The sequence below is a fragment of the Gallinula chloropus genome (assembly GCF_964237585.1).
Source record: "Gallinula chloropus genome assembly, chromosome: 11".
Taxonomy (NCBI): domain Eukaryota; kingdom Metazoa; phylum Chordata; class Aves; order Gruiformes; family Rallidae; genus Gallinula; species Gallinula chloropus.
This window is the reverse complement of record NC_140096.1, coordinates 1,307,266-1,446,142: the sequence shown is the minus strand read 5'-3', so window position 1 is coordinate 1,446,142 and position 138,877 is coordinate 1,307,266. Positions and strand designations below refer to the sequence as shown.

Genomic DNA, 138,877 nt, shown 5'->3' with positions numbered 1-138,877 from the left:
ATATTGTACTGTTATTACTCTAGCATTAGGGTTTGCATATTCCCTGGGAAATGTTTGTTAATATTTTTCAAAATATTCTAAAAAGGAAATAAAATTACAACCTGGAAGAGTTTTCTCAAGTGCAGAATATACTAATTTAACACAAGACTCTACAGTATAGCTTAATGGCAGATAAAACATCTCAGAATACAGGGAGTTTTTGCTGAAAAAGCCATAGGGACAGCCTGTGCTTGTCTATGCTGTGATTAGTCTTTCTATCCCAGAAATGCAGTGAGATTCCAAAAAAGCAATATAAGATGGAAATTTATGGCCATAATCCTGCTAACACTTACAGTAAAGCTGAGGTTTGTCCCTTGAACCAGTCCCATCGCTATCAAAACTGGAACTTGCACTGCAGTTTGAACACATTTGTGTGTAGTTGCTGTGTGGAAGCCTGTTACCTTGCAATAATCCACATGTTTATTTGCTTCAGATGGTACCACTGATGATTCAGATCTTCTGGGAGAAAAACAACTTTTCATGATGCTACCACAGTTGGACATGTTAGTGCTGTGGGGCTTCTTACCCTTAGGTTAGTCAGCAGTCACATCTCACACTGCTCTGTGAGGAACTCCTGATTAACTTTAATGCTACAAGGACCGTGGCCTATTGAGTTGAATCTCGTGAAACGAAGAAAGCCAAGAGCTAATTCCTAAAGAGTGGAAGTGGAAAAGATGTCAACTGAGTGAGCTTTATGCCTTGAAAATGAAGACCAGTAGCTGGAGTAGTTTTACCTCCAAATTGTTCTTCACGTTTGAGTGGGGAAGTCACCTTGCTCAAATCACAACACCCATCTTATAGCCAAGTCCCTTCATCTTTAGCTGCACACACACACACACAGACACACGAAATCAAGTTTGTTTCAACCCCCCCCTCTAAATACTATGCATGAAAAATCTAATTCTCCTTTTCCCACTCCAAATCCTTGCAAACACAACTGTGCCTGAGGTATCAGATGGTGATAGACCAGATGGTAGATCAGGTGGAAGATCAACGCTGTGGCCAGTGGAGGAAGGAGTCACCGGTACAAAACGCATCCATGGGTTAAAAACTCCAGTTACATTTTTTTAAGGTGCTTTTAGAGGAGAAGTTCTAGTCACGATCATCCATAATACATCCTTTTATGCAGGCGCAGTATGTAGGTTGCTCACAGATTTAGGTGCCTTTGAGGATGCCGGATTATGTTGTCCACCCACACTGGCGTAGTCCTGTGCATTATATTTAATATAGACTTCAGCAACTGAAGCAGATTGTGACAGCGTTACATAAAATGTTTAGATTTCCTGTATGGGAGAAGCAGAATATCACCAAACATTGGGAACTAATTGCTCTCCACCAAGTGGTGAATACTCATGGGTGGCATCTGAGTGAAACATCAGATGTTTCGCTGAAACTGGAATTTAGCTGAAAAAGACTCATTACTTGCCTTCAGCTGCACTGGAGGTTGTTTGACGCACCAAAGTTCAGCTGGCAGCAGAGATCCCAACCTCTTACAGTCTCAGAGATGGCTTTCAGAGCCATCTCAGAAATGATCCAGAGGACTGAGGACTCTTGAGCAATGAGATGCTCCAGCAGTTGGTTTGGGGGATGATTCAGGCATGAAGGGAAAGATGACAGACCTCCCAACCCATATTTGAACCTCCTGATGAAAGCAACCTGAGGAGGAGGCAAGGGCTTAAAATTCTGTTTACTCCTGGCAATTCACGTGCTTTTTATCCCAAACTGGACCTGAGTTCATATAACTGTATCTGAATGCTCGGTCCAGTGCTTCATACTTCAGAAGCCCCTTTACCTGGAAACACAGACACATTTTCCCCGCTGTCTCTAATAGGGCACAGTACCTCTGTCTAACCCAGCTCAAGGCAGCATGAAATTCTACTTGATTTTCTGTTTCTACTGAGAGATTGTGTTTTTCCCAGCTTTCTGCCTCCTTGGGGGAATCTGGCAGCAGGAAGCTCCTTCGTTTCTCACAATTCTTCCCACAGTCCTTGTGTTACTGCAGGATTTAGGTAGTTGGCCAGGTTCTCTCTTTATGGAGCATAAGGTAATTGCCTGAGTTGCTCGTTAGGACATGAAAAGCAGCAAAATAACATTCGGGGGGAGGTTGGACTCAATGATCTCTTGAGGTCTCTTCCAACCCCTACAATTCTGTGGCTGTGATTCTCTAGCCCAACAGAAGGACAGATAGTGAACCTCAAATATGCAGTTCATTGATGGTGGGAGAATCTCAGCATTTCTATTTATCAATCTTGTGTGCTTTTCATTGGTGTCAGGGGTAGAAACCCGGCAGGGGAAAGCACACCACCTTTCTAACACAGCTTCTGACAGCTTTCCCTTGTGCAAATCCAGCTGAAAAGGAAGAGAACAGCATCGTTATTCCAAACAGCAAGCAACCCTCAGGCATTATTTTAGAGCTCTGTCTTCTGGCACAGAAAGAAAGGCGATTTGGGCAGTAGTGGCTATTGTTTCAGGTACCTGGCTTCACAGAAAATGAACCATAGAATTGTTTAGGTTGGAAAAGACATTTAAGATCATCAAGTCCAACCATTAACTTAGCAGTGCAGAGCTCCATGCTGCAGGAAAAAAAAAAAAAGAGGAGTGAAATACTGAAGAGTATATAATTTAACTGTATTTTTAATGCAAATTTTCTGGTTTAATGCAGTGTGACTGCTGACTTCAGTAATTTCCATGTGCTGCGTAGTGTCACCCACTCGGAAAAATCTCTTTTGGAACCATTTGCTCTGCACCAAGACAAAATATGGAGAAAACAGCCAAAACCTTAACCCCCCCTAAAGAAATTTACTTCCCAACATGGTAATTATTTGGTGTAGTGTACTTTTGTTATTTCAGCCTGCATTGGTCCTGCTGCGTCCATCGTTATTGATACAAATACATCAAGATGTTTTCTAGCTAGAGTGCTAGGAACACAAAACTGACACAGGCTGAACTACAGCTGCATTACCCAGTCTGTGTGGGGTTTTTTTTTAGGATTATTTTAACTCCCTTTCTTAGGTCTTTATTTGAATCATTTCTGCATAGAACTATTTAGTTGTCTTAATTCTTCTTTTATGCCTCAAACTCGTTTCCGACCCTTGCTTTGATTGTCTCTCCTAGCAGTCTCACCATCTGTTTGTTGCTGGCTGATGGATCTTTCTGTCTCTCCACTGAGCAAACTGACGTTTATGTTCTTCGGGTGTTAACGGCAGAGAGATACCGAACAGCTTGTCTATCCTAGTCCTGAATTTTGCTAGATTCTGTTGTGGCATCCTCTCTTATCAAAGGCTTTTCTCAGATTTAAGATCTCTGCTGTGGAGGAGCCAGACTGTTATCCACTGCCTGGGCTCAGTGCAGAGCAGGACTCTGCTGTGGGGCCATCCCAGCCACATTCCTCTTGCTCCTCCCTGGAGGTGGAAAACTGGTCTGAAATCTAGCAAAGTGCCCACATCAGTGTAAATCTCTCCCTTCCATCAAATCTCAGTAGCCGTCCTTTCAGGTCTTCTTTTGACGTGAAGAGGAGGGAAGGCTTTTTGCTCCTCCATCAAGAAATCCTAATCTGGAGCCCTTTAACACCCCAGCGAGCATCCCTGCCAGAGAGAGTGGTGCATGTTTAAAGCAAATTACAAACACATCCAGGGCTGTCTCCAGTTCTGCTTTGTCCTTCTGCGAGACCAGGAGTGAGTCACCTTCAAGTCTCTGTCCCCTGAACAGAGAGCGCATCACCTCCCCATCTGGCCAGGCATCCGTTTCAGAGCTCCAGGTGCCAGGCCACGGGGAGGGAGGCTGTTTCTCCATTCTTCCATCCCAAAGCATTTCCTCAGCCAGTTTCAGCATGGGAATGGCCAGTGAAATCAGAGAAGAGAGAAAAAATGAATACTGGAATGTATCCTTGAATCCCTCCCATTACAGGAACAATTGGTCACTGAAGTAACATCGCAAGCACAATTCTTTTGGGCATCCTTGAAACTCTCAATGATACATTCAATTCAGGACTGTCAGAGTGCCCTTACGTGCTAAATACTTTCTGATACCTGAAAGCACGGAGGAGTGTGCATGAAGCCTTAACACTCACTGATACCTGAAAGCACGGAGGAGTGTGCATGAAGCCTTAACACTCATTTTACACAACAGGTAATTATCTCCCCGGTATTTTGATTTTTAATCTCAAATCATTTCCCATGATGACATTTCTTTCGTTGTCCCAGTAAGAGCTGCCTACTGCATTTACAGAATCACAGAATGTCAGGAGTTAGAAGGGACCCCAAAAGCTCATCTAGTCCAACCCCCCTGCCAGAGCAGGATCACCCAGACTAAATCACACAGGAACACATCCAGGAGGGTTTGAATGTCTCCAGAGAAGGAGACTCCACAGCCTCTCTGGGCAGCCTGTCCCAGTGAAAGAATTCCTTAGGAAGAATTTAAAAATAATTCTGCGTCTTGGGTGTAAAGATTCCCAACCTGCACTGCTAGCCACAACTGTGGAGGCATAAACCATCAGGAGAAAACTTAAACAAGCTGCACTGACCTTGAGCTGCCATCCTATGCAATACTGATCTATCACGTGCTTATCAAAGCACTGTACATACATTGAGCTAGAAGGCAGCTTTAGCCACTTGTCCATGTGGAGACATAAAAGGTCTCTGGGGAGCCTTGAGTGAGCTGCCTACACCTTGGATCAGCATCCACTGGCTCCGTTGGTATGAAGGGTGTGGAGTTTTGTGCCAGCCCAAATAGTGAGACAGGCACAGGGAGGCTTTTGCCAGAGTCACCACAGCTGCTGTAGTGATTTTACTATCATTTATTACTTCTTTTGCATTGTCTAACCTATTGTTAACAACCCATTGAGATCTGACATCAAATAATTGTCTTCATAGATAAATAGACTTTCAGAAATCCTCCTTTCATTGGTTTAAAATAGAGCACACGTTTCCTGGTGTGTGTATTGCTAAAAATAAGCGATCTGGGAGTAAATGAGAATGACTGAGGAATCAAAGGAGCTTTTAGATTGCTGCTTTCTTGGGGAGCGAGCGGAGTCAAGTGACACAATCAGAACCGTGGGGAGGAGGATGCGCTCGTACCAGCAGTGCAGCGCTGCCCGGCGGGTCATCCAAGCCAGACCTGCAGGAGCTGTTTCCATCACCTGAAACTATCAGGATGTGGATCAGAAGCATGTTGCAATTTTTTATTAAATTTGCCTTTGTGCTTGTCCTCTCCCTGTGAAAACCATCAATGCCCAATCCTGTGACAGGATGTCAGCGCAGATACGTCGGAGAGGAGCAAATGTACCGGTGCCGGCGCGGAAGATATTGTTTCAGCTCAAAGAAAATTACACATCTTCATCCCAGCTGACAACCTAAACAATGCTGTGCTTGAAACATAAATGATACACTGTTTAGCTGGAAAAGCCATTAGGCATATGATGGAGAGTGGAAGTGAGCTAACCGTCCCCCCCGAACAACCAGCGCTTTGCGTTTTACATCAGCAGGTTGACAGGTTTTTAAAAATTTACTTCCAGATTTTGCTTTTTTGAAAGGGGGGATGGGGAGGGGTAGGAAAAACGTCAATAGAAGAATGGGAGACCTGACATCGCTCCGCGCCGTGCTGCTCGCTCTTCCTGCTGCTGCTACACCTCCAAAGCAGGAAAGGCACTGATGGATCTGCCCAATAAATGGCAACTCCAGCCACTCTGGTTTTGGCAGTCAGAGAGGTCTGAAGTATTCCAATTCCAGTGCTTTTCTCGCTGCTTGCCCAGCTTTGATCCAAATCTCTGCTGCTCCTGATCGTTTAATACTGCCATGAGGGCAGTTAGCAAAAACATGAGAAAAACAAGGTACATTTTGTCTTTGATCAGGAATGTGGTAATTGCAGGATGGAGATGATAGGCAAGTCTCATGGTGCTCTCACATCCATCCTCTTTTGTTGCCTTTTCATTTTCAGTTAGATCGATAGAGTTGGGAGGACTTTCAACAGGTCTTCCAAGGCCACCCTTTCCCTAACCTAAAATCAGCTTTATGTCCATGAGTTCTGGCAGGTATTTGTCTTATCTCTACAAGCATTTGAGACCTGCAGTGGTGGTGATTCCATGTGCTCCCTAGACCACTTGTTCCTTAAAATTAGAACTTGTTACCTAATGTCTAGTCTGAGTTTAAACCTATTCCCTTCTGTCCTATAAAGTGTATGCAGAAAGAATTACTGCACAAAGGAGGACAGTGAGGGTCAAAGCAGGATGGCAGGGAAGGAAACAGAGTCAGACTGTCCATCCACATAGACCTACCGATATCATGGGAGAGAAAAAATGATGTAAAAGGGACTCAAGGGAGGACTGAATCTCCAGTTGCTCCAAAGATCTCTGTAGCCTCCTTCCTCACCCTCATAGGACTCTCCGGGAGGGTGTGTGGGGGTGCGTGTGTGCAGCAGCCAGATTAGGGGTGTAAGGGGAGTCAGGCACAGCCCTAGCACCCTGCACCACGGCGCAGCATGCCCTGCTTCTCACTGCAAAGCAGGGGAAGCTCATATTCAGCAGCAGGCTGGGGAACAAAGAGTTTACTAATGAAAATGAAGAATACAAGCAGAGGATCAAGTGTCTGACACACTGAACTGTATTTTCCATTCAATTTCTTTCCCAATTGAAAGCAATTTCAAGTTCAAAACAAGCAGGTGTGAGGTGGAACTTGTTTGCATGCTTTTAGTGCTAACGTTTCTCCCGGAAAGCAAAGGAGCTGAAGGTGATCTGTCTAATTTCAAGTAGGCTGGCTGTAGCTACTGTACACTGAAATACTCATCTTTTCCCACTAATTGCTGTGTGGGAGTTATTCACAGAATGAAAGAACCTTTTGTATTTTCTATCACACATACCAGCTCTAAGACATCGTGCCATTGTGTTTATCTGACTTCTCTGGCAGTGATACAGGTGAGTGTTGTACTACATTAGCAGTCAGCACAAAAATCTTCAGGTGAATGATACAGAGAAAGGTATTCAGAACTGAAAGAAGGGTTGGGCTGAGCAGGCAGGTCACCTCTGACAAGAGTCAGTCTCTTCTCTAACCACCCTCAGATAGCCAAAGACAGGAATGACATCCGCCTTCTTCCCAGGCTGACCAAACCCAGCTCCTGTGCGTAAAAAATAGCTACTGGTACGTAGTAGCATCCTGCATAACATTCTGAATCTTTATGAAGACTGGAAGGCCACCAAAAACATAGCTCACAGAAGGGAACACCGAATGGCATGTGAGAACAGAATCAGAGACCAAGCTGAAGTCTTTTTGGGAAATATATGTGTTTTACAACATGCTGTCACCCCATCATCACATCATATCATCTCAGCAGTTAATGGAAGAGGATGAAGACCTGTTAAAGAACAATCATCCAATGCAATGCAATTGAGGGGAGCCTTATTGCTTAATGCAGAACAAATGTGACACCACTAGCAGGCAACAACTTGTGAGTCAAGCTAAACAAAACCCCCTCCGTGCTTACCAGAATGATTACTCAGACCAAATCTTCCCCAGCAGAAGTGTACTCAGCACAGCTTCCATACTTCTTCCTTCATTAGGCAGTGAAGCACAAAGATAAAGAGCCCTGAAGAAGTAAGAAGAGAAATTCACAGGGTTTCAGTTTTACTCCAAACCTCTCAGGTTTGTCCCTTTCCTAAGCTTTTTGCATGCCACTCAGTTACCCTTATGCTATGTGTGGGCAGAGGGGTGGTCCCTGGGCCAGCATCATGTTGGTCCAGAACTGCACTAACTCCTTTGTGTACATGAAAGGGTGATGAGCAGAGCTTTCTGCAGATTTGGTATCAAAATAATCTCACTCTAGATTCTATCAACCGTTTTTCTGCCCGGATGAAAAGGATTGTGCCAGCTCCTGGAAAGATGCATTTACTGGGACCCGTGTTACAATGCCATGGATTCGTGTCTTCAGAGCAACACTGCCTGAGCTGTGCTGCCATCCCACTGCAGCAGAGCTTTCCTATTGAACCAGCTGACCACTGTCACACAAAGCTGTATAAGCAATCTTCTTCCCCCTGCTTGAATTGCACATTTATTTCAGTTCCATGGCACTAAACTGTTGTGTTTATAGTGATACTTTGTTCAGAAATTACTTTGCAAGGTGTGACAAATGCTGAAGAGATACAAGAAAAATATCCTCACCCATGTTAAGCCCAAAAGGAACATCAAGCTGAAAGCACTTTTGAGGTCTTGGAGAAAGCTTTGTTTCCAGAATCTGGATCTCTTTTGTCTCCTTCACTTCAGGGAGTGGATTTGCAGGAGGACAGCAATGAACATGGCTGAATTCATCAGAAATACTAAGAAGACATGGGCCACAACAGAGGTGTAAAACATTGTGCTCTCCTGAATCCAGCAGCTGTAAGAAGGGGAGGTAAATATTCAATAAGGAGTTTTGTGGGCAGTGGAACTAATGAAGCCCAGTTTCCAAACCAAGTGCCACAAACGGTTCTCTGATACCTTGTAGGGAGCATCCCCTAATGCCTGTTACTTTCCCCCAGTGAGGACATACATAGATTCTTTCCTCATGCCTTTTCTGTGGATTTCATAGAAACTCAATAGCCTTAAGACTTCAAACTTCTGCCAAATTCAGGTAAATTTGACCATCAGTTCACAATTTAATAACACACACAAAGACACTCTGTCTTAGGAAATCTGAGTTAAATACGACTTAATTAGGAGTTTAAAGAATAGCCTAGCACAGAGAAGAGCATGGGTTAGCCTTTCCTCAGACGTTAATTAGTGAGCTTTACTGCCTTGTTGCTAAAGATGGGCAGCACTTTCCCCTCTGAGGTGCCCCGGGTGTGTGTGCTGCCTCCCTTCCCAGGGTAGAATTCAAGTATTCCAGGTAATCTTCACCAGCAAGTGATCAGGTTGTGCTAAACAGCAAGCAGGTGGAAAAAAGAAATATGCAAGTATTCTTTGCTGTGAAACCTTTTATAAAAAGGATGACAGAACGCAGTGATTTCCCACTGGGAAAGAGAAGAGGTTGAGTTAATTTAAATAATAGAATTTGAAAGGATGGAGAGACAGTGATGTGAACTGACATTAAAAAAAACAAACCCAGAAGCAAGTGTGCAAAATGCTAGAGCCATTGTTCTGCCTTCAGGCTTTACCAGAAATCTAGAACGCAGGGGAGCAGACACACATCCCATGGGACTGCATTAATGCCATGTACAGAAAGATCTTCCAGAAAGGAACAATGGAGTTGACCAGCAGAAGCCTTTCCACTGATGAGAGTTACTCCTTGTGGTAGCCATACATCCAAAATGGGAACCACTAAAAGGAGAGTGTTAAGATGGGGGAGAAAAGACAAAAGCAGGAGAGCAGTTGTTGCCTTCTGGTTATTTCTTGGATCTTTAAACTAGTCCAGTGACCATCAGAAAGCCTGAAGTATTATACTCACAAATTGCTGAATGGATTGCTCTCAGGACGTGATCCATTGCCAGAGAAGTCTTTCTTTATAATGAGCACACCAGTAATTACAATAGCTGGTATTCCTGTCAGGGAAGGCAGGATGGAATAAGAGATGTATTTGGATTAAAAAGTGGAGAATATACAAAGATACCAGATAATGTCTGATGAGTAATTACAGCCGACATGCACATCTCAGGATCAAACTCCACCCCTGAAGCTCCTGCACAAATGGGTGTAATTAAGTGTGTGGCATAGCAGGTTTAATCTCCTTATTTATGTAAATTACAAATGAGTAGGCATAAAAATATCTGTGTTTGCAAAATGTTTGTGAGTGTTCAAACATCTCCAGAAGGGATCCAATCTGGTAAAATAAAACCAACTGATTATCACAGAAAGCAGAGTGTCAAAAGAGGAGCAGACCACAGCACTTTGTGTTAAGAGCTGGTAGAGGCAGACCTTTCCCAGTGTTTTATCAGTTTTCCCTTCCACCCATCTCCCATTTCTCTTTCAGTTCTGGAGTTTCTGTTGAAAACAGCTGCCAACACCATCCTCATGGATGGTGCCCCTGAGAACAATTACGTGCGACGTCAGAGCTAAGGACAGAGGTGATGACACTATTCAAAGGCCTAAACAACCCTCCCTTTAAAACAGCATTTAATGGTGACCTGAAAAACTCAGACCACATTCTGCTCTGGGTCAGTGTCTCTGATAACACCTCTGCTAGCAGCTGAGTCAGCATTTTGGGTCTGTTCTGTTAGGTCTCTCCCAAAGGAGCCTCAGCTCCTGGAGGAAAGGTGAATCAGTGGGGTCCTCAGGAGAGTGAGGAATGAAAGCCAAACCCATCCCCGCAGGGGAGTCCCACACAGAATGGCAGGGAAGGACACAAGGCCTGGAGAAGGAGATCAAGATCACCTCTGAGCATCACCAGCATGGGGGAAAGGTGGTGGGCAGCTCATTCTTCCTCAGGCACAGCCACTGACATGAGAAATCATTCCTGCAAAGAGTGGCAGGGGTAGGGAAAGCAGCTCTTATGCCCACTTTCACCTTTCCTTGCAAATGAGTCTGTGCAGGGAGGAACAGGCACTTTCTGCTAATGTCCACCTGGCAGAAGAAATTTAAGCTGAAACTGCCTGGGGGAAAGAAGTCCATCCTTAGGATACATGAGTTCTGTCAGTTCAGTGTCCAAACATCTGCAAATCTGCCCTTATCTTGAGAGAGGTTAACAGGCACAGAAGGGGAGAAGATCCTGCTCACTGACCCCAGCCAGCAGTACAGCATTTTAGGATGTCCTTTGGGACATAAACATTGAAAACTTTGACAAGAGCCAAGTAAAAGTGAACAGAGTCCAGGCACATCCACATGAAAGCTGCAAGAAGGAAACAGAGAAGGAGCACGGCCACGGTGATGCCGAGACCTGGCTGGTTGAACGAGGACAGCCAGGAATCTGTGAGGAAGACCCTGTGCAGCATCAGCAGGGCTGTACAAAGATTGAGCAGGATTTTTGAAGGGTTGTCTCTCCACAGCTTTCTAAAAAGAAGGAGCAGACCCACAAGGTTATCACTGTGTGAGTCGTGCTGGGTGCATTCACTAGGGTAAGGTAGCACAGATGTTTATTCCCCATACTATAAACTGGCTTCTTGTGGTGCAAGTTGTGGTTTCTATCACATCACAGAATCGTAGAATGTTTTGGGTTGGAGGGGACTTCAAAGATCATCAAGCTCCAACCCCCCTGCCGTGGGCAGGGACACCCTCCACTAGACCAGGCTGCTCAAACTTGGTGCCAAAGTCTACTGCAGCCAAGTGCCAGTTATCAGGATAACTGATCACTACTGTGTTTTCAAAGCAGAGCTCCCAGCATGAAAAATGAGCTCCTGTACACACAGAGACCCATTAGGATGTTCACACTTGGTGGAGGAGACACAGACATAACATCACCTTTTCACTCCTGCCTGAAATACTGTTGTCATTGTTATTCCTGGGTCACAAAATCACACCCAGCCCAGGCCCCCACCCTGCCAGCAGCTCCTCACACATCGGTACCAAATGAAACCTATCCAAAAGGACAAGACACAAGAATGACCAAGAGCAAGAGAAGCATTCCCTGATTTTACTGCTGATGTCTGCCAGTGTGCAGCCTATATACAGGGAAGAGCCCAGATTGCCAACAGCATCCAATGTGTAGCCTGCAGAAGGAATACTCCAGACTTTTTACATGTCTTACCCATGCCCATGGGGAATTTATGAAATGATAGAAATGTAGGAGACCAGTTCAGACTGGTGCTTGTACTGGAGCACGAGTGTTTGAATCCCTCTTATTTCACCATGGTCACAGGTCAAAATAAAACACTGTTCACACTGTCAGGTCTCAGCCTTCCCTCCCATCCGTCACAGCATCACATAGCACCAAACATCCTCATGGCTGCTGCAAATTCATTATTGCCAAAGTGTTAAATGCCATGTAAGAAAAAAGATCAGATGTACTCAAGGGCTAGAAAAAGGGAAGAAGCACCACACCCTGCATAGCTTATCAGAGTTAATATACATTGTGTGTGATACCTGTGTCTGTCCGGGACAGTCAAAATCAGAAGCACAGTTGTTTGCAGTAAGAGACACCAAAAATGGCTTTCCCTATTTTCAGATTGATAAAGAAATTGCTTTCTGCTCTGCTTACTGCTACTCTTGGAGAGTTTCCATTAATATTTTACATGTTTGGATGCTCTGTAGGACCATACAGTAAGAAACTAGTAAAAACACACAGTATTTAAAGTGTCCACTACCAAGGAGTGAAGCTCAAAAAGCTGCACTTCAGAATCCACAAATTCAACAAGGATTCCAGGATCTTGCCAAAACCATTCCAGTGGGAGCTCACTTTGTAGGAGAAACTCTACTTTGCTTCAGTGGCAGCAGCCCTGCTGGAAACCACACAAACCTGCAAAATGCCTTGGAGTGTGGGAGGATCCTCCATGGCCAGAAAGCATCCCTCAGCAAAACCCAGCTGTGAGCCTGGGCCCTGCTTCTCCACAGCTGCTGCTAAGTAATAGCAAGGATTTTATTGTCCCCTGCCACAGCTTCTCTTCTGTTCAGTGAAGCTTTGAACCTCAGACTGGTAACCTACGCTGCCGACGCATGAACCGACAGCGCTGGTAAATACCTGTAGCCCCGCTGATTACCGACGTGGTGGTGTAGGAGAGAGGAGATCTTCAAACCAGGCTGGCTTCTCCGTGCTTGAACAGAAGCATTTGAGAGTTGTCTGAAATCTGTAGCATGTAGGATCCTTCCCTGAGGAGTCACATCTTTGGTGCCAGGGAGGGCTTTTGCCTCTATGAGCAGGGTGATGCTGACCTCTACGGGAGACTGGGCAAGAAAAGGGGATGATACCCTGTCGAGGAGGTTGGATCCCACTGGGCTTAGACAGTTTTCATCAGCTTGGAGCTTGCCCTTCACTTTGCAGTTGTTGTAGCCCATTTTCTCAGGCAGCCATTGCATTTCTTTGACTCTGGACTTTTAGATGCTGTTTTCTCTGATTTAAAATACTGGCTGCCTTATAAATAAGAAAAAAATAGTTAATGACATCTCCCACGTTTATACTAAACTCCCCTTTCTGATGGGAGTAGATAAAACTTTCAGAAAGATGTAATGTCATTAGTTGCCACTGGCAGGTAATAATTTTAACACAGAATTTCCAATGCAGCCAGCAATGTATTGATGTTGGTTAAGTTACATTGCAAAGAAGTACAAACTACATCTGTAAAATGAATTTGCCTCGAAGCAAGTAACATTTAGAGGACTTCATACCATAAAAAAATATTGTAACTGCTTTACTTGTTATTACTGATTTTGGCAAAATTTGCAGATATCTAACAGCTTGTATAGATATGAATCTCCTATCTCTCTCCAAAACCAGCGATGACTTTGTATAGTGCCACGGACATTTTTAGAGATGATTCATGGAATACTTACCAGTAGGACTCCAAAATGGGTAAGATGGTTACAAAAACAGATTGTGTAATTCATATCTGTATATTCTATTTCACACCCCGATGTATTCCAACCACCCAGTCCATCTGTGTAATAGAGAAAAAGGGATTTTTAAGCAGAGTTATTCATGCTCAGTCATTTATAGCTCTGCAGCACGCAGAATGTGTGAATATGAGCTCAAGTTAGTACAGATTGCAGGGTCATTTAGCAGCACACGAGTGAGATTTCACACAGGAACATATCTTATATAGTTGCCTGAGAACCTCGAAACTTGGATGAAAGCCTTTGGTGGAATGAAGAAATATTTCAAGTCACTTACATGCCTGCACACAGAGAAAGCGAGAAGGTAAGGAAGAGAGCACTGGACTAGATTATGCCTCGGGGTGTGGAAACACAGGAGGCAGGAAATACTTACAGGGCAGAGGATTTGCTTAAGCAGAGTGTAGCATCCAATAAGGCAGAACTTCCCTGGTAAGACTAAATTTATGACCCTATTTCTGTGGTGTGTATGATATGCTCAGAAGTTAAACTCGTGATTATTTTTTATATATATATATATATACACACACACTATTTTTTATATATATATATGTATACACACTAACACCATTAGTTGCAGAGAAAAATGTCTCCTACGTGTCCTGAATTAACTCAATACAGACCTCTCTGTCTGTTAATTATCTGAGCCAATTCCAGACCTGACCACAGAAAAGCCCTCAGTGACTTCCCTGAAATAACTGTGAGAAGACATCTGACATCTGGTCACATTTCTGCTTTTTTTCTTAGACCAAGACTTGTAAATGCAGCACTGTACAGTGCTGGACATGTTACCTCCTAGTAGTAGCACTGAGATATCAACAGCAGTGGAAGTCAGCACCACAGACTCAAGAGGACAGCCTCGAAAGTCTCAGGCTGCAGTGTCAGGGAGCCAAAGGCTGTGCGAGGCTGGAGGCGAAGTGAACGTGGCAGATCTCCAAATAACACTCAGTGTTCTTCTGAAAGTCCTGGAAGACGCAGTGCACTGCTGCCCTGCCCTGCCAGCAGGGGCAAGGAGAGGCTGTGACATTCATTCAGTACGTCTGTGCACTGTCTGGAGGTGCAGGCAGTGCCTGTTGCCTGTAATGGGGGTTGTAAGGAAGGCAGTTTGATTCGATTTTCTTAGTGTTGCTCAGCCAGAAGTCCCACTGATCCCTGAGGTTGTTCACACAGTGGCACCGCAGAGGGGCCATGGGTGACTGGGGATGGCAGATGGTCAGGGGCAGGTGGGCACGTGGTCACAGGGAACATGCCAGGACATTGGCCATCTCGTCATGGCACTGAAAACCAGTAAAGGATCCCAGATTTCATCTTCCTCTTTACCAAGGGAAATCCTGGGAGTCAGCATTTTCCCAGTTTTTCTGTATCTTGTCTTTTAAGGGCAGCAAAAAGTCTGACAGCTTAGACCAGCTCCTATGTCTAACCTCACTGGCTGCATGTGACAGCTGAGATGTCACACTGAATCACTGGTGGAATTCACGAGTTATGACTGCTTCTCCTATGAAAACAGGCTGAGAGAGTTGGGGTTGTTCAGCCTGGAGAAGAGGAGGCTCTGGGGAAATCTTGCACTGACCTTCCAGTACCTGACAGGGCCTGCAAGGAAGCTGGGGAGGGACCTTTCAGTAGGGCATATAGTGATAGGACAAGGGAGAATGGTTTTAAATTGGAAGTGGGTAGATTTAGGTTGCATATTAGGAAAAAAGTGCTTCACTATGAGGGTGGTGGGACCCTGGCACAGGCTGCCCAGAGGGGTGGTGGCTGCCCCCTCCCTGGTGGTGTTCAAAACTGGGTTGGATGGGGCCTTGAGCCGCCTGGTCTAGTGAGAGGTGTCCCAGCCCATGGCAGGGGGTTGGGACTTGCTGATCTTTGAGTTCCCTTCCAACCCCAACCATTCTACGATTCTATGACTAAGACCTGAGATTTTACACAGTAACACACAGCTCCAGCCCCTCTGGTTCTCAACACAAGAAACCTTTTGTCTCCACTCTCCCTGAAACCAGGCGGGAAGACACCGAAGAGCAAACGAAGCTTCCCTGCAGACTGCAAGCAGCTGAACAGATTTAAATGGGCATCCAACACGATGTTTCCTCTTGGGGACATTCAAGTTTATTACTCATAATGCTGCAGCAAACTTCCCCAAGGCACAGCTTCATTTCCTTTTATTATTGATCAAGTTTAATAAAGCCCGGAGTTTACAGGGAGCCACCCTAACAGATAAGCTGTTAAGACGTGTGATCTGTAGACTGTCAAATGTAATTAGGCAGAGAGCCAGAGATGTGGGTTAAGATGATATGCCATTAAACGTTTAATTAGGATATTTTTAAAAGGTTGACAAAAAAAAAAAGTCTGTGAGGTGCCAGATGGGCTGATGGAGTAAGGATGATGGAAGGGAAAGGATATCTAGATTAAATTCCTGGGTATATATTATTTGCTAGAACTGCATGAAGAGAGCATATTGCCAGAAAAGCAGCATTTTCCAGCTCTCATTAACTTGAAATTTAATCAAATTCATCTTGCTGACTACTTTTTGTTCTGCCCTGGGTTGGTAATGGATTCCTGTGGAGGCTGGACCACAAACATTGGCCACACAAAAATGCTAAGGGGGAGCTCAGGCAACAAGTTTGATCTGTGCCCATTTAAAAAAGAAAAAATATTAAGATAGATTTTAGCTTTGAAACATCATTTTGAAACAAACCAAAGCACATTAACTTTGAAAACCTCGATGCAATGCTTTGATTTTTTTTTTTTAATTTACTTCTGTGGTGACTGAAACAATTTGGTGGCTGAATTCAGAGCAGCCACAAATCTCAGCCAAATTCAAAACCTGCCATTGTTAAGCAAAAAAACCCACCTGTCCAGACCAAAACAAGGAAACAGTTAAACACCCCTTGGTGCTAAGAATGGATTTAAAGCAGAGACACAAGCTTTACTAACCTGTGGGAATTAAACACTGACATCTGTGTGGCCTGTCAGGGTTTTGGTTGCTACATCATGGAAAGGTCACGCAGTAAAATATTTTAAGCTTATTTGTCCCCTTGCCAGTTTAGTGAAAGGCAATGAAGACATCCTACCATATTTTGGTCCATGTGCTGAGGAGTGATTGTCACAGGCTCACTAATGTCCTGAATCGATGCGTTTCCAATGCTGGCACTCACAATGCGAGTATTCAACATCTCCTTCGTTAAACCATCATCCTGCAGTGGGGGAAAAGATAAAGAAATCCAAGCTCTTCCTTGCTTCCATTTTTGTTTTGAATTGTATTTCTTGGAAATGGTGCTCAGCTCAACACCATCCCTGATGCAATTCAGCTACTCTCTACTTCATTAGAAAGTGTAGTTATTGCAAATTCAGGGACAGACTCCACATCAGCTGAAGCAGAACGGAGTTTGAGATGCATCAGCTGGATTGAGAAAGCTGTGTAATTATTCCAGTATATCAAAACACCCAGTTGTACATCATTAAGCTCATTAGACAGTAGACAGAATTGCAAATGCTTCTTCTGTGTGAAAAGCGTTGCTCAGCACACTGTCTCACGTCTTAATTACACTCACCCACCCCCCAAGTTAAGAAGACACAGCAAATACTATGGGCCCCCCAAATGCTGCCTATCAGTGCTGCTGGGAATGGAAACATCAATCCTGGCATTGCTTTCACAGTATGTGACATGCACTATGCTTGTTCCTTAAGCAGGAGCTTACTGCCAGAGGAAGATTAGGGGATGTTCCTTCCCTACAGGAGAGCAGGTTTGGAATAACATCTACAGAAAAGGCACAAGAAGTCCAAGGTCTACAGTCACCTCTTGGAGCATCAGTTTTAGTATTTCTTATTTTCATATTTCTTATCAAAACATCGGTTTGCATTAAATGAAACAGAAAATTAGACAGTACAGTCTTTAAAACGTGAGATGTTGAAAGAGCTTTCAACATGGTGAACAGAGCATCTCCTACACTGCTGGTTAGCCTTGGATTGATCAGTGTAAAGTAGAATAGCCTTCCCTATTTGGGGTCTCTCTACAGAGAGAAGTGGGTAAGTTGGGTCTTGCCCAAATCAGGAGTGGGTGAACTCTGTGTTAGCTTGTGTTTGCTTTTGTCAAGGCTGGCAGCAGTTTTGTGAATGATGCTCTGCTCAGCACCCAAAGCCAGACATCTCAGCAACATGTAGATTTTAAGATCTTGGGGAGAGATGTTTATTTAAAGTTACCAGGTAACCTCAATTTTAGCACACCTGGAAATCACATAGCAGAGGTAGGATCCTAAATGGTGATTTTAAGGTCAAACTTTGAATATCTGTGTTTGAAAAGTCTTGATCAGCACAGGTAGAGCACTCGGGTCTGGTGTGCTGGTGGAATGGGGGCATGTCTCCAGGCTGACAAGCCCACAGACATGCTGAGCTGTAAAGATCCCCACTGAGCTGAGCTGGCAGCCAGGCATCCCCCCTGATCTGCCTCCAGGCTGAGGTGCCCACAGAGAACAACTCCTTGATGCTGCCTTCTGCAGAACTGGTTCTGGTAAAAGCACCTTGGACAACACAATAACCAGTTTCTGCTGCTAAGAGCCACAGACCTGTTTAAGATGCAGGCACAGAAATTGCTCACGCCTGTGGTGATGCTTCAGTCGATGGAATGAGTTATTCCACGGTGCCATTCCAGCTTAGGAACCCACTTCTGAGCAAGCTATCTAACTTACTGGTCATTTTGCTAATGTTCTGATCTATTTTCACAGCAAAATCTAGTTAAGCATGGGCAGTATCGTCTCAGCAAGTGTCACAGTCAGATCTGCAAGCCTTACAGCTTTACTTGCAATGCTTTCCAGCTCTTCCATATGCAGCAGTGCATCTGGCAAGAGGCATCAGATATGCTGTATGACATCCTGTGAGCTCTCTGGGAAAAAAAGAAAGTACAGATGAGGTATGTGGCACAGCTACATGCCTCACTATGCAGCCATGTCTCTAGATGAAAGCAAGGAGTTAGAGCAGAAGCATTATGGCTACAAGGAAACAAGCAGACTATTACAAAATCATCACCTAAGAGCGAGTCAATAAGCCCTCAGCATGTCAATGAGCCTTCAAAGCAAAACCTGCATATCTCAGGTATTATTTTAAAGGAAGAAAACAGTGTGCTTTTCACATTATCACCTGCTTTTGCAGAATAAAGATTACCTGTAAATAATACTCAGTTTTAATTTTGACCATGTTCAAAATTACACAAGATCCACCCCCCTGCCCAAATGCTGCTTGGCTGGTGCAGCAGCAAAAGCAAACTCTGAATGGTATGGTTGGAAGAGTCGTGTTTGCCATTCATCATCTCATCTTCCTTCTGTCATTTCTTATAAAACCTCAGTTTAACACCCTGGGAGCCAGACAGACTGTATCCACCTGCAGACATCTTTCAGTGATCTATTATTTAATGCCACTGCTGAGTAGGTGGGTAAGCTTTGGGGTTGTTTCTGTTCACCATTCACACAAGTCGCTCTGTTTGTCATAGCTTAAACCAGAGATCTGATCACATGGGGAACGGTGACCTTACAGCTTACGTGAATTACAGCACAAACTCTCCAGTTCCAGACACTGATTTGTGCTTCTTGGTGTGAGATGGATGGAACATGAACTATTTGGGTGTGGCAGCAGAGAGAGCACAGGCAGGGAAAGGCTGCCACTTTATTTATTGGTTATTTACTCCGTTCTTGATCTAAGCACAGGATTTGAGACAAGTCGTCTAAGTGATCACTAGAGAATTTTGAAGCACCTGCAAAACCCATCTACAATAAAAACACAGTCCAGGTGAGAGAGAGGAATGGGTGCTTCAGGGAAGGCCACTGAAGCAAAGAGCTGCTCCTGTTCCACAGACCTCTGCAGGGTGCAGGCAAAGGGGGAAATACACCTCTGTGTGTGGTTTTTTATTTCTCCTGGGGTAACCACAGTGTTACAAGGGAGACAAGGGGATTTGCAGAGCTCAGGTCACAGGCAAGCCTGGACTTCATGCAGCATTACCTTCTCTCATTGCTTCTGCTGAAGAGCAGTTGTCTCTGCTCCCTTCTTGCTCACATAACCTGCACCAGCCCTGAGGAAAAGGCATCTGTCAAACACCAAGTGCTAATGGGTTAACACACAGCAAGGAACATTGATATTCATGGGCTCAGATTTAATGATAACCTGGCATAAGGACTTCCATTCCAAACGCTGCCCATCCTGCCTGTCGTGCTCAGAGTAAAGAATTCTGAGAACTGGTTCCTAGCTAATTTCCCTTGAAGTGAATCACCTTGTCAAACCAGATAGGAGCTTTTGCATCTCACATGCAATCTGCCACATCACCAGGCAGACAGGGACAAAATGGGTGATGTTTGTCACAAGTACTACAGAAAATTGCAGTGAACCGAATCACCAGGTAGCATTACAGGCCCCAGTGAGGAGAGAAAGGCAGGATCACAACATTTTGCTCTGGAGGTGCCATTCCCTTGCCATGCTGGTAATTTGTGGGTTTTTTTCCTCAGGCACATGACTGACAGAGTGTGACATTCTAGCTCTGACTAAGAGAAATAAACTTAACATATGAATACAAAGCCAAATGTGTATGAATAAGGAATGTGGTTGGAAGTAAGTAGGATGAGGCCATGCTTCATAAAACATTGTTTTCTCTACTGCAGTTCAAGGGAAGGGGAATCACCCATGCTTAAAATGTAACAGCACATCTCTGACCCATTCAAATCAATGGCAACACATCCCTGGGCAGTAACAGCACCTGGGTCTGTTAACAACTTGAAGCCTCCTATTTTTGTCCTAAATAGCTTCATATTGTTTTATGAAGTTGAAAGGACAGCTGAGGTCAAAAGCCCCTCCTGAGCAGGCACGCTGCAGTGTACAAGCTTCTGCTTCCTAGACAAACAAGCAATTTTACCCTTTGCATTAAGCCACAGGCTGTGCACAAAGTCAGAGTAATCTCTGAGCTCTAACTTCACCAACACACAAAACTGGAAGCCCAGCTCTGAGCTGTCCCTCTAAGGCTGGCTCTTGCAGCATAAGCTCAGACCCCTCAGTCTTCAGCTCAGGAGCCTGAGAAGTTTCATCCTCCAAATGCTCCTCAGAGGTGCCAGTCTGCGTTTGGTGTCACCTCATGACCCAGGAAACTGCAGTTTCAGCCCCTTGTAGTATCATCAGCAGAGGCAGCATGCTCAGAGCAAGCAGGGAGCTGAGCCAGGAGGCTCCTCCGCACCAGGAGGCAGTGGGATGGGGAGCAGGAAAGATGCATGGGCTGTTCCAAAGAGCAAACTGCCCAGAAAATGGCTTTTGCAGAGCAATGTTCTTTGTAGCACAGTCCCAGCTGCTCCCAGGGTGTAGAGAAAGCTGCAAAAACAAACAAGCCTGCTTCTCCCATGCTGCCCGATGAATCTCAGATTTTCACTCGGACATCTCTCCTCTTTACCCAGGCCCTTTATCTGAGATAGCACTAAACTGTTGGGAAAAAGGAGGAGTAATTTACTTTGCTTTAGTCTTCTGCTAAATCACAGCAACTCCAGGAGCAAGCTGGCACGTTGCCATTTCAAATCCCTTGCCTGCAGCAGGTCAGAAACATGACCTGACATCATGGTTATTTGCTGATTCTTTATTGGGAAAAGATCTGCAGGCTCAGACAATCTAGCTGCAAGACAGACCTAGATATTCAATATGCAGACATCCTACCAACAGCTACTGAGGTGGTTTGACACAGCTATGAATACACAGACAAAAGGCAGCCAGAAGTGTCTACTAAATTACAAGCAAAATCCCAGAGTCAAAGGATAACAACTCCTCTAAAGGGAACAGAAGGACCTGAAACTAAGGGGATGTGCTTTTCCCTCCACCCCCCGTGCACACCAAGCCCTCCACATCCTCAGAACACATACTACTATGAGAATACAAAGAGCAAAACCTGGAGTACCTGACCCCTGGTGCTGAGGAGAGGTCGATGCTGCAGCATCCCTGGTGACTTCAGTCCCACCACTCAAACTTCCAGTGGAAACCTGTATGCCTTCCAGTGGTGTGAAGCTGCAGACGTGGGTTCAGTGAGACCCAGTGTGATGCTACAGATAATTAGGCCCTGGTTTCTTGTTCTAAGCTTGAGTGTCTTTTTCTAAGCTTTTTTTTTTTTTAAGAATAGCCATTGTAGAGGAAGCATGATGAGGATGCAGAAGGGCCAGCACCATGCAGACCTGCCCTATCACTGGAATAGATTCTCTGCATATAGCTGGGTGATTACAGGCTCCACTCTGCTCCTTCTGTTACTGGTGTAATGCTTTCAAAACCCATCACCTCAGGGGTGATGTGTGGTATGACCCAGGGTGAATCAGAAAAATCTGGTAAGGGAAAATAATAAGAACAATGATAATAACGATAGTAATGATGATAGCAATAATAATAATAATAGATAAATGGCCAAAGAAACCCCAAACCCATTTGTCATGGTGCAACCCCTGCTCTTCCAGATTCTTGGGACCTGGCAGGGCCTGAGAAGGTGAAAAGTCCTTGGCTTAGTGTAAGCACTCTAACTGAAAACACCAGTGTGTCATCAATGCTACTTCCATGTTAAATCCAATAAGCAGCACTGTACCAGCTCCTAGGAGGAAAATTAACTCTACCTCAGCCGAAACCAGGGCACCATTCTACTCAGGGACGTAACTCTCAATGCCACTTTCATCTCCTGACAAATGAAGCATAATTACAACCTCACAGATTCTAATTTCTTTCTTTCTCATTATCACCTGAAGAAAACAACAATCTGTTTATTCTCACCCGTCCAGGGTCATTAGCAGCAGGCAGGTGTGGGACGAGCCACCCACACCCTGTAACTTCATTTGCTTTAATTACCATGCATGTAATTCCATTCACGAAACGAGGGCCACGGAGGGATGACAGATGAGAGCTGAAGTTAGGAAAATACTGTGCCACTGACATTTTTAACAAGGATTTTGATTTGATAATTTAATAAATTGTTTACTTGGCATCTTCTAAATACGTTTTCCCAGCAGAAGAGCAGCAAAAATTAGACCAGAGAACAAGAGGACTGCAATAAATATATTTCTATATTATTAGCATTTTCAGATAGAATATATTCATCCTTCTTCCAAATTACTCGGAATTAAGAAGAAAATCAGAAATCAGTGTGTGGGTGAGGCAGGGGGAGGAAGAGATGAAGACTGTGAGTCAGTGAGAGGATGAGCACACATGCTTCGACACTTTTAGCAAAGGCCCAGCTGAGCTGGAAAGGGAAAAGATCAGCTTCAAGAACTCTGTGGGGAAAAGCAGAGGCAGAACAAGAACTCGACTCCTGCTACACAGCAAAGCCAGTGCACTGGCTGCAGTAATTGTACTGCTTAGAAAAAGTCAACACTCCTTCTGAAGGCAGGTTCCTGCTGCGCTCCCTGGCTTTGCCTGCACGAGTCCTGGCTTTCCAAGGCCTTGGGAACCCAAGGTAGGATTCCCAAAACAAAGCAGGCTGCCCAGCTGTCCAGCACAGCTACACAAACTGTCCCCCACCACGGTGAATCCAGCCCTAAAGACTGGAGCAACACCCAGGTCTATAAGCAACATACACAAACAGGAGAAGCCAACCTCCCAGCTGGTAACTGTCCCAGGGCACAAGTAACAATTTGAGGCACGATGTCAGCATCCAAAGGGCACTTCCCTGTGATGTTTCCTTACCTAGTGGCCCTTTGGAGCAGCTGTTTCTCATACACATGCTCCAGTTCTCATGTAGATGCAGTATGTGTGACCCCACATGGGCTATGGCCAAGTGCAGCTCCTCCTGTCTGGCAGGCAGGACATAAACCTCAGCATGTGTTCCCACTGCTCACTGTGATTCCTACCTGGAGTGCCATCGCTGTGTCTCTGTGCAAGAGTCAGCTGATGCCTTTCAGTTAAAGCAAGGAGATTTATAGTGGAGGCAAAGGTCTTGCCAAGGTCTGACACGGCAGGTTCTCAAACATGGTTAAAGTTTATGAATGTCTCTATAACTCAGACTTTAAAACAGTCATCTTAGTCATTGCTCTTGGGAAAAACCCTTCTCCCCCTGTGCAACACGAATCGGATCCAGTGGTTCATGGAATCACAGGCAAGAGGAGCCCTGGTGCCCATTGCTGTAGATCATCACTTGTGAGACACGCTGCTGCTTCTCCTTGCTGGTAACCTCTGAATATTTGGACTAGTATTTTCCATACTGAATGTCCAATTCAGGCCATGCTGGAGAACCCTAAGTAGAGGATAATCACCTGGTTCTCAGGGACTGCTTTGGAGGGGGAACAAAGCTCTGACCATTGAAAGTGTCTCTCTAATAAGCTTTCTCTCATTAAAAGCAGCTGTTCAAATTCACCCAGGTTATTGCTTTTGTAAAACCAAAGTCCAGGAACAGTGAGCAGAGGCTTCCATTTTAGGTGCTAAACTTTTCATCAGCAAATATGACAAAGCCTCCCACCACCCCTCACCAAGCCAAGCACACACCTTTCCCACAGAGCAAATGGGCCCCAGAGCAAAGGTGTTAATTGGAAAAGGGAAACTCAGCCTTTCTCCTCCCTCATCCTTACATCATATCCCTTCCCCCAGTCAACACCACCAGTGGGGCTATAGCTCAGGCAACAGGCAGTGCAGAGAGAGGACTGCCTGGATAAAGGCAGTGGGGCAGGGAGCCAAGAGGCAGATGGGAAGGTTGTCATTTACAGCAATTGTTATTAGTGACAGTGTGCTCTGGTGCAGAGAGGGAGCTGGGGGAAATCCCTCTGAGCGCAGGTTTCAGCAGCAGTCAGGGATTTCCTCAAGCTCTTCTCATTGTCTTGGGCCCCAGTTGGATGAAACCTGGAGCAGGAGGTGGGGAAGTGCAGCAGGAACCGCAGTGGAGGGTCTGTGCTTGGTGGAGATGTGCTGTCTGGCAGGACACTCCTTGGATTCTCAAACTGGACGCCAAAAATGACCAATAACTTCTAACTGTGACTTTGCTTTCCATGTGAAGCCATCAGCTTGCAGAGGATTAATAAAGCTTATTATTTTGGGGCACCTAAATGCCATGGCATGCCATTAGCTTTATGGAAATTAGTCAATCAATTAGTCTCTGTCCTCTGTTTTAATACTTTGCAATTTAAAGTAGTCCATAATTTAAAGTACATACAGACATCAGGATCAAATGATGAGCTAATAGACAACGCTGCTAAAGAGTGCTTATCAATGAAGCAACATCCATTTGGGGCACACAACAGACAGGAGTCTTGTGTAACAGTGATTACTACCACCTAACTAATGGCTCTAGTTCAACACCAGAAGAAAATGCCCATGTCTGACCTACCTTGTTGAATGCCAGGCCAGCTGAGAAGCAGGTGGGTGCTCCAGGAGAAGGTTCATCTAATAGATGCCACCTGCCAGCAGCCTCCAGGAGACTGTGGCAGCAGAGCCACAAGTTAATGTTAATTTTTCCAAACCCTGGTTGCCAGCCATGAACTCGGGCATTATACATCCCTCAAGTCCACCCTGAGCAACAAAACCCCAGGGACTGTTTGCACTTCTGATAAAGGTTATGCACATCAGGGCTGCAAAGGTAACTGGCACATCTCCCCATCAGCTTCAAACTGGAGGTGAGTAGGAAACAATTCAATGCTCTCTAGGTGCTCAGCAGCAGTGCAGTGCTGTCCCAGCATAACCCTGTGTACCTGAAGTGTGAAGAGAGTATCTCAGCTACACATAGCAACACCCTGCTATCTTCCATGACTGTCAGGGCTCTAAAATCAGCTCCACTGAACACCTCTCTGTGCTGAGGAGCATGCACCCACATCCTGGTCTGGCCCTAAGACAGTGGTTTGTGCTCAAGATCATTATTTTCCCCTTGTGTGGGAGCACATAGGATTCCAAACTGCAGCGTGAGAACAGTGTGACACCCATTGGGTGCAAGCCCCTGGCTGGGAGAGGAGTTGAGCATCTCCCCACTAAACTTAGTGGGAGGAAGCCCTTGCACACAAAATCATATGGCCAGTGCTTGGATGCAGGAGGAGATCTGTGGTGGAGCTTTAGGGGATGCAGAGAGGTGGGTGTAGCTACTCAGCTACAGCTCAAGCAGTGAGTAATTCATTACAGCACAGGAAATGCAGCAGCCATCCTCAGCCATCCTTTCCAGCAGCTGCCGGGCCCACAAGGGCAAGGAGCCTGTTCCCACAGGATTCTCCAAGAGGTGGGAATCCCTGTGGGATGCATGACTAGGAGAACTGTCACCCATTCCTCTAATGACCAGAGCACCAGCTTCTTATGGCAGATACACTAGGAGTCTCTGTCCAAGGCTAGGTAGGTAGATTTGGCAAGACATTAATTCCAGGGTTTTATTGTGGAGGTTTTACTTGGAAAGACCTCATTTTTTTTTTCCTCAGCTGCTCTGGGTGCTGGCAGTAACCCCAGTGCAGCAGGGTGCATTTTAGGAGCGTGAATTCTCTCTGTGGCCCCCACTGTTCTCAAGGAGAAGCCAAAGGAAGGAGTGCAGAAAACCAACACAGAACAATGCCTGTGTCACGGTGGAGCAGGAGGGTGCTGAGCGTGTTCCCAGAGCAGAGCTCACTGTGTGTGACTCAGGGCCTGCATTGGTACTGGGGAATTTAGTTCTGCCAGCAGCTCCCTGCTTCTCCCATAACACCATGAAGTGGAGGAGTAAACACACAGCTCTTATTTCACAGGGACCAAAGACACCTAAGAAAGAAGCAAGTGAATAACGACACAAGCAAGAGGCCTCCAAGCACAGCCAGCAGCTCCTGTGCAACCAAAACCTGACATCTCACTCCCTTGTCATATTTTCTCATGTCTACTGACTCATCTGCAGCCCTGGCTGAACCAGCATCCCAGGAGAGGGTGTGCATCATGCCCAGACCTGCAGGTCTGCAGGCCAGCACACGCTCAGGGACAGACAAGGACCCCAGCAACAGCTGCAGGGAGGAGGGAGAGGTGCAGAGTGAGAGTAACTCTGGTGCTGGGCCAGGAGAGGGAAGCGAGCTCCTCTGTAGATCATGGAATCAATCAACACCCTGTGTGTGCACAGACCAAGAATCCAGCACAGTGCCCTGGGCTGGGGGATGCCCAGAGACCACCAGCAGCACAATCCCTATGGTTAATCCTGAGGGGCATTACTGTACCAGCCAGAGGGGAGAGGTGAGCAGCAACGTCAAGATGCAAAGAGCCCTGTGAGAAGAGTGCTGTCCAGGGCCAGCTTTGAACCTCTTCATTCTTCAGGCATGCTCTGAAAGGGCAATGCTGGGGCTCACTCCCCTACCTCACACTCAGCTCGGAGATTCGAGCTGCTTCCTGGGGTTTGCTGAAATGGCATTCACAGCACAGGAACCCAGAAGTCCTCACACCCCGTGACCAAGCTGAGTCACTGATCAGTAAAGGTCACAGCTACACAAGCCCTCTGGTTTCTGCAGGTTTCTAAAGGAGATGAGGTTTATATGGTCACACTCTCCATGCACGTTTTGTCTATCTGCAAACAGATAACAGCTCTGCAAACCTGCTAGCAGCTTCCAGTGTGCTTTGAGAAAAGAACTCCTTGTCTGAAGTGGTGAAGTTCCTACAAATGTGGGGAAAACCAGAAGAGAAAACCCCACTGGTGAAGTTAAGCTGGATGTGCTGGCCCACTGTTGACCACAGACTCCCGTGGGATGGGAGATGGGAAAGCAGCAGACCAGGCAAAAGGGACATGGAGAGGCAGGACACAAGGCTGCTCACAGGCAGCACAGTCAAATGAAGTACTCACTCTCACTACTGGGCTTTGTCTGCAAACAAACTTTGATGAGTTTAATTGAGCCCCGAGGACATACTCACAACTGGGGAAAGGCAAGTTCCAGGGCACAAACATACACTGAACACTCACAGCAGAACCCAGATATGGCACTCTAAGTTAGAAGGACCTTGTCTTATTTTGTGCTTCAGCTTGATTAAATTTGCTTCAAAGTTAAGCCAGAGGAGCTGTGTGGACAGGCAACCTTGGTGCTCGAGAGCCCCAGTGTCACGCCGAGTGCCCCACGCGCTCCCCAGGCACCAAAGGCAAAGGCTTACTCTTGGTCTGGGACCAAGGGTTTGGATTAAAGCTCCACCCAACAATGATGTATGTAAAATGGCTGTAAGGGATGGATGGGATCCTCAGATTGTCTGTCAGCCAAGTTCGGCAGCACCTGGTGTCACACAGACACAGGCCTCGCCTGGGGCTCCCCACAAGCAGTGGTCACACTCCGACTGCTGGCACAACAGAAAGTGTCCCTTTGCACCCTTTGTACAATAAGCATTACACATTAATTTTAAAATTAGGCTAATCAAAGCTGCCTCAATTTCCCCTTAGAGCCGCCTGTACAGAACTGGCAGGGTTAGGAAATTTCATCCCATTCTCCGTTTCCTGCTGTGGCAACAAACCCCTCTTCCCAACCTCCTCCTGCGATGACTTGCTGACTTCTGCAGTAACGTTTAAGGAACAAATCACTCTGCTTCCAGCCCAAACAGGACTTCAACACACTTTCTCCTAAAAACACCACAGTCATTAAAAGATGCAGCTCAAAAACTCACCTCCCTGTGCAGCACAGAGATCAACATAGGGCATCACCACTCAGAGCTGTTACTGCCACGAGATGCTAAAACACTGACGAAGAGAAACACTAAGAGAAAAGCAGGTGGAATTTATGATGTTTTCAGTAGATCAGGCAATTAAGACCAGGTGATTCTTGTTCTGAAGCTGCATTGCTTAGGTACTGGGAAGCCTGCTGTGGCAACGAGTCTCTGCCCCCAACCTTCTCCTGTTTTACTCCAGCAATGATTTATGGACTTTTGCAATAACATTTAAGAAACGAATCGTTATGCTCCCAGGCTGTCATACGTCCCAGGGTTGTAATAAGTTTTGTCCAGAACAAAGTCCAGAACACAGAGCGTTATAAAACTCCAGTTAGAAAGAAGCAGCTCAGCTGCAGGGTTCCTCTTGTCTCTGACTCAGAAGTGACTGTGCTGAAAAACATCAGTTGCCATTTTCCCACAACAGCTTCCTGCCTCTGTTGGTAGTAAAAAGCACTATAATGTAAAGATCGATCATTATCATTCTCCTGTCCCAGGAGATTAATCACTAATTGTCAAATTAAAAAAACCCCACTAAATATTGCTTGCCACTGAGAAAGATTTTGTGAGTTGAGATCAAGTGGGACCAGGGAAAGACAGTCCTGCGTCTCTGACCTTGGCTAGCCAGAGGTTAATAGTCTTGAATTTTGAGAGTTAACTCTCAAGAGATGAAGTTCTTTGCACAGGGCCCCGTGGGGTTTGCCTCTGTCTCCTGCAGGAGTGTGATCTTAAATGTTTTGGCAGTGGCTCCCAGCTGGTCTGCTCCAGGGTTAGGGACATAAGAGGAACTGGAGAGAGCCTGAACCCCCCCAAAGGCTGCTTAACACTGCAGTTCACCCTGCTCCTCCTGACACTTCAGTCTCCAAGCAGGATGGAAGCGTCCCGCTCTTCCGCTCTTCTGTATAATCTAATCATCCATACTCACCTCCTTCCTGACAAATCTGACCTCTGGGTCTCAGCAAACCTACACTGTACACTCTCTGGGATTCAGTCTTGCATGGAAAGCCTTCCTTCAGGCTTGGGGCTGAACAGGGCTGTGCAAGGGTGGGTGTTTCAGGAGTCATCTTTTTTGTACTGGGCGACTTTATGAACCCATTAAACCAGTATTATGGTATGGAAGGACTTCTTACTGCAACTCCTACGAAGGTCCAGCTGCCTGTCTCCTTTCTCTATATCCTCCATCTTCTTCCCTGTTTTTCAGTTTAGTTTGGTGGCTTTAATTATTCAACACAAGTTCTGTGCCAGCTTTGCTGGAGATGCTTGCAAAGGCTCTGGAAAGGCCATGTGAGGGCATCTCCTCTTTACCACTAAGTCACAGCCAGAGCCTGATCTAATAACCAGCATCCAGCAACCAGCTTCTGGTCAGAACTTTCCTGGGAAGTTTTAGAGGATGACACCTTGAGCAGGACAAACCCTCTGTGATTAAGGAGCACGACGAAAGGAAGGGAAGCAGAACCTGACCACCAAAACCACCAAAACCACTCAGACTCACTGGGGCCGCTCAGATAAAAAAGAATTTTTACTTTACTTTGGATGCACAAAGATTTCTGCCAGGAGGTTGCTATGGTGACTTTTCAGCTCTCCCAAACCTCCTCGTACTGTAATTACATCTCAAAGCCTGTGAGCTGGGAATCTTTGATTCTTCGGAGGAAGAATGTGGGTGGCTGACTCTTCAGGATGTTTTTCAGCCAGCCATTTTTATTCTAAAACAAAACAGAAAAGATTCATATATTTGTGCTTTTAACAGCTGCTTGCAGCTTCTATTAAACCTTCTGGCCTCACTGGCTGTCATCCTCCCAAGGCCTTCTTAATCATTTTGAACTAAAAGGCCCCCTTTTGAGGGGCCCTCTGGCCTGCCTTATTCAGCAGATGTTTAGCTCTCAGTTGGGCTGAGCTTTCTTTATACTTCTGGCCATTTAAATTTGGTCCCCACACTAAAAACGTGCATAGGGACAGGAATATTTCTGCATCTCCTCAGCTTTTTGTGCTGTACTTCAGTTGCAAGGTGTTGATCTCCTCTTTCGAAAACGCCGAAGGTGTAAAAATTCCTCTTCTGGGTTACAAACTGGCTTTAACACAAAGCTGGCATTTTCTGTTCCTTTTTGAACTTCAGAACTAGGAGAAAACATTTTTGACCATGATCTATTGAATCCTGTAGTAGGTATTTTAGAAACCTGTGTAGAATCCCTACGATGCTGTAGGCGTTCAAGGAATACAACTTAAAAACTACAACCACACCTTCAGATCCACCCGGGTCCTTTGCTACAGGCTGACTCTAGAACGACACGTTTTGTTCCATCAGAATATCCCAAATGGGTATTTTTAGAAGGGGAAAAAATGTTAAAATTGACATTTGCTACATGCATTTTTTATTTAAAAAGTTTCATACTTTTGGCACCTGGACATCTGTGTTGCAGCTGCTCGTGGTCTTGCTCTGCCTCTGAAATCCCCCCAGACCCCGCAGCATAGGGGATCTCCCCAAGGCACTTTTCCAGGGCTATTCCTCTCCCCCTCAGCCAAGAAGCTTTCCAGACATTTGTCCGTCCCCATCGGCTGGAGTGACTCAGCCCTGGTCTTTCACCTGTCATAACTATCACCTCACCCCCAAGGACCCAGCCTCATCAATAGTTCTCACATCAAATTAAGCAGAGAACCTTCTGCACAACCCGTGACTCTCTCCGCAGCACCTGGCAGGTGGTCCATCGATCCAGCTCGCTACTGCTGCTACAACCACAACACATAATTGCTGGGATGGGAAGAGCTACTTCCACACAATGCACCTACGTGTCACTCCCTGGCTTAATGGCCCCAGAGCAACTGCAGCATGGAGCTGGACACAATTACAGTGTCAGTCTCATAACTCATTTTATTGGAGGTGTCACCTCCTAGTCCTCTGGAATTACAGGTTACAAAAACTGCCCTGAAAGTAATTTGTTGTTATGAGACTTTGGAACACGACCTTTATGGCTTGAGTGGTTAATATTGTATTAGACACACATGGTGGAACATTTAAGTAAGGAAAGAGGAAAGCTGAGGAAAGCTGAGGTAGATGTGAGCGGCTGTGGGGGGAGTTTAGAAGACTGAGAGAGTTTAGAAGATCAACTCCATAACTACCTGCAAGGCAGTTGCAGAGATGTCAGGGTGGGATGAGGGTCTCGGCAACCTTGTCTAGATCGTGCCTGGAGGTTGGTGTCCCTGCCTGTGGCAGGGGCTTGGAGCTCTGTGACCCCTGGGGTCCCTCCCAACCCAGCCCAGTCTGTGGCTCTCTGATTCTATGATCCAGAGGTGGACCAGCCAGGGTTGGGCTGTGGTTGGACTCGATGGTCTGAAGGGTCTCTTCCAACACAGGTGACGGTTCTGTGATTCTACAGATTCGTAGCAAGGACAAGACAGATACTAAAACGCTGCGTCGAACCCCGGGCTGTCCCCACAGCGGGGTGGCTCAGAGACACGGGGCAGGGTGCTGCAGGCACAGGGCTGCGAGGCGCGGGCTGGCGCGGGCCGCTGGATGTCACTGTCGCCCCACACAAGCTGTGCTGCCGGCGGGTGCCTCTGCCGGAGAAGATGCTGCCACCGAGGGGAGCGCAACATGCAGCCCCAGAAAGTAGCCAGCGGGGCTCAAAAGCGGCCGTAAAGAGAAAGAAGAGAACTGCAGGGAGCGAGTTCCGCGCAGGGCTCGTGGCTGGGCGCCGGGAGCTCACCTCCCCGGGGCTCTGCAGCTTGGCACACCTTGTGGACACGGATTGCATCCCCATCAGCTCCGCACGGCCGCTTAACATGGGAGCCCCGGAGACCGAAAGGGCTGCTGAGCAGGGCTCACGGCGCACCGTGATCCGTCTGCAGCATCAGGCAGCCCTCTGCCTCTCCCTCCAGCTCCTTTTCAATCACCCTCCTGTCCAGCCCCTGGGCACAGGTACAGCACAGGAACAAAGCCAGGAAAACCAAGGGAACAAGAATATCGTCCCTTGGTCAATAATTTCCACTGCCATTCTTCCACAAGCCAGAAACACCTTCTGGAAGAGAGCTAAGAACCCTAAACTGGGCTCAGATATTCCTTTGAGTCACAAGGATTTGTGCCAGTGAGACGGAGTCCCTCTTGCACGCGACCACCAAAATTAGAGACCAGAGACTTGGCCCCGTGCCTTTCATCTGTGCCACACTGCACTTCAAATTCCCTTTTCTTTGATAAAATCTTAGTGGCATTCATGTAAATATGATGGAGTGGTGGTTCTCATCTGAGCCAAACACTGCTGTCCAGGCAGTTCAGAAAGGACAGGGATGTCCAGCGTAGTCTGTAGAAGGAGATTCCTCCAAGTTGCTGAGGTCTGATTCTTCTCCTTGACTTTTCCATACCTGGTGGCTGTGGTTTGAGGAGAAAGGATCACAGAATCACAGGATCACTAGGTTGGAAAAGACCTTAAAGATCACTGAGTCCGGCTGTTCCTCTCCAGTGCTAAACCATATCACTAAGTACCTTATCTACCCATCTTTTAAACACCTCCAGGGATGGTGACTCATCCCCCTCCCTGGGCAGCCCGTTACAGATCCTAACAACTCTTTCAGTGGAGAATTTTTTCCTAACATTTAATCTGAACCTGCCCTGTTGGACCATTTGAAGTGGGAAGATGCTCTGGACCCGCTCTCTGGCTGTTCCTCCCCATGTTCAGTGAGTGGGACTTTCCCTCCTGCCCGTGTTGTTCAGTCTGCTCCACCGACTGTGCAGAAGGGCACCTCTGACCAGCAGTATTCCCTAACAGGGTTCCTGCTGAGATTCTGAAGTTCTTCCCCATCTGCAGCTTCCCTCAATGCATGTGAGTGGAGGAAAACCCCAATTCTAAGTTTCTTGATGCATGCACCTACATTTAGAAGCTACCCAAAGGCTGGAATCTTACTGTTTGTAACTCAAGGATTCCTACATGATGCTGCTGGTAGAAAAATGGTTACCCAGAGCCACCAAAATCGGGTGATTACAGACTAAATATCTCTGGTGCAAAAACCAGACAAAAGCAACAGGCAAATGTCTTGTTCCATCACAGTCCAGGGACATGCAGTGTAAGAGAGCTACACATCAGTGGCAGGATTTCCTCTGCAGCCACCGCATCCAGCTGGGGAGTCGGAGCTGCCTGAACTGTGTGAACTCTTCTGCTAGGAAAGTACAGAAACTCAAATAGATAAGTGCCATAGCCAAGATATTTTCCACAGCCTGAATTCAGTGTATCACACCACTGCTGCTTTTCTCATTCCCTGTGGCTGTGGAATTTCTTAAAGTGGTATCACCACTTTCACTGGACGGGAACCGAAATCCTGTTAAAGCTTTGCAGTGCAACACAACAGGCTGAGACTCACATCTCCCACACGTGGGTATACATTCTTCCCTCTGCTTACTCTAGACCTGTCTGTGCAGTCAGGCACCCAAAACACAGGACTGTCACCAGCTGTCAGCACAGATGAGGTACTTAAGGATCTGGTTTAGGTTAGGATGGGAATGGTTGGACTCGATGACTTTCAAAGGTCTTTTCCAACCTTGTGTGATTCTGTGATTTATTACTAGATTTTATTTTATTACCAGATTTTACTTTATTATCAAGTGATGGTATAAGTCTTCTTACCCAGTCACTTGCTTACTAGACAGCAATGTATACTGCCCATTAATTATGGGCACTAGATGTGAGTGGTTTTGTTTTCTCTCTCCTCCAGCTCGTTAAGGACACATAGCTGGGGAGAAGGAAAAGCAGTCACACAGCGGTAGAGCCTGGCAGATGGAAACACTGATCTGTGGCTGCCTTGAGGATGCCAGTGATGCTGGCACACATCTCATGCAGATAGCATACGTCAGGCACACAAACAGGGCTGGCATCCCAGTGAGTCCCCATCTCACGAGCTGAAAAAATGAGGCATGCCTGTCCCTTCCCACCAGAAGTTTCCAGTTATCTCAGCCAGCACAGGGCAAACCTTGGGCAATCCAGTGGTTTGACCCAGACACATTCCTTCTGAGTGCATCCTCATGCCAGTCATGCTCTGTTCAGAAAATTTGGATTGGGAATTTCATAAGACACCCCTTTAACTCTTTTAATTCCTCTGTAAATAGGCAACTGCCTTTCCTTAGCAGCTGCCTGACTCATTTCCTTTCCGAGCGATCCCCTGGGTTCACTCAGCAGTACTTCCTCTTCCCATTTTCTACATCTTCTGATATTTTTCCTTTTTTAGCTGGGGCCAGTCATTAAAAATAGCAACAGGATCGCTCTGTGTGTTTGTAAAATCAATACTACCACCCCAGAGATCTTCTCAAGAATCTCAGAATCATTCCATTTTCAGTTGTGTAATTACTGGTAAGTCTCAAAGCCGGAGAAAAGATCCACCTTAGTATTTTTTTAATTATTTATGAACATTCAAACTTGTCCAGTATGATTCAGAATTATGTCCTGAAATGCTTTGAAATAATATGGACATTAATAATCTCACCAAAGTAGGCAAAATGGACCTTTTACTAGATGTGAACCAAAATCCTGTAAACAGTGAGACACAACAGGGTGAGAAAGAGGAAAGGTTTTTCCCTCTTCATTTTTTCCCCAAATACCTAGAGCATATACTGGGTTTTGATGCACTCTCCTATGCTAGTTTACATTAATTATCACCAAGGACTCTCTTAATACAGAGTCCCAGCAGTGAGGTGATGACACAACACTTCTTCCACCGGTTCTGAGTCCCATCTCATTGTTCTGTGCCAGTTCCTGATCCTGTCTGCAGAATTCTTTCACAACCTCGTAAGACTCATTTCGTTTTTCAAAATATTAAGCTTTTTTTTCTTGGTTTCAGGCCCTCATTCCTCTGCTCTGCTCCTGTGAGCTCATCTGCACAGGCAGCACGCCCTGGCTGATGAGCACTGCAGCCTCCCACGTGCGGGATGTGTCAGTCGGCAGGTGGGAATGCTTCACTGCACCTTCTCCATCCAGGTGGAAGGGGGTCAGAACCTCACGGTGACATTGGCTGAGGAGAGGAACAAAGGGAACAGGGGCAGGAATGAAACTGCCTCTTTCCCTCTAGGGTAGGTTCCTGTGCAATAAGAGGCACACAAATAGAGGGAGAGACACCACATTACAAGGATGTTTGGAGGCAAGACTGCTTTGCTGCACTGCACAGAGCCTCTTGCAGCTAAATATCCTGCTCAGCTGCACACCCTCGGTGGGTGCACAGCACATGGCTTCTCTCCAGCTCTGGGACCCCACAGACCAGGAACCAGTTGGTTGTGGTCCACCCATCAGTCCTTGTCCCTGGGACTGTGGTGGGAACTGAGGTGTGAGGCATAGATAGCCCCAGCTAGGAGGACAACTGGACAGATGCCAGTGGCATGAGTGGCATCCCAAAACTAAATAGGATTACAGCTGAGGGAAGCCAACAGCTCACTGCACTCAAAGAGGGGGCATCACCAACCAGTGCCCCATCCTGCCTGCTCCTCACATCACCTTCCTGGCCATGTCTGCAGGAAGCTGTGCCCTCAGACCCCTTCCACAAGGTCCATTTTCTGATGATTTAATCCTGCAGAGTCAAAGGCACTGCAGGGCTGGCACTGCATGCCCGGGCATCCTTTCCTTTGCGCAGTGGAGGTCTGGGCAGAAGGATGCTCAAACCACACCAGAGCATCCTGTACCATGACAGCTCTAGCTAACCCGCACACCCACGCTGATTTGGTGAACCAGGGAAAGACCCAGGACTAAAAGTGGACCCTGGTGAAAAATACAAACTAAATGCCCTTGTTCCTCACCACTTGTAAAACTTCACTGCCACAGTCACAACTCCCAAATCCACAAATTGTAAGCCCCCTCACAGCTAGGCTGGGTGCTTTGAGTTTTCGAGGCTCAGTTGGGGATTACCAGCCTTGGCCAGTTACCTTTTTGGGTGCTCCTCTCCACAGATGGCCTGACTGGCTGCATTGTGTCAGAACAAGATTGCATTTCACTGCAGCCTTTCGGAGCTGTTACTCTATCCCCAGGCTAACATATCTCCCATACTCGCGTGCAAAGCACAGACAGCTTAGTGGCCCGAGCCCAAAATCTTTATGACTTATTAATTTAGCAACACATTTCATTCACCACTGGCAGCATTGGCTGAAGAGCCAAATGAGGAAGCCAGATTCATCCTTGTCTCCCATGTTTCAAAATAAAAGAACATCCAGAGCATGGCACAGTCATGAGCTGCCAGAGCAGCCGTGAGCTCCTGGGTGGGACACAGAAGGAAAGGGCTGTAAACAGATGATGCTAAACCTGCCCCATCCTCCTCCTCCAAAGCACCATGGTCTGACTGGGTTGTACCTGCAGTACATCCACTCCTGTGAGGTTTGACAGCGACTTGTACTGTGCTGCATTCTCTCATCTGGGCTATCTGCGTGCTCAGGGTGCCTACACAGTGAATGCAGGACTGGGGAAGATTTTCCTTGCTTTCCTTGTGTCATTGGGACACAAAGTCCAGGATCATTTCACTGATGAAGGATTTCTGGTCTTCAGCACTGTGTGCTGCAGTGTACTGACACGTGTACTTGTTACAATATGTTACAGAAATATTATAATACTTAAAAGGTCTGACAATTTCACAGCACTGCATAACCACTAATTGAAGTTCGTGGCATCATCCTTAAGCAGATAAGGAGCCACCACTGAAAGGTAAGCAGCAGCCAATGCTTATTACCCTGAGGTCTGAACTACAGAGGCTGAACTTCCAGGTGTGGAACATGATGCCACAGACTGTGCCACAGACACAGTAATAACTGGCAAATGTCAGCATTTAAATGGAAACCCCCCCCACACACCCCATCCAGTCATCCACCCACTCACCAGCACAAGCTGCCCAGCTAAAGCATTCCCATGGCAGCCCTTGTCACAACTTTTCAGGGGCTGTGCAGCCCCGATACCGCCGTGAGTCAGTGGGGCACAGGCTCTCTCAAAACCACCCCCCGGGAATCCCCTGAGAATAGATGAGGCGACAGACCCGGTAGGCTGAGTGGGTCTTGTCATACTAAGAAGAACCAGAATTGCTGGTGGAAAGCAAGCACCTCGTTGCCAGGCCCACCGAGGCCCTGGGTGCTTCTTTTCTTCACTTCCTACAGCACAGCAAGCTTCAAAGGGCCTCTGTGCAAGCTGCCTGCCTGGTGCAGTGCTAAAACACCCCAAACTGGGCGTCTGAGGTACCTAAGCAGGTGCTGCATCACCTCAGTAAGGCAAAGGAGAATCTCTGGGGCTTTTCAAACTTCTCTCCCTCTTTATTCTTCACTGGACAAACCACACAGCCTCAGGAACGTGCTCGCAGCAGAGCTTAAACACACATGGGCATTATCGCACCGCACGGGCTGCTCACAGTCATTTACACTGGGCCACTTACCACAGGATTTCAAACCACTCAGGACTCACCACCACCAGCTTGAGCCAGAAACCGTCACACGTGAAAGCAGGAGTCATGGCAAGTGAACTAGCAGAAACTCTATGAGCAATTCCACGACCCGGGCTAAGGGCAGTGCAGTGAAAGCCGTTAAATCCCAGAAATCAGGAGCCCTACATGTCTCTGTTCACAGGGTAAGAGGGTTGGAGAGTCCCCAAACTGAAGAGTTTGCTGAAAAAGCTTGCAAGATACGTGCTCAGTGCTTCACCAGAGCTGTTTCACTGGCCACAGGGTGTTCAGGTGGCCAGTGACTGTTGCTGTGCGTTGCTTGCTGCGCAGGGGAGTGGGAGAGAATTACTGTAGGTCCCATGGAGGTCTCTCCCAGAGTTAATATCACTCATGAGATCAGCCAGCACTGCCACAAAATGCACCTAAAGGATTCCCACATGCTATTCCTATGTCTTGTTTATTTCAGAAGTATTTAAATGCCTTGCTCCTGTGGCCCTTGCATTTCCAGCAGAGAGAAATCCGGCCATCCTTTGAAGAAATGGAAATAACATCAAGCCAGAAGGCAGCAGGCTGGCCAGAGCGGAGTTCTTGGGGTGGGGGGTGCCTACAACCCTGCGTGCTGCCGAATCCGTGGCCCACAGCATCAGTTTCCTTATCATGGTGCCTGTACCTATTATTTGACACTCACAGTGTGATGAACTGAGCCAGCGCTCATTAGAGACAGCGACACCGGGGGCCTAATTGCAGAGTACACCACTGATTGCGTTAGGGGGGTGATAACTGATGGGCTGTGTGTGCAAAGTGGAACTGGCACTTCCAGCATCAGCGTGATTTGTATGGCTCATTTGGAAGACTCCAGTTACTGCAGACAGGCTTCACACGTTATCACCCTCACATAACCCAGTCAGGGACATCTTGTTGCCTGCCTGTTAAAAACAGATCATTTAATAATCACAGAATCACAGAATTGTAGGGGTTGGAAGGGACCAACATTGATTTTGATTAATTAATTTCCTTTTTCAGAAAGGGAGCACATGTCCCTTTTCTGTGGCAGAAAGCCGACTATTTCGAAAAGGATTTCTGCTAGGAAAGCTGTGTGCACATTGCCTACTGCTTGGTGATGCCCCCAAAGAGCAAAGTGCTCCTTGGTCCACAGCTTCAAAGCTGAAATGCTTTCTTTAGATTTATAGTTTTGAAGACTTCCCAAAACAGAAGTTAAATACTGATGGGAAGCTACAGGAATCAGGGATTGCTTAATTTTTGGGGAGAGATGATTAGAAAATACTCAAGGAGAACCACCTAGCCTTTCTCCTCCTGCTCCATGTCACCATTCAGAGCTTTAAATGAGGAGTAATCCAAGCAGGAAAGCACGAAACCTTCTCACAACAGATGCTAATGATTCTTTCTGGATGTCCCTGCAGTGCAATCTGCAGTTTCAGGAATAAATGGCACTGCTGTGATTCTGTAGCACCAACTCCACAAAACAACCCTACCAGGCAGGAAAACCAGCCACAGATAAGATGCTTGTGCTTTAAGGTCCTCAGCTCCAAATCCAGCCACTTACTACTCCTTCCAGAATCTGAGGTCCTCAGTAGCACAATTCTTGTTAGGTTAGTGTTTACCAAGAGCTGCCTAATAGGTTCAAATATTGACTTTTGGGTTAAATTGGGGGGGGGAGGAGGGAGAGAAGGGTAAAAAGAGAGTTTTGTTTGTGTAAAATGAGAAGCCTGGTCAGAATCTGACCCCGCATCTCCCGCTATGTGTGCTTGGATGTATGGGTGCAGGGAGGCAGAGGGAATATGTGAGAGAAGTCATAAAAGCTCCTAGATAATGCCTCTAAAGTCTTTCTGAGCCCTTGCACAAGTAACAATGTACAGGCTTAAATTCCGACACAAGGGACCTATTTTATGTGGACAGAAGAATACTCATGTGGAATACGCTTACAAAGAAGCTTCTTTAGGCAAAACAAACAAACAAACACTAGAGTCATTTATCTCCTCGCCCTGTCTTTGTGCTGGAATACAGGAACTTCACAGTGTTACAGTCTAAAACCGTGGCAGGGGCCTCCCGCTGCCCCTGCCGAGTTCATCTGCAGAATCCCACTCCAGCCCATTCAGCTGGTCAGGAGCAGAGGGACCATTTCATGGGAGGACAAGGTAGGGTCTATGGAAAAGGAGCCTGGGAGGCCAGGGTTTTTCCAAGCCATCTAAGAAGCCAGTGGGAATTGCCAAAGCAGCAGTCTCCAAGCCAAAACAGGAAGGAACACCGTGGGCTTGAGTAACAGCTACAGTGCTAAAGCTGCTTCTCTAAATACTTCTCTTACAAATAGGAACTGCTCTGTGTTTGCCCAAGCATTCATTTAGTGTGAGATTGGTGTTTAAAAGCTTATTAAGTAACTCAAGAGCTAAATCTTCCTTGATGCCGCTGAATAGGACCCATAGATTTTGACCCATATTGAAGTGAGGGTGGATTGATGGAATGGGGAGAGGCCAGTTCAGCAGCAGAACTAACAGATGGTAACTCCCAGACAAGAAATGGGACCGTAGCTTCTCGGCACTGGGGATGCAGCCAGCACCCATCTGTGCCAGACATGCATACAGCCTTTTACTGTGCAGCCCTGACATCATCCATCTCCCACCAAAGGCATCTTTGGCCTCTGCCAGGGTGGAAAGCAAACTGGATTCAGCCATCCTAAAACACAGCTTGGGATCATAGAACGGTGTGGGTTGGAAGGGACCACAAAGATCATCTTCCAAAAGCAGTGAGGGAGTTATCAGGGACTTCCCTCTGCCCTGCCACGGAGCTTTACACATAATCAGCTTCTCATGACTGCTCTTCTTCTTTGTCCAAGGAGACTTGGAAAATTGATCTTTCAAAAGAGGCCACCTTTGAGCTGTTAGAAAGAAAAACATCTAAGCAGGGAGGAGTTACTGAGAAATATAGTCATGCTCAGATAACTGAAAAATTGTTCTGTATTCTCAAATTCCCTGTAAGTACTCACTTCTAGGCAGGGATCAATCAGAAGGACTTTTAGATGATTACACAGATTTGAGGAGTCATCTAAGAGTCTTCAAAAAACGTCCTCCCGGTCAGATGTGCAGCACCGTTAGCATAATACCACAACTCTCCACAGTGGTGTTTTATCTCAACACCACTGGGAACAATAAAATATTCATAAAAAGCCGCTGCTGGAACTGATTATCTCATCAGCACACGGCGATAAGATTGGATTGTTTAGTCAGAAGTGATAAGGAGTACCGTATCGGTGTTCAGCTTGTTGGGATTGCATCACTTAGTGCCACTGACAGCAATCATATCAAAATCCTGGGTAATTTCAAGTGATTCAGTAATAATTACCAGATTGTGCTGCAGGCAAAGGGAAATGCTGGTGTCTGCACAGCCAGTGTGGCATTTGTACAATAACTCAGTGCGATGGGACTTGTACCATAAGAAAATGGACCTAATCTTCTCCTTGGGAAAGGTACTGCTCCAAATCAGGGCAGCACAGGACAGAAACAAGGAAGAAAATGATTTTTAAAATTAGCCAGCTGCTCTACAGACCCTGCAACAAATTCTGGAGCAGATGTGGGCTCTCTGGGGCAGGGAGGAGCCTACTGCTGTCTCTGTTTAGCTGCTACTACTGCAGGCTCCTAAACGCTGTGGCAATACAAATAAATGGCTCAACCAGGTAAATGTGCTCAGCCTATGATACACACACACACATACACATAAACACGGTAATTTACAAGCTCAGGAAGAGCTTCTGCTTGATGGAAAGCCATAGAATAAATAAGCAGATACATAAACACTGTGATGGTGACAACAGACTTTGATGTCCCTATTTTGACCCCAGTAATAACTGCAATTTGGGCAGGAATAAGTACACTACAGCAGCACGCGGGTGTTATTCTATGGTGGGTGTGTGCAGGATTGCAGACAGGGAAGGAGAGGAGCTGTTTCCACATGTATGGCACGTGTATGTTCTCTCTCACTCTATTCCTTTCTGTAAAGTTGGCCTCCTGTCCTTACAAAACTGTTACCCTGCAAAGAATGATCTAAGATACAGACCTGGAGTCATGCACTGGAGTGTCAAACCTCTCCTGTTGCCCAGGAAGCCATATAACAGTGACTTCCCCTGAACTCAATTTTATCTTTTGGCTCTCTTACCTACATTTAGAAGGCAGCAATGCAATCCTTGCACTGAACAATACTTGTTCTGGCCAACAGTCCCTGAACAGACAAGTGGGAATTGTAGAGCCACAGAAACACACAGCTGGAAGAGACCTCAAGAGGTCTCCTGCCCTCTGATCAGAGCTTTCTGGGCTGATGCTCATCCAGCCCCAGATCTCCTATGCTGGAGCTTTATTGCTTCCCCATCAATCTATCCCACTATGTGATAACGTTTCCCTTATAATGAAACATTAAACTTCCCTGATTAAAATCAAGTCTTTTGTCTGATTCTGCTTCACACAAAGCAAGCAGGCTGTCACCCTTCATTCCTAAATAACAAAATAGAATAATCCAAATTCTTTAACTTTCCTTATTCATCTTCTCATTATTTTTATTGACTTCCTCTAGGTCTTCCCCAGTTATCCCAACGATGCCTTACCAGGGCTGAGCTGAGCAGAGGACAGCAGCATGTCCCAGAGGCCACCCTTCTGTCCCTGCCCTCAGGCAGGGCACTTCCCTTTTCACAATACCACGGCACTCTTGACTCATCCTCAGCTTGTGACATCCCAAATTATTTTCTGCTCTATCTGCTATTTAGCAAGCTGTTCTCTGTCTTGTCTTTCTGCAATTAATTTTCCCCATCTAACTGCTTCTCTTGCACCAGTCCCCGTTTCTCCTCATTCTCTCCTGGACTATATTTCTAATTTGCTTACCTCTAACTTTCAGTTTGAGTTCTAAGCTTGCCCTCTAACACATCAGCAGGTCTCACCAATGTTACAGGGATGCTTTCCATTCCATCACAGGGTAATTAATAAACATACTAAGGGCTTAACTCAGTATCTCTTACATTAAGCAACACTGTCTGATAACTTTACATCTAAGGAATTATTCACCCAGATAAATACAAGTAAACTTAAGCCAAGATGGGGAAACGAGGTCCTTAGAATACAGATGTGTTAGTAGCCCAGATTGTTGCAGGTACTTGTCCCAGCAGAAGAGTGATAAACTAGAACATGCAGTTAAAGCCCGTTTTGAGGGAAGGTTGGGTGGCTACAGCAGTTTCCATGCCACCAATTTTCTTTCATCCATTTTACGTTCCCCACAGGAAACCCCCTGGAATCTGTCACAATAAATGCCTTATGGCTTTGGATTTAGAACATTTTGAAGCATTTTTCCATCATTTTTCAAAATGTTCTGCGCAGATATAAATAGATACCTCTCATTTCCCTTGTTTCTCATTTTAGCTCTTTACTCAGCAAGACTCCCACATAAATGAAGTTGAAGACACGTGAACATTCTACTACTAAATACCACAGTGATCAGAGCCGTTAGGATCTGCAGGCTCACAGAAGACCTCTTGTTTTGAACTAGAATATATAAGCTGTTATACCAGCATTCAGACCCAGTCCAGTCCATCACAACATCTACCACTGTGTAACACTGGATACTTTGGGAATCACGGTAAGAAATAGATTAATGGGGGATGCTGCTTCTCCACCGGATCTACCAGTGGTTAAAGTATTCTCTGAGCTACCTTTTTGTTGTGGCTGCTGTTCAGCTGCTATTATTTTGATTAATTTGGGTATTTCTTAAACTGAAATGGATAGTATGTAGCCCCTGGAATCTCAAATTGCATGCAGTGCCAGGAGGCAATTGATTTTTCATCTCCTAATGCTAATATGCACCCATCAGTGATTTGGCCTGAAACATTTGTGGAAGGTTTGTCAGAAACTATCACATGACAACTAAAAGGACAGAGGAAATTAATATAAAATTAAATTATATACTTTTCCACAGGGACAATGGAGAAAAGGACAGTCTTTAAAGGATTAGAACAAATCAGCTACTGCAATCAAATCGGCAGATGCTGCAAAATTGAAAGATGATTGCAAGTGCAGCTGAAGCCAGGCAAGGTCAAAATTTTAATGAAGTCCCACTAAAAACACATAAGCAGTAATTGCAGGACTGAACTGACAATCTGAGGAACGAGGTTAGATGAGAAATAAGAGGGAAGCTACAGCTGCAGTTGAGGAAACATTAGCTCAAATACTCCTGAACTGCTGGGCAGAGAAAAAGGTAACACATTTTCCACGTGGGGCAGATTTTCTCAGCTCAGTTCCTGTGTGCCTGCAGATAAAAGACATGCATATCAAGCAGTATGTGTATGTATGGAGAGCAGGAAGGGACAATGCCCCACTGCTACCTCAAGAGCCCTTTCATCTCTCATGAATTTGTATGCGCTTGGCCTTTTTATTTCAAGCTTGCAGCCTCCACTGCCCCACCACAAAGGTACTGAGTGTGCAACACCGGCTTTATTTCCCTTCCTGTAATTTATACCATCTCCTCTGAAGCTCTGCATGTACAGACTATCAGACTATCGCCCAGGCCACTTGTGTGTGTGGCTGCTGCAATGGAAAAGGCCAGAAAACGCCACCTCGTTTGGAAATCGCCGTCCCGTTGGTGAGTGTTCCCTTCAGCAGGGCGATTCCTCCCACGCCAGCCGGATCATTTTTCTCAGAGGAGCAAAAATGGATGGACACGGGTCCCTTTTATTGCACAGGGTGCCCAAAGGAATACTCTAAGTTAAGGCAATAATCAAAATTCAAAGGCACTCCAAAGCATTTCATGAGCACTTTTATTTTTACAGATACAGAAAGTACACTCTCCATGTGTTACTGTGGAGCTTGTAAAAAGATTAATTACTTTCTATCAGATAGTTCGACTGGGTTGTTTGGTACCATGCATACTGTACTCTATGCTGTAGAGAATCAATCTAAACAATTTTGGTGGTATTTTCCAATAGTTGTTGACAAACAAAAGACAGAAAAAGGTGTGGATACAGAACAAGGAATCAAGAAACCTGGGCTGGGTTGGGTTTTTTTTTGCCATGCTGCTTTGTTCACGACATAACTAGAGACTTTAATTTCAGTGACGTGGTTTTCTCCTCTGTAAAAGGAGGGTAACATCTGAATATCTCTCAGTGGCATGGTGACATTTCATTTCAGTGTGTGTATAAAGCATATTGAGACTGCTAAGTGGCAAGGTATTATTACCACATATTATAAACACAAACATGGGAAATTTGTTACAAAATGCTTCCAGGTGTTTTCCCCCTGAGCTGCTCTTTCCCTTTGAAAAATAATAATAATAATAGTAATTGGCATTCCATTAACACTAAGAGGAAACAACAGACAAAGGGTTCTCTATACACAGATGCTAAAGTGGGGAAAGCCAATATAACAAACAACAAAGAACAGGGTAAAACTCTGGTCTGAATATTCAAGTTAAAATGGAGCTCTGAATTTCTGTAGGGGTTCCTTTTGGTCTGCATGACCTTACTGCTACTTTTTCTGCATTATTCCCATTTATGGACTAATTCCATGGCCCGCTTGACAGGTAAACTTTGCGTTTATGATCTCAAAAAGGAGGATTTTGCACAAGGCCTGAAGAACCTTCCCTTTAATATGGCCACGGATGCTATTTTGTCCTTACTTTCCCCAGCAGGTAAACCCAGAGGCAAAATGTGGAGAGACTATTCCAGAATTCACTGCCAACCAAGCAGGCAGCAAAACAACAACCAGGTGACATTGAACAGTGTCTGGGAATTAACTCAATTGCATCTGAGCCGTTTTTTCCTTGACTGGCAGGGCAGCTTCACCCTCACCCTGCTCTTGGGGACCCCTACGAAAATGGTGTCCCTTGAAACACGGGACTTAATCCCGTCCCTGTCGCAAACCAGCGAGCGCTCAGCGGGTACAACCCAGCTCCTGCATTTCTGGCTGTTTCCCTTGGACTCTAGTGAACCCAAGAACCAAGAAATCCCAAGATCCACTCCACCTCCAGACCACAGGCCACCCAAGCCTAGCAAAGTCTCTGCAGCACCCAGCCCCTGCACACACCCACAGGCCTGTCCAGCTGGGTGCATTTTGTATCACCTCAGGCCAACGCCTCAAGGTAACTCCACTGAGCCATCCCCAACTCCCCTGAGCCATCCCCAACTCCCATCCATCCACCCTGAGGCCTGAACTTGGAGCAGGACCGGAGAACTCAGCCTGCTTCCCCTTCCCCTGAGCATCTTTGTTGGACAAATGAGTTTCCAGGCAGTGTGCTGGTACCAGCTCGTTACCGCAGACAGCTGCTGAGAGGGGTCTCTATCAGAAGGCGATTTATCATCGCTAGTGGCAGGATAAGGTCTGCAGTCGCTGCGGGCCCACACATCACCCCACACAGCCGCGGGCAGCTGAGAGCTGGCACTGCCCGCCTTGGGCACAGCCTGTCCCGCTGAGGCGCCGGGCACTGTTCAGGGCCAAGCCCACGAGGCACCACGACAGCTCCCGCCTCCGAAGGCTCCGGCGCCCCGGGCGTTCGCCATCCGCCGCCGCAGGCAGGCTCCGGGCGGGACGGAGCCGGGGGAGGCAAAGCACCTTTCGCACCAAGGCAGCCCGCGACGCCACCGGCGTGAGGAGCAGCCTCGGACTCCCCAGCGCCGCGGGCTTCGCAACTCGCCGACGGGACAAGCCCCGCCCGCCACCCACCCACCCTTGGCCCGGCCCCGGCGAGCGGCCGGTCCGCGCGGCCTCTGTGAGGGGCCGGCGCCAGGCGGGCGGCGCTGCCCTGCCCTCCCCCGCGGCGGCGCTGCCGGGCGGCGCGGAGCCTGCGCACTGCGCTCCCGCGTCCCCTCTTCTGCCCGGCCCGCAGTCGCGCGTCCCGGCGCTGAAGATGGCGGAGGGCGGCGGCGCGGCCCCCCCGTCCTGCTCTTCCTCCTCCTCTTCCTCCTTGAAGGGGCTGCGGGAGCAGATGGGTGAGAGCGGGCAGCGCGGCCCCGGGATGGGGGGGAACGGAAAGGGGTGTGGGGGGGTGTGTGGGTGGGGGGTCTGTCCCGGTGGAGGCGGTCGGGGGACCCCCCGCGCTCCGGCGGCCCAAGGGCACGGCCCGCCGTTGGGGCAGGGTCTCCCCCCCCTTCCGCCCCTCAGTACGCCCGGCCCCCTTCCCGGGGCACGGCGGGGGGGGTAGGGCACCGGCAGCGGATCTGGGGCCGCCGCAGGCCGTCGGGCTTTGTGTCCGGCCGGCGGCGGGCTGAGGGAGAAGCGCTCCGCCCGCCTCTCGCCGGGGCTGCGCGGCCCCATCCCCTCCCTCCCCGCCCGGCCGGGTCCGTGAGGCTCCGGGGCGTCTTTTCCCCTTGCTCCAGGCGTTAATCGCTGACTCGGGACCTCTCGCAGCGCGTAGGCAGCAGCAGAGGCGGCTGCGGGGCTGCTGCCTCGCACGAATCGCTCCTTTATTCCCCGCTGCGAGACGGGCTGAACTTCTCGGGCCGGCAGCTGGTGCCGGTGGCTCGTCCCGGGCAGCGCGTCCGGTGGCTGCGCCCAGCCCCGGCTGCGGGCGGCAGGGGCGGTCTGCGGCACTGATGCTTCGCCAAAGGCTTGATAACGCCTGAATTCCTTTATTTTTACCTTTTTTTCTTTTTTAAATTTTTAACTGGTGTCTTTCAGAGGGCTAAAGACACTCTTTGTTCTTGTCCTCGGCGGTGTTTGTGCACCTCTTCATGCCTAAGGGCCGTAGCAATGCCGTACTCTGAGACGAGTATTGTGTGTGCGTGATGCGTGTTCCAAGGATAACTTCACGGCACAGCTCACACGTGAGCTTTGTGGGTGAGCTGGGAGAGAAAATAAACATCTTCTTATCCCAGGCCAAAAAAAAAAAACTGAAGGAAAGAGAATCATGGTTTTATCTAAACTAGCCTGGACTGCATACAAAACCTACTCTGGCGTGATTGTCTGGAGTGTACCTGTGTAATTACCTAAAGAAGAGTGCTGGCAAAAGCTCCTGAATGCACAGCACCCAGCTGGCAACCTTTCTTCTTCACTGTGTTGTGTGTGTTCAGAAATATTATTTAATTACTTGTTATTTCTCTTTCAAAGTTAAGACAGTCTAGTGTTCCAGAAAGAACAGGTCAGCCCAAAAAATAGCGTTTGTCACCTGCACAGACCATGTCTATTTGATCTTCATCCCTGCTGCTAGAACGGCTGAATTTTCCTTTGTGTGTTGGAAGCACTGATCTTGGGGCTTCTAAGTTTTAGTGAAGGCGGGTGCCTGTGTTTGCTGACTGCTGTCATAACCTAGATTTAGCCCCAAAACCAGAGGGGAAATGTTCTTTGAACCTGGCAGCTCCATCTCTCTTTAGATACACATGTTCTAATATGCACATCATATTAAAAAATGAAAAACCCCTCACTAGATCCTGCCAAGACTAGACCTTGAATCTTTTCTTTCCCTGAGGGGTAGAAGTCACTGAGCCAGAACCTAAACTTCAGTTTACATGGTGTGCATTTGTAGCAGTTAACGTGCTAGAAGATGAACTCGCTGCTGATGTGAATTGAGGTGATGCTGTGTGTGAGCGTACAGGCTGCTGCAGTTCTGCTCCTGGCTTCTTGTCAGCAGCAGACCCTCGCTCCCTGGGGAAAGCAAATGATGGTTAGAAATCATTCTTGCAATCCGGTGGTTAACAGTGGAATTTGCAAGGTAATTGCCACTGTTAGGAGAAGTTATGGGCAGCAACCAAGTCTGATACTGCAGCTGTTTGCAGAAGACATAGGAAAAAAGACCAGGAGGAACCTCCTTTGGTCCCGGGCTGCAGTTCAGCAGGTTCAGATGTGTGTGTAGAGGAACGTCTCTGTTTGCCTCCCTGTTGGCCGTGTGGGAAGTCTCTCAGTTCCACAATACCTGCTAACTAGAATACTTGCACCCAGTTTCTGCTGCCTGTGGGCAATTGTGTGCTTGGATGTCTTAATCTGGAGAAGAAACCTCTATGCCAAGGAAATACAGCGCTGTGCACCTTCAGTTGTTTGCCAGTGATCTTCAGGTTGGGAATCTCACATTTAAAGGCAATAAACAGAAATTTGCAGCGTCACACTGAGTGAAACTACAGCTCTTTCTGGTAGTCTGACTAGGTGGTGTACATATACCTCTTGTATAGTTACGTTTTGTAGTCCTTTTTACAAGACACTGGTGAGTCCAGGTTTCCTGCTTTCACTCTGTTACCTGCCTCTTGATAGTGGTTTGTTCTGTGGGTGGTTGGTGCCTGTTAATTATTTTATGTCTTGAAAGTGCAGTATCTCATGGTGCCACTTGTTGCTAACTTCCACACCAACGTGGTGAGTTTAAAGAGGATCTTTTTCTGGCCAGTTCATGGTAGTATTGAGGTAAGGGAAAGGTGTTTCACTTTCTTGGAGTATCAGCTGTAATTCAGTTACATGTCTGCTGTGTCAGTTCTGTGATTCCTTTGCAGTGATGTTCTGCCCTTACACACTTGTCTAATTGTATTTCCTCTGGGGGAATGACAAAAAGCAGCATTTGCTGTGACAGCTAAAAGCTGCTCCACATTTCTATCGGTGATGTGTGAACATCACTTAACATGAGAAATTAATTGTGGCTGTACACTGTGAAGCAGCAGTGTATTTTTGTGATCCGTGCTTGCTGCTGTCATCCTTCAGTGATGAAGAGGAACTTTTGCTGATATATTAATCACATAAGCACTGCTGAGCTTGTTATGGTTGGAGAAGAGGGGAACAGCCCTTACTTGAGGTTTATGCAGTGAGATTTTTCTTGAATGGTATGGGTAGTCAGAATAAAAATAAGTGTAATTTAAGCTGTTGTAGCCTCCATTTACTGCTTCATCTTCATTTTCACCAAAATACTACCATCTCTTGTCTTTTGCAGTATCAGTGGTAGAGAAGGTGTATTTGCTGTTGTCAGAGCTTAGCATCACTGCTGCCAAGATTTCCACTACTGCATTGAATGGCTGCTGTGAAGGTTGTTCAAAACAGTGTATTGAAATGCTAGATGTGTATTTTCCTTTCCTAGATTTAGGTGATCTTTTGACAAACTCATTGCAAGACATGGAACAGAAATAAAGTGCCTTTTTCAGTAAGTGTAGCTCCAGGCATAATTCCCATTACCTGCATGGCCATGCCCAGTTTGGTTGCCAGTTGTCTGATAACGTAACATCTTCAGTCTGTCTAGGCAGTGGTTCCTTCCTGTACAAGTGACTCTGGCTTTGTCTGCCTTGCTTGGAGCACAGTTCCTTGTCATTTCTTTACCAAACACATAGACACAGAATTGGCAAGAAAAGAAGGCTGGATGGGTAACTAAGAGTGAAACTCCATTGCTCAAGTGAGTCGTCAGGAACACGAGCGGATTTGTCAGGTCTCCAGGTGGTAGTTACAAGACGTAACTTAAGAATGTAAGTTTGTACCAGCACCTGTGGAAGTGCTGGGGAACCCCTTGGCAGGCTCTTGGTGGCAAAGTCCCACAACAGAAGCTGGTGAGTGCTGGCTAGAGAAAGTTAGTTGGGATCCAGAAGCATCTGCCAGGCAACCAATGAATTGACTCCTGCATCACCAGAGCTGCGTGTTGGAAGAGAGAAAGAATTTACTTTTCCATTTGGATCCTTAAAAGCTTTTGGGGTTTGTAGAATGGTTTGAGTAGAGGTGGGCTTCAAAACTAATCTGTGAGGCTGCAAGACAAGGAAACTCTTATTTGCCAGGTTTCTGATGGCATGGGGGTGCTCAGCCAGAGCATTTTCAGCATTCAGTTGTTGTCTGCGTCGTGGTGTTTGTATGAATGACTCATATGTGTTTAATCTGTGGATCAGAGGTGGCCCAGGGACACGGGCCCAGGGGCATTCAACTGATGTTCATTAGGTCTGGCTTCAGTTTCTTGTTGTGTCAACCTCCTAATAACTTTGGGGAAGGTCTGTAAGGCTTTTCCGTGCTTCAGCTTTTTTCCCTGCATGGAAGTGGTAGTTGCAGTGCCAAGGTGATCAATGCAAGGAACTGCACAGAGATTGGGTTTTCACATTATTCCTGGTGGTGACAGAGAACACTCCTGAGTCAGGCTGAGAACTCAATGTAATTGTAATGTCTATGAGCCTTAATTTCATTTTCTTCTTGTTCATGGAAATGCAGTAGTACAAAGCAGGGATAATTTCATGGTGATTCATAAAGCTGTGTGCTATGTATTGGGTGCTTTACATTTTGGAGATTACTTCCAGTTGTAAGTAGTTTATATTAAAAAAAAAAAGGTTTTATTCTAATTTAAAACTTTAAATTCTTGAGATTTCAACAAATGCATTCAAGAAAGATACCTTCCTTCCTGTAAAGCAAAAAAAGGAATCTCAAAGCCTTATGAATACACAGCATATTTCTTGGAATTTCTTATACAGAATGTTTCATTCTTTACATATATCTCCATGTGTTAAAAGAGATATTTGTAGTTGGAATTACAGAAGAGCTCTTTGGATTCCATGCTCCAATTCAGATGGAAGTATTAAATGAATAATGACTTACAAGGACACGACTCTGATGGTGAGAGCCCAGAGATGCAGTGGCCTGTACTATCCCTCGCTGTGTGTATCCTTAAAATGTGACTAGAATTAGGAGTCTTGAAGATTTGATGTGCTTGTGTTTTTCCAAAAGAAACCAGGCATATTTCAAGTGCCAGTATGCTGTTATTATTTCTCAGTTCTCTTTGGTTGCCCTGAGCTAAATGGAAGAAGCACTCTGGGTTGGTGATAATCGTCAGGGTATCAAATGCTGCAGTCTGTCTCTAAACGTGATTGAATGATCAGAGCTGTTTGCAGTTCTGTGGTGAAGGGATACCCTGGCAAATAAAATTCTGAGCATGCACTTTTACTGGCTCCTGTGAGTGTGACTTACCAGATGACTTCCCATATTTTAGAAAGAAACTGGTGACTTCACATTCCTGGTTTGCCACAAATAAATGAGTGCCTTTTAGCTTCCAGTAATGCAGCTTAGAAGCAGGTAGTTCTTAATGGCTGATATGGTTTTGATGTGTTTGCATGTGCCTGTCCAATAATTAAAATGGTTCTAGCTGCTGTTGATGAGTTTGTTGGGAGTATGGGGCTCATGGAAGAAAAATCAAGTGTTGCTCGGTGTGGTTTTGTTGGAAAGAGAAGCCTCAGCAGACGAGCATAGTGCCTGGGCCATGCACCCTGTACGCCTGTGGTGTTCACAGTGTAGGGAATGGAGTGTGTTTGTGCTTAAAGAAGGCTGGCCCAGTTGCTTCGCATTTATTTTCTTCTTAATTAGTCAGTTTGCAACTTCTGCTTTCCAGGTGAAAACTTTCACAGCTGAAGTTGCCTTTAAAGATAATAGTTGCCACCAGCTGTGCTAAGAATACCTCTGTCTTTCCTTGTGGTGGTTTTTTGCCTTCATAATTCACAGGGAGATTTTAAAATACCATTTTATGAGTATTTAGCTGGCTGCTAATTTACAGACACCCTGTGGTGTTTCAGTGTGCTGACCTGAATCTTGGGAGACAGCGAAGGTACTGTAGTGGCCCATGAATTGCCTTCTCTGGGCAAGTGTTTGGGAGCTTCCAAGGGTTTCAGTTCCCCTCCCAAGTCTGAGAGGGATTAGCTACGAGAGTATAGAAATCCTGGCGAGGTCTTTGTGCTTAAAGACCATGAATGTGTTATATTAAATTGAAAGTTTATCCTCTGCTGAGTTTTGCCAGGGGAATTTCTTAGAGGAGTGTAACTTTTCGGTGCAGTGTTGGTCAGTGATATGTAAGCTGTGTTCTGGACATTCAGAACAGAGGATGATCGTGTCCAGACCAGATCAGTGAGCATCACCTTAATCTGTTACATTTCTCTGAAGACTTTCTGCCAATATGTAATGAATGAAGCAAACACATCATGGTTTTATTGGTCTCTCTTGCCTTTTATTTCTGGTTTTTTTTTTTACTCTTACCCATTCTTTAAGCTTTGGGGCAGGCACTGATTTGTGATTACTTCCCTGGGGTCTTACATTACTACTCGTAGTGGAATGCCTCAGAGCTGTCGTTCTTTTGTTAGTTAGGTTAAGGTACAGCTTCAAGAAAGCTCACATTTTAATTCCTTGCACATCTTGCACCTCTGTGTTCTGCCCTAGGCAGTGGGTTTGTGCATCCAGCGTGCTGTGGACCTGTAGGTGTCTTGCAGCACTGACAGTTCTGGTGCAAGGCTGTATGGAGTGATTGGAGTCTGGAGACTGGTCTCTTGGGGGTAAATGCCAACACATGCTGTTTGCACGGGGTTTGTGGCAACTTGGTTGTGACTTGTAGTGCTAGGCTGTGTGCTTTGCTGGCATTGTGAGGGCTGGGTGTATTAAACAATAGCCAGCCTACAAACAAGAGGACAAAAGCCTTTACAAGAACATGCTTTGAGCAAGCAAAAGAAGGCAGGGAAGGGGGAAGTGGCAGTTAGAAATTAGCCAGTTTCCAGTGTTGGGGATAGTGCAGCATAAAGAAATAATGCAGTGGGGAAAACAAGTGGGAAAGGGGAGAGAATAAGTTGGTCTTGAAGTTGCTTTTTGCAGTGGTGAGGCAGGAGTGCAAACAGATCAATTTGAGGCGGCCTCCAGGGCTGGAGGAGTAAAGCAGAGCTCTCATTTGTGTCTGTCTGGGTTTCTCAGACACTTGAGCTGGCACTACAGTGGGACCCCACTGCTCCATGCACACTGCAAGTGGGGCTGCTCTGACGACTGTGAAGCCAGTCCAGTGCAAGGGGTGTTTTGGGTTTATTCCAGCATACTCCAGGAGCCTGAGGCATTGGAAAGTGTTAGTAAACACAGAAAATGGCAGAGAGGGTGCTAGTAAACTTCCATTCTGGGTCTAAAACTCCACCATTTTACCTTTTTTTTTTTTTGTCCTATAGCTGTAAAACCTGCAGCTGATTCCTCCAGGTTTGGACCATTTAGTCTATATACACATTTAAGTTGTCGCATGACTACTGCATTTCACAGTGAATCCACTTGAAATGATGTAAGGGCATATTTATTATATAAACTGCTTTCATTAGAGTCCAAGGTGTTAGGAGATTTTGGAATCTCCACTGTGCAGAAACAGCTACGTACTGATTCCTGTTACGCTTGGGAAGGCTCACTGGGGACTTGTAGCTACAGTTTATTGCATCAGCTTTGCAGCCAGTGCCTAATACATCTTCAAAGGAAATCACTCCAGGTGGATCAGAGTAATTTATGTCTGATTTGCAGTTGGCAAGGAGAGGTCATAGTTGCCAACCTGCATAAACTTTGTGCAGAAATACTCCCTTTACATCTAAAATGCATCTTTAAGGTATTCTGGTGGAGAATTTCACCGAGAATACCTTGGTGTCTTGCTCTTTTGACTGAGAAACCTAATTAGCATCCCAGCCTTTCCAAACCTCTGGCTTCCCTGTGGTTGTGTCATGCTAAGACTGTGCTGCTAGTCAGCGAAGGAACAGCAGCGATGCATGGCTGTGGCTGTTTGGTAAGGAACACAACTGGGACAATAAGGCTTGTGGATCCTTTATGCAGGAAGCATCAGCATTAGAGAGAAGTCACTGTGCACATACGTTTGGTAAGCATAATGCAATAAACAGATTAATAACTAATGCCAGGTAGAGCAGGGAAAGGGTCTGATTTGCATTAAACTTTACAGAGAATTGGCAATATGTGAATGGGAGAAGTGTCACCTTTGGGGGGACTTTTTGTACAGACCATGTTGTTACATCAGAAAAGATGGTGAAAGATTGTGTTCTTTACCAAAAAAAGAGAAAGTGGAGTGTGCAGAATGCAGAGCCTTTTCAGGTTCCTTTGGGAAGGTGAGGAAGAATTAGGGAGGAGGATGGCGAAGAAGAAAGTGAAGGCAGCAGAAAGCCAGTGGTGAGTGATATCTGCTGTGGTTCATTTTAATTTCTTTTAAGTCGTGAGTACTAACCTACTTTGCCAATAAAGATCCCCAAATTGTGAAGCTGGGTGTCTTTTCCAGGGAAGAGGGTGGATTTACCTTGTCAGCCCTGTATATGCAGTACAGGTGGTGTTTCTTACTATCCTTGTGATGGCTCCTGCAAGGGTTGCTGACATACCTTCTTCCTCTTGAAGCGTGCTGGTAGCTGCTTTTCCCGTTAAGGGGACAGACACAACTCTTGGCTGAGCAGTGTGAGCAGGGTGAAAACAAGGGACAGCGGGAATCGGTGAGGCCTCCATAGGAGAGAACGTAGGAGATAACGTTCCCAGCACATCTCTGGTGTTTGGGCTGGGGCTGGGGCTCCTGACGTGGCTGTCAGACAATGGTATGGCATCTCTGACCCTTAAAAGGTTTTGGAGGTGGCTGCCAATTCATTGAAGGGCAGCTTTTGATTCCTTGGTCTGTGCTTGTATTATATTCAAGTTCAGTTTAGACTGTGCTTCCTCTAGGGAAAAGCGTACAGATCTAACCAGCAACCTTCCCAGTGCCTCTCTGAGCATGCCCTAGGGTGAGCAATGTCCTTGAGACTGCTTCAGACATATCTTTGTACGCCTCCCTGTAAGAAATAATCAGTGTTTGTTAGTGGTTAGTGATATGGGTTTGTTTTTTTTAGATGTTTCCAGCTCTTAATCTGAGTATGGATGTTTAAGGATAAATAAAGTCTCATATCCTTGCAAGTATGTCTCAAGTACTTGAGCTGCTAATTTGTATGCCACGAAGGAATGCTTGCAGCAAGCAGTTTTCCAGTGGGATCAATAGCTGTGATGGACTGAAGAAATCATCCTAAACTGCCTTGAACACTGGGAAGAAAATCAGATTGCTGTAGAGAATGAGCTGCAGAAATGAACTTAAGAGGAAAGCCCATAAAGGTAATAAGACAGGTATCCTACGCAGGGAATAAAAATAGAATGAAAGTGTGTAAATAGAGTCTGGAATAAGGATAAGACATCAGGAAGAAGCTCTTCTGGCCTGCTGAAGCTGAGAGACAGCGCACAGTGCTTTCTGGAGATCTGTGTGCTTCCCATCTGGTGGCTGCCCAGACAAAACAGGAGAACCATCTGCCTTCCAGCTGGTCTGTCAGAAGGTGCCTACTGAGAGGCTCACATGTTTGGTTGTGGAGCCTGTCGGTCCTTGCAGCCCAAGGATGGGACATGAGGATCATTGGGGAAAGACAGAATGAAGGGGGAAAGCTGGGAAGAGAGGACTGCATTCAGCGGGGGCTTTCCTGTTCATCAACAAACTTGAGTGTTGTCTGCCTGTTCGTGTGAGGGTGTGTTCCTCTGGAGTCCATTAAACTAGGATTAATGGTGTAAAACCAATACCAAATTTTTAAAGCATTTAACGTGATCTTGGCAACATTTGTCTTAACCTATGTTAATTAATGAGCTGTAATCAGCTTAAAAGACAGTGTGCAGAAACATCAAACTTGGAACGCTGACTTCCCCTGGCTTTCCTGGAAGCACGTCCAAACAGTGTTAAAAGGAAAAGGATCCTACCAGTGTTACTGGAGAGAACATCTGCTAGACAAACAGTGGCTGCCTGGAGTGGAGCAAGGCACAAATGGCATCTTGCAGATTGGACACAGTTTTCTATAAAGCCAGAGACATTAGCTGGGAAGTTCAGGTGTGTTTTATTTTGCTCATTGCTTCCTACCGGCTTTAAACTGATGGGAAGACACTTTGATTCATAACAGTGCTTGACGTCCAGGAGCTCTCCTGATTTTTGTTGCAGAGGCCTAGTCTGGGATTGGTTTTTTTGTTGTTTGCTTTGCATAATCATAAGAACCAGAAGGATTTCTGTGAAAGTTGGTGTTTTCTACTCTTCCAGTACCACGTGTGGGGCAGCGTCTGGCTGGGGCACAGAGAGCAGGAAGGCAGCGGGCTGGAAGCCCTAAACCCAGCTAGGTGAAGGGATGGGGCTGCTTCAGTCCCAGGCTTTCTGAGAACAGCAACTGTGTGGCTCCTTTCACAGTCTTGGCAAGGGCCAAGGGTATTAACTCAGTGCAAGGACTGAAATAGAAATCAAGCTGTATTTTTAGCTGCGGCCTCCTCAGGCCGCGTCAGAAACCTGATCGGCGAAGGGCAGTGCCGTGTGCTGGGCACAAGGGAGGCCCCGCTGTACCTGTGCGGTCAGCTGGATGCTGAGCTGGAAGGTGAGAAGGGAGAGTCTGCTTCATCTGGCACCTTGCCTCCTGTAGCTGCCAGCTCCCTGTGCTGCCCTTGGTTTGGTTTGTCTGTGGGAGGCTTGGCCAGACACATGGTGCTAAACAGCGATGAGGGTGCAGGAGGAGAACGGCTTCCCAGATCAGCTAACCACTTCATGCTTCAAACAGCCCTGCTTTACTTATTATGCATGGCTGCAAATACTGCTAATTGACAACAAGCCTGCCCTGTACCTTTATAAATTTTAGTATTTAAAGGTAGACTACTGCAAAATTAGCATGCTGTGCTGCTGATCACAAATTGTAGTTGTGAAAGCCTTTGATGACTGCTGTGGGAGGGGGAAGCTCAGCATGGAAATGAGATTTAATTTGCTTCTAAAAGAGTTTTTCTTACCCAGGAAGTTGGCTGAATGCGTCCATGAAGGCAGCCCCTAGTAATGCAGCATGTGATGCAGGATGTAGTGAAATGGTTGTTAACTGGTTTCCTGTTCTGGGGTATCCTGATTAATTACAGAAGTATTAGGGTTATTTCACAGACATTGCAGTCAGATTTTGTGGAAAATGCTTCTCAGTGAAGCTCTTTTCCATAGCAGAGGAGAGAAATGAGGAAAAGTAGAGTAAAACCCACAGGCATCTATGCCTAAAATCATTTAAATATCTTAAAATTAAAGCAAAATAAAATCTGGGTGTGTGTTTTTCAAGGTTGCAGAGTACTACAGTATGCAGTTCATTTTCTCTTACTGTAGCAGAATTTGGGTTTTGAAAATCACAGTCTCATACTGTAAATTTACCATAAAATTGGCAAGGGCAGTAAAACCTGTCTGTGGAGCTGAGACTTGGTGAAGTTGAGCTCACGTCTCTGGCGGATGCATCTGATGCGATGGCCCTTCCCCTTCTAATAATCTTTCAAACAAATCCCCAGTCATGTTTGATTCTGATTTCTGTTAGGTGAATGTGTAGCACGAAGGTGAATTCCTAGTGCCTTTCTATCTGCTCCTTTCAGATCGTAAGCACGTTGGTGCTGTGCAGATTGAAGCAGTGAACATGAATATCCTAACTGACTCACAGGGAAACCCTGACAAGCAAAATCTTTTGGCAAAGTATTTCTAGACTTTTTTCACCTCTGTGTCCTTTGCAAGCTGTGCTGGTTCCATAACCCACTTCCCTGTCCTCTAGAACCTCAAGGAATTTATTTGCAGCCATAATTAATTAATTAAGATTAACTGACTAATTGCTTTGCAGATATGACACATTTTTAATGGGTGTCTTGAACATTATTGGTGTGCTTATTTGCTTAAAGTGAACAAATACATCCATTGTGACTGGTTTGTTCAGCAAGACTTCTAATTAAAAGATAATTCTGCAAGTCAAATACAATGAATATTGTACCTGTTTCAATTGCAGATTGCTTCTTACCATAGTTTTGTTAGAGACATTAAAGTCTCTGAGCGTTGAGGTAGAATTCCTGTGCTGGTCTTACCTAAAGCTGGCGTAGGTGAAGGGTGAATGTACTCTGCTGGGCTCATTTCCCAGCTGGCCTGGGCTGAATTGGTCCTTGCCCATACAGTTCCTGTCTGCCTTGCTGCTGCTGCAGACTGAAGAAAACAAGCAACTGGGTTTCAGTATTTGTCTTCATTTTAAGTAGTATTTGGAGAAGCTTCTGGTCTTTCAGCCTTTGTGACCTACAAAGGTGTTGTTGGATGTAGATGCCCTGGCTGTGTAATTTTGCTCTCAGAGAAGTCCACACTAGGCTGGTTTTCCTTAGGCTATCTTAGGCTGGAGAGTGTTCTCTCTACTTCTGTTGACGATTTATCACTTAGTTTTTGCTTTGCAAGCTTTTGGGCTTGATTCCCACCCTCGTGACGTGCAACACTGTACAAAATCAGCGTTTTGACTGACTTTTGGTCTACAAAGTGAAGTTACAGTGAGCTCTTTTTTTTACTGTTCTCTTTGCCAATTGGTAGTCTTACCCTGTCCTGGTATATCTGGTCTCTGACTTGTTTGAAAAGAGCCTCAGAGATGTATGGGATGGAACTGAGGAAGACTTTTGTTTGGTCCTGCAATGAAAAATTAATCCAAGACATGGCAGCAGCTGCGGGTGACAGTTTAGAATTGCTGAATAAGTATTGTAATCAGCATTTATCACTGGCACCACGTGGGATTAAACACTTTGAGGTGATTGTTCTTGGGCACTGCCTTAGGGAGGGTTATTACCATGACACAACTAGTTGTCATGGCAATGCATGGAGAAGAGGGAGACTCTTCCTTCCTCCTTTGCATTCTGCTCTATTAAAGGGAAGCCTGAGATCACTGGCAAAGCTTTTGTCGTGGTTTTTTAACTCTAACACCAAATTCTACTATTTGCCCTTCACACTGGAGTTGAAATCCCTGCACATCATGCATTACTTCTGTGGATTGCCCTTTCTGTTTAGAACAGGTATCAACCTCTGCTTCCTCATGTTTGGCTGATGGAGCGATGTGTGCTGCTTCCCTGTAGTGTGGCTTTTCTGTAAGAACAAAGGTGATGTCCCCATAGCTGCCAGCCAGGGTGAGAACAGGGTGTCACTGCTGTAAGGACACCCCTGTTGAGAGCTGTGCAGGAAGAGGGGGTGATGCTGTCTTACAGGTCGCTCTGCCTGCAGCCCCTGTAACACTTCACCTGCCCAGCCTGGAAGGTGAGGAGTCAAAAGTGAAAACTGATACCAAAATAAAGAAAATCTATGGAAAGTGATACAGTAAATTAGTCTCCCTACTTAATGGGTTTTGTTATTTAGTGAAATTAATATTCCTAGCATTTCATTTCTGGGTGGTTAACTGGGAGTCGCAGCCCTGCAGTTTGCTGTGCTCACCTTGGTGAAACTCCATTAAGGTGAATGGGTCTCTGCACAAATGCTCCAATTACTGTTTTGGAGTCTTAATTTATAATCAAAATATATTTTTTTTCAGATCCAGTTTTAGAAGTACAGTGTAAGCATCCCTTAATGGTTTACTTTATACACTTAAGCCACTTTCTGTTTCATGTCATGAAATAATGAAAGGTTTTCATTAACCTGCTTGGGTCCCATCAGAATATGATTCTACTAGTGCTAATTGACCATTACATCTGCCTGCAAATATAGGTGTAGCAATGACAATTTTTTATTATTAAGTGTAAGTCAGACTCATAACTTCGCTAAATATTGCTTTTCTTCTTAGAAGAGTTATCAAGTAAGTTGTTTGGGTTTTTTTTAAACTATAGTTACACATTTTAAAACATAAGGTTTTGTAACTGTTGTTTTTACAAAGAAAAGCTATGCTGGGTCTGAAGTCTCATTTGACAAGTGTTTTCTTTGTACAGGTTGAGTGGTCCCAAGTCAGTTATTAAACAAAAGAATCTGCAACCTCAAATGGAATTTTATATGTTTATTTTAGATATTTATTTCATGTGTTTTGATTGGAGAGCTTTCTTAATACAGAATGATTCTTTCTCACAGTTGCTGCAGCTCAAGCCTTAGCAGAAGAAAGAAGAAGCCAAAGTGGCATTAGTCCTATTGCAATCCAGACCTCAATAAAGACAGCAACTAAACCAGGTATAATTATTGGCTGTTGTTCTTAATGAAGTACTGGGTTCACAAGGGAGAGTTGTTAGGGAATAAATAAAACTTTTAAAAAGAAGATTGATGCTCTTTCTTCAGGAGGCTTCAGAGCATAAAGCACCTGGTAGATGGTCCAGAGATTCATTGAAGATCTATTTTTGATGACAGATGTTTGCTCTTGACTCCTCCAGTTCAGTTGGTGAAGTTGCCTATCTCTTCAGTGGGGCATAACAACAAAGATAAAGGATGTTTTCATGCTCTGGTCATGTTACCAGCTTATTTCTTGCTGAAATTCAAGTTTTTATACCTGCAAAGATTTAAGCAGTCTTGTTCTTGTTTAGCCTGCAAAGTGGCTGTCCTATGGCACTTTAAATTTGTCATGACAGGTGAACTACCTGTTCTCAGATTGAGTTTACCTAAATTCCTGTATTTCTGGATCATAGGAATTAATATGTACAAGAATGAGGATCAGAGCTGAATTTGGAATAAGGGGATGTTCTCACATGCCTTGACTTCTGCTCAGGGTTTCTTTTGATAGTAGGCTTCAGGCCTTTGAATATTGTGTCTGCTTTTTGCTGTTAAAAATAGTGTATTGTTGTAAGGGGATGGAAAGGGGAAAAAGGAGGGTATCCAGCTTCCTATGTTTTTTTCAGATGACATCTTTAACCTCTGTATAATAGCATGTGCAGTGCTTCAGTGGTATGTGTATCTCTGTCTTGACAGGAACTGCTTTTGACATTGATATTTAAATTTGAATATTCAAAATAACTTACAGTTGTGTGTCTTCGATTTGTCCTTTGACAGTGATAGATGGTTCCATTCTCAGAACAGAAGAAAGACAAAGACTGGCCAGGGAGCGTAGAGAAGAGCGGGAAAAACAACATGGTATTTGGATGTTCCATTGAAAATGCAATTTCCTAAAATGTTTGTGATAAAGGAAGAGCTTTCTTACTCCTTCTTCAGTCACTTTTTTTAGCTTGCAGACCTTCTCTCTTGTCTCCAGCTCTTGGTCTTGCATCAGTGACCATCAGTGAGCCTGAATGGAGAAGTGTGAGAGAGGAAAACACACCAGAGAGACTTTTTTTTGCTTCTTGAAGCTGTGTGTCACTTCTGACCTTCCACCTCTTAGTAACCACCGAGCAGATTTAGCCAATCTCTGCTTGTGAGCGTTGCTCCTGAAAGTAAAACTGTCAGCTTAGACCTGCTTCCTGCAGCCCTGAAGACTTGAGATTTGGGGAATGCTGAGTCAGAGAAAACTTAAAAGGTTCAGCTAGTGGAACGGCTTGATTGCCTTGAACACTGCTTCCCTTGTTTCCTAGCACACTGAAATGATGAAGTGTCAGCAGTATTCACTTTATCTTAGCAGAGAATCTGAGACCTAGAGAAGAGCATAAAACTCTCCCCCAGCTTTATGCTGTTTGTGATGTCAGTCAGTTGTGCAGCCAGAGATGAAAGGGTCCCAGTATGCCCTGCAGCCCTGGTTCTTGGTCTCCCAGCTTGTGAGGAGAGGTGTCTCTCTGGCTTCTAGGCTTGCTCCTTAACATAAAAGCAAAGGCACACAGCAGCGTGAATCCATGTGCTGTCCTAGCATGGAGAAGAGGATAGGGCTAGGATACATATAAGTCCAGAATTATTTTGGGGACTTTTTATGTTGATGCTGCCTATGCATTGTTGGTGTAATTACCTGGCCTCTGTTGGTTTCATGTAGCCATAGGAAATACCTGCACTGCATACTCAGCCACCAGCTCTTTGTCACAGGGCTTGAAGCTCCCTGGTACACCCTGCACAGCTGTTCCTAGGTGGAGGCTGTGGAGAACAGTGACAACTATTTTGAACTCAGATGCAGGAACTGGGGTTTTCCCATCTTGTCACAAGCTTTAAATCTTCTCATTAATTCTTGTTCTAATAAATTGAAGGTCTTGACATAGAAAATTCTGTCTTCTGATACTCAACTTAGGACTTACAAAGGCTTCACTGTCATGATGGCAAGAAAGGTGTGTGCTTAACATAGGGTATGTGCATATCCTGACATTCCTGTCATGTGTAATGGCAGGAAAGGTTCTCATTCCTGCCAAACCTGGGGACAGAATTAAAGGCTCCCCTGTGGTCACATGCAGTGTCATCTGGTGCTGTGATCTGATCTTGCTGTATGTGTGTCATGGTTTAACCCCAGCTGGCAGCTAAGCACCACCCAGCCTCTCACTGCCCCAGGGAGGTGGGGGAGAGGATCAGAAGGGTAAAAGGGAGAAAACTCATGGGTTGAGATAAGAACAGTTTAATAATTGAAATAAAATAAACCATAATGACAACAAAAAGACAGAAATAAACCCCAAGTAAAACAAGTGATGGAAATGAAGAATAGTAAATAAATAAACAAAGAATAATAAATAAATGAAGCTCATCTCCTGCCAACTGATGCCCAGCTAGTCCCCAAGCAGCGGCCACCCTCCCCAACTCCACACAGTTTATGTACTGAGCATGACATCATATGGTGTGGAATATCCCTTTGGCTGGTTTGGATCAGCTGTCCTGGCTGTGTCCCCTCCCAGCTTCTTGTGCACCCCCAGCCTCCTCGTTGGTGGGGCTGTAGGAGGAGATGAAAAGTCCTTGACTTGGTGTAAGCACTGCTCAGCAACAACCAAATATCCCTGTGTTATCAATGTTATTCTCATCCTAAAGCCAAAAAGCAGCACTCTTAACAGCCACTGGGAAGAAAATTAACTCTATCCCAGCCAAAACTAGGACAATGTTTTAGCTTTAAGTGGTGATGATTTTGCTTGCTAGTTGCTTGCCTGTAAGTTGTGTTACACCATCAGTGAATAGTTAAGTTTTATTTTAACTTTTTCTTAAAATTTTACAGCTGCCAAAGAGACACAAATCCTTGAAAAGGAGAGAAAAGCAAAACTCCAGTATGAAAAACAGTTAGAAGAAAGGCAGAGAAAGCTGAAAGAACAGAAGCAGAAGGAGGAACAACGGAGGGCAGCAGTAGAAGAAAAGAGAAAACAAAAAATAGAGGAGGAAAAGGTACTATGTGTCAAAGTTCTGTACTTTTAAAGAAACTTGTGCTTTGTTTTTCTACATTACAGTGCTGTGGAGTGGTGGGAAATCGAAAGTCACAGAATTGGTGAATGTGTAATATACAAATAGTTTCCACATCTCTACAGTGGGCTATATAGACACTTGTCCTCCTTCCCCATCCCAGACCAAGCTTCAGGCAGGAGGCACTCAGGACTTCAGGAGTTGTGGATGTTGTTTGGCCACTGGTTATTTTTCACTTGAACAAAAACCCCACCCTGTATTCCTAGATTTCTAGATTCCTTTTGTTGTGCTTCCCAGATTCTGTTTGTGTACAGCATGAGTGACAGGTCTTACACTTACCTTGATTCTGTCTTGCTTCCTGGGAGCCCCACTGTGGCCCAAGGCTCACATTCTTTCAGCTGTCCTGTAAATTACAACTTGCTGCTGTCTGTTATGAAGTTGATAATGTTATCTGTGTAGTTACCATTTGCTTTAAACTGTGTTTTGGCTGTTCTGACTTAGCCCCTTGCCTTTGCTTTGACTGCACACGGACTCAGAGCAGTGTTTGAGTTGCAGAGCTTGCTGCACATTTATAGGAGCTGAAAGTAGAAATGCATGAAGTTGAGCCATCCCCTTTGAAGAGCAGGTCTGTTAACAAGTGTTAAATGTGTGTGAGTTCTGAAAAGAGTTTGTTACAGGGTCACTGAAGGCATGAGGTGTATCTGTGCTTTTGTAAGCAAGTTGTGAGAACTTGCTGTGGGCCATTGATGAAGACAGCCTGTAAGCCTAGCTGGGTGTTCCCTTGGAGTCCAGCCATTGTTACATTGTTCCAGAAATACATCCTTTTTTACCCTTTTGACTGGCAGTATTTTACACTGGAGTTTGCTTATCTGTAACTGGCTTCTGGGTGTGTTGGGATTGATATTCCATTTGGACTTCATGGGATAGTTTACATTGCTGGAGAGCAAGCATCTCTTTAAGCAACTACTATAAGCAAAAGGCATCTCTCATGCTTCATTGTTGCCCCTAAGCCTATAGTACGTTTACTCATGTGATTTTTGAGGATGGTGGATACGTTTTAAGTGGCTGCTGGGGTGAATAATCAAGGAAGACAAGGACTAGGTGATGAGTATTTGATTGGTGTTAACCTTGTCTTACACTTGGTCCCTTGAAGATCACAGACCCACACAACGGTCGGGGTTGGCAGGGACCTGTGGAGTTCTAGTCCAACCCTTTTGCTACAGTAGCATCACCTGGAGCAGGTTCCACAGGGTTGTGTTCTGGCAGATTTTGAATATCTTCAAAGGAGGAGACTCCACAGCCTCCCTTGGCAGTCTGTCCCAGTGCTCTGTCACCTTCAGAGTAATGACTTTTTTCCTCATACTGAGATGGAACTTCCTGTGTTTCAGTTTGTGCCCCTTGTCCCCTGTCCTGTTGCTGGGCATCACTGGAAAGAGTCTGGCCCATCCTCTTGCCATCCACCCTTTAGGTAGTTTTAAATACTGGTGAGATCCCCTCTCAGTCTTCTCCAGGCTAAAGAGCCTCAGCTCTCAGCCTTTCCTCATATGGGAGATGCTCCAGCCCCTTCATCATCTTCAGATCTCATGCACAGAGAGCTATAAAAATGAATCTGGCAGGTGGGAAAATGATGTGCACTTGAGCCATGAACTTTGCTTTCCACCAGAAAGTGAAAACAGATCTTGACTTTGTATTCCTACTTTAGAAAATGATCATTTCTAAAGAAGCCAAGCTATCTTGGGACAATGATTTTGCCAGCAAGTTACCATATGCAGCTGTAAATTTAGTAAATAAAGGTGCATCAAAAATACATAGTCTCTAAAATTCTTATTTGGTACTTCAGCCAGCTCTCATTTAGTCACTCATCTTCCTTAGATCAAGTAGAAGCAGCAGCACAGCAGTAAATACTGTGGGAAAAGAAATGGTTCTCTGCCTAAGAGAGTCCTGAAGACAACTAGCAGTGGCTAGGACTAAGATACCTGTCTCCTGGTTACTCAGTTATTCCCTACAGCTGTACACCTTGCTATGTTGATGTATTGAGCTGAAAATTGATTTTCTATTGTGTGTAAAGTGAAGCCTGTGCCTTTAACTATGACTTTGAAGAACTACTGCACTGCAGATACCTCCATGGAAATATCATCTACAGATTACATAATGTCTGGGTCCTTTGGCACCTTAGGTAAACTCTAGTTCAGGTTTCTTTAACAGAGGGGACCTAAGCTTTATATTTCAAACAAACTTTTCATTTTGACTTTTGTCAGTGGATGGAATCCTTCTTCCCTCCCAAGTTTACTTTGTTATACACTGTGACTTTCTGAGTTTGTGTTGTGAAATTGTGTTGAAAGAAGGTGAAAGTCTTGTGTCCTCAAGAGGGAGAAATGTTTGGATAATGAGTCCCCTTGGCATCTTACTGCAGTGTATCAGCAGTAAATACTGCTTGAAAAGATCACTTGGGATATGTCTATTCCAGAAGAGAAATCTGTTGTTGACACATGTATGGAAACCTGGCTGAGAAGAAACATCTAGCATGGTTGCAGTTCATCTTTATACACAAAATCTAAAGTTCCCACATTAGCAGTTACTACTCAGAAGAGAAAGCTTCTTTTAGTCCTTTGTCCTGTCAGCAGTGGTTGCTGAGGTCTGGAGTTGGTCTTTCTGCAGCTTTCCCTTCCTGTCTTGCTGTTCCTGATTTCATCATATCTTGATTAATGCCAGTATCTGCAAAGACTTGGTTCATTGTGTAGTTCCTTGAAAATACAAATAACCTTATACATGGTGTTTTATAAATGGGATTTTTATGGCCTTTTAGAAATAACTTCAGAAAATAAATATTTTAAAGGGTACGGAGATATTTTTGTTCAGTTTGGGGTTCACCCATATTTAGAAAGTAAGTAGCACTGTTTACTGAATAGGAAATCTGTTTGGTGGCTATTTTAAGTAAAGAGTAGACTAGATTATCTGTGCTTTAGCTCAACCTAATCATGTTTGCAGTGTGTGGAAACCATTAATTGCCCTTAACGTTCTTTGCATGATAGTTTTTGTAAGAAAAGCTTGTTATCAGGCAGTATAAGTAATTTAAATCATATTGGGGGGAGGGAAATGATATTATACTTTATCTCCTGCCATAGCTGTGCTTTATAGCTGTATAACCTGCCAGAGGTGTTGTTTGGTAGGAGCGATATGAGGCAGCTGTGAATCGGACCTTGGAACGGAATCAGCGGCTGGAAACACGGCAGAAGAGGTGGTCATGGGGAGGGTCTGTGACCCCAGATTCAGAAAGCAAAACAGGTAAGTAGCACCTTTAGCATGGCTAAAACCAGGGAATACTTATCTGCCAACGCTGTCAGGTGCAGCACTGGTCTTAGGGACCTGGGCATCCTCTCCAGCAGGATCTGCAGGTCGATCTTGAGAAAGGATTTGTATTTCTTGCCCTGAAATGCTGCTCAGACTTAAAAGCTGGTTTGGACTTTGGGAAGCACTAGAAAGAAGCTGCCTGGGAAACACAGCCCCTGGCAGCGCTGCTTTGCCAGTCCCCAACCATCAGACAAGCGGAATTGTAATGGATATTGTTAAAATAATTCTGAGACCTTCAATTGCAGTGCCTGTAATAGTGTGCTAGACTAACAATAAACAGAACAAACCTCACCCGTGGTACTGTGATGTTACACCTTCAGTGTTTTAAGGGCACCCTCAGAGTTACAGGGTGCTAGTAATGGGTAAGGAGATGCAGTGGGCAGTGTTGGAGCTCCTTGGTTGAACAGGTTCTGGTTTAGATTAGATGATGAATTTTAACATGCTTTTTAGTTGAGCTTAGATGCTTTCCTGTTTCAATGTTGCTGCTTGTAAACATTCTGAAACCAGACCAGCAAATCAGGATTGCAGTGGAAGGGATCTTCTCATACCCTACCAATAAGCAACTTAAGTTGTTGTCCAGGAATAAAAGAAAACAAAAAATGCTTCAATTCAGCTTGTCTTCTGAATTGGTGGAATTGTACTGGATGTGGTTTAGGAGTGTCTTTTATCAGCTTGAGTGTGAGTTCTGAGTGTTTATTTATCACTAGTTTGAAAGTGCTTTGGTAGTAATTGTGATATCCAGGTTCCTCATTTTTCATTAACTTGCATTGTTTGCTATTTGACCTTGTGACTTAGCTGACAAACCTTCTTCTTCTACAGAACAACAGGCCACAGATGAAGGTGGAACTGGTGGTATTGATTTCTAAAACGTTCATTTTTCTGTTTGACACTCTCTACTAACCTTTTAAACTTAGTTCTTGTTTCTCTGAAACAGAGGAAAACCATCTCCTTACAGATCTTTCCCTGGGTCTTGGCCAGCAGCAAATGTGGTCCCTAAGTAGAAAGCAGTCCATGAAGTTTTTAACCATCCCTCCTAGCTAATTAAACTGCAGTTTAAGTCATGGCATCCTGAGGGAATTTTCAGGGAAAGGCTCTGTGTATTTGGTTTTTAAAGATGACTGCATACAGCATGGGGAAGGGGAAGAGAAATTCTTAGCAGCAGGTATTTGAATACAGCTTTAGTAGTCTAAGCCTTTTTTTTTTCTCCAGAGAATTTCAAACCCTTTTATTGTTTCCCAGTTTGCAACATGTACATGGTAGGGGTTGGATTGTTTTCTTTTTGTTTTCTTTTACCAGTAATTGAAGTAATATTTGCAAAATCAAATTATATTTTGCTGAAACTTTGTGAAAGGGAATGGGTCCTTTATGCAGTTTGATACTTTTTCCATGAAGAGTTTTGCAAAACCAGATCTGTCCAATTATCTAAACAGAGTTCTGTGTCTTAAATACACTTTAATTGGATTTCTGGCACTTCCCAGTGCACAGGCTGAGCCATTCATAGAAATGCTTTGGCTCACTGATGTATTTGTCAAGGCTGTATTTTTAATAAGCAAAATTATTTCTTGTAGCTAGTTTAAGATGATGGCTCTCAGCTGAGAGCCAGCTAAATCTGAATTCTGAAAATCTGTGCATGCTCAGAGCATTACTAATTCAATACAGCTGTCTTGCAACGCTGACAGTATGAGACTTGAAAATGCAATGAAACTCTGACTGAGTCTGATCTAACTACTGTGGCTTTTTCTGGCAACACACCAGAAGCATGTGTATTTTATTTAACTTCTCTCTTTCCTTTCTCTGCCCAGCATGAATCCCTAATTTTCTCCAAAATTGTTTTACCTGTTAAGCAAGTGTTCTTGGATACATACATAAATCCAATTACTGCATTCCACATCACAAAATGACATTTAACCTTGAAACTAGGAAATCACATTTGCCTATAATGTGTAGGAAAGAGCTGATTTTTTTTTTGTTTTTATCCACTATTTTGCCTTATCTAATTCTAAAACTGAACTTACAGCAAACATAAAATAAAGTCCTTTGCTTTCTCCTCATTTATGTGAGGAAATGAATCTTGTCTGGCCTGGAGGGACCACAGTGCTGCTGAAGCACGTTAAAAATAGTTAAAAACAAGCATGCTCCTGATGGAAAAATAGGCATTTAAGTGGTACCTTATGTACCATAAAGCAACAACAGGAGGAGCAGGTAAGTGCAGCTGCTGATGATCAATTGGAATGACTTGTGAATTTTGAAAAAACAATTGAGTGTGGAGATAAACAGACAATGCAGCGCTTGACCAAGGCACTTGTGCACCTAAGTGCCATTGTTTTAAATCTCTGTCCATCTTTATGGCTGATCTGGGCTGGACAATGTGGAATCATGACTGGATTCATGCTTCTTGTATTTATTCCCCTTGCAGGATTGTCCTTAGCTTTTTAACTTTCTGGAAGTTCCTTGCTTAATTGTTATTTAAAATATACCCAAACCATGTAGGATGTCTGGCTGGCTTTCTAAAAAACCCTTACTTGGTCCCTTTCACCTTGTATTTGCATAACTGCTGGCAAGACAACAATTACTCCTGGCTTTCTGAAAAGTGAGAGGGTATGAGCTCTGCTGCATTACATCATTGTGGCTGAGGAGTGCACCTCTCTGAACACCACATCTAAAGCCAGTTTCGGTGCAATATTATTTTTCCACTGTCAGTTTCTGTGGCAGATTTGGGATTAAAGGCTCAATTTCTTAAAGTGAAAGCCGTTGAGGGAACATGTTTCAATAGTTTTTACATTATTTTAGGACTAAAGGCTTTCTTGTCTATCACATTGCCTTGCAAAAGAAAACTGTAATTAAACAGGCAGGCACGCTGCAAGTAACGTTTAGGAACACTGCCTGGTAAAGCAGCATTTGTGGGCGATGGGGGTTGTGTGCTGTGGAAAGTAAACCCCATGTAATTGAGCATTTTCCCACCCATCAGCTGTTGTGCAGTATGTACAGAAGGGGATCCATGGAGGTGGCACCGGGTTACCCCGCTGATGGGCTGATGTTTAAAAGTTCATGGAAGCCCCCGTGTCAGGTGTTGTGTCAGTGCTGGGATGGACCATGCGGGGCGTGGGGCTGCCAAGTGAAGTGCAAGGCTGTGTGATAAAGCAGCCTTGTGGCAGCGCTGGTAAATGAGGGAGGTTTAGTGATTGCTGCTGAGCAGAGCTACACGTTCAGGTGCAGCTGTAGTGGAGATTATTGGAGGAGAAATTGGGCTGCCAGAGTCCCTCCTTTCTAAATAAAAAGCGAGCCTGTCCCAGTAGAAATTTGAATGGAACAAAGAGTCAGATAATCTTACTTTATTTAGCCTGATTTTGTCCAGCCTCAGAGAGGCAGTGCTCCAGCACCCTCTCTCAGTGACACTCAGAAGCTAGGTTGAGAGCTGCTGTCTCTAGTGGTGGTTTTCTTCAGACAGCTCCATACCCAGCTGCGAGCCTTGCTGCACGGCAGTCGCATGCTCCGTTTGGCTTCGCTGCTTCAGTTTGGGTTTTGCCTTCCCTTAAGAACCATACAAGTGTTTGGTGTTACATGAGGCTATGCCATATGCTTCTTGTATTAAGAATCTCTTCATAGAAGCAATTTAACTTCCCTCCCAAAATACAGAAGGATATTTTACCTGTGTAACCAGACCACCTTAACTCGGTAACACCCTGTCTGGATTTTAAAGCTTTTTTCCAAGTGAATTGTCCAAACCTCTCAGGCTTGCAGAAGCTATCTCATGGTTAAGGTAGGGAAAAAGTTGTGGCCATCTGATCATATATTTGCAAATATGTATTGATCTAAAAAAAGCACTGTTGTCTTAAGATCCTAAAATTTCCTGTGAAAAAAGAAAACTCAAATACCTGTGTGAAAACCCTTCACCAGTTAGACTTTCTCAGTCAAGGCATGAATTGGGATATCTCATGCCCTCACTGCTGTTGTTTACCTGTGAAATAGAAACTGGTGTTTGTTTATTTATTTCTGAACAGTCACACATAGGTTGTTATTTTTCTTCTTGGATCTTCTTTTAGATTTTCTAGTAGAAGTTTCATCCCTTGTCCCTTTCCTGAACAGCACCGCCCACTTCCACAGCTTGTAAACTTGCTGGAAAAGAATTGCTTTGTTCTGTGTCGTTTTCCTCAAAGCAAGATTTAACTTTCTGCCCTTTGTGTCTTGGCAGATGATAAATCAAATCTCAGATTTCACACAAGTGCTAATTTAAACCCAGAGAAATTTATATGAAGCATCTCCATGGTGTTTGAAGGCCTCTGACTCGCATGCTTCAGCTTCTGCAGGAGCCAGGCTTTGTTTTTAACAGCAGACACTAGAGGGTAGTCTTTCCCTGTGGAAACACCCAAATCCATGAATAATGAGTTTCCTGATTTCTGTGTATAAAACTCCCAGGGCTGTTGTAGTTACCCCAGTACTTGGGTTTCATTCATAAAACGCCTTTTTTTCTTGTTGTTTGTTTTGTTACGTTAGGAAAGCACCCACTGAGCTCAGAGCTTCCTTTCTTGCTTAATTCAGTAGATCCCCCTTAGCCCATGAGGGACATTGCTCTTGTTCAGGGTGCTGAGAGCTCACCACTTTCATAGCTTCAGCTCCAAAATCTGGTTGAGTTGGGAACGTGTGTCAGTCAGTACAGAGGCAGTCCAGAGGAGTCTGCATGTCCTGGCTCTTCCTGTAAGGACCTGCTGTAGCACGCTGGCCAAAGGGGAAAGATGCTGGTTCTGTGGTTAGTGCTGCTTTTTCCTTTGGTGTTTTATGTACTAAGGAGTTCACATTAATCACCTTTGCTGCCCAGTATGCCAGCAAAATTGATTACTTGTGCCTGATGTATACAATTGCTTGTGTTTATTATGCTATTCCGCTCTACTTTGTGTGTGTTGCAGTTTTCTGCTTGTTGAGTTTCCATAGCAACATACCTTTCCAAGGCTTTCACACTCTGGAGTAGTGTTCATCCTGAAAGTACATTATTGAACATTAAAAAGCAGGTATGGGTTTGTGGTAAACTTGGAATTACGTGTGTGTGTATACACACACACCAAACAAAATACTCTTGTGGCAGTTTTTTTCAGGAGAGTTACAGAATTGCTAGGAAACATGAACATAAGGAATAGCTTTTTCAAAAAACATGGAAAATTCTAAAATACAGCAACCCATGGGACATAATTGGAAATGGGGATGCTTCCTTGCCTCTCCTCGGGTCTTGTTTTTATCCCTCTAACCTGTTTTGACATACCTATGGGGAAGGAATGAAGAAAGAATTACTGTTATTCAAGTTTTATTGTTACTTTCACTGCCTTGCCAGTCTGGTAACAACCTCAGTAGCTTTTGCCTTTACATGTTAGGAGCACAGGGTTTAAAAATCACCTGTTTGCATACCTGCACCTAAAAATCTTGGTATGGGTCCACTAAAACTGAATGCCTGTTCTGTGCACGTTACAACTGGTGTTAATTGTATCAAGGCTGTTCAAAAGGAGGAAAAAATCTCTGCTTCTCATTAAGCAGAACTGGAAATGGCTTTCAGGATGTAATACTTCCAAAGTTAGCTCTCAGCAGTGTGTGAAAGGTGGTTCTTCAGGTATGAAGATGAATTCTAAAGCAGGTAAACGCTTCTTTACGCAGCCAGCAAGCGATCCACCTCCACAGCAAACCTCAAACCCACAGAGGCCACCATGAATAAACGGCTGTCATCATCTGCAGCGCTTCTAAATGCTTCTGATCGAAGTAAGTGTGTGTGTGTCTGCTGGTAGCAGGTGTGCTGCTTGACTGTTACTTGGGGAGGAAGCAGGAGGTGGAATGATACTCCTCTTCCTCCCTTGCAGGGTAACGTGCTTCATATTTTGCTCTCAAATGCGTTTCATGCAGTTTGTTAATCCAGCTTGACTGGTCAGGGCTTTGACCCAGCTGGTGTGATCTCTGTTAGAGGAGAAGAGGAACGGTAAAGATCCCTGGTTTATTTTCTATTTCTCTAATTGTTTTGCTAAAGTCAAATCTCCATGTCTGACTGATTCACAGATCATTTCGCATCATTTTTCTGGGTTTGCATGTCTTAAATCACACCCTAAAATTACAGCAAAATGGAAATAGTATCAAAATAGTTTGCCCTGTTCCATTAGATCACTTCAGTCACTTGATTGGCTGTGGGAAGGGAAAAAAAATCGACTTACTTTTGACATCTTTCTGTTGTGCCAATCCTGCACTCTATAGACACACTCTATCTTTAATATTAAAATTCTGCTTTAACCAAAAAAACCCCTTGACACCTTTGGAAGGTATTTGGGTGGGAGATTGTTTTGATTTGAATTCTAGCATGATTGTAGCCATAGTGTGTGACTCTGACACCGTTTCCTAGCTCAATAAATTACTGTAATCTTGATACTGCTACTCAAATGAGAGGTTTCTTAAACCCTTAGTGCACAGCACTGCTTGCAAACATTCTGGGTTGCTGACTGTGCCAACGGCTACTGAAGAGTAGAAATTACCTGGAAGCCAACTATTTCTTCAATTTTAAGGGTTTCTGTGTACTTGCACTCTAGACATTGTCTAACAGTTTCTGAGGCTTCCAGTCTTGTTTTGAATTGCATCTTTGGGGTGGGTGAAGCTCCTGACTGCAACACGTGTCATTTAAAATGTGCCCCATGCAAATAGTCTTAACAGGGCTGTAGAGAATGAGGCAGATCCCTGGTTTTCCCCACTCTGGTAACCAGGCACATGGGAGTCTCCTCTGCCCCATCCTGACACATTCTGTAAGTCTCAGCAATCTGCCTTCTCCAAATAAACCCCCCAAATATTGAAACCCAAGGAATTGTCCTAATCTGCTCGTTAAGAAATGTAAGTTATTTGCATGAGCACATTTCAGCTTGTTTTAGCCTGAGATTTCCTTAGGGGAAAAGGTTTGGTAAAAGATTTCCTTATGGGAAATCTTCCCAGTGTTTCACATTGCCTATATCCCAAATGTTGGGGTTTTCCCCAGAATTATAAAAAGCATGAATAACCTAAGGGCTGTTTAATACATGAACAAGCTCAACTAAGTCTGCACTGCTCTTTCAATCTTTGATCAAATGAGCGGTGCTAGAAGAATCCCAAACATGGACACAGCTAACAGTGATGGTTCTGGTTCATGTTAGGAGGTGATGCAGCAGGAGAACTTGTGCACTGTATGCCTGGAAGGGGAATCTGTGAATATATCTCTGCTGCCTTAGCTGCAGGGGCTCTGAGTCACTGGAGGTTGCTTGTGATATAAAATGATACGTAATGTATCTGCAGGGTTCAGCTCTTGAGTATGAGTCAGAAACAGGGCTGTAAAGTACTAATTAAGCCACTAATAAAGGAAGTCACTAATTATCAAGTAACTGAGACTGCTTTCAAACTCATACCTTGGAATCCTTTGTGAAGCCTTGCTTACTCTGGAGGAAATATTCTCAGGTGGCCTGAAATGCACAGAGCTTGGACAGGATGCAGCTGATGCGCAGGGTCAGGATGTAGAGGTCAACTGACTGACTGCTTTAAATCATCTCAGCAAACTAGAGCACTTCTGCTTGATCTGGCACTCAAAAGAAATAGCTGTTTGGTAAAAGATGGCTAAATTCAGGCAAAAGAAAATACAGTTGGAGAATTAACCAGATTTGTTTCTGCTGTGTGCATGTGCCTGGGAAGGTGGAGGAGCAGAATGTGGAAATGAGAGGAAGATGCCTGTCCCTGGATCAGTGAAGTATTTCATCAGCTGTGTTCTGTGTTAATTCTGAGTTTGCTCTTACTCATACAGAATGTGAGAAGTGGCCTTTTTAAACTATTTGTTTATTTTAAAAGGCTTATGAGGATAGCCTTGGTAGGTCAAACAAGAAGTCTGTTGAGACTGACATCCAGCTGCGGTGAGCAGTAACATACAGGAATACAAGAAATAATGCTTTATAGAGAGCAATTCTTCCCTGATCCAGTTTTCCTGCTTCTAAAGGATTCATACTATAAAGTGACTTAATTACTCTTCTGTATCATAGGGAAGTGGGGCAGGTGTTGGAGGGGACTTGTAGGCTTTTCAACATAATTAATCCATGCGCTTTCACTTCCAGGTACCACAAAGAGAAGTGCCTCATTAAACAGACTGAATAACAAAGTTCCTCTACATTCCCAGCAGTCAGCACTCAAAGGTTCACAGGTGGAACAGAAAGGTGCTAGAAGCCAGTTTGTTTTGAGAAGTGGGAGGCAGTAAATGGGATATTTGAAGTTGACTTTAAACCATGTCCTGGTTTCATTGTAAAGGGTTTTACTCAGGCTTTTGCCTGAGAGGTCCATGCACTGTGGCATAAATACTGTGGCATAAATACTGTTATGTACATTACAGTGCCAGATATTGGGTAACTGTGTCTATAAACCAGCTTTATTCCTCTGAAAAGTGGAAGGGGATGGGGGGGGAGAATAGACAAATGGTAGCCAAACCATTTAGCTCATGAGAAAATAGTTCTTTGTAACTACAGATCGGTGGCTTTAGCTGATTGGCAAAAGCAAAGTGTGGGAATGGCAGGTGAGCAAAACATATATATAAAATCTTGTTAAAAATAATTTTCCTTGCGCTTGGTCTCTAGGAGGAACAGAAAAGAAGAGGAGCACATCTTTGAGTAGAATGAGTAGTAAACCCCAATCCTCTCCAGAACTAGAAAAAGTGAAAAAGGAAGAAAAACCAGGTGGTTGTTTAATAAAGCTGACTTTCTTTTCAAAGCCATTAATAGTAAAGTCTGGGTAGGCTTCCTTTCATTATTTCCTTGCATCTTGAATTTTTAAGACTTTTTAGTAGCTTTTTAGTTATACAGTGGTAAAGATAAAATTGTAAATGGTGAAGGCTAAATTTCTCCCTTTGGCAAAAAAGGAAATCCTTTAAGAAGGACTTCTGACTTTGTTAAATAGCACTGTAAATAGACAGGAAAGTATGTTTGTGAGAGAGAGAGATTTGAAGGTTGGTAGGTTTAAATGAAAGATACAGTAAAAATGCCACTGATCTGTTCACTTCTTAGTTAATTCTTACCTTTTGCTTTTGAAACTCTCTTTCATTATTGACCTTAAAAGTGATTTTTCAGTTCCTGTTGCTGGCCCAAACTTTGTGCATGCAAATGAAGAAAGAAACCTGTTCTCACTTGGGTCTCTCTTGGTCTGTGTATTCCCCACTGGGTTACAGATAACCTCTTTTCTAGGAACTCTTCCTAAAGCTGAAGACTAGCAGCTTTCCTAGCACGTTTCTCCCCTTGAGTTAACAATTCTGAAACTTTCCTTTTTAGAAGCTATTGCCAACGGTGGAAATTATCTTCTGCTTCAGAATCTTTCCTGTATGGGAGGCTGATGGGTGCTGTCGGTGTGAATTTGTGTGTGCAGAAGGTGCCCGATGATAACCTTTCGCTTTGACTTGCAAGCCTTCTGTTTATTATGTCAGAACAGCCTTTCCTACAATCCAGAGAACATAGCTCTGCAAGAGCTGGCTCAAAGACTGTTCATACTTTGACTGACATCAGCATTCATCTGCTGTGCATGTGCCAGTCTTAAAATGATGATCATTAAGCAAGGCAAGGACAAGAAATGCAGCATCAGAGATGGCAGCATTCAACCCTTCTGTGCCTTTGCTTTGGATTTCCCTCTCCATGACTTCAGTATTTTTCTTCCATAACTGTTACCGATTTGCAACAATGCTGACAGGCTTCCTTTGCTTTGTACTGCTTGTCTTTTCCATTATATGATTTCATGTTGGATCCTTTTTGGTTTGTTCCCATCATTTAGCTCGTCGCTCCCAGCTCAGTCCTCTGGACAGTAGCGTAATCAGTCGCCTCCTCGCCCCCACACAGGCCTCCTTAGCTAGGAGTAAAAGTGCTGCTACACTATCGGCTGATGGACAGGATCCCTCAGGTAACAGGAGGGCAGCAAAGCCTCAAAGTTTTATGCAGTTGTTCAAGTAAGAATTGACATGATAGTCACTAACTGTGCTACACTTGGGTGTGAGTCAGTTATGTATAATACCAGTATTTTCTTTGGTCAGTAGTAACCAAACCATAGAATAATCAAGCCATAGAGTAATGCTGGCTTTTCAACTCCAGTGCCTGTGGATTTGTTCTGCAGATGTTGAACCAGATGCTGATGTTTGTTTTAAGTTTTGTGCTTTGTTGTGTTGACACAGACCTGCATTTGGGTGTACCCTCAAGTGAATCTGAGGCTTACTGTTCAGAGAACAGTGCTAGGAAATGAAGGGGGAAAAGCCCCCCAAACCACGTAATTTCAAAGGAGACTGAAAGGAATAAGTACAAAGTCTAAATTTCTTTAGTGGGAGAAACTCTTGTAGGAACATGACAAAGGGGTGCACTTCTACCAAGAGTAGAGCAGCCTGAGCTGGCTTCCCTCAGGCTGCTTGATTGCAGAAGCAGAGGCATGCTAGAAGGGGAAGTAGAGAAACCCTGACTGGCTCAGGCAAATCCATATTGGTTAAGACTGAGCTGATGCACCTACGCTGTGGCTCAGCTTAGAACTGGCACAGCACTCTCTGCATCCTGGGCAAACCCTCGCTGCATCCCACGTGCCCTGTAATTGTTACTGGTTATAAGAGTGGCCCAGTATATCTAGAACCAGCATACCTAGAACCGACGTGGAGTCCTTTCTCCTTTCTTACCTTACAACTTGTGTTCCCAGTTTTGCTTGTTTCCTCTTGAGTATGTTTCTTCCATCTTTTTTTTTTCCTTTTTTTATCTTGTGGCACTTGGTCCTTGTTGGCAATGGTGACATTCCTACACTGTTCCCCTTGTGTAATGATCAGTTTTCACTGTTTTGGTTTGTAGTCACGTTTTTGCACGCCTCTTTATGTGCCACTTTTTATTTTTACCATGAATATTTTAGTTAATGTCATGTGGGGCAATACCACCTTTTTCACTGTTACTGACAGCATGTGACTTACTCACTACTGCTGGAGTAAAGACAGCTTCCACATTTTGGTCAGTTTACTTACAGACACTTGCTCCATTCCAGTAGGAACATTACCTGTGCTTCAGCACAAACCATGCACAAACAGAATGCAGTTCTCCTTGCACAAATGCTGTAAATACAAAAATAAAATGTATTTTCCATAAAGTTGCAAAATGAAGTGCTGCCATCTGTCACAGTTTATTCAGACTACAGAAAATTCCAGTATCTAGTTTCAGAAGTACACTTTTCCATCTATGTATGTTTATCCCTCTATGACTATGTTAGTGGAAAAAGTAATCAGAAGATACAATTTCTTTCAATATCTTACACATGAAGAGATTAACACTCTGAGTATGAAAGGTTTCTAGTTTAAGTTGGCCCTTTTCTCTTGATAAGTTTCTTTTACACCACCTCTTTTGGTATATTTTTTTAATGCAGATGAAGGGCATACATACATAGTAATAAAGGGGCCAGAGGGGAAAGTAGTAAGAAAAGGATTGCACTAACGCTTATTTCACAAGAGAGGTTTATAAAGTAGTGCTCAGATTCCTAATGTAGTGCTGCTCAAGGAGAAAGATTTTCTCTTTGAGTGTGGGGGAAACCTGCTTAACATTTTAACCTGTCATGGAGGACTTGTAAAGAAAGATGCTAAGCCATTAAATTTGAAGTATTTGTGATGAGATGCAGCTTGACTAAAAGAAACACTGGTGTAATTCGAATTCAGATGATGTTTGGAAAAGCATTTTATTTTTATTTACTCCAGACTGCTGCTTTCAGAATGGTTTTATTCTTGGTGCTTTGCTTCCAAAGTACTAATCGTGTGGTGGTGGTGTCTGTGTCCATGACCCATTGCAATGTGCTCTGCCTGTGGTGTTTCTCTGTATGGTTTCTAACACACACCATCTTTCTTTCTCTCCTTTCTCCCTCTTCTTTTTCTCCTGTTCTTACGCTGTGCACTTGGTTCTCGTTTTGTCTTGCCAAATTCCTAACTTTTATAGAATCTCACCTCTGTCCTCGTTCAGCTTCAGCCAGTTCCATCAGTTCCCCAGTCCCAACTGCTAAAGTGCCCGTGCGCAGTCGTAGCATCGACAGATTGAAGTCCTCTGTATCTTCACCTGATGCAAGTTCACCAGATTCTACCCAGGTTTGTTGGCAGATCTGCAGGAATTGGGTTTGTGTTAATGGTGGGGGGGTCGGAGCAGCTCTGGATGGGATCCTGTTTCAACAGTTTGCTTGCTTATTGAAATGTACAATACTATTTGCATCAAAGATACAGTATTGGAAATCAAATTGGGGTTTTATGGTCCCTGATCTCTCTGGTATCTCCAAGGCATGCTGTTTGCTGCTTAGGGTCCCAAAGTTTAATCTGTGTAACATACTGACCGGGTCTGTGTTTTGGAATGCAAAGGAAGTGTTAAGTGCATCTTGTTGTGAAGTTGTATGCTTGTTGTGGTGGCAGCTCCCCTCTCTGTAAAGTATGCTGGAGAGTGAGTGTTATTTGTTTTTATGTATCTTAGAAATCAGAAACAGAGAAACCATCCCCAGGCTCTGGATTCAGACGCCCTCCCTCGCCCTCTGTGTCTGCCCGTAGAAGATCCCCTTCTCCTGCTAATGTGGTGAAGCGGCCTCCATCACCCTCTGCAGTTCGGTATGGATCCAGCCTAAGTACCTTCTGCTCAGGGCAGAATGAAGGCAGCAGCTTCCTGCCTCGGACAGCTGTGCTGTTAGCACATGGCTCACACCTGCATTGTGTGTGTTTGTATACATAAGGACTTTGCTTCTGATCCCATTTCTCTTTTCTGCACTAGGGATTGTTTGAACCTCTGTCTCTCTTATGCAGACAGAATACACCCTGCTTTTCTCTACAGTCTGTGCCAAGCTTCTGAATAAGTTGATCTGCCTGTATTTTTGTAGGAGGTTTCCTGGATTGCAATCACTGGGTTGTGATGTGGAGTTAAATGGAGGTCTGGGCTAGCAGACCTGGTTTGATGTTAGCCCACAAGTAGCAAGTCCAGGTGCCGTGGGTATTTTGGAATCCTGTGCTTGAGTTTTATGAGGAAGGTCCCAGTAGTTTGTCTGTGGATTTATTTTTAAAAGTGAGGTCTCTAATGTAAACTAAGTAAACTGCTGCCCTCAGTTTGGTGTGTTTGAGGTTTTCAGTGTTAGCCCTGAAGAATATTCTTTATTTCAACAGACAGAAGACTCGCCCACCTTCACCTAGTGTGTCAAAACAAAGGCCACCATCTCCTACTCCAGTCTCTAAACCAGCGCCCATCCAACGGCAGCCCCTCACACCAGGTGTTCTAAACATTACCAAAAAGAAAACTGAAGCAGAGAGCAAACCAAAGGACAAGAGCACAGAAGGAACAGGACAAGAACAAGGTGCTTCACCAGCCTCAGACAAGGATAAGGATGCAGTAGCAGCTAGCACAAAGACCAAAGAAGGTGAGTGTTGCTCTGTGACTGAAGCACTGATGTTCAAGATGTCTCCAGTGTGTGTGAGGACTAGAGAAACAATTCATCCCCAAGGCAGACTGCTGCAATATAAGCTGCTTTAAAGCATGAGCTGGTCATTACAGATGAACCATACAATTAACTTACATTATATATGACTTTTGGGTATGGATTTGAGTACAATAGTCCATTTATTTGACTTGAATATGTAAGTCCAGAGCTTTGAATATTATTGTTCGTACTATAATACTAGAAAAAGCAGAAATCCTGTTTGCCTAGCTTAGGTTTGCAAAGCCAGTAGTTAAACTATGCAGAGGTCTTTCAGTCCAGTTCGTTGTTCTTAAAATTTCTTGTGTTAGGGACGTGCTTGGGGCAAGAAATCAACTCTTGGTCATCACAGTCTGAGTGCCAGCTTTTGCACAGATAGAAGGCTGCCTCAGTTTTGATTCCAGTGAATCATTGCTGCCTCAGGAAAAAGTGGTCAGTTCACAAGTCACACTGAGACATTATCTTGGTAGTTTAAGGAGAGCCATATACCAGATAATCAGTTAGTCTCCCAGTCCTTTTCATTGTGCTGAACGCAGCCTCTGTCCCTCTTACTGGAAGAATGCCACCTGTCATCTCCAGCACAGAATCTGGGAGAGCCTTCTGATGGGGTCTGGCAGGCACTTCTCTGTGGAGAAGGACTTAGGGGAGATTTAACAGGAAAAGGAGGGATCTCTGGAGTTTAAACTGCAGCCAGTGAGCAGTACTTAAGAGTAGAAATCCTTCAGACACAAGGTAAGTGGGAACATATGCTCGATGCACGTTACTGCATGTGCAGTTCCTCTTGTGCATTCCTTAGCTGCTGCAGCTGTCTGTGATTTCTGAGGCTCTTCCTGACCCTGCTCAGTGTTGGATCTGGAATGCTGTTAGTTGGCTGAAGAACTCCTTTATGGTTCCTTGAGCCCGATTCCTGCAGGAGGAAGCCTGGATGTTGTTCTCAAATGTGGATGTCTCTATGAAGTTGCACATCCATCTTCAGTGTCATGTCATCCATCTCTGCAGTCAGAATGTCCATCCCTTGATGTGCTGCATTGCTGTGATAAGTGTCTTGCGTGCCTCAGAGGGGGCATAACCACTTGTAATCGATGTCATCCATCGGCTGAAGCCTCCATAACAACATGTCCTATTTCTGTATCTCTGCATCTCCTTAGGACTCCCCCTTGGCTCCTGTGGGCCTTTAGGTACAGGGTATATACATCCTGAGTGATGAGCACCGATCAGAAAGGTCGGGTCAGCTGCTAAAAGAAGAATCTCATCTCACAGTGATAACATCTTTCTTAATTTTAGGTTCCTGGGGTTTTTTAACAGCAGTTTCTTTTAACCTTTGCAGAATCAGGTAGCAAAACAGTAGCAGGGACCACCACAGCTGAAGAAGCTGCTAAAATCTTGGCAGAGAAACGACGTCTAGCACGAGAGCAGAGAGAGCGTGAAGACCAGGAAAGAATTCAGAGACAGGAAGAGGAAAGGTAATGATTCAGCAGAAGGAAGGGATGCTTTCGGTGCTGGGGTGTGGTTGGAGTAGACACTTCAGCTGGGCATGTTCCTGAGCATTAATTTAAGATCCTGTAAATGGTTTTGCAGTTCCTGAAGTGTGCTGTGTCTGTCTTTAACCTGTGTCTCATGTCATATGTCATGCATGGTCCCTGTGCAAATCACTGCTGCTTTTTCTTTCCAGCCACTACTGGTCCTTTTATTTTAAAACTAGCATGTGCTTTTAATACCACTTGTATTTGTTTTGGTGTCTTGAAACAGTCAGCCTCTCAGTATTTAACTTCCCTTTGATGAACTCAGGCGGTGGTTTGATGGTACATTAAATCTCACATTGGTGGTCCTAAATCTGGATCAGAGATGTTGCAGCCAAGTAACTCAGAGTGATAAACCAGTGTACGTTTAGTTCACTGCATAAATGTTACTAAAACTAATTAACTGTGTGCTGACTGACTATATCAAGGCTTGCCTGTCTGTGCTCCAGTGAACATTGCAAACATTAGATTTTGTCTGGTTTCCACTCATGGCTGTAAGGTGTCCTAACCTTGCACATAGTCAGTACAGACATTTCATAGAAGCACAATGTCATCAGATCTGTTCTGTGCATCCACGTGACCTGACAGCTTTCACCTCCAGTGTATCTGGAATTTGGACTATAGAAGAAAAACAGGCTTCTAGAAAATCCAACTAAATTTGTGTTTGACAGTAATTGAGAGCTTCATTGATGTCATGGGAGTAGGTGGTATTTATTAGTTGTCACTTAAGCCAGTCCTCAGTCAAACATTCCATTATTGGAGCAACCTGCAGTGGCCTTTGCCATCAGTGAAGAACAGTTACGTACACATGGATAGTGTCTTCCAAGTTACTCTGCTTTTTCCTGAAGGGTCTGGGTGGTGACATTTCTAAATCCACACTAGAAATTAGCTTTAAACAGTTATTCTATGACTTAAGGATCATCAAGTCCAAGTCATTATGGGTCCCTTCCAATTCAGTGTAAGCTCTGATTCTGTGATGGTGTGACTTAGAACACTCTGGCTTTCCTGGTCGGTCTCATACCTGCACATGCTTAAAGAAATAAACATCCAGTTGGTATTTTGTATCTTGGAAACACCAGAATCAGAGAAGAAGAAATGGCCAAGAGAGCAATTGAGGAGAAAGCCCGTCGGGAAGAGGAGCTCCGCAGGCAGGAGGAAGAACAGAGACTGGCTCATGAAGAACAACAAAGGCAGGCTGAAGAGGAGAGGATCCGCAGGGAACAGGAAGAGCAGGAAAAGCTTGCAGAGCTCCAACACCAGGTCTGATTGTTTGTAGGGGGTTGTCTTTGATTTTCCTTTACAGGACATTTTTGATAAATACGTCAGGAATGGGGGAAAGTGGAGTTCATCCCAACCTAGATGGATTTGAGAATGTCTTGAGGTCCTGCCCTTGCCCTAGTCTATGTGAGGTTTGAGGTTTGGGTTTTTTTAACAATTGGTAAATTCAGGCATGAGGCAGAAGCAGATCTCTTTTTAGCCACCTGGGATGGTATTTTGCATACATAAAATATTTGTACTGAGCCCACTTTATCAGAGGTGGTCTGTCTGTGAAGTCATCTGGCTCACTCTGATTCCTTTAAAAGAAGGATGGGTAGTGTTCTACAGCTGGTATGTGTACCTTTACAAAGGCACCCCTCAAGCTGGAGGCACCTGTTTTGCAGAAAGTGGGCTTTATTTAAATGAGATTCATGATGAACATCTTCTTGTGTGAAGAGCTGTGTCTTATGGGTGGCACTGACACGTGTCTGAACGCTTCTGTAAAAGCTTGTTTAAGTTTTTAACAATTACTTGGAGTGTGAACTATGCTTCTGTCTTCAGTCATACTGGAAAAGAATTCTCTGGTGTAGAAGGAACAGAAGATGCTGACTACTAAGTCCATTGGTAGTGATACCTGACTGCAGAGATTTTTAAGTTAATCTTCCTGCATTTAGCATTTCATTGCTGTCTGGTTACTTTATAAATTATCACTCCTAGACAAATCCTTGACCTAAAGCATAGTTTGAACCCTGAGTACCTCAGAAACATCCAGAACATTTGCATGATCACAGTATAGCCACGCACACATCATTTTTCTTCTCAGATTAGGTTCTGAATGTCATAGTCAATATATATTTCATGTCAGTAGCTGTGCAGTTGGCATTTAGCTGCAATGTATGGTGATGTTAAATAGCAATTGTCTGATATTCATGTCTGTGTTGTATTAAAATCTCTCTAACAGCTCTGCTTTTGACTCTTGGTGATGAGTTGTGCACTGAGTGCTCTGTTCATTTTGGTTTTATTTTCAGAGAGAAGAAGCTGAAGCAAAAGCCCAAGAAGAGGCTGAAAGACAGCGGCTGGAAAGAGAGAGAATTATGCAGCAAAACATGCAGGAAAGGCTGGAAAGAAAGAAGGTATGGTGCTTGGAAAGCAGGGAAGTTTCTCAGCCTAAAGTAGTGGGGGGGTGTGAAGCTGAACGTGGTCTTGGATGCATTTAAATAGTAGTGTGTTCTTTAAAAAAAGCTGGCTGTGGGTTGTGAGCTTTAAAAACAGTGATAAAAGGAGTATATGAAATGGGATTTGATCAAAGTTTAAACCTGAATGCTGAAATGCAAAGGTCTGTATGTCACAGCAAATACTTTCCCTCTTTTAACAGAGAATTGAAGAAATAATGAAAAGAACGCGGAAATCGGATCAAAACGAGTCCAAGGTACTTGTTTGGATCTGTGTAATGACAGGACAGGCCTCTCTCAGAGAAGGCTTTCCTGTGTATCCTGCCTCCCTCTGATCCTTACAAAAGTGGCTTCCATGTGAAGCACAAATTCTGCTGTGCCAGAAGACTGCTCAGTAGCTTCCCTTTGCACACATCCTTCTGCTTGGCTTGTCCCAGCCTGGAATCTTTGATGCCCTTTTGTTCAAGGCACATAAAAATAATGTGAGCTGGTGTTACTGTGTGCAGAGTGGTTAAAAACCACTGGTTAGGAATGGATTTTCTGGGTCACTTTTTTTATAACTGTGTACATTCCACTGGGGCTGTTTTTCCCCAGGAATCTTAAATTCCTGGCTCCGTTTGTTTGATTAAAGCAAATCTTGGATGTTCCCTGGATCTCTACAGTAAACTGGATGTATTTTTGTTACTGATGTGACCCAAGGTTTGTGATAAATGATGCAGATTAGATTGAGGAAGTAGCCTTTCTTCCTTGAACATCCAAAGACCAAAGTCTTCAGATAGCTGAAAAGCAATAAGTATTTTGTACACACTGTGGAATCAAAAGGGAGATTTCAAATACTTCATGGGCCCCACACATTCTGTTACACACTCTGGCTCTGCAGAGTGGGTGGGTGCTGTTGGGTGACCTGAGTCATCCTGCATGGCAGCTGTGACTGAACCATTTGTGAAACACCAGCTGGCAGCAGCTTATTCTGAGTAACACTCTGGCCATTCAGTTGCAGAACGAAGGGAAGTCTGTCTGTGAGGCTATCGAGGGAGAGGATATTGAAGAGGAAGAAGAGTTGGCTCTTGAGAAGAGTGAGCAACCAGGTAAGGGAATTTGGTGAGTCGGGACTAAGTGGCAGTCAGTGTCTCAGTGGGGTTTAAGTGTTGAAAGTGGCAATCACTTAATGACACTGTGGTGGTGGGAGACACGGCTCCAAAAATGTCAGGGAGGCTCTGAACAGAGGAGATCATTGCCTGCTTCATACCACAGGAGACAATCAAAATTATTAAATGCACAAGTTGAGAGTGACATGCAGGCAGGAGGCTTTCATTTTACAGGTGTATTTTTAACGATGGAAATGAAATTTCACATTGTTTTAGGCAGCTTGTCTGTTGAGAAATTGTTCTGTCAAAGCCAAGTGCCTCAAGCCTTGGCTGGGAAAGGTCATTTTGGCACTTCATAGAATCATAGAATGGCATGGGTTGGAAGGGACCCTAAGGATCACAGAGCTCCAACCCCCTGCCATAGGCAGGGCCACCAACCTCCAGCCTGGAGCTACACAGGGTTGCCCAGGATGAGTGCCTGTGACAGCAATGCCTCCTGCAGCTGAAGGAGGAAAGCCTCATCAGGAGTCTCTCTTTGATCAGGTGGCTTGTAGTAGACCCCTGTCACCAGCTGCTCTTTATTAGTCCCACTTGTAGTTTCTTCAGTTACAATAGCAGTTCTGTTACTGGAGCTCTTTTCCTTCTGTCTTCCTCTGCCCCCACCCTGCCTTCAGGAAAGCTGAATGGCATCGACTTGCCCCCGGCTGCCACGGGGGAGGCAGAGACTGCGCGGAGCCTGATCCCTGCCCAGCCTGATGAACAGGACGTGGCCGACCCGGAGCCCGGAGGAGTCTTCATGAACGGGGGCGAGTTGAAGAGTGACCAGGGGTCTCCGCTTGGAACTGAACTAAAGGATTCCAGGTGAGTCTGTGTAGGTGGCTGCTTGGCTGGCAGAGACGTTGCCCATCGCACAAGAAATCCCTCTCCATGTTTAAATTCAGTGTGGTATGTAGTGTTGCATCACATGTTGCACCCCACGAGCTTTGTGGTGCATCTCTGGTATGCTCCAGGCATGTGGTGTGTGCATGCTGCCAGTTCACTGTTTCACAGAGGCAGTTAGTTCAGGCTAATGTCTTGTTTAGATGACACCACATTAGCAGTACTGGCTTTGCTAAGAACTGAGACACACAGCCAGCAGCTAGTGTTACTCATGAAGAGTAGCAGTTCTTATAACATCAAATTAGAGGGGGGACAACCACATCAAAAAGGAAGAATAACCTCCAGAAAGCTCTAGAACGGTCTCACTTGCATTGGAACACCAGATAACAACAAGAAAGTCTCCTGGGATGGGAATTTTTTTTTGTTTAGTATTTCAAATTTTATCTTTTGAACAAGAAGCATTTCCATCCACTACTGGAAAATCTGTCCTCTGATGTTTGTTCCAGTTGCTCATCTAAATGCTAATGACTTAGATTTGACATTGTGAACTCTTCTTTTAAAGTGATGATAAATTCATCTCATCCTTCCAGTGATGGAATATAAAGACGTTTTTGTGATTTTCTTTAAGAATGAATGAAAATTGATCACTGTGATTTGGGTTTAGATTTTTATATCTGTTTTAAATATTGCTGCTTTTCTGAGGGTAAGTTTTGTGTTTTGAAAGTCTTAACTGGAGAAAGAAAGGAAAAAACCCACACCTCTAAGGTTTTAATGCTGCAGACTTCAAACTTGTTCCTTTCTTATATCAAATTTTGGACCTTACCTGAGGGTTGTTAGTGGAGTAGAAAGCAGATATATGCTGGTGAGTCATTCTTCTTTGTGAGCTCTGGGAGGGAAGATCCTATGTGGCAGCTGGAAAGGCTTGTCTAAGAATGCCCTTCAGGATACTTAGCAGTTTGCAAAGTATGCCAGCTGCTAATTGGCTCTCCTGTAATGAATCTAAAGGTTAAACATCCAGATGCTGTAACACAAGGATCCATTCTTTTTTTTTTTCTTCCCCCTAGCCATCCTGCAAAAGAAATGGTTATCGATGGCTCGGTGGAGCTGGGTGTGAATGAAGCTGATCATACAGTTGGACTTATTCAGAACCTTAATGGAAAATCTGGCTCCTGGACTTTTGAGGAGTTTATCGACGTTGGAGTACATTCCAAGTCAACCAAACTGAGCTCAGACAACATCTCTGCTGGTAACTGTAATCAAAACTTGAATGATGCTGCTACAACACCTTCTAGTCCCCAAATGGCTTTTGAGGAAGATGGTGCAGTGAATTCATTGACCAAACCTATAGATGCTTCATCAGGTAATCCAAGCTGATTTCCCTGTCTCTTCCTCTGGCTAGATAATTAAGTTCCTTGCATTTTACTCTCCTTGCCTTAACTTCAGCTTCTTCCTTCCAAGGCACTTTTTCCAATGCATAGACTGGAGGGAAAGCTCTTTCTTTAGTGCTTGTAACTTGCGTTCTGTCAAAAGGAGTCACCAGCTGATGCCTTTTTAGGGACTTGCTCTAGACAGCAGCTAAGGTGGGATGCTAAAGCTCTTCCAAAGACACAGCTGAGCCCAGTGAAGCTCCTGTACCTCCTACCAGCACACAAGCCCAGCCATTGTATTTTTAGGCTTCTTCTAAGATGTCTTAAATGGCACATGACTTTTGAAGATACTAACAGCTGAAAAGGTGTCTGATGTAACTTTACAGGCAAGACCTTTCCAGTCCTAAGCATGTTCTGTAACTTTCTGATGCTGACCTGCGTGGTCTTACAAGGTCTCTTCAGGCTCTGGCAAGGTATTAGCTGGCCTGTCTACTTACTGCAAAATAGTCTTTCACTTCACTGAGGGGGGTAACACCAACCTTAAATTCTACAGGAGTAGTAAAGCCGCACACACAATACCCTGAATCTTCTGAAAGAAGCAGGGCTGCATCTGAAGCCACCTGTACTTGAGAAGCCAGACCCTGATGCAGTGCAGCATCCTGTGTCAGAGAGGCTTCAGTAAGCATGATTACATGAAACTGAACTTCTCTGGTGTTGGAGCTAACCCCCCCAGGGATGTACTCACAGCAGGAGAGCTCTTTCCTTGAGAGAAATGACTGCCTGCACAGCTGAACAGTAGCAGCAAACCCCAGCCTTGCTCTCCACATGATCTTTAAGTGACGTGTAGCACTTTTTTGATTAAAGTGTAGCACTTCTCTAGACTGAACTGTTTCCTGAGTCTCCTCTGTCTCTCTGCGTCTGGTGAAGTTTATCCTGTGGACATAGCCTGATGGAGACCTTCCTTGAGGCCACAGCTGTGTGGGCCATGGGAACAGAAGGATTTGATGTCTCATGGCTGATCAGAAGCGTTAACATTGCAGTCAAAGTGTTGCCTTTTAATTGTGAACTTGAAAACATTAAGCCATATTAGGTCTAAAAATGGTATATATGACTTTTGAAAACTAATACTTGTATAGAAAAAAAGAGCAGCTACTGGGCTGGTTTTGGTCTGTAAGTAACCGAGTGGTGCTCTGCGCACTCCCTGGCTGTAGACTCTGACAGTGCTGATAGATGTATGTGGCACACACACAGTTATGATGGTTAAATGTTTTCTTCTCTTTGCTCTTTGGACAGAACTGTGAACACTAGAGACCTGGAAATAATCTGATTGCACTTCAGTAATCCAGTGTTTTATCAAGTACCGAAGCCTTGTTTTGAAAAGCTGCTTGTTTACCTTTATCCATCTTCAGGTTTGCAAAAAACACCAGGGGAGGGATGACAGACCTGTAGCTTTGCACCTTGAAACAAATCAGGGAAGCTGTTGTGCTGATGTTCCTATTCCATTCTTTTAGCTACTTGTCAGATAAGGTTTCCTTGTTCAAAGACCGCTTGTTTCCCTTTCACAGACTCTGTGTTAGCATCCTTGAGTCTCTCCCTTTAATTTCCCCCTCGGTACCGCATACAGCAGCCACCAGAGGCTCCCCAGTTTGCTCCTGGACAGACTCTGCCCTGAAATGGCTCAGTGACACGACAGACTCGTTCAATGTGTGTTTAAAGCTCAACTCCCTTCGTAACACTCTAGAAAAATGCTGTTGTGTCTTGGTTCACGTGCTACTTAAGAATGAAAAATTCATAAAATCTTCAGGTTTGGAGAAGGAAAATCCCTTCTGTTCTATCGCGGAAAATGTTGGCAGTTTCAAAATGCATCACTAATGTGTTTTAACCTATTGGCAAACATCCAAACATTCTGTGGCAAATGCACTAATATATTGCAAGAATGTTGAGTACCTAGGTATGTCTGACATAGTGCAGTTTAACCTGTCATGCTTTTAAAAGAGGTTTTCCTTTTGAATTATTTATCTGCGCTCACGGAAGTATTATTTTATTGTGTACATAACAGTATTAGACCACTGAAGTCATGTTTTGTTCATGTTAATTATTCTACCTGTTCCTGTTCCAGCTTCATAGCAGTGGCTGCAAGTTGCCTATGTATTCCCCTTCCCCTAAAGCCTGTATTAAGTAATCTATTTAACCTAAACCCACCCGCATTTTACAGCATGAAGAGATTAACTAAGCAGCTTCTGAAAATTGCTACTAAAAGTAACGCTGCAGTCTTGCTCTTACATCTCCTATAACAGATACACTGGGTAAGTGATTATGGTAAAGAAGAGCTGTCTCAAACCCTCTGTAGACCATTGGCCGGTATGTCGATTCCAACGAATCATCCACATGGCAGCTGCGTTTTCAGGGGTTAAATGCAAATGGGTTTTGCTGGAACCACTCCATGTGTCTGTTCCTCAACACCACAGATCCAATAAGAAACCCTCAGCCTTCTTACTCTCACTGCTATTCCGACTACATAGAACTGGTTTAGACTTTAGAGCAGTGCCTTAGGTAAAGAGAGAAATGTATTTTTGTACGATAGCTGTTCTGTTCTGGCAGAGACAATCATTCTAACAAATCAGATGCCATTATTTTTTCCTGTCCTGATACTGTTTGTTGAGTGGTCTGTTACAGCTCTCTGTAAATACGTGCGTGCTGTTAAATAAACTTTGCAGTTGAACATTGTTTTACCTCTCCAGTGCTGAACGTTACCTTGTCTCCAGCCCTCACCCTGCTGACCTGCCTCGAGATGCGTGCCAGTACTGCTCTGCCTTCTGCTCGGTGCAGGTTCCCAGAGTTAGGAGCCTCTCTGGCAGTTGCAGTTGTGTAGTTGGGGAGGTATTTGTGCTGTGTTTCTACATGCCAGTTCTTAACTGGTGAATCCTTTAACTTGCTTTTCACTATATTCCTTTTTACTCAGCTCTGGCATCTTCCTGTCCTAACAACGAGTCTGACGGGGCTGGGGGGCTGCAGTGACCAGCAGGAATTCAGCAAGATGCTGCCTTTGTTTCTCTTGCATTTCTTTGTGGCTATGTGTGTGTTCTCCAAAGGGCTTTTTCACACAGGCTGTTCTTGGCAGATGGTGCTGTGTCAGTTATATATTAAAGAAATTAATTAGTTTATGGAAATTATTGCTTTGGTCCTCTAGATTTTTAAGGGTGCTATGGCAGAACAGCTGACTCCTGACTTTGCCAGTGTCAGCATATCAGATGATTTCAGTACTCAGCCCTAAGTGTCAGTTGTGTAGGGTGGCAAAAGGAATCAATCACTTTCCAGACTGTAGGACTCCAGGCAGGCACTGGGCCCACTTTTATTAAACCTTAAAACATACACTGACATGATAGGAGAGCTATTGTCCTCTGAGCTATTTTTAAGGCACTTAAAATGCACGTGCATTTAAATCATAGCTGAAAGATTTACTACTTGTTAATGGATTAATAATTGTATATTGACAGTCTTATGTAATAGTGATGTAAAAAAAGCTGATGAGTAAAACCTTTGGGCAAACCATGCAGAAATCAAAACTAAAACAAGTTTTTGAAAGCTTAACTGGAGCTAAATCATACTGCCAAAACATTGTCCTGTGAAGCTATTCCATACATGTGCTGGAATCTGGTGTGGTAGGGATAGCAAGGGTATCTATTATTGAGCTGCTGTTAATGGTGTGATGGGTATAATGTTACCTGTATTGTAAAAGCATTAATAATGGATCTCTCTGATCCTGGATCTTTGCATCTCCCTTTCAGAGGTGCATGCCTTCTCAAACCCACTTCATTTAAATGCCAGGCTTGACCGTTTGCCAGAAGTTTAAAAACACTTTGTTTTAGCTTAAGCCACACACAGATTATGTAGGATGCAGATCTCTAATGCTAAATCTAACAGCATTTCCAGCCTTTACACTAAGAGTTACTTGGAAGCAGTTAGGTTTTTGCAACACTACATGCTTTTGGTATTGCAGGAGCGTCCAAATCAAACCAGTATATTGAGGCTACTTTAGTTTTTATACTAAAATGGAAAAAGTTAAAGTTCTTAACATGCAAGGACCTGCTCCTTTACCAGGGCTGTTTGGAAAGCAAGGCTCTACAATCCGTTTTACAGCAGTTGCTCTCTGCTCCTTACAGTCGTTTGGGACACTCAGCACAGTAAATTTTTCCATTATGGCAAACAAAGCGCTTGTTGGCCAGAGCACGGGCACACTTTGTGCATTTGAAACAGTAATCGTGCCAGGATTCATCTTCGTAGTTAACCACACTGGTTCCTCTTCCAAATCCTGCTAGGAGAGAACACAATTATAGGACGGCGATAGTAGCTTTTCCCTTGGCTGGGTTAGCCCACCAAACAGCAGATCCCATTGTCCCTGCCTCCTGTGCCACCGGCCAGAGTTTTATGCCTAAAATCCTACCCAAAACTGCACCTGAACCACATTGTTTGCTGCTCAGAGTTACTGCAGCTTAGCAGCAAAAGAGAGAGGCACAGCATAGCAAAAGGCTTGTGGGGTTTGTCTCTGCAATAAGCTTTTTCTCTTGGATCCTTTCCCCAGGAAAGTGTCAAGCTGAAGGAAAGATCAAGAGGTAGAGCAAGGAGAGGTTGGGCTCAATGCTCTACCTGGTGGTACAGGCTCAGGTTTGTGCTCTAAAATCCATAATGGAATGCAGGCCTGCTGGGAATGTAGGATAGTGAGCTTTGTGATCCAGTAACTGTCACATGTAAAAACACATCAGCAGTCCAAGCAGATGTCACTTTGGGGCAATAAAACTGTTCTTTTTAGCCATAAGGTTCCCAGACTGAGATACAGGTGGGAACAGGTCTAGCTGAAGTTTTGAAGGAGGCCAGTTTGAGGCTGAAGAGCTCAGTCAGTAACTCCGGCTCCATGGAGCAAGAGGACACGGCCTGCAGTGGGATCACATGTAAGTTGCAGGGATTGGGTTTGGGATACTAGCCCTGCTTCTGGTGGTAGCAGCCTGGGACCTGCCTGCCTTTGGGGATCGCTGTTCTGACCGTAAGCACCCGCCCCCTCAAACTGCATTTAGTCCAACATACCTGTGATGGGATTCTTGCAGCCAGCACACTTCTTGGCCACACACTCCTTGTAGCACTCGACACAGTAAAAATCCTCCTCCACAGCTGTGAAGCGCTTCCCACCCAGGGGCTTCTTGCAGTTGGAGCAAATGAAGCACTCAGAATGCCAGGGCTGTTCCTGGTAAGTGAGGCCTCCAGAAGTGATGGGCTGGGAGACAAGAGAGTAGATTAGGTTTCAGAATCAGCAGGGAGGAAAAGGGGCGATGCAGGCATGGGGTGGAACACTGGAAAGCTTTTGTTACAATGGTGCAGCACTTGCATTCCCCCAGCCTGCAATCCTGTGCCTGGAGCTTTTGGAACCCTTACTTTACCTGCAGTGACACTGCAGTTAGACAACTTCTGCAGCTGATTAGCTTAAGACAGCTGTTCTATAAAATACCTTGTTACTACTTGAATACACAATGCCTACTAGAGACCTTAAACCACCCCCAAAGCAAGTGCAAAGCCAGAGCCCGCTTGGTTTCAGCAGAGCTCAGCTAACCAACCCCACAGCTCCTGCTCAGGTTCTGTAGTGTGCAAGAACCATTAGCACTCATGTTACTGTACCACCAGCTGCTTACACCAGTATCTCCAGGAAGGACAACAAGCATTGCTACAGCTCCAGCACGATCTCTGGGGTGGTTTACTCTCCCTTCCTAAAGACATGTGAGAGCCAGTTCTGGCAGCTCCCTGTGCAAAGCAGGGACTTACATTCTTGCATTTAGCGCAGGTCTTGGCAAACTTATGCTCGTGGCAGGAGACACAGTAGAAGTCATCACCCTTGGGGAAGAAGCTCCCAGATCCAATCACTTGTTTGCACTGGCTGCAGGTGAAACAGTCCTTATGCCAGACCATCTTCTTGTACTCCACATTTTGGTCTCCTACAACAGACAGGAATAATTTGTTACAGAGGATTTCAGGCACATGACAAACACCCACCCCAGGCAGTGTAATGGACCTGCCAGCAAGCCCTGTCCATCCCTGTGCCCAGGATTCAGCTGTAACATGGGCAAGGGATGAGCTCACACTTTCCCTATCAGACGTTAGCCATGGCCTTCTAGATCTTCTTAAAGTGTTTGCTAGATTGCTTCTAGATTTTTTTCTTAAAATAAAATGAAGCCTTTCTGAGAAGGGGACCTTGATATAGAGAGCAAAGCTCTTGGTAGGAATGGTGTAAGTCTAACATATAGGGCCAGCTACCCCCATGAGGGTTAACTGCAACGCAGCCTTTCACTACCTGCACTGTGTTGTGGTGCCAACCTTCCCCTACGCTGCCCACACCCCAACAGCAGCTTCCCCACCTTGATAAACCCCTGTGGGGTTTCACCCTAGGGCAGAACTCAGCAGCTGTAGCTGTATTCCTGGCACACGTACCAGCAATAATGGGCTTGAAGCAGCCCTTACACCGGGGCGCATCCTCCTTGGCAGTGCAGTTGCTACACCAAACCTTGTTGTTCTCCCGCAGCATGAAGGGCTCGTTGACCAGGGACGTGTAACACTTGAAGCAGTGGAAGCAGGTGTCATGCCAGTAACGGTTCTTGAAATGCAGCTCCTGGAATGAACAGAAAGGGGGTGAGCAATAAGCCCTTCTCTTGCTCAGCACCCTAAAACCAAACTCCTGTCTCCTCAGCCAGGCAGTAAGGAGTAGTGTCATTAAGTCCTAAGCATGCCTGCATTCTGTGGCTGGAGATGCAGCTCATCTGCAGCCAGGTACAGGAAGGACATCCACCCAAACTCACTGACACAGTCACATGCACTTTGGACTTTCAAAGTGGCAGAAGATGCTGCAAACCAACAGCTTTGAGATCTGAAGCTCTGTAAGTGTGGGCTGCTTTGGATGTCAGGCTCCCTCTAGTTCTGGTGTATGTTAACTGGCACAAACATGAAGCAAGAATCATTTGACAAACAGAAAAGCAGACCCTACGTTTCCTGGGAACTTTGCCTGGAAGATGAGCTTCCTGCAAGCCCTGCACGGGCTGGGGTGCCTGCAGTGTCGCTGCATTCAGCATTTGCAGCACCTCACATGGCTGAATCTGGATCCCAGAATCAGCTCCTGTGCAGAAGCACCAGCTCATCCCGAGCTGCCCCACTGCTGGTGCCCAGCGCTGTGGCTCTGCCCAAGCAGCACGTGGCCCACCAGCCAGAGCAGTCCCAAGAGAACTATCCTCACACAAACCAGAGCCAGGAAAACAAACGGGAGGGCGATCAGCACCCCTGTCTCCTCCTCACCCGTTCACCTGCTCCGTGCTCACCTTGGAGTCGGCGCCGATGGGCTTCTTGCACTCGGTGCAGGTGTTGGCGCAGAACTTCTCGAAGCACTTGACGCAGCAGTGGCGACCCTCCTTCTGCACGTACTTCTTCCCCTGCAGAGGGTCACGGCAGTAGTGGCAGTCGAAGCGCTCCGACATGGTGCCCACGGTGTAGCTGCCAGGCCCTGTGACAGGAAGGAGGGAGCAGTTACACACCAAAGCCCTAATAACTGCTCCAGCTTCCCCAGCCCGTGCAAATGAGCCATTGGGAAGGTGGCTCAGCAGCCAGCACGTGGTCATGTCACTTCCCTCAAGGGCTTGTTGGTAGAGAACATGGCTTCGGGGCCAGCACAGTTGGGGCAATTTCAGTTTCTAAAACACCAGAGCTCTCTACCACCTGCACTGGCATTTTCCAGGTGGCTCCAGCTTTACCTTCAGAGCCGCGGTCAGGCTCATGACCCATCACACTGTGGGAGGCTGGCTGCACACTCACACAGGGGGCAGCTCCCATGTCCCCCTCCTGGGTCACAAATTGGGACACAAGAGAAATACCAGGTGGTCTCAGAAAGGCTGCAGAGTAAGGCGGTGAGGGCCCACTCCTGCCTGCTCTGGAGCTCAGCAAGCCGGGGGCCCACCCTGCCTCTTGGAAGTGCTGTACCAGCCCCCCTGTCTAGCACAGCCAGGGCCTCAGTAACAAACAGTCTCGGTTCCCTTAGTAGCCACCCGAGAGACGCTGAGTTTCTGCCTGCAGTGAGGCAGGAGGGGCTCTGGCCAAACACAGAAATGCCGCTCCCACCTCCCGGGGTGCTCGGAGTGCGATTGGTGCCAAGAGCAGAGTCCCACACCGGCCTTGCAAGCCCTGTCACCCTAAGAGGAAGGATACCAGGCTGTCTTAGGCACTGTGTCACATCAAGCAAGGGTAACGATACCCAACGGCTCACAAGAGCCACTCTACCACGGCCCGGCCCACTGCAGGCCTCGCGCGGTCCTGGCCGCGGCACCGCAGAATTCGACGCCAGCAACGAGCAGAGCAGAATAGTTTCCATGTTTCCAGCCTAAGCCTGCAGCCAGCTGCAGCCCTCTGAGGCCTTTTGTGCTGGATAGTTGTGCAGCTTCCAGCTGCCTTTGCTCACCAGGCTTTCACATACACAGCCGTGAGGGAAAGAACCCCGAAGAGATCTCCCTGCATGTGAAGAGATTTCAGTTGATGGCAGCAGGGCTCTGGCACGATGCTCCACCCCGGCCAGGGAGCCAGGGTGTGGGGGCTCTTGACCAGAGGATTTTCCACTTTGGCCAGGGGTGCACACTCACACCTTCCCCCCAGCCACCCGCCAACAGCCTGCACGCCCAGTCCCAGCCTCCCAGACCATTCCTACGTTTCCCCCCACCCTTCCTCTGCAGAAGCCAGCGCCGCTCCTGCGAGGGCTGCAAAAGCTCTGGCAGGGTTGTACAAGCCTGTGCAGTCCCAGCAACGCAGCCCCACCTCTGCCTGTGATGCTCATGGCCCCACAGCCCCCAGCACCACAAAGCCCCATCTCCCCTGCAAGGCCACCAGCCCAGGACACAGCCTTGAACTCTCTGCACCATCAGCAACCGGGCAGGAGACACACCTGGCAGTGGAGGACACCAAGAGGAAATGTAATCACTCTTTCCCTGATAGAGTTGTAGCACAGAGCAGGAAAGGGAAGGATGTGGTCAGGCAGTGTAAGTTGCTGCTGCTTCCTGCTGTGAGGTTGGTACCATCTCCATCATGAAGCCTCACCTCAGACCACCCCACCGAGCCCCAGAGCCTTGCTGCCTGCTCCTGCCAGCTCAGCAGCACGATGGATGCTCGTTCCAGCCATGCTGCTCCCTTTCCTTAATGTCAGGCCCAAACAAGTAGGAGCAGTTCCCTTCCAGAAAGCAGAGCGGATGGTCCTGGAGAGGAGCATCGCACGGGGAGGCTGCAGCAGAGGTGGGGATGGTGTTCACACCCTTCCCCTAAAACTGCAGAGGAGCAGGCAGGAGGCAGAGCTGGCAGGAGTCATACTCCATGGGGACTGAGGACTGGAAACACTGCCTTGCCAAGGTCAGGAGACGGCCACGTCCTGCTGACAGCTACACCAAGGGCTGTGTTTGTGCCGGTTCAAGTAAGTGAAACAAACAAACAGCTGGGAAATGTGGAAACTATGTGAGCCACGTCCAGCTCTGCAGAGCTCCATCAAGCAAGTGGGTTTTATTTAGAAGAAATGCAATTGCAGTCCAGGGCAAATGGCATCGAAACGTTCCTGGTCTCAGGTTTAGGGTTGCTGTCAGCCAGAACGTGTAACCGTGAACATATGGCTCAGGGAGTAACACAATCCTGCGCCCTCCTGCAATGCATCATGTGCTAACGTGAGGCACACATCATGGCAGCTTTGGAGCTCCACAGCCTAATTAACCCTGCGCCAGGCAGCCCCAGGACTGGGCTGTGCAGGCAGACAGACCTGTCTCATGCCAGCTCATGGACCAAAAAGCCCCTCTCAGCCATAGGCTGGGGCATGAGTTTCCCTCCAGCTCTTACAGGAGCTTTCTGCCCTCGGTCCTGTCATCCCTGCCCTGCCCTGGGGCCCTGGAAAGGCACCTCCACACAAGCACTGACCATGCTGTCCCAAACAAACGTGGTGGCTGCTCACCACCTCTGTTCAGCCGTGCCATGCTGAGATCCCACAGCAGTTGGACCACCTCACAGAGGAGCAGCCCACCCCAGGGCTGGGGTGAGACAGCCCCAAATGCTGCTGGTCCAGGGCAGAGCAGGGCCCTGCACCAGTGACAGCAGTGCTGGCACCACCAGATCAGTCTGAGTGGAGCAAATGTCCATGGACATTTCAGAGCTCCCCCTGGGGATGAAGCACTTAGTATCCTACTGCTGCTCCCCTAAGCAGTCCCATCCCCTCTCACCAAAGGCAGACAGAACAGATACTCAATGTGCTCTGCAAAGACATAAACCCTTCCAAACTCCTGGTTGGCAGCAGCTCGTGGCTCTGGAGATGTTCATCTCCTTTACAACCTGTTCCCCCTCCATCTGTTCCACATCCCCACAGCTTCACTTTCCAGAGCTTCCAGGTAGATTAACTGTGACCTGTCTTTGCTGCCTGGAGAACAGGCCAGTGATGAAGCTACAAAGGCACTGGGGGTATGGAAAAGCCATGGCTGCTCCTTGCTCCTCCACGGGGCCTTAGTTTTACTGCACAGCTTCCCCATGCAAGCCATGCAGCACTCAGCAGGGATTCACACCAGTGCTGGGGGTGCTCACTGCACAGGGCAAGCACCCTAAGGCCATAAATGCTGGACCTTCATGCTTCCTTTCACATCCAACCCCATTCCACCCTGACAGGAGGGAAATAGGGGTAAACAGAGGGGAAAGTACACACAGACTGGATCTGTTCTCTGGCCCAGGCTGATGTCTGTGTTCTGCTGGAAAGAAGCAGGTGAGAAGAGAATGCACAGACTGCTGGGGAGAAAGCAAAGTGCAGCATGTGCCCATCCTTAAATAACCTGGAGGACCCTCAATAAAAATAAGAGCTCAAGAAAAAAAACCAGCAGTACTTCCAGAAACTAATCCCTGTTAAGCAAGGTGTCCCTCTCCCACCAGCCCTGGCAGGGTGCTGTCTAAATGTAGCTCCTGGATGGATTTGGCTGCATCTCAAGGGCAGCTGGCCAGACCAGTGGCCTTCTCCAGTATCAGGTATTTGTCACTGGAATTCAACCCTAACATTTACCTGACTACAGAGGTGCCAGAGAGGGACTTGTCCCCACAGAGCATCTACTGCTTTTCAAAAGCAGCCCCTCAGCCCTTGGACTTCCATCTTTCATGCCTTCCGTCTTTCAAACCCAGATCTCACATGTTTGGGCTCAAGCAGCTTCCACACATCCCAAGTCCTGCCAGTACCATGCTGCAGAGCAGTCACACTCAGGGCTGTGTCTGCACCCTGCAGCCTGACAAGCTTTAGGATGGAAAGGAGGGTGCAGATCTAAGAAGTGCCACCCCTGAAAGCCGTTCCTCCCAGTCCACCCCACCACAGCTCAGTGGCTGGCACAGCAAATGAAACTGCAGCACTCAGCAAAGGGAGGGGAAACACAGCTGAGAAGCAGAGCACTCAGCACAGGATGTGTGTTAATGTCTCTGGGGAATATGTTTGAACGTGATAAGCCACCAAAGAAAGAACTTCAAGTGTGGTCCCTAAAACCAAGCAGGGAAGCTGCACCTCAGCCTTACAGATTATTCTGCCACTTGGGAAGGAAGATGAGGCTGAAGCTGTTAACGTTCTGCCTTCCCCACAGCTGCATTCTCTGGGGCCACATGGAAGGAAGGGAGCAATGGCTTTTCAACTCCATGGGTCGTACTTCCCCAGCAGACTGAGCACACACAGCCCCTGTACCACTGGGCATGGGCTGCACCTGCCCATTTCAGCCCAGGACCTGGCATCCCCCCGTCTGTCACCTGAGTTCCTATTCTCAGCATTTCTCTCCCCAACATCACATGGTTTGCTATAAATACCAGGGAATACCCTTCAAAAACCAAAAGGTCCTGTTAACCCAAGATGTGAAGCAACACTCAGGCTGCACATCAAGGTCACTGGCACACTGCCCTGGGCAACAAGGGAAGAAAGAAACCACTTGCAGGTTGCATGTGCTGGGAGAGCTCCAGTAAGGGATGGAGAGCTGGGCTCTGCCACTGCCGGGCTGGGCACGTGCAGGCTGCATACTCGGTAATTCAAGAACCAGCCTGTTGATGCGCTGGGAGCATCTTTATTTAGAACGGGAAGGGCTTCCTCGGGCGGCTGCCAGGAAGATTCCCTGCGGTCCGACTGCCACCAGGGCTGAGCACATCCCGGTCGTTGTTAAATCTTCACTGGATCCCCAGGGAAGTCGGGAGATGCTCTTAAAGGGCACAGGGCTCCAGCCCCGCGAACACTGCCCCCAGGGCTGGCTTTTGCGCTTGGCACAGAGCTCAGCTAAGGCTGAGGAAGGTCCCAGTGAGCACAGACAGCACCACTGCCTCCAGCAAGCCCTAACGCCCGGCAGAGTTCAAAGCAGTGAAGCCCCAGCCTTGCAAAACCACCCACACAAACTGAAGTTTTAAGCTTTCACCTTTGAGAGTCCCCAGTGACACTCCCAGCTACACACAGATCTGTCCCCACCTCCCTGGCTGGGTGCCCTTCTGATGCCCAGTATCCCCAAGAGACACACGTGAGTCCTGCTGCTGCTGCAGGGAATTCACCCCCCGGACAGGCACTGCAGCACCCACTGCCCTGCTCTGCGGCTGCCCTGGAGAGTGGGGGTCCCTGCAAGGTGTGGGAACAGGCACTGTAACTCGGTGGTGGCACCACTCCAACCTCAGCATCTGCTCAGGAGACACTTCAGCACTTTATGCTGCAGCACAAGAGCCAAGCCATGGGTCCTTTCCCCAGAGAGCACATCCCTGAGGAACAGGAGTAGGAAAAGAAAGATACAGGTGGGGGCACAGTGAAAGGGTGTTACAGCACCGCTCAGTCTCGTGGGCTGAGGTCAAACATCTTCTTACATTCAAGGGTTGGTCCCCTTACACGCCTTGGAGGTGTTGAAATGATATGGCAGAAGTCAGACTTCACTCAGAAAGGCACCTTGCATGATGCTTATCTGCATCACACAGGTAGACCCTCAGCAGTTACGTGCCATGCAGGAAGCATTATGGTTGTGTCCTGTCCTGAGCAGCCTGCTGTGACCTCCCCCCAGTGCTGAAGGGGCTCTATGTTCCCAACCAAGTCTCGTGAGCACCACTGTGCCCTGGCTGCTGGTGTGAGGCAGCTCAGTTTGGTGCCCACGGGAGCCACGCTCCAAATTTGACATCCCAGGCATGTCCACCCCTTGCACTGCCACTGCACATTGTGATGTGGGGCTGTAAACACGTGCTGGGGACACACACACACACAGTTAGCTTCTGAGAAGCAGGCAAGCTTTTAAAAATCCCAAAGAACTTTGTCTAGATGGGGGGCTAGTGGAGTTTAGTCACAGATGGGAAGACACAACACATCTGCATGCCATGGGGGAGATGCAAATCATGCTCTTAAGATTCCTGTCAGTGATAGTGGGAATGGAAAGCTAACCTTGTCCTATCACTGGTGAGAGTCAGCCCACTTGATCCACAAGACAAACACAGAGAGGATGGAGTAACCATAAACTTCCCACCACAGCAGAGCAAACCCACTGGGTTTATGGGCTGGGCTTCCACATGCTCCCCTCTGCCACAGGTTTCCCCTGCTCACCCCAACAACTGCCACAGCAAGCTTGATGCAAGGGGGAGCATCCTCCCCCATTTTTGCCTTCTCTTCCTCAAGCAGCAGCTGAGCCTCTGCCTTCCCACAGCAACAGATACAAAAGCAGTTCCCATCCAACACGTTTTATAAGACAGACACAGCCATGCTCCCAGCACCGGTCCCACACACCAGTCATAAGCCTGTTTGCCATCACTAGGTGAAGCTGCAGGTTGCTGAGGCTTACAGCTGCATTCACAAGGGTTATTTTGCTGGAGCAGGAGCCAAGCAGCACAACCTTCCTCCCCATCTACCAGGCAGTGCACACACAGGGCTTCTCCCATCACACCCGGCAGTGCGGCCGCTTTACCTGTGTGCCTGTGGAAAGCCATGGTGAGCAGCCCCAAGTCACCAGCAGCCCCTTAGGTGAGAGGATTCACAGTCCCCTGGCTGACTGGGACCTGCCCCGTTGATAACATACATTTAACCGGAGGCTATTAATACGGACGGGACTCCTACCAGATGTCCACTCCCCTCCCCAGAGATCACAACCTTAATCCCCCTTGAAAATTCTTACCATTTTAGGTGATCCAAGGGAGAAGAATAGGACCCAGAGACCTCTAGGTCTCTGTAGGCAACATGTAAATACCTGCCCGGCTACTCAGCACCCAAATTAGTCCCAAAGGCAGAGTGTGCCTCAGGAACTTGACCCCAATGCTAGTACTATTTGGCCTTGGCTTTAGAGCTAGATTGTGTCTCAGAACACTCCTGAGCTGAATTACAGACCCGACGGTAGTTCTGCACTGCTGTTGCTGAAGGGGAAGAGGTGGATCACAGCCCCATGGGCGCTGGGGGGGCTGTGGTCCCAGGCACCAGCAAGGGGCTGTCCCCTGGCCGTAGGGCCCAGAAAGGACATGGGTTGTACCCCGGGAGACCCAGCTGACAGCCCATGGGAGTACCAGAAGGTACATTCGTGGGTGGGTTAGCCTGGCCTTCAACATGAGGGTCACGCTGAAGTTTTACTGCCAGTAAAACTACTGTACCTGGTCCTTCATCAGCTTACACCCTAAGGAAGCTGAAGGCATTAATGGTTCAAAGCAAGTCCCTGAACAGCAGCACCTGGAGAGCCAGGTTTCACCATCACAAGGCTTCTCTAGCATCTACCGGTATGGCTGGCCTCAGTCCCCAGCGTGTGGCTTACAGAGAGCCCTGGCTCTTTCCTCAGGTGGCCATGAGGCTCCCTAGGAGACCCCAGCTCCACGGCTCCAGCTGGCCTATTTCCACCCAGGCGGTGGCAGGGCACAGAGGGGGCTGTGGCCCAGGCTGGCTCCCGCAGGGATGCGCAGGCTGCGGCCGCTCGCGCGCTCGTTATGCAATCACGGGGGCGCACGCCCAGGGCTGGGGGCCAGGGACGCCCAGTTGCTAATCCTGCCTTGACACTGACTCGCTGCACGGCCGTGGGAAAGTCATTTAACCTCCCCGACCGCCGCTGGGAAGAGCCAATGTTTATCATTCCTCCCACAGAGCCCATCACAGTGGTGTCTGGCCTCCCAAGGGCAATGGCATCTTCAGCTGGAGCAGCCCTGCTGCAGACAGGAACCAGGAATATCTCAGCTTCCCACTTGTGGAGCTCCCAAGAGCTCCTCAACCACACACCGGTCAGGGCACAGCCTCCAGCCATCTTAGGGCCCCAAGTACTGAGGTCAGCACCTCTCCCCAGCCTGACATCTCTGTGTTTCCAACCCGATTTGCTCGTTGGAGGGCAAATCATGAGGAGTGGCTGAGGGAGCTGGGGGTGTTCAGCCTGGAGAAGAGGAGGCTGAGGGGAGACCTTATCACTGCCTACAGCTACCTGAAGGGAGGTTGTGGAGAGGTGGGCGATGGTCTCTTCAGCCAGGGGACAGGAGATGGGACAAGAGGAAAGGGAACAAAGCTGCACCAGGGCAGGGTCAGATCAGATTTTGGGAAAAAGTTCTTCACTGAAAGAGTTGTCAATATGTGGCACAGGCTGCCCAGGGAGGAGGTTGAGTCACCGACCCTGGATGTGTTTAAGAAAAGGGTAGATCAGGTATTTAGGGATCTGGTTTAGCACAGGACAGGAACAGTTGGACTTGATAATCTTAAAGGTCTTTTCCAACCTTGTGATTCTGTGAAAAGGCTGCACTTGACAGAGCCCCTTCCCAAAAAGCCACAGCATGGGTCACTTGTACAGCAGATCGAGCCCACGAAACATGCTAAAACCCCAGTGCACTGGGACACTCTGTCTGGGAAAAGCCCGACATTCCCCTGCCCCAGCTCGTCTATAAACTCAAGGAAATTGTTTGCATCATTCAGATGGTAACAGGAACCCTAACAACTGGTATTTTCCTGTGCTAATCTTGCTGCACGCTGTGTATTTACAGACATGGGCTCATTTTTGGCATTGCACCACTAACCAGTCTCATTCCTTGCCTAGCTGCCCACACAAAGCACCGGCACCCTCCCGCTCAGCAGGAGTTTCCTCCTTCCTCCAGGAACCCTGGTGTTTCAGTAAGGAACAGGAACCTCTGCTCCCCTAAAAGTCAGGATAGTGTTGCTGTACAACCTCAGCAGCTGCCACGGCCACCCCAGGAGGTGGCTGTGGTTTGATGGCACTGCAGAGACCTGTGGAGAGTAGGGATGGACATTTGGCCATCACAGCGTATCATGGGTGTGAACTCGTGTGTGTGTTCACAGCGTGACAGTGGGCACAGGGTGGAGGAGGTGGTGAGGGAGAAAGCTTGGCCAAAAACCAGGAGGAAGACCCAGCCCCGCTGGTGGCCATGAAGCTTCACCATGGAACTCCCTGGAGAAGCAGCTCATGGCACAGCTGGCTCTGCAAAGCCTCTGGTGATTCCCCAGAGCAGCCTGTAATAAGGCAGCACAGCAAGAACAGGCCAAGGAACAGCCCTTACTGCAAGGCCAGGGCTGCTCTTGGTTTAACCATCTGACCTTGGACAATTCCCATCTCCTCCCCAAGCCCCTCTCCATGATTAAACACACTGGTGGTGTGAGGCATAGCACAAGTGTTGAGGAGGGACATGGTCACCCTGGGAAACCAGGAAGGGAGCAGAAACCTCCAGGAAGGGGAGGGTGCCCCAGAAGGGGGGTGTGCCAGCCCTGCCTGAGCCCTCCTCTGCCAGCCAGGCACCCTGTGCCCGCAGGTCCCAGAGGAAAGAGCACCACAAACATGTCAGTGAGCACACAGCAGGACACCTGGGTTTGGGTTTTCAGGTTTTTAACATTAAACTTGTCCCATGGGTTTTTGGGACTCCAGAGAGCTGGGCTGGACACACTGACCCCACCAGACAGGTCTGACTGCAAAGCTGCATGGCTGGGACATGGTGTCATCCGCTCGGATAGACAAATGATTCACATTGTGGTTTCCAGAGTATTTTCTTGCCCTAACAATCCTGCCAGAAAAGGTCTGGGTGTCTCAGCTTGCTCACACATCCTGCTGTCACTCAACGGGCAGAAAGTCCTAAATAGAGCCGCTCTAACCCAGACATGGATGAGCCATTAGTCACCATCATCAAAGAAAGCAGCAGGCAGCAGTAAACAGGAGCAGGAAGGGAGCACCTGTCCACCTCTTAGAAGGATGCCGTGCCTTCTGCTCCAGAACATGCTGCTTACCAACGCCCAGCAAAGCCCTTCCCCAGGCTCCCTGAGAAAATGAGCACCTCACAGTGCTCCCTACCCCTCCTCTCACGCAGACAGGTGCCGGACTCCTCCGCACTCTCACTCCAGCTGGATGCTGCCGCTGCCACAGCACGGGACTGGCACCGTCCCAGCAGCCAGGGCTGTGCCTGGCAGCACAGGGGTGAGCACCCCACACCCCGGTGTGCTCCCATGTGCCACTTGCACGAGCACTTCTTTCTGTTCAAGGGGCAGCACAGCAGATTCAGGGGTGTTTGGGGGTCTGTGTTCATTCTGAAGCTACCCTAGGCTGTGTGCAATGCGTGTTCTCCCACAGCACAGAGCACTCCTCCTGCCCAACCCGTTGCACACCCCTGTGAAACTTCCTTTAAAAATCCCCAAACACTAAACAAAGTATAGTTTTAAAAATTTTTATATGTACATATATATATGTCTACATATAGAAAAACAGAGTTTGCAGGAAGCCAACCAATAAAGGAGTTGGGCTGAAGAGGAGAGAGGACGCCAGAGAGCCCACCTCTGAACTTGGGGATGGTCTGTTCAGTGGGAGGGAGGAGGCAGCAGCACCACTGCCACAGAAATGCCCAGCAGCTTTGGGATCTGGGACTAATCTGCTCCCTACACATCCCAGTGTGCTTCCTGCCCTGCTCTGGTGAAAGGCACTGTGGAACAGTGTTTGCAGACCATCTGGAGAGGGCTGCCAGGGGATGGCCCGTGCTTCCCCCCTGCTCCCCCAGCCCACCAGCCAGGGAACCAACATGTAACACAATCCATGAATCAAAATAGGAATTTTCCACCTAGTCTTTTCAAAGAGCAAAACAAGCCATTTCAGACCAAAAGTGAACACTTCTCTTTAAAGTATCACAAGGTGCTTCAGAAAATGCAAAACCTGGCTCATCTTCCCCATTCTGCACACAAGGATCTGCCTCCACACCCCTGAAGCATCCTGAAGGCACTCAGGTGAACACAGGACAGACACTCCCTGGTTCCCATGGGATGTACCCGCATCCAGGGCAAAGCCAGCACAAATACCATGGCAGTGACAGAGGGGGCAAACTAAGCAGCCCTCAGGCAAGCCCTGTGCCCTCTCAGAGGGGACAGGGGAGAAGGAAACAGGCAGCACAGGGTGAAGGCACAAAGTGGGAAGCTTTGAGGATCATCTGGGGATAGAGGAACTGGGAACAAATTTATAGAGGCAGACACTGAGTAACCCTCAATGAACTCAGGTAGATACAACGTGAGTAGAAACAAAAGGTGGAAGAGAGGAAAGATAAGAAAAGAGGGGGAGGAAAAGATGATGAGGGTGTAGTAACAGACAGGAAAGAATGGCCCAGAGGTAACAGAGCTGGAAATCAAAGCCTCTGACAAACAGCAAAACTGAGAAGAGATCTAAACTGGGTTTTTCCCATCTGCCTCCATCCACAGGCTGGACTGTTTCCAGGACTATTCCCGTGGCAGCTCCAAATTTATTTCCCTGCTGCCATCTGCTCTGCAGCTCCTCTCCACACACAGTCCCGACTGGCACTTCTCCCTGTCACCTGTTGCTGACATGGCAGACCTCTGGCAGCTGTTGAAAGCCAAGAGACCAAGGCCTGGAAGGAGTGTCTGCACATAAATCAAGAGCTGCTTTGTAGACCCAAGGCTTTGTTCAGCCCCTGTCCCCCCTCCTGGCTGTGTCAGGGCTGGAGAACAGAACCTGCAGCGTGGTGGGGCACAGGCACCACCCAGACCCACAGCAGCAGCCCCAGGACAAGCTCCTGAGAGGACTTGGGTGAGAAGAGGCTGCAGCAGCATTAGCTGGCTTTGAACCAACTGCACCAACAAAGTCCTCCTCCCTCTGCTCCCTCCTCGCTATATTACAGGTAAGATGCCAAGACAGCATCTCCCAGCAGCAGGGATGCTGAGTGCCCACTGTGGTCTCTGCAGTTAGACTGAGACCTTCAGTCTCAAACAAGGGACAGCCCCAAAAGGAAAGAGATTCTTTTTATATCTCTTAGGAGGACAGAGCTACTTTTGATGTGGTTTAGGGCTTGGTTTACAACTGTATTACTTGTAACTGTGCTAGGCTGAACCTGGGCTCTGTCTCCCCCATCCTTCTGCCTCAACTCCTCCTGGGAGAAAGATCCCCTTGTACGGCCGAGGCTGGTCCAGCTCAGGTGCTTTGTTGGAGCATCAAGCCTGTAACTGGACTACAAAGGCTCAAGCACAGTGTTCACCTCTTCCTTCCCAGCAGCCTTAAGGCTGCAGCCTGCATGGACCCCCCAGCAGTGCCCAAGGACACAGCACACTGAGTAAAGCAGCCCAGGGTGCAGGAACAACACATTTACCAGGGAGGATGAGGCACAGGGGAGCATCCTGTGTGTCTGATCACACAGGAGCAGTGGGGATTGTCTCCTGGTTAGCAACTTGGTGCCAAAGCAATGCCACACTCTCAATCACACTGGCCAGGCCCCTGAGTTCAAAGCTCCCATAATGAGTTCCCAAGGTTTCTGCTCACCACTACACCCAGAGCTTTGGCTGCAGAGCTCCAGCTAGCAAAGCTGTGCCCTCAGCTGTGGCAGGGGTGTGATGCCTCTCAGTTACCAGCAGCACTCCCACCAGCGCTGATGGGGTCCTTAGAGGAGCCCTCCCTGGGGCTGAGCAGGCTGCTCTACAACTTGGTTGTTCCCCAAGGTACCAACCCCAAAGCTCTAAGGCAGAGCTCCTTATCACAGCCAACTGCAGGGGTCTGTCCTTGTGCAAGTTCAGACACAGTCAGGTGGAGAAGGAACGACTGTTAGGAGTCAGACAAGAGGGGAAGGCTTGCCAGTCACAGCTTTCCCCTCATGGCTCAGCCCTGGCTCCACAGCTGAAGAGGGTAACTTAAGTCCCTGTCAAATAAATACCAGCCTATCCCGGGCAGGCAGCATGGCAGCCTTCTGCAGGCAAGATGAGGTGTGATGGACACTCACAGCGTGTAACCCTACCATACCTGCACAGGAAACACTCACACTGGGGCTACACCCAGTTGTTAGTGAGCCACGACTGCACGTTTCACAGCTTCAGCACGCTCCCTGGACTCCTAACTGCTTTCAAGTGGTCCCCACAGGCTCAGCAGCTGGCTGTGCAATGCTGTCCCCTCACAAAGTTAAACTGCTCCCTGGAGAGCACAGAAGGAAGTTCAGCTCTTAGTTTGCATCTCGCTGGAAAGTCAGGTCATTCACCTGCCCTGGAGACCTGCACACTACGAGTCAGAAATCAGCAGCTACCCAGACATCAGCTACAACACACGTTCTGCAGCATCCCCCACAGGGTTTTCCAGCCACCCTGCCATCCTCCTGCAGTCATGCAACAGGACCTGGCAGCGGGAAGGACTTTCAAGGCAGGTGCTGCAGGCCATGCCCGAGCTCTTCCTCTGAGGGCCAGGGATGTTTTCAGCGTGATGTTTTCTAGCAAAGCCTCGTGTTCCCAGGAAGCTGCTGGGCAGAGGGTCTGCAGACCTCCTTCCTCTGCCCCCACGGCACAGGGGGAGAAGCAAAAGCCCCACAGGAGTGGTGCTCCACAAGACTAAGGGGCCTTGAAGTTTCCCCTTAAAGAGCTTTATTTCTGGCGGGAGGAAAAGAAAGGGCCATTTGTGAGTGGACTGTGGTCCTGGCAAAACACCCTCCAGAGATGGGGATCTTATTAATGTTTATAAATATCTCCGGAGTGGGACACAAGAGGAAACAGCCAGTCTCTCTTCAATGGTCTGTGGGGACAGGACAAGGGGCAATGGCCTCGAGTTGGAGCACATGAAGTTCTGCATCAATATGCAGAAGAACTTCCTAGTGAGGGTGAGGGAGCCCTGGGACAGGCTGCCCAGGGGGTGTGGAGTCTCCTTCTCTGGAGGTATTCACAACCTGTCTGGATGCCTCCCTGTGTGACCTGTCCTAGGGACCCTGCTTTGGCAGGGGGTTGGACTGGGTCTGTTGAGGTCCCTTCCAACCCCTGCAATTCTGTGCCTCAAATTCAGCACATGGAAGACACCGAAGATGAAAATCTTCAGCTTGGGAGATCAGAGATGGGCAAAGCAAACGCTTCTCCGAAGAGGGCTGAGCAGGAGCACGCTGCCTGGCTAAGGGTGAAGACAGGCCAGCACTTCACTGGGAAGGACACGTCCTTCCAAGCATTGGCACGCCGGCTGGGAAGACTCCGCGGCATCCAGCGCACCATCAAAGCGCTTCCCGGACTTGGCACAGGCCCCGGGGCCCTGCCTGAGCCCGGTTTAGAGCTGCCAGGAGCCAGCCCTGGCATGCGTGTTCAGCAGGAGAACCAGCCCCTTACCCTGGGCTCAGGACAGTAGCCTGAAGCGAGATGAGGGTTTGGCTACCTGCTCCTGCTGTTGTTAGACAGCACGGGTGGCTGCAGGGCCACACCGCCCTGGTTACGTGGCCACTTTTAAAAATAACCTCCCCCAAAGGCCGCCAGCGCCTCACCCCGTGCCCGCCCGGGCTCCCCGAGCCCGTGGAGATCAGCTTGCAGGGCTGAGGGGTATTTTTGGGCACTCTGACTAATTGTCAGGACACATGCTGGGCATTCTTTGCAAGGAAAAACAAAGCTGCAAAGTCCCCTCCGGCGAGGCCTTTGGGGTTGGGTTAGTCACAAGAGTTATTCTCAGGAGCCCCTGCTTTGGGAAGGTCTGATCCACTTCCAACGTCAGGTAAGTGCATTTGAAAAGGGAGGAAGGGGTCAACTGCATCACACCCTGACACAAGGAAGGCTGGGCCAGGCTGGGCCACATTGCACCACCACGGGCAGGAGAACTGGAAACCCTTTCACCTTGGAGTGCCTTCAAAATCACAGCTGCTTGCTTGGCGCCGCATCACATGGGCACTCACGGGCCGTGCCAGAGGACAACAGCCTGGGGACGGGCTCCAGGACAGAGCAAGGAGAAGACACCCACAGGAGGGGGGTGAGGAGGCCCACGAGTACCTGCTCACTGGTAAGATGGAGCCATGGTGCAGCCTGAGACACCCTGCTCTGGTCCTGCATCATCTCACATTCCCTCGCTAAATCAGATGCTGTTTAACTCCACCCCTTGCCCTTAGTTCGTGGCCAGAGTTGACTTCAGCCACCACTCACACTGAGATTTTGTGAATCAGCTCACCAAGTCTCTCATTAAAGCCCTGATCATTTAACGACCACACGTCCCCCTGCTCAGCCAGGCTCCTGGCCCCGCTGCTTTTGCAAGGCAGTTGGAGCCCTTGCCAGACTAGGCAACGATCCCACTGATGCTACTGAACTTGCCTTGGTTGCTCTTTCCCAAACTGACCTCCAAGAAACTAAGGACTCAGGTAAAACCAGAGAAGTCAGCCAGAAGAGCCCAGAGCCCTGATAAAGGAGTGTTTTGCCAGCCGTGACCCTCTTGCTGCCTCCACACTCAGGAGCAAGGGACTCCCACCTCAGCAACTCCAGAGCCTCAAGGCACTGCAGCCAAATGTGAAGTCCTCCTTGGAGGGCATCTGCCCCCAGAGGAGCAGAGATTGGCTGCTTCTTTCAAGTTCATTTACCATGGGAAAAAAAAAACCCAGAAGGAACCTGATTTGTGGGGTCCTTGTTGTAGTTCTTTGCTGCTTCTCACCCCAGAGGCATCTTCCAGCAACCTCAGCAGCATCTCTTATGCCAATTCAAGCCAGCACTCATCCAATTCAATTTCTCTATGCTTATCAAGACAAAAAATAAAGGACCTGTGTGCAATATCTCCACCCCACTCACAGAGCCCAGAGCAGCCCACGTTTCCCCCCCGCTGTGCAAGGCCTGGGTGCACTCTGCCCAGACACTGTTTTGATGCTTTGAGCCCCAGTGCTGTCTCACCCCGTGCTGCTGGCCCACCCACTCGTGCTTTCCCCTTCTCCTGGCATACAGCAAACCTTGCTCTGTCCTTCAGCAGAACCCCTGTGCCAGAAGCACTCACATCTCAGGGTGACAGGAGCTCTCTGAAGTCTCCACGGGTGCTTTCTGCATATTTTTCCCCTCCCTGAGCCACACAGCAATTTCCACTGAGGATAAGTGTTGTCAATTCAGTTTCTAATACCAGCATTAAAATGTATGAGCCATTTCTCTGGAGTCAGGGATAATATTTTCAAAGTGCCTGTGTGATACAGGAATATAAATCTCATTTTTCATAAGGTGATAAGGATCCTGGGTCTCCCTGGAAATCATGTCAGATCAGAGCTGGGCAAGGACTACACTACAAAGCATTCTCCATGGGGTTGGTTAGATGACATTGATTCACATTTTACCTTAAAAAAAAAAAAAAGGAACAAAATACATCCTTCATCAGGGTGCAGACTCAAGTTCAGCCAAAACCTGAGACACCCAGCCCAGAATGGCTCTCAGCCCATGGGCAGGAGCCCAGCTCTAGTCTGTAGTGTCCCAGCTGAGTGTCCTCACCTGTGGGATGAGGCTGTTTTAGGGCAGGGGGATTCCCCCCCCAAAAGCACCTTCCCACTCTAGTTTTTGGGTACCATAGCAAAATTCCAGCTGCTTTTGCATCTCTGGGAATATTAAGATCACTAGACTAATCCTTGGCAAGAGATGGTCCAGCCCAAAGCAGCACAGAGAGGCAAGGTTATCTCAACTGCTAAATTTAATTTGCCTCCCATTTTCTGAACACCAAATGCTTTTACCCCCCCCCAGCTGCCCCAGGGGTGGGCCAGGGTGCTGAGAGGCAAAGGAAGGTCCCCTCTGCTCTCCTGCTGAGGGTCTCATAGCAGCATGGGATGTTACAGCATTTCTATCAGCGCTCACTCCTGGAGCCATGGGCAAAGCCTGTGGGCTGTTACATTTACTAAACACAAACTTTGGACTAAGAAAAATAAGGTACTTGAAAGAGTGCTTGACTTCAAGCATAGAAATAAACCAACTGGAGTTGGTACAACCACTTATGTGTTTGATTAAGCCATCCTCTGCTCTGTGGCTGGAGCCAGGCCCAAAAATGGGTTTGTTTTCTTTTTCAAGTAGCAGTGAGACAATAAATTCAGGGACAAGGAGTAACACAGTCTGCAAAACCAACCAGCCCTTCCCAACACAACTGCTGCTAGCTGTCAAGCTACTGCCCAAATCAAACTATTAAGAGAATCAGCCCCATCTGACAAAAAAACCCCAGTGCTAATTACACCCAAGTGCCAGAGAAAACCATCAAAAAGCTAAAGCAGATGTGGAACAGTGGCTGGCTTGCTTTTAAACCCAGCTTGTGCAGCCACATTGCATGAGAGCCCAGAAGCACCCGTGTCCCATTGGGAACGCTGCAGGACAATGGGGAAAGGGTGAGGTTTCCAAATTGTTGAGGACTTTTCCTGCAATAGGAAGGACTCTGCTGTCCTTTGTTAAAGTTACACCTCTTGGGCCAAAGTCCCTCCTCAGCTGGGCTAGACCAAGCCTGGTAGCAGCCCTCACCAGTGTTGAGGGTTTCAACCTTCCTGCCAGCGTTGAGCAAGGTTAGACCCTGTCCCAGCCACATCCAGGGTCTGCTCAGCACAGCACAGCAGTGGCTTCAGTTGCCCAGAGACAGCCTGAAAGCAAGTACCCCTTGATACCAGGTACTGACACTGGGGTAGGACACGGGGAATGGAGACATCGCAGACCTGGGGGTTGCCTCTCCCCCTCCCAAACACTGATGCCCACTGCTCCACCCCAGAGGAAAAAAGGCAGCAAAGGCATATCCAGCACCACGTGCAGATAATGGGCACGTTAGACATGCCTCACCTCCCACCAGCCCCTGGAAGCACAGACACGATGCCACGGAGCTGTTTGTTGGCTGGGGCACAGGGCTGCGAGTCCTGGGGGCTCAGAGCTGGCCGTGGGGACAGCCCTGGCACACTGCTGAGGCACTGCCAACTCTGCCACCCGTGGCAGCAGCTGTGTGCAGGTGAGCTCACCCCTCTCACCCAAAGCTCACCCAGTGACACTCCTCACTCGCCTGCCCCAAGCATTAGGGTGTCAGGAAGCCCTTCCCTACAGCTGGTGGCTGAGTGCACTGCAGGCTGTGGCAGAGCTGCCTGTGACACTGAGGAACTCAGTTGTGTCACCAAAGCATTTCCCACATGGCTCCAGAAAGGAATGGGAAGAAATCCACCCACGGGCCTGGAAGGGACACAGGGATGGTCACTCCATGCTTGTAAAACCATAATAAAAGACTTCCAGAATACAGAAATACCCCAGCTGAAACCAGTGCCCTTTTTATAGGTGCAGCCTTCATGCCCTGCTCCAGAAAGCCACGGGGTTAATCCAAAAATATACCATGGTATTGCACCACGTGAGTGCAGCTGAACATCTCCACTTCCACAGAGGAAGGGGCAGGATGCGATCACAGCCCTGCCTGGATCCATTCTGGCTGGGATACCCAAGAGAGCAAAGTGCAGCACAGCCTCCCTGTCCTGCCCTCCCCAAGCCCAACCTCCATCACCCAGGTCTCAGCTCTGCATCAGAGAGCAAGGAATCCATCTCTGCTGGCAGAAGCTGCTCCCACACTGCCAGCTGCACCCTGGCAGGGGGTGACCCCCACAGCTGCCCAAGCACAGTTCCCCCTGACACCGACTGTTGACTGTACTGCTGCCAGGACAGACAGACACAGAAAGCATCAGTCCTTCAAAGTGAAGTCCTGCTCTACTTCAACCAGGGACACTTCAGGCTGAAATAACAGCAGAGCTCAAATTTTCAAGCTCCTGCCCCAGTTATCTCACGGAGGGGGATGACGTTTCCAAATCCTTGCTCCAGCAGCTGGAGCAACAGCAGGGGAAAGGTTCTGCCCACAAAATACACATATCCAACCAGCCATCTAAAACCAGCCCTTGCCTACAAGACAAACATCTCAATTTTCCTCACAATTCTTGCACAAGGAGAGGTTTCCACAATAGGGGAGATGGCAGAGGAGGCCACCTCTGCAGCACCTTCACCCTCCCTGGCGCTCTCCAGCCCCTGGTCCCACCAGGAATGCCATCACCACACTTCCAGGAAGTGTAAAAGTCCAGGCTGAGCAACCAGCCTCACACACCATCCCCTGCACGCTCTTGTTTACAAGGCAACAGCTCTCTGGCTAAACAGCTCGTGCAGCATCCAAGTGTCGGTGGAGCCGCCAGCGCTGCTGGCGCTGGCTCCGTCCAGCTCAGGCACCGGCGCTGCTCAGAGGATGAGCTCAGCGCTATTTCAGGTCGGGTTTGCACTTGGCAATCTCCCTGGTAACCAAAACAAATTACTCATCGGTTTATAGCAGATTTATTGGTTCGTGGTTGCAGTGGCCAGGGAAGTATGCACAGAGCGCTTCACCACATCACCGCGCGGGCAGCCGGGGTGTGAGCGCGCAGAGGATGTATTTACAGCCATCGCCATGGAGATGGGCTGTGTTAGCACTGCAGGCCAGAGCAAAAGCTGACTTGGGGCCTGACCCCAGTGCTGTGAAACTGCAAGGAGGGGAGAGGCACAGGCTTCGCTTATGCATACCACGGGGGCACTTGCACGGCAGCCTCCTGCCATCCCAGACACCAGATGGGTGTTTGTCTCCTCTGGCACATCAGAGTAACCAGGGAGATGCTGTCTGCAAGCCTCACCAGCCAGAAATCACAGTCTTTCCCTGAAACAGGTATCAAGAGGGTCTGGCACCAGCATACCCACTAGCACCAGTCATCATCAGCTTCATTTCACATGCCATGACTATGAGGACATGGCCACTTATCTGTCTTCCTGCCTGTTTGTGCTCTTGGGCAGGCGTTTCCTCCAGTCCATCACCCCATGTGTCAGCACAAAAGGCACTAAGAAGCAGGACTCACCCCAGAGTGTCTGCCTGCTCTGAGCTGTAATGTGCAGTGCTTGAAAGAGATCAGCAGTGTCCGTTTTTCTGTCTCACCTGGACCTGAGACACGGCTCTGAGGTTGCCCTGAACACCTCTTATGTTTAGCAAGAGGATTGTGGGGGGTTTTTCTGAATCTGTTCTTGCAAGAAAGAGAAACTCTACCCAGACCAGCACAATCAGCTAACTGAAATGTTGGTCAAGATGTATAATCCGTGGCTGGACCCCCAGTGCAACCTGCTGAAATGGAAAGGGGCAGGTTGTGTCCCCTACCCACTGCAAGAAACCCATCCCACTACAGAGACAAACCCAGAGTCAAAGTTCCCCCCTTCAGCTAATAACCATAACAGCACTAACAGCCTAAGAGAGGAGGGGGGATTACAGTGAGAGGTGGACAACACAATCCTGCATCCAACAAAGCTGATCCAGACAGAACTAAGCAGATTGGCATCCCCACCGAGTGCCTTCGTGGTGCTGCAGGGTGAGTGTAGGCTGCTCCCCTGTCCTGCTCCCCTGCCCTGCTCCCCTGCCCTGCTCTGAGCACTGAAATGAGTTACTGGGCAAGTGGCATTTGCCTGGCAGGCTGTCCCAGAGGAGAGGCGTGACTGCCCTTCAGTCAGTCGAGCAGGGGTAGATAGGAAATGGTGTTTGCATGTGTTGAGTGAAATACAGAGCTCTGTGTATTCTTAAAGTGAGATGAGAGAGAGAGAGATTCTTGCACCCTGGACTGCTCGTTACTGCCTCTCCTATGGGATTGTCAGAACCAAGACCAGATCAAGACAATGCTTAGAGATCACCAGGGAATTTTAAAGTGGGAGCAAATCAGTAGGAATTACTCTGATTTCTGAACGAGGACCCTGCAGCCCCATGCTGCTGCATTTGCACTCCCTCAAACCACAGACTGCCTTGCAGTTAATGCTGTGCCAAAGGGCAGGACATAGTGCTGGGCACCCTGGATGCTTTCAGGATCCTAATGTTGTCTCTCTCAGACCTCAGCCAGAACAGCTCATCCAGCCCATCTGCTGGATTAGGTAAATCATGCTAGAGAAATCCCTGTCACACCCAGCAGCAGCACAAGTGTACAGAGCTATCCCAGGGCAACGCATCTTCTGGGGTGCAGGTGGTCCTGGGGATAACACACCTGTGGGATATTTTAAAGAGCTCTGTTATTCACAGAATTGTAGGGGTTGGAAGGGACCTCCAGAGGTCACAGAGTCCAACCCCCAAAACGTCAGCGCAAGGAGAAGAGGAGCAAACCAAGAAGCACAGAACAAAGTGGAATAGGCTCAGGAGTCCAAAACTGAGCTCAGACAGAAGCTGGCCAGGCAGGCAAAGCCCCAGAAGTGACTAATTCCAAACCTCTGCTCCAGTGTTTATTATAGAAAAGAGCAGATAAGAAAGGGGGCTGATGGTAACAACTGCCAGGGGCAGCCAGGCCCAAGTTAAACAAACAGCAAATGCCTTGCAAGGAGCTGCCAAGTCAGAATGGTTCCCACAACTTGGGGCATTTCTTGAAAAGAAAGTACATTACTTCCTCCCACCCCAGCACCCTATCAGCGATGGGGGAGCTATATTTAGGGTGGTTTCATCGTTATTCTTAAGGGGATCTTTGGTCAGAGACCACTGGAAGCACATGGAAACTGAGTATTCCCAAGTGAAGGCACTGGGGAAGAGCTGGGGGTCTGTTCCCTCTGGAAAAGCCAGCTAGCAACCACTGTGGCCTGGACCAGCCGTGGGGTTAGTGTGATGAACCACGTCTATTTTTCTTAGGGAAGGAAGAAAGGCACACCCACCACACTGGTTCACAAGACTGAGTTTTGGAGGACTGAGTGGATTTTTTTTACTGCTCCTGGCCAAGCAAAACACTGGAGAGCAATTCTTGCTGTGCCAGAAGCTCTGAAGTCCTCTGCTGGTGTAACACAAGAACCCTCAGGTACCAGGGCCAGCCACTTCAGCATTAAATCCAGCTGCAACCCAAACAGGAGGATCACAGACCTCTGCCCCAGCCTCACCTCCCAGCTGGAGCCCCTGAGCACATCCAGCACGTGCAATTGCTTGTTAACAGTGGACTCAAGCCCATCACCTCAGCAGACAGACACCACTTGAATTGACAGTGCCCACATCTCAGTGTCACAGAGCACGAAGGTCTCTGATGGCTTCAGGAAGGAAATTGGGGGAGGGGGTTATCTATTTCTTCTGTTCTTCCTCCCCATCTACATCACAGTAGAGACACCAGAACAGGCTCATTCCACTACAGCTCTGCAGTTCAATAAGTAAACTGTTTCTGAAATGTGTTTGTGCAAATTATTACCCCTCAAGCTGTTCCTGCCAGGCAGCCCACTGCAGCAGGTTTTGGGCTCTTCCACCCTGGCTTGGTTTCCCCTTTTCAGGGGTGGAAGAACATTAAGAAACAAGGCAGGCAAAAAGCTGCCCTGCAGTTCTTGCTCCCAGCAGGAACAGCTTTGCCTGGTTCTTCATTAGAGGTCTGGGTGACTGGTATTCTGCATTTGATCCCAGCTGACCAAACACAGTCCTATCCCACTGCTTTGAGTCCCTCCCAGTTACCAGCTGTTGACTGCCTACTTGCCTGCCAAAGACCCAGCTCTGCCAAGCAGGAGGAAGAGAGAGTTGCATCCTGAACTACATCAATCACTAGGTTCACCTCAAGAAATAATATTTAAAGAATAGCTCAGGCATATCCATGGAATGAGGTCCTGACAACAGGAATCCAAAGGCAAGAGGCTCTGAACTGCCTATTTGCAAAAATAATACAAATCTGTAACACCACCCAAACCCAAACTGTAACTCTGCCTGAAAGCTGCCAGCCAGACACACAGCACAACCCCACCTCTTCCACCCTGGGCTGTGGCTCCCTCCTTGGGATCCCTGTCCTGCCTCTCCAGCCTTTTCCAGGATACTGTCATTTGGCCTCTTTTGGAAGAGCATTTCCTCAAGACCCCCACCTGTCCCACTCTAGCACAACTGTAATGCAATCCTTGCCCTCCTTGGAACAGCTCCACACCCCTAAATGTCATTTTAGCCCTTCCTGCCCCAGGACATAAGCCCTGTTCACCAGGGGTCAAGAGCTGTTTCTTCAGAGGGACCTGAAGGAGCTGGAGAAGCACAAGAACAAGCATCCATCCATTCATCTGTCCGTCCATCCGTCCATCCCTGAGATGACACTCCACTCCTGCCTCTCTTCTGGCACCATTCTTGGCACCACACATGCCTGAAAGCATCATGGGCCAAATCCTGCTCCAGCACACACCGTGGGGACTGGCAGGGAGGGAGAACACTGCCCTGCTGGGCAGGCTTTTTTCTGGCTTTCCACATTCCAGCCCAGCACAGAGCAAAAGCCTTTGTGGGAAATATTGAAGAGCATCAACATGAGTCAGTCTCTAGTAAGAGAGAGATTTTTGGCTGTGGACCCAGGGAGCATGTGGTGTGCACAGCACCTGCATCCTCTGGGGCTGGGGGTAAGGAGCTGAGCAGGGCTCCACTTTCCTGACACCCATCCCCTCTTTGCACCCTGTTCTGCTCAGCAGCACCCGCCCACGGGCTCCCTCCCAGCACACAGACCTCACTTTAGCCCAACTTTGACACCACAGGACTACTTCCCAGCACCAAACAGCTCACAGTCCTTCTTTCAGGGACTTTATTCCACTGATTTACACACCATTTGGGAGCCCAATTTCCACAGCATTTTTGCTCAGCCTGGAGGCTCTCTTTGGCCACAGGCAGAGGGTTAGTAGGGCAAAACACTCAGAGTCCAGCCTTGGCCTCTTGGTTCCAATTCACTCCCACTGAAGCAAGCTGGGGTGATGTCCCAGAGCCAGCTCCAGTCAAAAAGCTCTAATCAGAGCACATCAGGGAATCAAAACACATCTGTCCTGAACCCCAGGAAGCCTCACTGCCTCTACTCCTACATCCAGCCAAATGGCTGCAGGGGGGGGTTTTACTGGACCCAGGGATGAAAGACCTGAAGCAAGAATATACAGCAGAGTCCTTCTAAAACCATGCCACAGAAGTGGAAGCATGTGTTTATCTAAATAGTATGTAATCCTTTAGAGTCCTAGAGTCTCAAGAGCCATCTGCTTAGAACTCCTCTCCAAATCAGGGTATCTAAATGAAACATGAGGTCTTTTTCTTCCTCCCACACTCCCTCTGCCAAAAACCAGGCATGAAACGACTGATCTCGGGCATTTCTGCTTCATTCCTCTCCCTGCCTGCATCTTCCACAATAGAGAAATTAAGAAAAAGAAAGAAGAAGAGAAGAAAAGTGCTATCCCAGGGAATGAAGCTGAAGCATTTCGACTGGCAATGCGTTTTTAATTACAAAGCCAAAGGTCAGTGCTGGGAAGGTTTATTGCACTGCCAGCTATTGCCATTACCTTTTCCAGCAGCAGTGATTCCATGTAGCTGATGCTACAGAATCACACCTGAAATCTGGGCTTTGCTGCCTTCAGCTGCAGAGCTCAGGGTGACAGTGGCCTCACCATGGTCTCACGAGGTGAGACGTGCGCACTGGGCGCCCTGCACACATCCAGCTGGTGACACCCCCATCTCAGGGTGAGCCTGGAGGAAACCTGGCACCAGCCAGCCAGGACTTGCCCACTGCTCCCCTTTAGGAGCACACCCAAACCCTGGGCAAGCCTGGGTGCTGAGGCTCACCCTGCTGCAGTCAGTGCCACTGGGACCTCAGGTCTGAGCAGCGCCGCAGGAAGGGGACGTTTACTACCAGGAGCTGTAGGTACTAACAGTGAGTACGTGTTTCCAAGAGGGAGATGAGAAGGCAAGGACAGGTGTGGGATCCGAACTGCACCAAAGGAGAATCCCTCTCCAGGCAGCCTGTTCCAGCCCCTCACCACACTCTCTAAGAAACTTCCCCCTAATATCTCATCTCACCCTTCCCTCCTCCAGCTTCACTCCATCCCCCTTGTCCTGCCATTATCTACCCTTTTAACAAGCTGATTCCCCTCCTGTTCCTCTGCTCCCTTCAGGGACTGGGAGGCTGCAGTGAGGTCCCCCCACAGCCTTCTCTTCTCCAGCACACGTGGAGACAGAGCATCGCTCACAGCAGGGAATAGCTTCCCCTGTCAGAAACATGTCAAGGGCCCGATCCTGCAGACCCCTGCAGCCAAAACCCCCTGAGAGCAGTGCAACCAGCCCTAAAGCCCCAAACTGCTTCCTCAGAGCCACAGTCCATAATCCAAGCAATCAACTTCCTTTTGAACTGAGCTCTTGGGAGCACTGGCTTTCACACTTGTGCTGATAGCTCTGAAACACCTACCCAAAGTGTTCTAGCAGGTATTAGTCAAGAATTAATTTTTTATGTCCTGAGCTCTTTAAGGAGAAAATAAACACTGGTTTGCATTCAGGAATGCTGTGCTTGGGGTGGGGGGGGAGAAAAGAGGAGGGTGTTGTCACTGACGTGAAGTACGTGGGTGCTTCAATCATTAAAAAAGAGCTGAAATTCTTAAAGCCATATTTGGTGGCTTGATCAGCTATTTGCTTTGTACATCATGGCTGAAGAATTTAATCAATTTCCTTTCTGAAGTTCTTTGTTGGTTTGTTGTTGGGTCTTTTTTTTTTATGTATAAACACCCTCTTCCTCTCAAAACAAGGTAACAATCCACCTACAAATTAGTCTTTTTTAATCATTTCCCCACCCTCATGTGCTGGAGTTCAGTGATTTAAAAAGCAGCCACATCCATTTCTAAATCACAGACTAGCTCCTACTCAGACAACACAGACTGGACCAGCCCTCCCACATTAACTTATCTTTCCCCTAGTTCCTAAAGAAAAGGTTGATAACAGAAGTGCCCATCTTGCAAACACAGGGGAAGCAGTTTCACTCGTGCAAGTGATTCCATAAACCCAGATAGATGCTGGGGTGAGGTATTTGCCTTTACCTGGGGACAGCTGCGAGCCCAGCTCGGCAGAAACTCTGCAGCTGCCTCACTAGACAGCAAGGAGGAGGAAGATGGGATAATTATTAGGTAAAATCTGGCATTCCCATATTCTCCAACTCTGTTCCTGCCAGCCTGCTCCCACGATTCAGAGGGTATCAGTCCTCACTTTCTGAGAGCATCACATCACCCAAGAGCCCGCAAACCAGCCCCTGCTTCAGCCTTTTTCCACCCCAGCTGCCACTAAAAGCTTTAAATGGGTGCATCTGATCTCCTGCCTAGGAAAACACACTGCTGACAGCTCTTACACAGCTCTGTACCACTGCAAACACCCCCTACACAGCCACTCGGTTGGGAAGCAGAGAAAAAGCTCTATTTATACCCCGGTGGCTGCCTGTACTTTCAAAGCCACCGCCTTCCAGGAGGGAATACACGCATCAGATAAAGAGAGGACGCAAGAGGAATCAGAAGCAGTAATTTAGATAAATTCCACCCCCGACACACCCCGTAAACCAGAGGCAGTTTCTGAGGTTAACTCTGTGATCCACCCGCTTGCTGGAGGGCGCGTTTGAGAAGCACGTTACACACCCACAGACCCCCCGCTCCCCCCAGCCCTGCTCTCAGGACCCCTTCCCCAGCAGGGCAGTCACGAGGCAGAGAAAAACACCCAGCACAAGCCCTGAAACCCAAAGACCTGCAGAGCACGGGATGCCGGAGCGCTGCTTTCCCCGCTCAGCGAGGTGATGCTGGAGGGGGAGAGAGACAGAGGCGTGTGCTTACTGGCTGCTGGAGAGCTCAGGAGCTGCTGCGGGGCGGCTGCTGCCTGGAGGAGGGAAGGATGGACAGAGCTCTGCGTGTGCACGGGGCAGAGCTCCGGTCCGGGGCTGCGGCTCCAGCCCCGCGGGGGCAGCGCGGCTGGGCTGGGGTGTCCAGCTGGCGGGACAGCGGCTGCTTCGCCACTTATAGCGGGGAGGTGCATTGCAGAAAGAAATAAATTAGTCCAGCCAATAGCACCCTTCCTGCCCGGGGAGCAGCTGGAAGGGGGGAGGAAGCAGCCTGCTCCTCCCAGGGCCTCTGCGTGGTCCATGGTGGGGGAAACCCCAGCCAGGCACAGGACTTTGCCAGCACAGCCGTTCCCCTGCTCCCCGCAGCAGCAGGGCTGTGCCCGGGACCCTCGGGACCCACCAGGCTAAGCACAGCCCTGCAAGCCCCAAAGTCATGCTCCCAGAGCGGTTCTGGCAAGGAAAAGGCGGCACAAAGACATTGTTTGTGGGAGGATTTGTCACTGGCCCCCCAGCCCAGCCAAGCTACCCCTTTCCCAAAGCTAAAGCTGCTGCTGGCAGCTCTGTCACACTGTGTGTCACCTCGGGGTTCACAGACAGTTTTCAGGACAGAAAGCAAACAAGGAGGATGCGTTTCAAGCCAGCAGCCTGCAGGGAGGGAAGGAGCCCAGCTGAAGGGAGCACAGCAAAAGTGATGCCAAAAAGGGGAGGATTTTCTTCAAAGCAGACATGAGGAAAAGCACTATCAGGTAGCAGCAAGTCACTCCTATTTTTAAACAAATCTGCCTGTTTGTGCTGCACCACACTAGACATCTGACAACATTCACATCTTTTTCCATCCCTTATCCTTTCCTTTTTTTTCCCCTGCTCTTATATCTTCTAAAGTTGTCCTACTTTCTTCCACATGCCTGCTATCAGCCCTGTGGCCAGCAAGTAACTATGTTTGTTTAACAGGAGGTGCTTGGACTAGAGCTCTTGCACTACAAATAGGCTTTTGTGGTGCCCAACAGAGCCACAGAGCTTCTGACTGTTGGCAGGAGAGGCTGGGCATCCTGCTGGGTATGGGATACACCACTGGTATCCCTGGAAACCAGATCATTAAACTTGGGCCAAGGAATTTCTGTTTGCTTTAGTAAACTGAAAGAAAGTTTGTTTAAGAGCAAACACGCTTTCTTCACAAAAGCATTTGTATTTCTGAGTGTCTCTATTCACCAGGTAAGTTCCACAGATTCCTCCAGCCCAGCATCATCCATTTTAACAGCGTTCCAAGCAGGGATGAGAACGTTGGGTTGCCCTGAGGTTGAAGGCTCAGACTGTCACCTCTTGCCAAGAGCAACTTGAGGCATGCATGAAACACAGATGTGAAACACCAACATTATTTATCACTCTGGACTGAAGTTTACATTTGATTTTCCAAGGAATCCAAATACCCATTTCTAGCTCATTTTTCCAACAGCTCTCCCAACAGGCATAAAACTTATTTACTGTTAGCAAGAGCTTTTCTCTAGCAGCTGGCTGTAACCAACCACCATCAAGAACATTAGCAAAAGCCCCCTACCCCAAGGTACAGTGATCCTGATGTGATTGCAGCTGCACAGCTCTGGCACTCAGGAGAAATCACAAAGCCTACGGCTCCTCAAGGATGGGACGCTCAAGCAGGACATGCACAAGGAGATACAGTCGAGCTCCAGGAGAAACCAGAGTTGTAGAGTGTGGGGATATAAAGACAAACCAGGTGTTGCACAGCTGCAGGAAAACATCACCAGGGCAAGTTACTCTGCAGCCACGTCCAGCAGGGTTTCTGCCTCTAAAGGAAGGAGCCTTCGTGCTTCTGGCCATAAGCAGGAGTAGGAGGACACAAGAGTAGCAAGGGCCCTGCTCCAGGAGCACCTGGAGCTTAGTTAACACCCCCTTTTCCAGAGACAGATTGTTTCCCTCATCACCACAGAGTATTTGGGGTCTGAGCCGGCACCTTTGCAGATGCATCTTGGAAGATCACAGCAGCTCCCTGCATCCAGGAGAAGCACAAGTGTTCTAGTAGGCAAACAAGCCTGACAACAGGTGCCTGCAGCCCAGCAGCTTAACAAGCAGCCCCTATCTGCAGGGAACAGCATCAGGCTGCTATCAGGATCCTCTGCCTCTTATTTAAAATATTAGATGCCTTCCACATACAGCACAGACCAGAGAGCCCCTGCCAGAACCCAGACACTGATTTTCATCCAAACCAACTCTAAGGTAGCACGTCTGTCCCTCCAGGTCCCCTTTGGCTTCCCCAGCCAGCCCCCCAGGCACAGGAAGAAGCCACAGAAGAAAGGTCTGCAGAGGCACATGGCAAAGAGCAACTACTCCACCTTCAACATCGCTGCTCCAGACAGCAAGTGAGGGTTTGCAGGATCAGACCTTAAATCTACAGGCTTAAAATGACCAGTATACCTGACAGAGAAGAATTTAAGCACTCTTACCCTCACACATATCACAACAGCAGCTTTGTTCTGTTTGGAAAAGAGCAGATGATTTAGAGAGCAAGGACAGCACACAACTAGAGTCAAGGAAAAAGAGCACTTGGGCATTGCTGTGTTACAGCTACAACACAGCACTATAAAAACCTCTGCCAAAGCATTGGATTAAGCAAGAATAAACTGCAAGAATAAACTGCAAGAATGACAACTCATTTCAAAGGATCGAGGCAGCTCTGAGTCAGCCCCATGCTGTCACCATTGCTTGCTAAGGAATACAAGCAGTTCCCTTGCACATTGATTTTCTTGCAAATGCAATAAATAATAATAAAACAAAACACCCTCCAGTGCTCCAACATACCCTTGACGAGTTATCCAAACAAAATGAACTATGAGCAGAAGCACTTAAAACCCAGTCAGCTGAATTACTCACTCAAATCTATCTGCTAGGAAACTTTATTTGGACATGGTGCAGCTCCCAGAGCTGAAGCAAAGGACCTACCTCAGAGCACGGGCTTGTCTGCATTGGTGAAGGAAGGTGGGTTTTGCATCAGCCTTTGGGTCTCCACACTGTTCTCATTAAATTGCTCCACAGCCGCAGAGGGGAGATTTCAGGTCTGATCCTCACCCACACAACAGGGCTGATTCTTGCAAGTTGATGCTCTGTGGAAAGAAGCCACATGGATCATGGGGTGAGTCCATGCAGAATGATGTTCACATGCCCAGCCTGGGGCTAGGGGTGATGTACCCCAGATGTGGCAGCCCCAGGCTAGACCCAACAGCTATATCAACCACCCCACGAGTGGACAGTGCTGCCCCACTCACTTGTCCTCTGTGGGACACCACAGCCTCACAGAGCCACAGCAGCCCACCATGCCAACAGGGATTACCTCCCCACAAGAGCCCTTCAGAGCCCTCCTGCCCTCTTCTCCCAGCATGCAGGAACTGATACCTCAGCCCTCCCTGTCCCTCTCAGCTCCAGATGAGGGCTATTACCACTCTCTGCCATTAACCCAACTCAAATAGACCTCCTTCCTCACAAGCAACATTGCCCTTTCATCCAAAACAGCCAATTCTCCTTCCAGCATTGCAGCCTAAGGGGTGCAGCCCTTTAGGGGACAAGGCACCATCACAAACCCCCTCACCTCCTCAGGCTCCCCAGGGTCACTGCCCCATGACATGCCTAACAGACAGACTTTGTACAGACACAGCCACCTCCTCCCACTAGCCTCCAAGAGTGGGAAACCTTGCCAGTGGAGATAGCCACACATACCAGGTGCTCCCACACTGCTTCTGCCCCATCTATGTGACTGCCCATGGCTCCATGTGAAAACCAGCTCTGGTTTGGGCTGGTTGTTTTCCCAGCAGCATATAAAGCGCCTGTGACACACACAGGGCTCCTGGATGAAAAGCTGAAAGGAGAAGAGCTGTGCCCTTCTGATCCCATCAAGGGTCTGGTGGCAACTCACCCCTCAAGCTCTCCTCTGGCTCCTCCAAAGGTCTGGTTTAGCCCCAGATGCAGAGGGGGAGGCAGTGCCCTGCAGCAAGATTATTAGAGAGACCCAAGAGACAGGGAGGGGCCGGGAAAAACAAGAAACACCTGGAGAGAAATACTCCCAGCCCTCTAAACCATCCCTGCATTTTGTTGCCGTGGGGATAACTCGTGGCCAAATTGACCCCCTGCTTTGCAGGCAGCTGGGCCTCACCTGCCACCAGTTAATTACCCGGCAGGCCATTAGCAAAGAAGTCTCCAGGCAGGTGAAGTAATGGAAAAGCTGCAGCATTTCAGAGTCATCCCTCTCCAGGAGTAAGCAAGGGTGGGGCTGTGGGGGTTTTCATAACCATGTGGTTAAGACATCAGTGATGTAAGCCCTTTCCCACAGAGTTTAAACACAAAACGTGCTGCTCTCCAAGCTGATGTGGACAAGACCATTGCAACCTGTCAGCCACGTACCTCAGGGGTGCCGTGACCCTTGGTGAAGAGCAGCCAGGCTACCAAGTGCATCTCTGCAAAAAACAATCAGACATCAGTCCACTCCCTGTATCTGCTGAAATTCTTCCTGGCAGTGTGGTTTGGGAGTCATACACATGCATGGGAGTGGGGGGGGGGGGGGGTAAGCTGCTGCTGAGGGGGGCATAGACGGATTCATCTTCATCACTGGTTGTGCAAACCAGCAAAGGATGGGGTAGGAAGTTCTGAATTTAATGGGTGAAACAGTAAGACACCAAAATAGGGTTGTGGCTGGATGGGGTGAGATGCCTAAAACTACTCAGCTTTCTGCCATTCCGTGTCAAAACATGCCCCCAGCATAGCCCTGCAATGCCATCAACCCTGCAGCAACAGAGCAGAAGAGGTTTTAAGAAGCTGGAGGATCTCCTGCTGAATGACAAGTGTCAAACAAGCTCATGAGTGGACAGAGTGACCCGTTATTCAAGGCACCGCCGCTGCTCAGGTTCTCCTGAGTGACACCAGGATCTGCACATGGAGAGAGGATCTAGCTAGAGATTGTTCCCACCTTTAAAAAGCAACTGCAGGGATGGCTCAGCTGTCAGATTAAGAGGAGCAGCCGTGTCAGCCTGCTTGGTGTCCTTTGGCAGAGGCCAAAATGCTTCTCCCGGTACAAGCTGCTCCTCCTGGGCATGGAAAGTTACACAGGTGACTCCCATTTATAAAAGATGATGTACCAGGGCCCCACAACCCCGACCCGTCTGTCGGGTCGCCAGCCCCAGCAAGACTGCAGTTTTACAGGGAACTCAGACAAAGGTTTCCAGCCATCTTCCCAGCAACAATCTAAGTTTTTGAGGCATGTTGGCAGCGGGCACAGCCACCTATCTGCAGCCTGGGGGGGGCTGTTTGCACACGCCAGGCTGTCTGCCAAGGGTAGGCCCTGAGGTTGTCTGCTCCACGGTCACTTGAACCTCAGCATTTCCATCCTCACTCATGCACTGGGTCCTGGTGTCGTTTCACTGCCTGCGGGATCACAGGCCGGGATGCGGGAGCAGCAGGCAGGTTGCAGCCAAGGGCATCACTCCTCCTGGGCGTGCACCCAGGGGACGTGGCAGCCCTGCGAGCGTGCACGCCTCTGCCTCGCCATCCCCACACACCAGCACCTGGTCTCATGGTTTGTGTAGACCCTCATTCTGAGCACAGCCCACAAACTGAAGCACGGGAAGTAGTCTGGGCAAACACAGAGTCACAGAGCGGTGGGAGTTGGAAGGGACCTCAAAACACCATCCAGTCCAACCCCCCTGCCAGAGCAGGATCACCCAGACTAAATCACACAGGAACACATCCAGGTGGGTTTGAATGTCTCCAGAGAAGGAGACTCCACAAACAAACAACTTTTGACTCAAATTTTTCAGCCAAGATCTGCTGAAGTCAAGTAAGTTTCCATCGAGTTCACCAACTCCTGGGTCACAGTTTGCTGAAGTGTTTCCAAACTTACTCCCTTCCAGCAAACTCCTTGGCCAGCTGTTAAACAATAACTGAAATCGATCAAATATTTGAGTATTTGCATAAGCAAAGCAGATAAAATATGAAACAAGGTTTGGTTCTTGGTCTTTATCTGTTAGTCAGCTTGGTCCTTATCAGTTACTGGGTGGATACATATCCAGAGAGATTTAACAAACAAAGGGTACTAACAGGCAAAGCAATGGTAATATAATACAAGGTTCAAAGAGATTTGTGAGGGTATGTGTCATGGACACCTAAACCATGTTTATATTATTATACACAATTACCCTAGCAGTGCTCTTTTTCTCTGTGTGTCAGGCTCACCAGGCTTTTAACATTCTGGATCTGAAATGATGGCTTCCAGGCATCAGCCTGAAATTAGGCCCCCTTATTAATTTTAGCTTTAGATTTTAGTCTCAGAAAAAAAATGAATTCAAGGTACCTGCAGGCTCACATAAGTAGAATAAATGTTTCTAATAGCAGAGGAGGGGTTTGGAACATGGCAAATTTCACTTTGCTTGAGTCTGCGGCTAAAATCAAATCAATCTGGAAGCTGAGGACATGGAGAAACACACACACCTGGGACAGATGATGGCAATACACATGAGAAGCAGTAGGCACAACATGGGCTGGGACTCAGAGCATTAGCTACAGCTACAGGGACCAAAACTGAATTCCTGGTTGCAGTACAAACTTCTTGCTTGTTTTCGGCTGAGTCACGTAACGCCTGGCTCCAGGGCTGCTGGCCACGCCACCGACACGCTCCAGAACGTGCCTGCAGCCCCCTGCTCAGCTTGCTTAGTCTCCCTGCACGCTGTCTACATCGCCACGCTGCAGGGGCTCAGCTTGTCTCGCTGTGCCTCGGGCTCCTGTGGGTACAGAGAGAGGTAACAGTGGTTTGTGCTTCCCGCGTTTCCCAGGGAGGTGGCTTACCAAGGACAAAGTGGTTTGGCTTCTGCTTAAAATGCAGCCTTGGCAGTGACAACAGGCAGGTAGAAGGAGGACAAGCTGTCAGGCATGAAAGCACCCCAGGGACAGGATTCGGGTTCAAAAAGCAAGAGCTGGAGACGTGGCATTACTGTGAGTGACTCCCACCACCCTCCTCTGCTGCCACAGCCTCTCCCAGGCCGCTCTGCCCACAAGAGGCACGAGCCCAGCTGGGGAGTCCGAATGAGGTTCTGCTGGCTCTTCACAGGGTGGTTTGTGTGACTCACAGTTAGTGCCAGGGAAAGTCTCAGTAAGGTGGTTAATGGCAGGTGAAGCTATGCAGAGGCTTGAATTTGGTGTGCTTCAAGGTACCAACCTAAACTATGCAGGTGGTGCTACACCAAGGGCAAGGTGGAGAAAAAGCCCCAGTGTGATCCATCCCAGGGGCTGGAGCTGAACTCCTGCCCAGCTCACCAGACCCAAGTTCCTCTGGCTAAATCAGAGTTGAATCTTTTTCTTCTTTTCCCTTTTTCCTGTGCTGGAAACCATACTTACTAAGGCTGAGGGTAACTCAGAGAAGCCAGGTCACACCTTTCCCCCTTTCCTTGCTCCCTGGTCTGCCAGCACTCCCTATAATGAGCATTTTTACTTTATTCTGTCAGATCGATTTTTCCTCTGCTGAAACACCGTGTAAATTACAAAGCTATTTACCAGAGGCTCAGCCACAAATGAGGTTAGGGCTTATTATTCCCTATGCCAAATCATTAATTTTTTCCTTTTCTTCCCAGTGTCAAACAAACCCAGTATCCCTGTACACCCTGCGCTTGGTGGTAGCTGCAGAGCTAGGCACAGAGTAAACCCGTGTGTGCTCTCCAAGGGCTTCATTTCACAAACAGCCACAAAAAAAAAAAAAAGGAATAGTCATGGGAAAACTACACACTGTTTGGCACTGAGGAAATTATGGATGCAATTTCCTGAGCTCGGTGTGCTGCAGGAGCCGCAGTAAATAGCTGTCAGGCAGCTCTTTCTACCGGCGGATTTTGGGCACACGAAGGAGGTTTGTCTGTGCTGGACTTGTGCTTTCCTTCCAGTACAGATGGGATTTTGAACTGCTTCAGTTCAGCTGGCACAAAGAGAGCATGGGTGTGTTTCCTTTGGTTTGGACCAAGTTTTCTGGGAATCATCCCTCCTGCAAAACTGAGCTCGCTCGCTGCCCTGCCGGGTTCTGCTGAAGGAAGGAGTGATTTAAAGATGGTTTGAAGTCAAGGCTGAAAGAGAGCTGAGAGAAGGATCTCAGATACAGGCATGGGTATAGAGAAGCTGTCTTCCTGCCACTTCCAAACCAAACTAAATACCTTCAGCAAAAACAGATTCTCATATTTTTTTCCTCTCTGCAGCTCAAGTGAGGGTTGGGAACAGGAGAAGGAACTGAACCAACAGCTGGGAAAAACATCTGACATAAAAGACTCTGGATCTGAGGAAGAAGGTGCGAGTTATGTAGAGGCTGTTTGGCTTTTGATGAATGAGCTTCTCTCAGGAGGGCAGCACGGTACAGCAAGGGGTGACAGAGTCTCCCCCCAAAAGCCAAAGGGCACTGAGTGCTCTGCTTTCACTTCCCACCTGCTTCATGCACACCTCAGCAATGAAAAATGCCACTAGAATGACTTTGGGGGGCTCAGCAGTGCCTCACATCCCCCTCCCCAGAGCTGCTGGCTGGGATGCAGCTGCTGGGTGGGTGCAGTGGGCACTGCAGTGATGTAGCCCTGCAGCTGGAACCAGCTCTTGCTGCTGAAACAAGTTGTCCAGTGCCCTGGTGCTGCTAGGCTGGGCCCTCTGCCTCACAGAAGTGCTGCAGCAGTGCCCTGGACTCCCTTAGAGAGGTTTCTGGCCCTCGAGCAACCCCACGAGTGTCCTTGGCAACTCAGAGCCACAAACATGGAGTGGTCGGAGCCAAATACGAAACCTGGTAACTGGGCTGTAAATATTTACGCACTGTGCCTCGGCTTTACTCATCCTGCTGCATCAGGAGCATGGCCAGCCACAGAAGTCCAGGTATTACCTGTCCTGCTTGTTGTGGTCCCAGACTATCAGCCGGACCATAATCCCCACCGTCTCCATGTCCTGGGTCAGATCTGCTCCCAGTGAGGCTGACTGATGCTCCTCTTCCCAGCCCAAAGTGCCAGTGCATCCTGCTCTGACTTGGGTGTATCTGCAGCATCAGATTTGCCCACCACCCCCTAGATGAGCAGAGCCTTGTAGCCCAGCCAGCTCTGCCCTGCTGCAAACACAGCTGCTCCAGTGCTGCCTGGGCACATCTGCCTGACCCCAGCAGGGCTGTCTTCCTCAGGGCAATGAAATTCAGCCTTGTGAGCATTGCTGAGGCCTGATGCTGGATGTTGGAATCTCAAATGAACTATCTGTAAAGCCAGGATGATCCACTTTTTCCAGAGATTTTTTTTTACCCCAGCCCTATACCCTTGTCATGAGTGCCTTCAGTCTATTATCAGCTCTGTCACTGCAGCACAGATTCCAGCTGAAGCAACAAGTCACCGATGGGAGCTGGGCTTAGGCATGTAACTGTGCCAAATGGCACTGGCTTCTCCCTAGCAGGACAATAGCATTCAACCCCTTTAAGGCAAGTGACCCAGAGCTAAGGCATGTTATCGACAGCAAATATCTCAGCAACAAAGCTCCAGCTGGTGAACCAGCCCATACAGAGCAGAAATGAAGTCATGAGGGAAATTCATTTGCCTTTTGTAACGATTTGGGCATTTCCATGTGAGAAGCAGACGCAGTTCTGAAGTCCCAGGGAGGGGAACATAACCCGGACACACCTTGTGCCCGTGCAGCACTGTATCGCTTGACCTGGCTCATCAGAGGAATCCTCAGTCTTGCACCTTGAAAAACGACCATCAACATGAATAGTGACCTCAGGCAGCTCAGTCAGACGTAGTTTAACTAAAAAGCTTTAGGATATTCGTGTCTATCCCCAAGCCAAGAAATATGGCAGAGTCTCTGGTGAAAGAATGAAGTTCGTACGAAATCTGCCCGTTCTGTCACTGACATCCAGACACGTTTCCAATTCTCTCTTATTACAGATCTCCAAAGCTTCAGAGGCTGGGAGAATTCACTCGCCGGATCCAAAAACATCAGTGATTAACTGCCTGGGAAAAGGGGAAAGCAAGCAAAGCTGCATCTGTTGTTCCCCTTCTTCTTGCACCTCTGGGAGTTGTAGGAGGGAACCGTACCCCAGAAGAGCAGATTTAGCCTTCCATCCTCAAAGGGTGCAGAGCAGGTACTTCAAGGTGCTGAAGAGGATGAGGATGCTGGGGGGATGTGGGAGACATACTGCCCTCAGGTGTCTTTAGGGTTATGCCCCTGGAGCTGCTGAGCAGAAAGGATGTGTTTTGATACAGGGCAGCACCGCGGGAGGGGCAAGGAGGATGCTGTAGATGGGATGCAGGTACAGAACATACCTACCATGGTCCTCCTCTGATTTTCTGTGATTAGCCCATCCTAAGTGAGGCAAAGAAGCTGCAGCTGGCATTGGGAAGAGAGGGAGGTCAGTGGTTTGCAGGACATTTACTGCTACCAGCACTGAAAGGGACAATAGCTTCGCTCTCTGTGTTCGGAGGATGAACGGAGCAGGAGCTTGCCTTGGGCTGTGGACACAGAAACAGGGAGAAGGAGGAGGAAGTGGAGGAGATCCTGGCAGAAAGATCAGGCAGAATTCGGGATACAGAAGTCCCTTACAAACAGAAAGGGCTCAGGGGTAGCTGCGGGTACCTACAGCTCTTGGCTGTAGTTTAGCAGTGCTTGGAGGAGGAGGAAGGGTGAGGGAAAATATTTCTGCGGCTGCCTCAGCCCAGGCACATGTACACTGTGAGAAACTTTGATGCTCAGTGGGTTGGTATTTTCCTATTCACAAAGCATCCTTTGCACCGTGGTGCCTTCCCAGCTCAGCGCAGTGCCCGTGTGGGCAGGCTCGACTAACTCACCTTGCTGCTGCAGGTAGAAGAGCTGACATGCTGCACAGAGCTGACAGCTTTAATTGATACACATTTTTGTCTTGGTCCACATTCCTGGGAGCTTATGCACACAGGAAAGGGGGCGAAGTTCACACATAGCCTTACAAGTAGCTATGACCACACTATTCTGTGAAACACGCAGGGTTAGGAGATTGCAACCATATAAGGGCTCCTGGGGCCTGGAGCATCTCTGGCACCCCTTGGAGGAGGACAGCTGGTGGAATTTCCTATGAAAGGCCAATTAATTAAGACCAAATCCTTTTGTATATATGCATGTCTAAATATTGTACAACAAAGTCAAGGCTCTGCTGCCCTGGAGTCCTGAACCTTACAGATTCATCTGCAGTCGTGAAGGGATCTTGTAGCCTCTGACCCAGCTCTGGGTGCCCAGCATGGGCTATAGGGATGGCAGTAAGGAAAAGCACTGAGATGGCCTGTACAAAGGCTGCATGTCCCAAAGTAACATGCTCCAGAGCCCCCAGTTCCCAGACTCTAATCTGAGAGCAGACCTTTGCACACCTCTGGTACCACCTCGCAACGCCAAGCAGAGACAGGCTTGGTTTCTGCTGTTGCCAGCCTTGGGCTCTCCAGTCACAGCCTGATCCCTGGCATCTCACCTCTGCAGCAGCCAACCCACCAAGACTTTGCCTTGCTTGTTATCAGACTTGGGGACATCAGGCCCACCACACTGCTGTGCTGCTCCCCCTTAAGCCACATTATAACGCTGCAGAGATGGGGGAACTGGCAGCCAGGCTGTCCCCAGTGCCGCTCCTGCCAGCAAGGTGCAAAGCAGCTCCTGGTGTTGGCACGGTTGAAGGCACCAGGCAAGCTGTAAATGCCTGTATAATTGAGTGACACCCAGATCACCCCCAGCTCAGCAGAGGAGACGGGAAGCAGCGGGCACAGGCAGTGTCTGCACGGGGCCGTGTTGCTACGCTTGCGCTAGACACAGAGAGTACACAAATACACCCACCACCTCTGGGTTCTCTCATCGGCTTGGCAGAGTTTGTTAGGATTGTCAGCAAGGACACCGTTTCTTCACTTCCCCTCCTCTTGCCTTGTCTTCCAGTCATTCTCCAATCCACACGTGGATAAAAGATTTTGTTCCAATTTAGTGTTGTAAGAATATACTTGGGCCCACTAGCACTTGAGAGGCACTTCCCACACCTCCTGGCTTACTTTGCCAAGCCATTTCCTCCAGAACGCTGCCTGCATCTGGTGACAGATGCTGCTTTGGTACTGTGATGAGCAGGAGCCAGAGAGAAAAGTCCCATTACAATAGTGCAAACAGCCATCACAACCACAAATTTGCTGCAGATGGCAGCAAGCTCTAGTGCTCTGAAGTGTTTAAAGTCCAGGTGAGTCCTACCTGTGAGAGCTGGGGAGCACAGAGGGAGAAGCACCGTGGAGGAAGCCCTTGCAGGCTCGATGCTGTGTGTGGGGTTTAAACCAGCTCTGAGACTCATCAAGCAGCACCAGCAAGGGCTGCATCTCATCTCTGAGGGGCTAAAACCAAGCCTGCAACCAGCCTGTGACCATTAGCATTAAACTCTTGACTCTAAAAACATAACAGAGGGGGAAAATTGTCAACAAGCAGCTGGTCTTGAAGAGGAAAGCAAGGGGCAAGTCTCCAACCACCAGGTCACCTCAATCATCTCCAGACTCCTGGGTGTCATACCTACACAGGTATCCTGCTGTAGGTATCCTGCTGAGACAGCCAGATCCAGGCTCTGTTAGCAGATTCCTCCCTTTCTTCGGCGCAAAGGCAGTGACAAGGCCATCGCTAAGCCAGTCACCTCCTTGGAGAAGGTGGTGGCTTCAGCAAAAGGGCTCAGAGTGTAAGAGCCATCAGGGCATTGCAACAGGGTCTCTTCCCCTTCCTGTAGATAAAGACTCAAGCTGGATGGTGCATTAGGCATGGCAAGCATGCAGGGGATGGAAGGAGGTCCCCAGAGCCAGGGTGGGCCTGCAGCCCCTGCACTGCCCAGGCCTGATGGGACACAGCAGTGATGGACAATCACTGTCCTTCCCGATGTTGCCATCTAGAGGACCCAGCAAGGACAAGAGCTCCTTGCAGGCCATGCTGCAAGAATGAAAAGCTTGGGTTTGTTTTTGGTTTTGCCTCACACAGATGCTTCCCCAGCATGAGCCAGATGGGCAGGCCGGCCTGTCCGTGCCTTGGGCGTGAGAGTACAGGACTGCTCTGAAAACAGCCCTGCGGTTTTTTCGAGGCTGCAGATACACAGAGGTGACCCAGTTCCCAGCACTTTACTGCTGCCCCTGTGGATGTGGCCAGGTGGCACGGCAGCTCGACTGGAATCTGTCCTTCATCAGCCCAAATCCAGCTGAACCAGTGAAACAGGGACTGCGCAGCACGTGGCGGCCAAACGCATCAGTGGGGGGTGCAAGTCTCTCTCCCTGGACTACGCAGGGATCTGCCTGGAGGGATCTATGATTCTATGATCTGCCTCCCCACTTTCCTCCTGAGCAGCACCTACCCAGGCCCTTTTAGCGTGGCGACGTGGCAAAGCCAGCCGGGCCCAGGGGACACCTGCCCGCAGCCAGCTGTGGCAGGGGGTGCCGGGGGTGCACGCCGGCTGCTCCTGGCTGCGCTTTGGGCACTGGAGATCGTGCTCACCAAGGGCAAGCCCAAGAGCCTGAATCAGACCTGGTTTTGTCAAAAGGCTTCAGCTGTGCCGGGGGTGCTGGGCTTCTTTGGCAGCTCTGTGAGGGGAAGGAGCTACCAAAAGGCATTCGTACCGTTTCTAAACTACGGCCTTGTCTGCTTCAGCTACTCACCCGACCACAGGCCATGCTGGGCTGGGTGGTGCTCACACAGCAGGGTTACTGGCATAGATCCTGTCAGGATCTGGAGGTGTGGGAGCCCCCAGTGGAATTAGCATCATATCATGGCAAGAAAATAAACACCATCATCTCCCATCCTGCTCACAGGACTCCCAGTAGCACCGGCCACCCAGGACTGGCGTGATGCTGGACAAGCCCCGCTCGCTTGCAGGCTCACAGTAGCTGTGTGAGCTGCAGTCAAGGCTTTGAGCTCAGGACTCAGCACCCTACACAAGGCCTGCAGTCCCTTTGGAAAGCCAACCAAACATCCCCCTATGGCTGCACGCTGCTAGGGATGGGAGACGAGTGTGTTTAGCTGTGTGTCAGGGGCCATCCTCCTGCAGCGACCCAGAGTTACAAACGATGTATTTTCACACCATTCAAAAGATTCCCAAAGTTTCTGAGGTGCCCTCTATGTTAAAGGGCTGTAAAGCATTCTGAACAACAAACCTCTTTGGCTGCTCTGACAGTACACAGCACCAAAAAACCAAACAATGAAAATGAAAGGTGGAAGGCAGAATTCCCTGCCATGAGCCCAACTGCAAGTTCAACAAAACCAGGGGATGTAGAAGCCCAGGAAAGTTCAGGAGCCTCAATTTTGCAAACAGCCCACGGTGATGCCTCTCAATGCCTCTCATGCAGGTCTAACCACTGCCCCAGGGCTGCCCCAGCTGGGTTTTGCTGCTTGCAGAGAAGCCTGTGAGCTGAACCAGCTTTTAGCAGACATCAGCATTCCTCCACTCCCCAGCACCTCCTCCTACAAAGGCGGATGGCTCCTCCAGCCCACAGCATCCAGCATCTGCATCCATGGCTGCTGCCTTGCCCGTTGGTCGTAGGCTGTGAACAAACTGGTCTGAGAACTGGCACATTGTCACTTTGCTACAGATTTATTTCTGTGTGAATTAATGAAACAGTACACACAACTCCAGGGAAAAGAAACAAAAGAGAAAAAGAAAAAAAATCTTTTCTAGGCCCAGAATCCAGACTCCTCCTTTCACAGTACAACGCAACAGTAAAGGATTTAGTCAGTGTAAACAGAAGGTCCAATAGTGATCATCAGCTATCACAGGTCAGCTGCACAAACACCACAGCTACGGAGTTAATGCCATTACCACACAGATCGACAGTACTAGTACAAATCATAACTTTACCTGCGATGCTTTTTCATGTGCAAAACCATGAAAATTCAATTTACAGAAGAAGGGCACCTTCTCTCCACCTTTGCAGGAGCTGCAGACTGCCTCCTTGGGGCTGTCTTATATCTATTTGGCAAGAGGTCTCGGGGCCTGATTTTCCCCAAGTACCCTTAACTTCATCTGCAGCACACAAGCCATCAGGGCTCTGCATCTGAAAGCCAGGCACTCCTGCATTCTCTCCTGCAGCAGGACAAAGAAAATCATCAACTGAGGATGAATCTGAGTAATTTATTAAATCACTCTTGAATTTCAGCTTAGATTCACTCATTCATGAGACAATTCAAAACAGTCCTGGGAATGTTACGTGTGGATCGTAACAGTTCACCCAGAACATCATCATTTGTTAATTTATTATTACTTTTGTCCTTAATGTCCTAACTGAACCATCACTGGTGTCAAAAGCTGAGGCTTACGGTCATGTGTTGGCAAGCTTAAAGAGAGTGGATAAATTATTGAGGTGGAAGGGTCAGAGAAAGAGAGGAACGCTACCAAGGCTACGGTAAAACACTGTGCTGCAGCCTCCTCGCACTGCCCTTACGCTGCACGGGTCTGTGCCAGGACCACAGGCTTCCAGGGAGAGCAGAACCATCCTGCACCAACACCAGCTTCGTAAATTGAATTCATAGTCAGGTCATACAGGAAAAAACAAGAGGTAGTTATTTCTCACACCTCTTCAAAAAGGCAAAACGAACGAAAGACAGGATGTAGAAATGATGCAGTAAACCTAAAGTCAACAGGTACCTCCTTTGTTGGGTTGGGGTTTTTTAAACCTTTTTTTTGAGGGTTTTTTTCTTTAAACACATGAAGTTAAATTACAGACATCATATAAAACACACACTGTATGGAATTCCTGCATGGCAGGAAACAAAGAGGCTAGCACTAACCCAACAGCTACATTAACAGCGAGACTGCCATTGACTGGTGCAAGGAAGATGCCCTATCTAAATATAAACAGAGCGTTAACCCCCCCTTTAGAGGGGGCCTATGGCAACACTTAGACATTTTGTTCAGAAGGAAAACAGAAAAGCCTTTTCTGGGGGATAAACTGCCAAAACAATTGGGTTTACGTCTGTAAATTTAAGGCAATGTTACTTAGACCTGAGAAAATAAAATAAAAACAAAGTGTAAATCTATTGTCTGAACTGTACATAGACACTTGAAGTTTTGGGATTCCCTGTCTCCTCCAGCTCTTGGGTGCAGCTGGGGGAAACAGCTGTGGGGACTCTGCTCTGAGGTCTCAGGGTCAGGTCCCAAGCGGCGGAGTTTGTTCCAAGGAAAGCTAACGGGAGCTGCGAGTGCTGGGACTCACCTGGCTCGTCTTTGTAACTCTTTTTCTTCTCTTTTAAACACCTCTGTTTAAGCCCCTGGAGAGAGTTAACTCCAGAACAGGCCTGTAGTGCACCGGTAACCCTGAAAGGTTTCTCTAGCAAAACTGCAGCCTAAAATACACAATAAAATTACACACAGTAAATTTGGGTGATTTCCCCCTTTTTCAGGGGGGAAAGGAGGATGTCAGGGTTAGCAACATCACTGCACCTTCAGCCTTTCCCCGTGACTACAGAGTAAATCCTTTAACACTGGTGTGAAACCGCAAATTGTTCTGTGCTCTTCCTTGGAAAATAAAAACTACCAGAAACAAACCCCAAAACTCAACAGGCAAACATCTCCCATTGAATGGGTACGAGACAGGGGAGAGGTCGGGGTGGGGGTTACAGACACACAGCATGCTGAGGGCTAATTAAACAAAGTGCAATGATTTTTGACTATACAGGAGGACGGACAGACGGACAACTCCCCTTCGGTACCACCTAGATGCTCAGCACCTCTGGAGAGGTCCGGAGGTGTCGTGTGGATCTGCAGCCATACAGCTTGTGCTGGAGGCTGGCCGGGCTGCACTGTGCCCTGTGCAGCTGCAGCAGCTCTGCACTGGTTTAGCCACACTGGTGACCACAGGGGAACAGATTCGCTCGCCCAAGGACACGGTCACCTTCCCAGGCGTGGGATTTAGTTGCCAACTGAGGATCTGATGGGCTGTTCCTGGAAAGCTGCTCGAGCCCCAACCAAGAGATGGGCTGGGCCCTGAGCTCTGCACACGCCTGGTGTAGCATCTCTGGGATCACTGCCTCCCAAACAGGACTACAGACACAAACCCTCCCTCCCTGCTGCTCCCAGCCGAGCAGCCGCACACCCGCACACCTCGCTACCGGCTTTGGCTGGCACCAGCCGCTAGCCTGCCCGGGCAGGCAGGGGGTCACTAAAAGGCAGAAGGTCTCCAGGTCCCAGCTCAGGTTCCTGAAAAACAGACGAGTTGATGCCCAGCGAGAGGGGGTGTGGGCAGACTTTGCGCTGATATTTCAAACGTGACTTATCCGAATGATCAGAGACCAAAAAGAAAACAAACCAAAAACCAAATCACAACCCTCATCTGAATAGAAAGCGATTTCCCACTGCTCGCCAGCACCTCCCTTCCCTCTTCTCCCAGGCTCAAAGGCTGAGCAGGGAGTCAGCTCCTTTACTTACCCCGATGGGAACTAAACCCTTCGCCAAACCGCACATTTAAAGCAGCTCACTGTGTGCAAAAGACTCTTACGCTAAAACAGTTCCACCCTACACAGTGCAGTCAACACAGTTTTTAACTTAAATTTGCAGCTTGTTCTTTACAAGTGCTTGGCAGAGAATATTTATATTCTTCTGACACCATATAAATAATATTTATACAGCTTAGACATTTTGAGACATGCATTAGACTTTAGGTAGTACATATTTCTTGATCATATATGCAAATACTACTGTCAATTAAACCGAGCAACCTTATGCTGGACCATGTCTTGCACTATCCAGGACGTTTGACGGTGGCTCCGAATCGTCCATGGGAAGGACCAGGCGTGTCCCCCGGATTACGAGTTCATGGTCCCCAAACGCCAGCTCCCGATCCAGCGCATCCTCAG

The 138,877-nt window shown here is 47.4% G+C and overlaps 3 protein-coding genes across 6 annotated transcripts in view; 1 reads left to right on the top strand and 2 right to left on the bottom strand.

The window, feature by feature from the left end:
* The first annotated feature begins 46,303 nt into the window (after positions 1 to 46,303).
* MAP7D3 (MAP7 domain containing 3) lies at positions 46,304 to 90,306 on the top strand. 2 transcript variants are annotated; one of them, XM_084269063.1, is made up of 20 exons: positions 46,304 to 46,404; positions 60,024 to 60,119; positions 60,930 to 61,010; positions 62,986 to 63,149; positions 66,335 to 66,449; positions 67,335 to 67,367; positions 72,156 to 72,257; positions 74,603 to 74,701; positions 75,116 to 75,214; positions 78,488 to 78,609; positions 78,983 to 79,113; positions 79,660 to 79,910; positions 81,295 to 81,430; positions 82,567 to 82,747; positions 83,773 to 83,877; positions 84,120 to 84,173; positions 84,911 to 85,004; positions 85,679 to 85,865; positions 86,948 to 87,243; positions 88,544 to 90,306. In XM_084269063.1, exons 1-20 carry the CDS (start codon positions 46,323 to 46,325, stop codon positions 88,549 to 88,551), a joined length of 2,436 nt encoding a protein of 811 aa, XP_084125189.1. In that variant the 5' UTR covers positions 46,304 to 46,322; the 3' UTR covers positions 88,552 to 90,306. The 2 variants fall into 2 exon arrangements, with proteins under 2 accessions (XP_084125189.1, XP_084125188.1); XM_084269062.1 differs by lacking the exon at positions 88,544 to 90,306 and having other exon boundaries at positions 86,948 to 88,179.
* A 272-nt stretch (positions 90,307 to 90,578) lies between these two features.
* FHL1 (four and a half LIM domains 1) lies at positions 90,579 to 121,161 on the bottom strand. 3 transcript variants are annotated; one of them, XM_084269311.1, is made up of 6 exons: positions 121,023 to 121,161; positions 94,603 to 94,784; positions 93,725 to 93,902; positions 93,062 to 93,231; positions 92,333 to 92,519; positions 90,579 to 91,565 (listed from the first exon to the last, which is right to left on the bottom strand). In XM_084269311.1, the coding sequence occupies exons 2-6, from the start codon at positions 94,756 to 94,758 to the stop codon at positions 91,408 to 91,410; spliced, it is 849 nt and encodes a 282-aa protein (XP_084125437.1). In that variant the 5' UTR covers positions 94,759 to 94,784; positions 121,023 to 121,161; the 3' UTR covers positions 90,579 to 91,407. The 3 variants fall into 3 exon arrangements, with proteins under 3 accessions (XP_084125437.1, XP_084125435.1, XP_084125436.1); XM_084269309.1 differs by lacking the exon at positions 121,023 to 121,161 and adding an exon at positions 101,224 to 101,328; XM_084269310.1 differs by lacking the exon at positions 121,023 to 121,161 and adding an exon at positions 101,224 to 101,328 and having other exon boundaries at positions 90,579 to 91,562.
* A 17,561-nt stretch (positions 121,162 to 138,722) lies between these two features.
* The window catches only part of SLC9A6 (solute carrier family 9 member A6), a 20,731-nt gene continuing 20,576 nt past the window's right edge, over positions 138,723 to 138,877 (bottom strand). The window contains exon 16 of the mRNA XM_084269156.1: positions 138,723 to 138,877. This exon is cut by the window's right edge and continues 139 nt beyond it. Within this exon, the coding sequence (XP_084125282.1) occupies positions 138,741 to 138,877 (137 nt within the window). The 3' untranslated portion in view covers positions 138,723 to 138,740.

Coding starts and splice junctions, on each gene's coding strand:
- MAP7D3 (XM_084269062.1), top strand. CDS start 46,323: ATGGCGGAGGGCGGCGGCGCGGCCCCCCCGTCCTGCTCTTCCTCCTCC. Junction 63,150..66,334: donor AAAAAATAGAGGAGGAAAAG/GTACTATGTGTC, acceptor GTTGTTTGGTAG/GAGCGATATGAGGCAGCTGT. Junction 85,866..86,947: donor ACTGAACTAAAGGATTCCAG/GTGAGTCTGTGT, acceptor TCTTCCCCCTAG/CCATCCTGCAAAAGAAATGG.
- FHL1 (XM_084269309.1), bottom strand. CDS start 101,245: ATGGCTTTCCACAGGCACACAG. Junction 93,232..93,724: donor CTTCAAGCCCATTATTGCTG/GTACGTGTGCCA, acceptor TGTCTGTTGTAG/GAGACCAAAATGTGGAGTAC. Junction 92,520..93,061: donor CCTGCGCTAAATGCAAGAAT/GTAAGTCCCTGC, acceptor CTTGTCTCCCAG/CCCATCACTTCTGGAGGCCT.